Here is a 144,179-nt window from a genome sequence, read left to right on the forward strand (position 1 = left end):
CTTTGGTTTCTTTCCCGGCCTCCGCCGCTCACCCCGCGAAGCCTTTCCCCTTCTAACCGATCGGCTGGGCGCGGAGCGGCTTGGCGGCGGGCGCTTTGGTACGTGACAGGCGGGCGGGCAGCGGGGACTGTTCCGCGTGGTGGCCGCGGCTCACACACCCGGATGAGCCGGATCGGCGCGGGCGGAGAGGGCGCGCGGGGGCAGAGTCGGGCCGGGCTCTTCTGGGAAACCGGGCGGCGACGGCACAGGCTCGGCGGGCAGCAGAGCGGCCTCGCCACGACCGGTTTCCACCCGAGCCCGGCGGCCGGCCGGGAGGTGGCGCAGCTCGGAGCGGTGGCAGGAGTTTCCGGGGAGCCTCGCGGTGGCAGGCTGGTCACCGTGAGCGCGAAAGTGACAGGTGGCGTAGCTCAGCACGGCGGTGCACACGGCAGACACTAACCTCTCCCCCCACGCCCCCCGCGGAAACGTAACGGTCCCGCCCGCTTCCTCCAGGAAACCCACTGACCAGGAGTACGCTGGCCTTTGCCGAATCGCCGGCCGAGCACGTGGGGATGGGCAGAGGTCCTCCAATCCCGCTGTTTCCTAACGCGAGCTGACATCTCCTGCGCTCCCCCCGCTCCCCGTAACCTACTGATTCCCGCCTTTTGAGTTCAGCATCTCTCCCACAAGCCCTCCAAGGAGCCCCGCACACTGGCGTCAGCCCCCCTAGGACGGAGATGAGGACCTAGTCAACATAACGCCCAAACGCACCTCTAATCCCCTTCTAATTTTGAATGTTTCGTGTGGGTTCAATATAATGTCTATTAATATATAGCCTCAATGATGAGAGGATAAGAAAAAAAAAAAGGAAGAAAATTTCCAAAACAAAACCTCCAAATTGCTACACACACACACACACACACACACACACACACACACACACACACTGCATCTTTGAGCTGTTGACTGAGTGACCTCCATTCGTGGCTACACCCAACAGCAAGAGCTGTGACCCTGGGTCTCATGGAAAGTATGCACTGTTCTTGAATATCGAAATAAAATACACTTTTAATGATATTTGCATGGCCGTCTTCTTTGGCTTTTATTCTGGTCTGTGGAATGCGAGCCCACGTAGAGCAAAACTCAGAGCTGATGTGAGTAGGCGTCTTACTGTCACAGGACAGAGCTGCCTCTCGGCACCTGTTTGAGGAGGTGAGTTATCAGATGGTTTGTGTATCAATAAGAGAAAGTGGAGTCGAGGCCGCTGTTAGGGCACCGAGTCTCTGACTCACGAGGAAAGTAATTTTTAATTGATCTTTAAACAACCCTTTAGAGTGTATCTACATTTCACTATCTTACCAGCATACCAGTCCCCGTTAACTTGAACTGAAGAATCTTTGAAAAACGACTTTTTGCCACGCAGAGACGATGACAAAGATAACTGATACTGGAAATTTTATGTATAGTTTCTTTTGGTTACAAGAATTATCTTTCAAAAAGGTAAATGGAAATCTTATGTTTTGCTTTTAACAAACCACTGGTTCCCTTCCGTCTCAGGAGCAGCCCTGAGAAACTCACAAATGCCAGCAAGGGAAGCGCCCTCCCCATCGATTGCAGGATGACACCGGCCGTCCTCAGGGAGCACCCAGGCTCAAGCGTGCTGTGCACTTCCAATCCGACAATAAAAGCCGGCCCCACCCAGTAGCCTGAGGCCCCATCCACGGGGTAGATAAGACTCCAAGCCATGCCAACCCCCAAACCTCTTCAGACCAAGGGATTTGGAAAAGCATGCAAAGACATCACATCTTCTCAATTCTGCTCTTCCAGTTGGCAAGTCTATTTTAATGTTACATATATAGAAAATGCATTAAGTGGTAAACCAAGGGGTGTCCTAGAATAACACAGCATTTACCATGATAATGTGATACTAAAATAAAATGACGCAAAATAGGAAGTGAACCACGGAAGGGGTGTTCTCACTGAGCATTTATCCAAAGCGGTCTGCATCACCCCCCTCAAGCTGAAGGAAATTAGTTTACCAGGCGGAGCTCCAAGAGAAGTGGGTGCTGGAACCCCAGCCGGGACACTCTTCCTCATCTCCCTGTGCTCACCCCGAGGACCATCGCTCGCAGGGTCTAGAGGTATCGGGAGGGTCTATTGAACCAAGAAAGGCTCTTCCCACCAGGACAGGAAACCACAATGATCACGCTTTCCAAGACATCGTATCAATCTGCACAGCCACCTCCACGCCACTCGGTCCAGACCGAGAAACGTATGTGGCCTCCTGTCCATCTGGGCGGAGGATGGTCCGACGAGCTGGTCCAGGGTGCCCAGCCCGGCGGGAACAACCTCTGGAGGGAGGGTTGAGGTCGGGAGCAGGTCAGAGGTTAGTGGAGAGGATGTCGGCTCAATCCATGGGGCTGGCTTCATAAATCGGGTGCGGGCTGTAAATTGGAATTGGGATTTTGGGAGGAGAGAGAACTGGGGCCTGAGGAAAACACTGAAATAGGGAAAGAAAAGCCTTCTTGTAGCATCTGAAAACAAGAAGAGCCAAGCCTTTAATTAAGTCTATTAGGGCTGTCGTAACACTATACCACGGACTGGGCGGCTGAAACAATAGATATTTTCTTTGCTCGGGGTTCTGGAGGCTGGAAGCCCATGGCCAAGGTGCTGGCAGGGGGATTCTGGGGAGGCCGCCCTCCAGACGCCACCTGCCTGCTGGTTCCCCGCGGCCCCTCCTCTGGGCACGTGACACACTGCTGGTGTTGCTGCTTATGAGGGCACCAGTCCTCACCCTTAAGACCGCCCTTAAACCCTAATTAGCTCCTAGAAGTCCTATCACACTGGGAGTGAAGGCTCCAACAGATGGATTTGTGTGGGGAGGGGCACCAGTCAATCCACAGCAGGTGTGTGTTTCTCATGCAGCGACAAGTATGTCCTAGACCCCCATCTGGCAAGAGTTTTAATTAAACCACCGGACTTTGCAGTGAGTATGCTTCCTTCTTTCCCCAAAAAGGTAACATGAAGTGAAGCATCTCAGTGCATTTTCTATGGCGATTTTTCTCTTGTAAATAGCGAAGAGTCAGGGAATCCTAGGCAAAGCGGCGTAAGGAGGGGGTGCGCAATCGCAGCCCGGTGAAGCCGAGGGACGGGTAACCACCGCGGGCTGTTCACTCCAGTGCGTGACCCTGGGGCAACGTCCTTTGACCGCATTTGCCCTGGAAGCAGAATCAACCACCTAACTTTCGAGAAACATGCTGATTTCAGTCGGGCTCTCCCTTGCCCCCCAGACAATCTCAACTTTGTCCCCGGGGGGAGGGTGACAGCTCCTCCTCTCACAGCCTCTTCTCAGCTCGACTTCCCCCCAGCACCGTGAAAGAACACGGGTTCACCCAGCACCCGAACCTCACCAACTCCAGAAACTCGTTGCTCGGTCAAGACCCGAGAGCACGCCTAAGATGACCAGTCCTTCGACCGCATCCAGACCAGCTGGGGCCCCTGCTGCTCGCAGCCTAGTTCCAGATGCTGGCGCTAAATTAAGGAGAGATTTGGAGCAGAGCGCGGACAGAGTGACTGACAGGGCGCACAACAGCCCCCGAGGGGGTGTCCTGATGGCCCGGGAGGCGCTGGATTGGCGGCTGTGCCCATGGCACCTGCACCAGCAGCACGGTAGCCCTGGGAGGCCCCGCCCACCTCGGGGGGCAGAACCTGGCCTCTGACGAAGCCCGCCTGGGGAGGTGGGGACGTTGCCCGTGGAAGACACCCACTGGACCCAGAGGTCAGTAACCGGTTCACCTCCCTTAACATGAATTGTGGCAAAATCACTTATGATAACGGGGCTGCTGCACAGGTGGGCAACGTCCTGCCCTCCTCGGGGACGCCTGTCTCTGCACCTTGGCAGCCAAACCTCAGAGCAAAACAAGCAACACAGGCTGCTGCAGTGACCGAGGCGGGGGGACCCCAGAGTGCTTGCGAGTCCGTGTGGATGCTTGCTTCCCCCGCTGAGGAGGGAGGAAACGAGGAGGGGCAGGGCCTGCAGGCAGCCAGGAGCCAGCCAAGCAGCCGAAGTTGGTTGTGCGTCCGGAGGCGGGGCTCTCACTGTCGGAGGGGGAGGGGATGAAGCCTGAAGTGTTGGAGCATCTACGTGAGCCCATGGTTTCACGTGTAGACGGGTGAAAAGTCTCAGATCGATGATGAGTGCGCGCGCGCACACACACACACGCACACACACACATACACTCTCTCTCTCTCCCCCCCCCTCCCCACCACCACTCAGCTCTTGGCTTCTAAATACCACGCTCCACTAGAGGGAGCCAGGGCTTCGGGAAGAAATGGCTGGTTCCAGCGCTGGGACAGGGAAAGGGAACAATTTATTGGGCCAGAAAGTAAGAAAGCGCTCAGAGAGTAACGTGGGTGTGTCAAAAGGACTCAAAGCTACCTGAAGGAGCCCCTACTGGCCAAATCCAGGACTATTTGAGAGTCAAAATAAGGAAGGATCCTGATGGATTGCAGCCATTAAATAAAACAGGAAGCCACAAGCCCAAACCACCATGAACACAAGAATAAACCACCGAGGGAGAACAGGAAGCCCGTCCTCAAAGTGGAATACCAGCTACTGATGACAGAGGGAACGAAGGGACCTGCAAGCAGGGAGACGCCGGGGTACCACACAGAGGCTGTCGGCGGGATGAGGCACTTGGCCGCGTGGTCACAGAGCCTCTCACAAATACTCACCGGTTACAGAGGGGAAATGGTTACAGGGTTGACACCGACAGCATCAGTCATGGGACACGTGGACACTGCGTGTCACCTTGATAAGACGCACCGAGAAGAGCATCACCTCTGTGATGCAGGACCCGGACCAACCGGAAGGCACGGCAGGGCGGGGGCGGCTGCTGAACTCGCTCTCAGACGTCAGGGTAACGGGAACCACGGCGACATGGGGAGGGGCGTCCCGAGTGAAGAGGGCGGAGGTGCTGGCACGACCCTGCACCGGGTCTGCTGTACGAAGACCTTATCCTTCACAGGCTCGGCAACACCGGAAAGGGGTCTTTGGTGAAGAGTATCAAGATTTCTCTGTACCACTCTCACAACTTGTCTGTAAATCTGAAACTGCTTCAAAGAGTTTACACAAGAAGGATAAAGATTTCGGATTATTAAACTTGAGAAAGATAATTCAGAGACAACCTAGAAAACAATGCGTGGTGATGAGAGGGCAGATGGCCACCTGTTGTTCACCTCCGGCTGAGATCACATCAAGATGAGCTACTTCGTGTTAATCCGTAAGAATTTCTTCTCCTGAAGCCGGTTAACAGGGTAACCTACAATCACCCTGTTCTGATACTAAACTAGTGGCATAGGACCATCTCTTCTGGTCGATAGAGAATTTAAAAATCAGGGAAACACCTGTTTATTGGCAGAAAGGAGAGGGTGGGGCTGTGTGTTGCCCCGTTTTTCACTTTTTCCTTAGAGAGTAGAGGGATTTAACACTTTAAAGGTACTGCATGACAGTAACATCTCCTCAGTGATAGAAATAACACTATGGATGGTACAGAATAAATTAATCACTGACATTTGTAAAAAAGAATTTCCATTCATAGAGTATGCTGAGCCGGGAACATATTGCCAACAACTGTGAAACATGGTAAATTCTCCCCACCTGCCGGCTTAGAAGAGGACTCGCCGGCTTCCCGGCTGCTGGCAGGAGACTTGAGGCTCCCGGGCCAGAGAGCAGGGGCTGGCAACTCACAGCAGGAGGAGGCACCAGAGCCCCGGCGTCTGTGTTGATACCCCAGGCCCCGACCTCCACACGCAGCCCAGAGCGGGCCAGGTGATGCCTGCACGCAGGGTGTCGTGTCCCGGGAGAGGAAGCAGGGCTTTGGGAACCTGAGTCTCCAATAAACACACAGCAAGCCGGCCTGACCTCTGCTTCGGTGAGACACACCTTGATCACACGGGTCAGTAAGAAAAGCACGGCTCTGGAGGAAGATGTCCTCTCTCCCGAGGTCGTATTCTCTTCAAACTGCCTTGAAGAGATCGTGGAGCAGAGATGGCCAGTGCCTTACCCCTAACACTTGCAGAAATGAGACAGACCCCTGGAGAACTACCTCCCGATACACCACAGCTCACTGGTTAAGAACAGGTCCTCGAGCTGGGAAGGAAGACATCTAATCAACTAATTTTACAGACCAGAGAAGTGAACCGAACTGCCTAAAGACAGGCGGCCCATCAGCGCCCTGGCTAATCTGACCCGAGGCCCTAAGGCCTGACTTCCCAGCTCTGCCCAAGCCCAAGACGCACCGTAGACTCGCGCCCTTGACTGTGTTTAAGTATCAGCAGCAATCTCACACCACCAAAAAGCCACGCTTTCTGGAAAAGCTCGGCTGGGCCACTTTAAACAGCTGCAATCCACGGTGGAGGGAACAAATGGGCCACGACCTGATCACTTCTGAAAGAACAGCCCCCTTCCCCCACCCGCCGTATTTTGAACGCTAATAGAGCAATATTCTTTCTACAAACAAGCAATGAGAACAGCAAACTTCTTACCATTCCCTCTGAGCAAAGCCCAGGAAAAAATAAAAATCACCTTAGCTGTTTCAGATTTACATAAATCTGAGTGATGATCTTTTAATGTTAAAAATGTGTATCTTCATGAGTTATCAATATCCTTCTGCAAAGAGGAAACTCCGTGGGAGGAACAGAAACCCACCTCCTTTTCAGAGTTCCGCCCCTGTACTAACGCACGCACCTCCCGCGCATAAATACTGGTGTTCTTGTAGAACTCAAGCTCACAAACGGCAATGGGCAGGAATTACAAAATACTCTTCTGGAGAAACACTCGCTAGTTCAGTGCTGACACTGGAGGAGATGGAAACTTGACGCAAGGATGGGAACTACTCACTCTAGGACCGATTCTCCTCGTCCTGTCAGTAGCGTGCTGTCAGAGGATAAGGAGACATTTGAGGGACTTCCTGCTGAACCAACAGGCTGCAGGCTGAGCCCCATTCTTGCAGGACCCTCCAACCACACGCCTGCCTTTAAGAGGGACAAAGGAGAGCCTGGGGCAGGGTGTGGGAGTGCAAAGGTGTTTCCATTTGCATCTACCGCCATTTCACGCTGACGCGACCACCTGTGCAGCTCCCTCCTGCCCCCCCAGCGGCCTGTGAGCCACATCCCAGTTTCCAGTTCAGTATCATGGGTGGGAAGGGAACGCACCCTCCTTCGGCTTACTTAAGGGCTTCACCGTTACTTTACCACAGAAGACAGTTAAAGACAGTCATGCCCTTTCTAAAGGCACTACTTTACAATTCTACTTTGTTTTCTTGCCTGGTCATTTTATGACCAGGATACCGCTGAATATGGCCAACAGTGAAAACAACAGACACTGCTACCTAACACAGACGGCCTGTCATCACACCATATTCGGATTTTTAGTTCGAAGATCTGCAAATAAACCTTGCAAGGGTAGCGTTCGCCAAGCGCAGAGGTACAGGAAAATATCATTAAAATGCTGTTCTGTAAAAACGTACCTACCTGAGCTTGAAAGGAATTCATGTGCCAAACTAGTTTAAATATTTTAAAAGAAAAAAAATTAATCACATTTCCTAACTTCATTTTTTATTTATTGTTATTTCCAAAGCAGATACGCTATGATGAGATATTTTAAAAAATACAATTATCTATCCTCAAAACCCTGGTTATGCAGGAGACTAGAAATCTCTTGTCAGAAGACTTTTTATCAACCAGTAAAGTATAAAGATCAACCTGTACTCCACTCCACCAAAAAGTTCAAGTGATATTATGTCTTTACAAAACCTTATTTTTCAAGGAATGTCTTGCAAAGAAGCAGCTTTTATAATTAGGAAGTAAATCAAAAGAATACATTAATGTCTTGTGTTTGCCTGATAATAAACTGAGAAAACTCACAAAACAGATTATTGATAGATTTTTTTTTTTCATTAACCAAAATAAAAGTAGGCTTTAGATTCACCTGGTAAGGCCTTACTTGGGCAGTGCACCGATACAATTCACTGAACTATGCTTTCTATACAATTAGGAATTAAACAAACCCCTTTTAGAGACTGACCTGAGATGACATTTAATGCTGAAACCAAAATAAATAACCTAGCAAAAACAAAATTTTTAAGATTTCAATCATTTCAACTTCGGAGATATTTGTTCACCAAAATTAATCAACATTTCTAAAATAGTTTAATACAAAATTATAAAAGAAAAGTGCAATAAAAGCAGAACCTTTAAACTCTGGCGCAATGACAATTATTCTGAATAACAGACTGCAGCCAGGTATACACACTGACATCCAAGAAAAACCTCAGGATATACAAGTCCAGCATCACAAGAATAAATCAAATAAGGCTTTTTTTTTTTTCCTCCCTTAAAAAAATATACAATACATAAAGCAGTTTGAAAAAAAAAAGTAATATTATTTAACAGTTTTCTGACTTAAATATTTTCACATAAGGTTTTATATCACTATCAATGTTACTTATATACATATGCCAGAAGCGTGAACAACAAAAAATCTAAAGACGCCCCTTCAAAAAATAACAGTAAAATGTCTCTTTCTTCAGGAATCTGAAATGAGCTCCTTTCTTAATATACAAAGTCCATACAATATTTGTATCATAAAACTGCTCTCTTCTGAAACCAGCGAGGCAATGAGAGAGAAAATAAAGGCGATTACTTTTCAGGAAAAACAAAAACAAAAAACCAACCCCAGCTTTATGTCACAATGACAAGGATATCCATTTATTAATAAAATGAATACAATACTGCTCTGAAGTGCTCGCCGGGAGGTAAAAACTGCCGCTCTCTCTGTAACCGGGACTAGAGCTTATTTACAAAATATACCGTTCGGCCACACAGAGGCCCATATATCTGTATATGTACATATGTATTTATATATAGAACATATAAATAATTTCAAAGGAGAGATTCACATGAAGTAAAGAAGTTTCCATCTTTGGAATGCTGTGGGAACGACACGCACTCTGCCCCAGCGCGGGCAGCGCGGGGTAGGATTTGGTTTGGGACATGTTCAACGTGGCACCATTGATGATACTAAAGAATTCCCTGAAATAAAAAAGACACCTGCTTATGCACGAAGAGAAAACCACGGGGCTCATACAGGTTCTTACCCTCAAAGTACAGATACACTTCTTAATTACTGAGGCGGGCAGGGCTGCAGTCCCTTTGTTCCCAGGAGACCATTCTGTGATTCTGGACCTGCAGTGCATGGCTTGTGCTTTCCGCGGTAGCCCGACCCACGTACCCGAGTATCAGCTCGGGCAGCGCGAGTGGCATCACCCCGCGCGGACGGCTGGACCCTCGCGTGTGTGTCAGGCTTACTCTACTCCCCGGGTGTACGCCCCAGACACTGCATTCTTGTCACTAATGATTAGATATTTGTCATGGAGAGAGAACTGGTCCAGCCATCTCTCAAGGTATTAGTTATATTAACTTATGGTAGACTAAAAATCAGAGTCAATTTCTACTAATTTCAAAATTCACAGAGAAAAAGATGGAAAAAACTTCCCTGCGTGTTGTAACGTTTTTTCCGAACTTCATGCACCTATCTTATGTTTGTTTCATGAGCTATGCTTCTTATAACAGAAAGCATGAAGGAAAACCTATCTGGGTTTTTCCACGTTAACTTCTGTCTTTGCTAATACAAAGAAATCACACTACAATGAGAGTCCGATCCAGTTAATTTCTTTTTAACTAGACGCACTGGCCACGGAGCAGGCGAGACTGCTGACGTAGTACCTGAGTTCAGTGATTTGCAGAACAACAGCAACGTGCTTCCACCTTTCCCAGCTTTCTTCCTGAAGTCTCTGAAAGCCAATGATTCTTTAGATAATTTTATAGCTAAAAATTTTATAGCTACTGTGGTAACATTTTTAACACTTGAGGCTTCAAAACAGAAATCCCAAGTGCTTTGTTCTTCTCCACACTTCACTCTGGAAACGTTCTCGGGGCCGGGCTGCGTCAGAACACGTTGGCCAGGGTCTGCCACTCGCTCGCAGGTTCCGGCTCCACCTCATCCAGGTGGAGCGCGCGGCTCAGCACCTCCCCTCCGTGCTCCTGGGGGACGGCGGGTTCCTGCAAGGTTCCTGCCGTGGTGATAAAGAAAGAGTCCCAGACATTCACTAGCACAAAATTATTCACATTTAAATAAGGACAACTTAAACGGAGACAAGAAATTCCTAAGTTGATGTGTTTTCCTTCCCGGTGCAAAAAAAGTCATCTGAGCTGCAGGTTTCATAATTCCGTCGGTGACGACAATTACTGTCACTTGCGTACGAACGCACACAGCGCTCGTTCCCTATGCTCATAAAGCCTATGTTCATATGACATCCTTGAGCGATTACTAATTAATACTAGTGGTAACGACAGGCACAAGTTTTCTAACAGAAAGTAAAGCACGAGGCACTAGCGTGTAGATGTTAGAACTTCCTCTTCCTCAAAAACTTCACAACACGAAGGGTCCTACCCCTGTGGCTCCAGGGAAGCCCTGGGCACTACTCCCGCCACGCTCAGGCCCTCCGACTCCCCTCGTGGTCACAGCACCCAGACCAGCAGAGCGAGCCCAAGACGCAGGCTGTAACCCTCCCTGACTTGTCGGAGACACTCCGCGGGCTGCATTCCAGCCCCCGCCCCAAGCCCCCCGCCCCTGCCTGTCTCCATAAAGGGTGCGGGCATTCCTGGACAACGCGGGAAACAAGGCGGACAGAGGGACGCCCCCGCCCTGCCGGCACCAATGCGGGGGAGTCAGCTCGGGGACACGGAGGCCCGTCTGCGGAGCCACGGGGCACAGACTCGCCTGACCCGGACCCTGAGCCTGAGGCGGGGACGCAGGGCCAAGCCCCCGGACGGCTCAGCGCACAGAGCCGCGCGCGCCGTGCAGCCAGGACGCCTCACCCGCGTAGCCGTGGGCCCGCTTCACGTGCAGCTTCATGTTGCTCTTCTGCGTGAAGCCCATGGCGCAGTAGCTGCACCGGTAGGGCCGCTCCCCCGTGTGCTTCTTCACGTGCACCTGCAGCGCGCTCTTCTGGTTGAAGGCCTTCTCGCAGAGGGTGCAGTGGAATGGCCGCTCCCCTGGGGACAGGCAGCACAGTCAGCGTCCCTGACAGACGGCGCTTGGCGAGCACACACAGCACAGAGCAACTCCGAAGAAGGGATGCGAGTTTAACAGCAGGCTAAGGACGTTCCTCACTCAGGATGCTAACCCACAGGGTTCCAGCAAGGCCACTCCATGGGGAGCCATGAAAGACACCTTGATCAAAAGCTACGGAAAGTCCTAGAAGCACCCAGAAGTAAAGGTAGAGCACATATGGTTCAAACAAAATGTTTCTAACCCATTTTGAGCAGAAAAGCAAAAAGACATTAAGGACATGGGAATCTCAAATCCAACTGACTAAAGTATGGTTTATACAGTATGTGTCAAATGGTACTGAACTGCCTTCAAGCTGACGTGGAAACTGACAAATGGAGGGAAAAGCTGCCACGCGTGACTTCTGCTGGGGGCCCGCCCAGGTGAACGCCCGCCCTACAGCCACACTGCGGAGCCCGGCCCTCCCCACGCAGCATCTCTCTCTGCTTCCACCCCGTGCGGCCCTGGCAGTCCTGCCACCCCTCGCTGTCACGCACCCACTTCCAAGTCCCAGGGACCGGGTCCCTTCCTGCCCCAGGGCCTGGCACGGCCCTTCCCCCTGGCCTTGAAGGCTCTTTCCCACGTGCTCTGCCTCGCTGCCTCTCGGGGTCACGTGCCAGCACCCCTAGGGGTCCTCAGCCCCCCAGGTGTCCCTCCACAGCCGACGACAAAGGAGGTCTTCCTGCAGCTCGCCTAGGACAGGCAGAGTCCTAAAAATGGCCCCCAAGGTCTCCTGCCCTGAACTCTGGGCCTAGGACTATGATGACGTCATGCCTGAGAAACGAGAACGGCCACAGGTGAACTAGGTCGCTCGTCAGATGACTGGGAGTGACCAAAAGGGAGACTGCCCTGCGGGCCCACTCTGATCACACCGCCCTCAGAAGCTGGGATTCTCTGGAGACGGAAGGGGAAGCTGAAGACATCAGGAGCCGGAGTGAGGATGGGGCACCCACGTGAGCAGGGACGTGGCCCCAGTGACAGCCACAGGTGCCCACTTTACACACATGCCAAACCCTTCACGTGCATCTATGCTAGTACAAACGGTGGTCGTTTCTCTTAATTGTGCTTCTGAACGAACGTATTATGAAGTAGCCGCACGGTTGTTTTTCACTCAAGAGCTACTTGCTGGACACCCGGTGGGCGCCGGGTCTGCGCTGACAGGCAAGGGGCGTCCCTGAGGACACATGGCCCGCAGGCCGGGGAGGGCTGCCGGGCACCTGCTGACCACACAGGAGGCCCTCAGGCCAGCCGGGACACCAGCGGGGCAGGGCCTCTCGGGAGGAGGCATCCGTGTGAAGGTGAGTCAGAGACGGCCGGCAAAGGGACAGAAGGGCTGGGAAGACGATGACCCACCAGAGAGCACCAGGAAAAGGGTGGGCGTCAGACAGAGAGCTGGATACGGGGAGAGACCTGCCCGTGGCCAGGGGGCCTCAGGGGCTCAGGGAGGTCTGGTGGGCTCTGCCGGGGGTGCTCAGGGGGAGCCTCTGAGGGCTCTGGCCCGGCTGCCAGGTGAATAGAGGCCTGGAGGGGTGCACAGAAGATCAGAGAGGGTGGGAGGCCGAGCCCGTGGTCCCGAGGAGACGGAGGGGCGGAGGGGGAACGAAGCACGGCTGTGGGGGTCCCGCTGTGCGGTCACCTGTGTGGATGCGGCTGTGTCGCTCCAGCTGGCTTGGTTTGGCAAAGGCCTTCTCACAAGTGTCACATTGGAACACCCTCGGCTTCTGAGAGCTCAAGGAAGGACCGGCTTGATGCGTCTGCATGTGCTCCTGGTAAAGACAAACACACATGTGAACAATACTGAAGATCATAACAGAACTTTACAGACTTGAAACAGGAGAGGAAAAACCGGCGCAGAAAGGCCCGTCAGTGGGAGGAGGACCACGGGCTCGCCTCCGATCGGGACCCTCTGTGGGCGTTCCCGGAGCAGAGTTGGAGGTGGTACCTGGTGGATGGGAGACCCAGGCTCCCCCCGAACCCCTGGGCTGCATCTGGGTGGGGTGGTGTCTCGGCCTCCCTCCCTGTCGGCCACCGTGACAGTTGTTAGAGGACCGGCTGTATATTTTGCAGGATGTCCCTCAACTGAGAGGTGTCTGATGTTTTCCTCATCCCCAGACCAGGGTTGTGGGCTGTGGGGTGTGGGCCGTGGGGAGTACTGTGCCATTTCCATCCCACAATATCATCACTGCTGGCACCGACTCTGATCACACAGGTAGCACCTGTCAGGTTTCTCCGGGGAAGGGCGGCCATTTTTACCCCCTCCCATCACGTGCCCTTGCTGCCGCTCGCCCCTAAGGAGTGGGGCCACCCCCTCTTGGGGGCAGCGTCCACAGGGGCTACTCGGGATTCTTCTACATGGGAGACTAGCCTGTTCAGTCGATCACGTTTCCACCAGTAACGACCATGGAGGTTTTGCACTGTGGGCTATAATCCAATTCTACTTTGTTTTCTTGCCCCGGCTGCTGCAGCTTTGGCCCCTAGGAACTCTTTCACTTGCGCCCGTGTCCCCCGACACGGTCCCGTCATATACTGCATGTGGGTGTGACGGGCACTTTCTTATTTTCTGGCACAATGTAATTTTTTAAAAATTCCAGATTTCTGAAGGTCATCAAGAGAAAGTAACTTATAAGTATTAAAAGGCCAGATTTAGTATTTCAAACTGTAGATGTTTATGGAAGAGTTATGTCTATATATAGTAACATATACGATTTTAAACATCTTACATTTTCTTGAACCATTTTTATTCTTTTCCCTCTTCAAAAGGATTTCTTCTCTATCAGGCTGTAACGTTAGTATAGTTATAATTTCTGTACTGTCTACTAAGAGCTCAGTGCAGGCCTTAAGTGCTTTATATTCCTCAAACTAACCCTAAAATGTAAGTATCAACACCCTTATTTTATAAAGCAGGAAACTGAAGCTGCAGACGGTACGTGACCCGACCAGGAGCACAGAGGCTCTAAGTGGCAGAGGCAGAGGCACACAGAGGTCGGGCGGGGCTGGGGGCCCCTCAGGCATAAGGAGTGCTCGCCGACCTCGCCGACCTCGCCGACCTCGGGCTGCAGCCTCTGCAAGAAGACTTCGTTGGACAGTCAGTGTTTTGCTTTTAAAAACGAACACGGAGTCCTCTTTTCAGAACACATTAATGCTGGGGCTTCTCATCTCAGAAAACAGTAGAAAAAGAGGCGAGAGGTGCCAGGCAGATGGAGGCCTGGAGAACAGAAACCCGGCTTGCTGACTGACCGCCTCCTCTAAAGGCCCTGAAAAAGGAAGCGTGGGATTCACTGTGCGATCAAGCGCCACTGGATTCTCGTGCTTTTGGTAACTAAGCGGCAGCAGAGGAGGGGCTCTGGCCCGGAAGTCAGAGGCCTGGGCACTCCCCCTGACCGGTGGTCCTGGAAGTCACATCACAGTACCCTTCCTCATTCTTTCCTCTACTGTGTGGACGTCCCAGAGTGGGACCCTCAGGTTGTCCCCAATGACTGGCAGCTACGAACAACGCTGACCTAACCCTGAGCTCGGGAGGGCATATATGCCTTCGTGCCAACTCTCATGGTGGGAGCCGCTCTCGCGTGGTTAGGTATCGCCTAATTCCCCTGCAGGACGCCAGACCAATTCTGCAGCCTGCCAGCCATCACGAAGTTCCTGCCTCCCCAGAGCCCTGCTCATAGGTGCCGACAGAGCTCTCGTACGTGTCCCCGCGATGGGAGAAACGGCATCTCAAGGTGATCTGTAAATATGTTCACCTCCACGGGCCTTTCCTCGAAAAGAGACGGGAACCGTGTCGCTCACTAGGAAGAGTCCTGACCCCACTGAGTCCTAGGCCTGTGCAGCGCCTCTGACCTGAAGCGAAGAGCAGCGACGCTGGCGGGAGGGGGGCGGGGGCGTACCTTGAGGTGCGTGGCGCGCTTGAAGGCCTTCCTGCACACGGGGCAGACGTGGATGCGCTCCCGGCCGTGCATCTCCTTGCTGTGGTGCAGCAGCAGGGCGGCCGAGGCGAAGGTGCGGCCACACTCCAGGCACTGGTGCAGCCGGCCCTCCTTCTCGGGCTGCCCACCCTGGGCCAGGTTAGGAGACACGTCTGTCACCTGGAGTGGGTCAGAAATCCTGGCTTGACGGGACCGGCGCGAGGGGTACAGGCAGCCCCGCCCCGAACCCAGCCCCCGAGCTCGGCTGTCATCTGTGGGAGGCGGCCGGCCTCCTGGCCTCCCGTGGGAGCAGCTGCAACAAGCAGCTCAGGCGTGCCTCAAGCACGCTGACCCGGCAGGCTCTGGGAAGTGGAGCGCGGCGCCGGCTGGCACCCCAGCCGCAGACCCGGCCCCCAGGTCACTTGTCGTGGCCACTGCGGGCGAGGTCCTCAGCCCTCGTCTTTACTTCTCTGCAAAGTTCCAGGAGTTTTTAGGCCTTTATATGTGGAACTCTGTCATTTACTACGTGTTTGTCCACCCTCACCCCCGCTGCCAAACTGCGTTTAAGAAAAAGGACTAGTCAAAGGAGAAATAGGTCATGTACACACACGGGAACGTGTATACTATGAAAAAGTGTAGCAAGACTTGAAAGAATCAGCAAAGGTATGACAGGAAATCCTACAAAAGGAACAAAGGCAAGTAAATGGCCACGTGCAATCTGATCAGTGGGCAAATAAAGAAGATACTGATAGATTTAAAACTACACTTCCGCATTACTGGAAAATCATGGAACAAACGAGACCCAGTGCTAACCCCCCACCTCTGGGTCCTCCCTGCTCAGCACCCGCTCGTCTCTCGGGAGACATACCTCCTCAGGCTGGCGCCGAGCCCGGCCATGCAGGACTCTCCAGGACCCTCCATCCCATCCCTTCTGAAGCTACGTTTTTTGAAAACTATGAGAGGTTGTGGATAAAACGTGTGCTGTACCTGATAGGCGATTTCTTCACAGGCTGCCGACGGCTGTGGAGTGGGGCTCACCAGGATGACCTGGGGCGAGCCCGCACCCCCAGGGCCCGAGAGAGCGGGGTCCGTGAGCAAGGCTGGGAACTGCTGACCCTGGCAGAGGTGATTACTGCTTTAGAAGTTGTGACATGATCAAATCCAGTTGTAATTTAAAAGATCTCTTATGGTGCAGTAACTTCGGAAAACAAGCTGGCAGGTCCTCAAACGCTAACCACAGAATCACCATATGACTCGGCAATTCCGCTCAGAGAAACGAAAACCTACATCCACTTGAAACCGTGTACAGGAATGTGCACAGCTGCACTATTCACAACAGCCCAAACAGGCAGAGAACCCCGATATCCATGAACTGATGAACCGACAGACAAAACGTGGTACAGCTGTACAACGGAACAGTATTCACCAATAAAACAGAATGGTGACGACACGCCTACAACGTGTGCAAGCCAGCGAAGGAGGCCGGTCACAAGGGCCAGCGTCTTGTGATGCCATTTATGGGAAGCGCCCAGAATCGGCAAATCTACAGAGAGTGGATCAGTGGTTGCCAGGGGCTGGGGGAGGCCTGCGGGGGTGGGGTGGATCTGGGGTCGAGGGAGCGACTTGGGGAGTGACTGCTAACTGCTAATGGGACCAGGGTTCTTCTCAGGTGATGAGCTGTTCTAAAATTAGATATGCTGATGGTTGTACAGCTCTGCAAATAGACTACAGACCATTAAATCACACACTTTAAACACATGGGTGAACTTTACGATATATAAATTATATCTCAGTAACCTTGTAAAAAATACGCATATATAAAGAACATTTGTTTAAAAATCGACATAAAAACTACTTTGAGTCTTACTGCCATGCCAGCACACCTTTATCAACTGACTGTGAATCTGAGACAGAGAGAGAGAATGGATGTGGTGAGGGCAATGCAGGGAATGAGTGCAGAGATGAAGTTCAACCTAAAGGAACCAACACTACTGCAAACGCGGGCTCCATACTAAGAACACAACTCGAACTGCTACAATTAAAGCTGATTCTAAGTGTATTTCACACATCCTCAAAACATTCACTCAAAACCATGGATTTGAAGACTCCCCACCAATGCACGATGCTAAGGGGTAAGGGGTCACACGGCCACACAGAACATGGCCCATGTCGCTGGGGGCCTGCAAGCTGAAGGAGAGGCCTGCTGCTCAATGCCCTCACGGGACTGACACAGGCTGAGCCCCAACCGGGAGGACAGAGGCGAGGAGCGGGCGGGGAGATGAAACGCAGGGCCAGACGGCGCTGTGAACACTTCCTCCACCAGAGGATTTTAGGTGCACTTCTTACTGCAAAGACGCCGCCCAAGGCAGATGGGGAAACAAAGGCAACGGGGTAGAATATGGGACATATGGGGCAGAAAATAAATTTACAAGGTCATCTAGATTCTAGAAAAAAGAGAGCTTCAATTAAGGTTCTTTACTTTCCATAGGCAATTTTTTAAAGAGTGAAATAATATTTTAGGTGTCTCCATCCATCAGTCCAATTTTCTCACACAAACGTGGGATGGACTGAAAAGTTCCTATGTCCCCTAATAAAGCATCATGCCCACTGCCCGCCCACACAGGGAAGCCGGCTGAATATTGCTATCTTTAAGTAGCAGTTACTGCTGCACTTCTACGTGTCTGTGGCTGGCTTTGGCCCCCACTCTGATTAGACAGTTGGTACCCAATTTTGAAAAATTAATCAAATTTGTCAATCAAAATTAATAAATTCACATTTCCTTATTTTATGAATCAAGAACAAATACAACTGCTGGCCAGAAATTCTGACACACCTGAAGAAGTGCTGGCTCAATAAATTCATATATTCCCAACTAAAGCTAAGACATTTGAGACTCTTAGCTCATACAGGTTTATCAAGGGGAAATGACAATTCCTTTTTGTTTTGAAATGACAACACTGTAGAAGAGATCAGCAGTTGTCAGGGGGAAGGGGAAGCAGATGTGGCTAAAAGGGCAACCTGAGGGATCCTTGTGGGGATGGGCGTGTTCTGCGTCCTGACTGTGCCAATGACAACACCTGGAGGGTGCGGTGCCCTGGTTTTACAAGATGCTACCACTGGAGAAACTGGGTAGGGGGTCTACGGGATCTGTGTTATTTCTTACAACTGCCTGCGAATCCACAATTATCTCAAAATAAAAAATCTTAATTAAAAAGAATCCTGAACACGACGTGATTTACTAGCTCACGGCTGGTGTTCCGAAGGCTCGTGTTAAGTACTCTTAATGCAAATGCCCTGATTCAAAAACCAAGTGCCTTATAAAATAAATGCTCAACAATCAGCTATACTTACAGAAATGATGACCTGAATCCGCTAAAATGGCATCATCTAGAAGTCACTTATTTTTGGTTTGTATTATTACTTGCAGTCTGTTTCTTTGCTATATTTCATTTACACTGAGGTGGAAATTGTAATAATTCTCATTCTCCCAGTGCACATGAATTTTGTAGACCCCTCAACTGCTCAGGGGGCCCAGGCTGCTGAGTCAAAATCGCCTGGGAGGGAGCGTTCTGGTCGGCCGGGACAGAAGTCCCTCGCATGCAGTGTCCCACGTGTTCCCCGGGGAAAGGGCCGGGCATGCTGGCAGGGGATCTCACAGGGCGTGAGCCCAAAGCGAGCAGAGGACACGTGACCGTTCTACAAAGGGAAAAGAGCGAGGACCTAGAAGAGGTAACCCATCTTCCTGCAGTCAAAACAGCCAGCACGCACCTGTGGCAGGATCAGAAGAGACCCTGCTCTGGATGCCACAGCCGTCAGCGTTTCCCTGCACAGTGAGAGCCCAGAGCAGAGACGAGGCTCCAGCCAGGAGAGCAGGTGACTATCTACTCCGCTGCCCAGCCTGCCTCTTCACAGCCAGTGACACGCACAGCTGGGCACACGCACAGCCAGGGACATGCACAGCCGGCGACACGCACAGCCAGGCACACGCACAGCCAGGGACACGCATAGCTGGGTACACGCACAGCCGGGCACACGCACAGCCAGGGACACGCACAGCCAGTGACATGCACAGCCGGGCACACGCAGAGCCGGGCACACGCACAGCCAGCGACACGCACAGCCGGGCACACACACAGCCAGGCACACGCACAGCCGGGCACACGCACAGACAGGGACCAGCAGACAGGTTCGCTGTCGAAACTCCTACAGCGCTTTACTACAGGGATTCATCACTGTAATTAATCATCCTTTCTCATGAGTTTTCTAATTAAGCTGTGAAAGGTTTTTCGGCATCTTAAGCTCAATGCGTTATCTAAAATGTACACCCTTCTATCCAGCACATCTCCTGCAGGGATTCATCTAAGAACATAAGTGATGCAGAGCATAAGAATTTCCACCCTACTAATAACAAACCCTGGATGCAACGCGGTGCGCCTCAGTAAACTCATCTACAAGACGAACGGTGGTACAGTCATTACAAACGTCTGCGCTGCTAAAATCACTGATGGGAAGATATTCACAATATAATTAATGAGAGGGGGAAAAGTTTACACTACACGATATATACGTGAGCTCATTTCTGTAAAAGTTAGAAAATACGCATCTGTACGTATGAATAGAAAGGTTTAGAAGCGTAGACACACTCAAACGTTAAGTGCAGTTCCGTTTGGGTAGTGGATTTTTTTAAATGCTTTTCTGTATTGTCTGGATTTTCTTGTACTCCCCACTTTAACAAATTACTTTTTCAATTTAATCAGAAAAAAACCACTTCAGCTTTGAAAGAGCGTATTCAGAACACACACTCAGGAAAGTGATAAGTTCCCCGGGACGACCCCGTGGGGCAGGGGGAACACAGGAACTCACCTGAGAAGCGATGTTGAGCGTGACCGTGTCCAGCCCCCCGGAGAGCAAACCCTGAGTGTCAGCCAGGGTCAGCGTGACACTGGCCTCTGCCCCCACTCCCGATGAGGACATGACCAGGTTCTGGGCAGATGTGGCAGATGGGGACATGGGTGTTGTCAAAGGCAGGCTTCCAGCTGTGGCATTAAGTTCTACAGAAGAGGCAAAACGGGAAAGTAGGTAAGTCCAATGTTATTCGCACGGGAAGACAATCTTCATAAAGGAACGCATCTGTCATAATCAGCATTTACGTCGCCTGAGCTCGCGAAAGTGCACGAAGGCAATCACAGTATCTTTGATTCCAACGTTATGGCAAGGCTTCTGTAAATATCTACATGTCCTTACACGTAAATGTACTCTGCTTCTGAAGTGTAAACAGAGAAAAAAGCCGTAAAAGAGAGTGAAAAAGTGACCCTAAGGCCCAGTCACCGCTGCCAGTGCAGAAGGAGACTCAGACAAGAATTTCCAGGACACTGTCCTCATCCAGGACCAGAGACCAGCCTGGAGAGAGGAATGAAACGGGACCCACTGAGCGACAACCAGCTCCACAGTGTAACATCTGACAACTCTGCTTCCGTTCACCTATTCTGAAACACAGGCAATCAAAATCAACCTCATGCAATCCTTTAAATACTAATTTATCCTGCAGGACACCTTAATTTTCTTTGGAGAACAAAACAAAATACTATAATATTTTCCCCTTGTAGCTAACGATATAACAGAAAGGAAGACGTCTGGGACAGATCGGGCAAAGAAAGGAAGGCCTTCTCTTCCACAACACTGAAACTCATGCACCTACTGGCAAACGAAATGGGCGTAGCATGGTATTATCAAAGTCCTGTGGCGGGCACCAACACAACACAACTGTTTAAAGTTTTTACTTGTAAGCATAACACACATGCACATGCACGTGTACACACACGCACGCACAATTCTCACAAGCTGTCCTTCCATTCATCTAGCAAACGTGACTTATCACCCACTTGCGTCAGCCACCGTTCCAGGTGCTAGCGACCCCAAGATGACACCTAAAGCAGAAATTCCGAACACTAGTCCCTAGTTAGGTCTGAACACAAAACACCACGAGACTCCCGCGGTCCTCTGCTGAGACCTGGGTCTGCCCGAGTCGGGCACAGGGAACCAGGCTACTTACTTGTAACTGGCGTCCTCCACAGATCCACACTCCCGGAGTCCCACACTGTGCGGCACACACCTGGAACCTTCAAAAGCAGTACAACCATTAGGAGGCTGGGAGTCTCCGCTCTGAAGCAGCCACGCGGCTCCCGAGAACCTCGCCAGCCCCCCCTCGCTCGCGTCTGCACAGCGCGCGTGCCCGGCCGCCAGGACGGGAGGGGAGTGTGGATCTGCGGAGGTACCCGGGCTACCTCCTCACCGGGCATCCCCTCCACACACCCGAACTCTCGCAAACGCATGCAGGTGTGACGCCATCGGGAGGGGTGAGGATGAACAAGAAGGACCCTGCAGGACCTGGCGAGGAGCAGCTCCACGAGCTGCCGTTCAGTCAGAACCCTAAGGAGAGGATGGGGCCGGCCGCAGGGCGCGGGCTGGGAGAAGCACGGTGGTGTGAGGGCCACGTCGGCCAAGAGCACCCCACGGGCTCAGGGATCGTCCCGGAGTAGCCACGGGACTCCAGACCTCACCACAACTCCTGCAACTAAGGAGACACAGACCTTCTCCCCTTCCGACCAGTGAACTACGTCCGCCGTTCTGAGGATGGTTAAGGTACTGGAAGGTTCCAGGACGTGCAGCACAAGGAGTGCAAAGAGAAAACAGGAGCTTGCGAGTTCATTAACTAAGGTGAACCCTGACACAAAGTTCAGAGAAAAGGCTGAACAACTTCACAGAAGGCCAGAGCTCATACTTCAACTCAAACAGTGTGGTGGTGACGCAACCTTTAATGATGTTCTTACTTCAAGAGACTTCCCACAAGAAGGATGACCCTAGTTCAGGCAGAACTAGTCTCAATACGGTCGTAAAGAACCTGTGTTTAAAAATTTTCTTACGCATGCAATTAAATGATTAAAATAATAAAAAGCTGTAATTATATTTGTTTAATATAGAGCTCTTAGCCATATGAAAGTATTTGCTTAAAGCTCTAGAAGCCATAATTTAAAATTCAAATTAAATACTCTTAACAGGAAAATTAAGATTCAGTACTGAAGTAAACACTGTCGACGCTTACTTTTAGTTCCCACTTATTTTTTCTTATTTCTTCTATTCCCCTAGGACATATCACAGCCACCTAAGCCCTACTTCACTTCATGACTCTAACTCAAAAAGAGTAATCTTTAAAGGATTAACAAGTTCTGTATGTTCACCAAACCCACCGTTTTCAGTCTTTTTGGGGATACGTCTTCACAGCCTCTAAGAAAACTTAATGATAATTTTGGAGGGTTTCATAACAAACTGACAAGGTGTGAGATCACTTTCTTCTTGAGATTAACAAAAAAGTGGTGAGAGGAGGCGGGGAGTCGGGAACAGGAACGGTGCCCTGACTGGCCTCACCCCCAGGAAGAGCGGGAAGAGCGTCTGATGGTAAAGTGCACCCACTGGTAGGGGCCGTTAACATTTCTGAGCTGTTGGGAAGTAAGTAACTGACTGTACTTAAATCTAGGAGAAACGGAGGTCAAAATAACCTCACAAAGAACTAGTAAACAAAGAACTGATCCTTCTCTCACTGAAAGCAGAACTCAATCCATTCACCAACATTACCTTAAAAAGGGACTCAGATGACAATGAACACACGGCGACCCAGAACCTATGGGATGCGGCAAAACCAGTTCCAAGAGGGAAGTTTCTAGCAATACAGTCCTACCTCAAGAAACAAGAAACATCTCAAATAAACAACCTAACCTTACACCTAAAGGAATTAGAGAAAGAAGAACAAAAAAACCCCCCAAAGTTAGCAGAAGGAAAGAAATCATAAAGATCAGATCAGAAATAAACAAAAAAGAAATCAAGGAACCAATAGCAAAGATCAATAAAACTGAAAGCTGGTTCTTTGAGAAGATAAACAAAAGTGATAAACCATTAGCCAGACTCATCAAGAAAAAAAGGGAGAAGACTCAAATCAACAGAATTAGAAATGGAAAAGGAGAAGTAACAACTGACACTGCAGAAATACAAAGGATCATGAGAGATTGCTACAAGCAACTCTATGCCAATAAAATGGACAACCTGGAAGAAATGGACACATTCTTAGAAATGTACAACCTTCCGAGACTGAACCAGGAAGAAATAGAAAATATAAACAGATCAATCACAAGCACAGAAATTGAGACTGTGATTAAAAATCTTCCAGCAAACAAAAGCCCAGGACCAGATGGCTTCACAGGCGAATTCTACCAAACATTTAGAGGAGAGCTAACACCTATCATTCTCAAACTCTTCCAAAATATAGCAGAGGGAGGAACACTCCCAAACTCGTTCTATGAGGCCACCATCACCCTGACACCAAAACCAGACAAGGATGTCACAAAAAAGAAAACTACAGGCCAATATCACTGATGAACATAGATGCAAAAATCCTCCACGAAATACTAGCAAACAGAATCCAACAGCACATTAAAAAGGATCATACACCATGATCAGGTGGGGTTTATCCCAGCAATGCAAGGATTCTTCAGTATATGCAAACCAATCAATGTGACACACCATATTAACAAACTGAAGGAGAAAAACCATATGATCATCTCAATAGATGCAGAAAAAGCTTTCAACAAAATTCAACACCGATTTATGATAAAAACCCTCCAGAAAGTTGGCATAGAGGGAACTTACCTCAACATAATAAAAGGCCGTATATGACAAACCCACAGCCAACATCATTCTTAATGGTGACAAACTGAAACCATCTCCACTGAGATCAGGAACAAGACAAGGTTGCCCACCCTCACCACTATTATTCAACATAGTTTTGAAATTTTTAGCCACAGCCATCAGAGATGAAAAAGAAATAAAAGGAATCCAAATCGGAAAAGAAGAAGTAAAGCTGTCACTGTTTGCAGATGACATGATGCTATACACAGAGAATCCTAAAGATGCTACCAGAAAACTACTAGAGCTAATCAATGAATTCGGTAAAGTAGCAGGATACAAAACTAATGCACAGAATCTCTTGCATTCCTATACACTAATGATGAAAAATCTGAAAGAGAAATTAAGGAAGCACTCCCATTTACCACTGCCACAAAAAGAATAAAATACCTAGGAATAAATCTACCCAAGGAGACAAAAGACCTGTATGCAGAAAACTATAAGACACTGATGAAAGAAATTAAAGATGATACAAAGAGATGGAGAGATATACCATATTCTTGGATGGGAAGAATCAACATTGTGAAAATGACTCTACTACCCAAAGCAATCTACAGATTCAGTGCAATCCCTATCAAACTACCAATGGCATTTTTCACAGAACTAGAACAAAAAAATGCACAATTTGTATGGAAACACAAAAGACCCCGAGGAGCCAAAGCAGTCTTGAGAAAGAAAAACGGAGCTGGAAGAATCAGGCTCCCGACTTCAGAATATACTACAAAGCTACAGTAATCAAGACAGTATGGCACTGGCACAAAAACAGAAATACAGATCAGTGGAACAGGATAGGAAGCGCAGAGATAAACCCACGCACATATGGTCACCTTATCTTTGATAAAGGAGGCAAGAATATACAATGGAGAAAAGACAGCCTCTTCAATAAGTGGTGCTGGGAAAACTGGACAGCTACATGTAAAAGAATGAAATTAGAACACTCCTTAACACCACACACCCAAATAAACTTAAAATGGATTAAAGACCTATACATAAGGCCAGACACTATAAAACTCTCAGAGGAAAACATAGGCAGAACACTCTATGACATAAGTCACAGCAAGATCCTTATTGACCCACCTCCTAGAGAAATGGAAATAAAAACGAAAATAAAGAAATGGGACCTAATGAAACTTCAAAGCTTCTGCACAGCAAAGTAAACCATAAACAAGATCAAAAGACAACCCTCAGAATGGGAGAAAATATTTGCAAATGAAGCAACTGACAAAGGACCGATCTCCAAAATTTACGAGCAGCTCATGCGCAGCTCAATATCAAAAAAACAAACAACCCCATCCCAAAACTGAGCGGAAGAGCTATACAGACATTTCTCCAAAGATATACAGACAACAAACATGAAAAAATGCTCAGCATCACTAATCATTAGAGAAATGCAAATCAAAACTATAATGAGGTACCACCTCACACCAGTCAGAATGACCATATCATGAAAAAATCTACAAACAGTATGGGGGGGTTCCTTAAAAAACTACAAATAGAACTACCATATGACCCAGCAATCCCACTACTGGGCATATACCCTGAGGAAACCATAATTCAAAAAGAGTCACGTACCACAATGTTCACTGCAGCTCTACTTAGCCAGGACATGGAAGCAACCTAAGTGTACACCGACAGATGAATGGATAAAGAAGATGTGGCACATGTATACAATGGAATATTACTGAGCCATAAAAAGAAACGAAATTGAGTTATTTGTAGGGAGGTGGATGGACCTAGAGTCTGTCGTACAGAGTGAAGTAAGTCAGAAAGAGAAAAAATACCGTATGATGCTAATGCATATATATGGAATCTAACAAAAAAAAAAAGGTTCTGAAGAACCTCGGGGCAGGACAGGAATAAAGATGCAGATGCAGAGAATGGACCTGAGGACACGGGGAGGGGGAAGGGTGAGCTGGGACGAAGTGAGAGAGTGGCATGGACATATATACACTACCAAATGTAAAACAGAGAGCTTGTGGGAAGCGGCCGCATAGCCCAGGGAGATCAGCTGGGTGTTTTGTGACCACCTAGAGGGGTGGGATAGGGAGGGTGGGAGGGAGGGAGACGCAAAAGAGAAGAGATATGGGGATATATGTATATGTACAGCTGACTCACTCTGTTGTACAGCAGAAACTAACACACCACTGTAAAGCAATCATACTCCAATAAAGATGTTTAAAACAAATAAATAAATAAATAAAGTATTCTAAAATCAAAAAAAAAAAAAAAAAGGGACTCAGGTAAGAACAAAAAGACAATGTTAAATTCCTTAAAAAGCTGTGCTAAATTTCAAGCCTCTACTAATAATAACTTTCTGCCTCTGAAAGGGTACTTATAGAATACGTGCCCATGTTCTAGGAAAACCCTTTGTCGTGGGTGTTACCTGGATCGGATCTGGAAATGGCCTTCAAACCCATATCACACATCTGAACAAAAGCACATGCTTTCGTCCTGGATGTGAAATTCTGACTCATCGGGGCACATCGACTTATTTGTAAATCCCTAAATGGTAATAGCCTACTTCCAACTAAGGCGCCAAGAGCCCAAAAGCTGCCCTAGAAGCTGGCAGCCCACCACGCGCTGCTCACACAGAGAGTTAACGACGACAACCAGGCGCACAGTCACCATGCTCGTCCCCTGCCCGTGAGACCATCACCCTGTATCTGTGGAGGCAGATGTACAAGGTGGAACATCCATTGTCTGACTCACAGAAGACAGATGCTTTCCACAGGTGATCAAGGGCCTGCAACATGACTTTCACGAGGTGACACCGAAAGTTTGTATTTTGGTGCTCATCTTGGAAGAGGCGTGTTTAATCTCAAAGTCACTTCAATTCCAGTTCTTATTGGTGTGGCCTGAAGCTCGGCCTGGGACTGACTGATTCTAAGATAAATGTTGCCCATTAAGATGCAATCTCTTGACAATAGGATATAGATGAAATCAGCCTCTTAATTATAAATAGCACTAGTGGAATACGCAAACCTATCTAAAAACATCTGCTTAGAGTCAAGGATCAAGTGGTTCAGCGTATGAAGAATCTTTTCCTATATTCAGGATTATTCGAAGATGCCAAAGGTATTTGAGATCGTAATACAACTGAGTTGCTTATATAAAATTAATCCTGTATTTATAATAACTGCTACTACATTATTAAACAAATGTCCTTTAGTTATGAGCACATCTTTTATTTTCTAATATCATGAAACTCCTGAAAAAATTTTTTTTAATAAGGTACCAAATTAAGCTAAAGTAGCGTCAAAAAAGAAGAAGAGAGAAAAGTTCTCAGCTGGCTATACAACAATAAGTCTTAAGAGAGAAAAAAAAAAATTAAATCAGAAGAAAGGGGCCTGCGTGTTGTTTTTAAAGAAACATCAGTGCACGGCATACAGGAGCCCTGTACACAACTGACCGCTCTTCCCCTGCCCGTGAGACCATCACTCTGTATCTGTGGAGGCAGATGTACAAGGTGGAACACCCATTGTCTGACTCACAGAAGACAGAGGTTTAAAGAAATACAGGTGGCCAGAACAGAGCCCTCTGCGTTCCTGGGCTCTCCCTCCATCCCCTTCTCCATTCTGATCAGAACATCACCAGCTTTAAGTAATCTGCTGTACCAGCGAACGTCCAGGGTCACCAAGTAGCGCAAAACACCCCTCCATTTAAAGGGAAACACCTAAAACTCTCCTTGTCTTTCCATCGATTTGCCCAGGACTCACTACAGACATGAAGCAGGGCTTCCAAGGAGATGTAAGATTCCACCACCTACAGCCAGTTTACTCCTCAGGGAAGCAGGAGGCGGGGAGAGCCTGACATCCCAGCATTCCAGGACAGAGACCCCCACCAGAGCGTGACACCACTCATTCGGGCCAAACACAAGAGACACATCTTCACGTTGCAACACGCACCGCGCACCACGCACCACGCAGGGTGAGAGAGGTGATCAGAGCCCCAGAGGTGATGAGAAAGAACACAGTGTCTAGTCCTTTACAAAAAGACACAAACTAAGACTTCCAGGAAACAGCTGCAGAAACAAGTTTGCTATGTAACTTGAGTAGTACATGATATACTGTAGAAGTCTTACCTATTACAGGCTAAATTATAACCTGAAAGTACTAGCTTTCATAGCCAATTATAATATAAAACAAAATTCCCCTTAATTGCAAACAAAACCAAAAGACTCTCATTTCAAATTAATAAGTACAAGAATTCAGTTCTGGGATACAATTTTCTTAGAGCCCCAAAATTAAACAAGCAAACCGACGCAGGAGGGACAGAGCTAAAAGCAAAGTAGAGACGGGAACACACGGAGAGCAGTGGTACAGTGGAAACGGTCATCGGCCGCAAGTCCAGATTTTGCATCTGCCCAGATCCGCCAACACGTGATTCCAACCAGGCTCTTAAGCAGCCGGGTGTCAGTTCACCCTTCAGCAAAGGGGAGGGGTGGACAGAAAGCCCCTCAGGGTCCTGAGTGGAACCTCACTGTGTGCAGCTGTCTCGGCTCCCCGCCTGCTTCACTTCATCAAGTCCCCGCCCTGCGGCATCTGCAGACCCATCAAGCCCTCGCTCGCGGGGGAGAAGTGCCCCCCCACGGCCAGGGCTCCCGCCTCGGGAGGCCGCCCCGACCAGGTCAACCCCCCACCCCTGAGACGTGCTCCCTGGGCGCCCTTCTCCCCTTTATGTATCGCTACTGCCGTTCATCCTACACTGATTTACGGCTTTCTTCAATAAACGTCTGCTCTGTTCGTTTCTAGGACCCAAAATGCAAGGGGACCGTAGTTGCCTGGCCCAACATGACACACCCAGGTTTAGCAGACTTCTTACCATACAGTATGCACCACAGTCTTTCAGTGAATAGAAGAATCACTGGCTAAGAAAGCATTTCAATTAAGCACAAAAAAAAGTCTAGCTGGGGGTACAAACATATCTAAAGATTAAATTTTTTTTCTCAAAAAATGATATACAGAGCTGGAAAATAAAGAGGGCTAAGAAAGTAATGAAATCTCTACAAGGTAAGGCAAACAGGTATGGCATCCTCAACTGTTAACGTTTACTTATGAAGCTGTGACCTATTTCACTGGAGCTCTATTTTTTATTAAAGCCTAGACTTCAAAACCTTAGTAAGATGTCTTCTTTTAATTCTGCCATCCTACATTCAGCTGGTGCCCAAACATTCTCACCGCAGGGCACAAAGTAATGAGCCAGAGGCACTTTCAGCCTGGGTGACACAGGGACAGCTTTGTGACTTGCAGACATACACAATGCCTTGCATATTTGAATAAGATTATTTACCTTTGTTCTTTAGAAGGTGGAAACGACCTTAAAAGGTTAATAACACTCGAGACAGTTCTGTGTCCTAGAACTATACATAAGCCACTAATCATCACAGAATCACATCAAACGTATTAGAACACACAGTTGACACACTCGTCACGCAACAAGACAGGTGGCTTCTCTCCGCTGACCAGGTGCAGAGCCCTATAACTATGAAATGCTATGAAGCCTCTCGTGGCTGGATCGTTAGCTGCATACCTGAAGCGTTTAATGTTGCACTCTGTGAAAGAAGCTGATCATTGCTTATGGTCAAGGTGGCACCCGTAGATTGACTATTGACTGCAGGTGCGGACAATCTTATGCTTCCGTTCAGTTCACTACTTCCATTAGAACTGTGCTGAATAAGATCTTGACCTAAATAGAAATTAATACTGTGATACCTGAGAGTAACACATTAATTCACATACTGGCAAGTATGTTAAACTTATAATAACATCCTTTTAAAAGTGAAAGCTATTTCATTTTTAATACTATTTAAAGAGAAAAAAAAAATGAAAATAAGACCATGAAATACATTTCCCAAAATGAAACTACCTGTTCACACTTTTTAAGCTATAAAGTTTTTAAGTGCGTCTTAAGAGTTCTACTTTAACCCAGAATTTAGGCACTTAGAGCTACACACTTTGTTGAATAAAACTTAAACCGAATTGGAAATACTTCCAAACATGGTAGACTCCCAGCTGAAGCATCGAGGGGCACGAGGGAGGGTACCAAGGCCTCCCTTGCGGCAGCAGTGGCCGCTACAGGTCTCCTGCGGGAGGGTCACTGCCCCACGGCGCTCTGGACGCGCACAGCAGGCTCAAGCACGCCGTGATGTACTCCCACCGAGAGACATGGGCTTCCGTCAGCTTCATTAGCTTGTAACCTTTACATTACAGCATAATTATATAATGTAATCAGATAGTATGGAAACAGAGGAACATGAAAATTAAAAACCCGAGCTGTTTCAATGAAAACCAAAAGACAAAAGGATGCTGCATTCAGCTTCATAATCACCGGCACCCTCATGCCACACTAGAGAAACAGAACTGGGGAATGAGTCTGTGCAACAGGGGTGGAAGTGTGGGCAAAATAAAACGTGCAGAACTCCTACCAGCAGAGCAGACCCATTTTCAAAGACCTGCGGATAAATGCTCAAAATCGTGTAGGCATCGTTTTTCTGACACTCTGCTTGACGTGGCTTTCTATTAATAACTGAAGACATCAGGTAAGAGCACTTTTACTTACACGACAACTGGGGGAGACTGAGGACCCTCCTTGCCTTTTACCCAATGTTTAACTTCTTTCCCGAACAGCTTAGGAATTGCTAAAGGTCTGTACACCTTAACTGAAGTAGTATTTGCATTCTAGCATTCATAAGCATTTATAATTCTGTGCATTCATGGAAAACAGAACATTCGACAAAATAACCAAACATTTCTATAGCACAGCTAGATGCTTTCCACAGGTGACCACAAATTAGAAGTTTTTCTAGACTTCTCAGAATGCGATAAGAAAATGTTGAGTTAGTAGTCCCCACAGCCAATTCTCATTACACACAATAATGAGAAGTAAAGGAATAAGAAATCTTAAGCCCAGAGTTTGGGCAACCCTTATATTTCCTCAACTGACAAAGATTTCTCCTAGGATAACCCTTTTAAGCTTTTTTTTTTTTTAAATTGCAGTTATATTCACCTAATACACTAAAAATTAACAATAAAATAACTAAATGATCGATAATAGGAAAACATAGGAGAAACAGAAGTACAAGCCACAAACACAAAAACACATTTGCCGAACTATATGTTATGTGTTTTTTGTACAGGACTAGCACAACCCCTCAAATATTGAGATTATGCAAAAAAAGTTAATTCCATCAACAAAACAGCTTTCTGAAAATAACTCTTCCATGTTTCCAACATTAAAATTCAAATATATATATATATATATGTATATAAATACACATATATTAAATAAAAAAGAAGAGAGTTAGTGAATTTGATAAAATTCAAAGTTAATTTCTGCTGCCTGCTAGCATCTAAAAACCACTGCGCGTCACTGAGAAGCAAAGCTCCATCCAGGAATAGCTCCTCAAACTTCTCACATAAATTGAAAGGAATAAAGACACCCCTTAAGAAAGCAAGCTTTTGGTTTTCTTCTCAATAACTACTCTTTCTTTTCCAATAATGATTTTTGCAGAAATCTCAGGCAACAGACGTAATAACTACACTGACCGCTCACACGGCTATCAGCCCAGTATTCCAGCCACTGCCATACTGTGTCTCCAGGGAGGTTATTTTGACCCCAGCAAAATGTTTTTCTTTTCTTTTTTTTTTTTTCTTTAAAAAACAACAATCTCATAAGGTTGTTATGAGACTTAAGTGAGTTAGCATTTGTCAAAGTTACTAGAACAGGACCTGGTGCACTGTAAGGGTCAAAAAATTGTTGCTAAATGTAAGAACCACTCGGTTAACATGAAGAGCTCACAGCTGAGAGTCATGTGGGCAAAGCGCACCTGTAAAATATGCTCCAAGCTAACTCAGATGAGAACATATTGTGAGAATTAATGCTCTACACGGGGAAGAACTGACCGTGAACATCACAGGCCTGGAACAGGGAACACATTAGCTGGTGACTCACATGGAGGATGAGCTTGCCAATCTCGGTGGCCTGGGCTGCCAAAGGGTGTCTTCCACCCACTTATCTAGTTCTACCATAATTTTCTGCATAATCTGAGAAGAATTCTGAAAAGGTCAGGGGGGTAGGTATCTGTAATCTCCTAGTGTAACCACTTATACCAATTCGACTCCTTTAGCTCAAAGGAGCATGGTAAGAATTATGAAGCCATGGTTTTCTGCTCTTGGTTAAACAAGATATATGTGACGAAGCTACCTGGCTCAAACTGGACGTGCCGTGAGGAGCCACCACGTTTAATCCCTGGTATCAGATGGGAGCTGCAGGGTGATGATTCTCACATAAATTACAAACACTTCCTGAGGCACTGGATTTAGGCAAAGCTCAGTCTTGCAGGAAAAAGATACAAAAAAGAGTTACCTAAACTGCAGGTGATAGGATTTAAAAAATTTTAAGACTAACCGGAGATGGTCAGGGTGATTTCCTGCGGCGACCCCGAGGACGACGCAGCGGTGGGCCCGGCAGCCTGCGCCAGCACCTGGCTCAGGCTCGAGTTGTTAATGGTCAGGGTGATCTCGTGGGGGCCACTGGAGGTGGACACCAGGCCTTGTGATGTCATCACCTGAGAGAGGTCTTGCGTCCCTGGTCATCGTTATAAAACAGAACAAAGCTGGGCTTAAAAAAATAATCATTTCCTCCTTGTTCATATTAAAATATTTTAGTGCAACTGTTACTTTAAAAAGAGAAGGATTCAAAATACAGTATCAGTCATCTCTAATTCCTTAATCTGAAATCATTTAAAAACAAACAAAAAGCCTTATGAGGAAACAGGAAGCCGGTTCCATGAATGCAATCTCTGTGCATATACTGACTAAACATCATTTATCGTCAGAAAAGCTTACTTTATTCTTAGGACATTTATTCGTTAAGCTTTATAAAGAGAAGAAAACAGCATCCCAGTGTCCCCAGACCAAATCTGTGACTGTCAGCAGCGAGCCGAAACTCCAGCTGTCACAGTCAACCGAAGCGGCAGCTCTCACCACTGCTGCTGGTGGTCAGCACGGAATCCTGCTCCGAGAGCGGGCCTATGGTCAGGTTGGCAGACGTCACCGTGGGCTGCAAGGACAGGCCTGAGATGGGCTGGAGGACCACGCTGGCCGGGACTGTACTGTCTGGTGTCTGAAGGGAGCTGTGCTGCGGGGCCAGGCCGGGCTCCACGGTCGGCTGTGGAGCAAGCAGGTTACCCTGCTGTAGCGTCTGCTGCAGGACACTTGGGTCAATCTGAAAGCACAGAGGTTGTTTGTTGTGATGGAAATTTCACGCTGAGTGTGACTCAGACCATCTGAAAGCACAGAAAAGCCTGGTGGGCGTCGCACCTGTAGCGTGATATTATTAATGCTGGAAGCGTCGATCCCAGAGATTTGAACACTGGGTGCAACCAAGTTAGCAGCCAACTGTAACTGTATGCCCTCGAGGGTGGCCAGGCTTCCGTCTGTCAAAGACACTGTCCAGTCGCCACCAGCTGCAGAGGAAGAACAGGAATGACTGCGTACCAGACACTTTCTCCAACAGGAAAAACGCACTGGGTTTCTAAATACAGACGTTCTAAACACATACCGACATGACCTAGCTAACAAATACTGATATTTACTTTACATAGGCACATACATACCTAATTTAATCATCACAAAACAAACCTTGTGAAGTAGAAAATAATATTACCCATTTCAAACACATCAGGAAACTAGGCTCTAAGAGATCACACCGATGAGCCCAGGGTTTAAAACAACGCTATTATCTTGTCTTATTACGCTTTAATCGCACCGTGGGTCATGACACTGAAAGAAGGCCACTCAGGATGTCCAGCAGCTCCTAACAGTTGCTACGTTACTTGTGAGTGCACAAAACACCCAACTGACTAAAATTTAATGCTTTTCAAATACTGTGTGACCAAAGAGCAATTGGATAACTCGTATACGAGAAGCAAGGTTCACGGGTAGCTATAAATTACGTCTCGCTATTAAGTTTGTGAGAATACTAAAAAAGAAACAGGTTTAAGCCCACCAAACTAAATAAAGAGCTGAAGCCTGAAATGCAGAAGTGACGTTAGAAAGAATGGGAAACGGAAAGGCAGCTGCGTCTGGAAGTCGGGACTTCAACCTCCCGCGACCTCGCGGGAAACCCTCAGGAAGGGCAGTGTCCTGAGGCTGAAGGTCGCGCCGCCCACCCCACCCCCACCGTCCCGGCGTCCACGGCCCTGGTGCCTGTCAGCCCTACTCACCGGACACGGAGGCGGGAAGGACGGCCTGGCCCAGCAGGCCCTGCTGCAGCAGACTCTGGTCCAGCTGCCCCGCCAGCACGGGGCTGTTCATGATGAACACGCTGGGGTCGGAGGAGGGCGGAGGGGGCGCGCTCACGGGCTGCGGCCCTTCCGGCGGCCCCCGGGGCCCGGGCTTCCTGGCTTTCTTAGGGTCCGGTTTGTAGTGAAACTGCATGTGCGTCTTCCTCCGCCCGGACGTGCGGAAACGCAGCTCACAGTGGGGACACTTGAACGGCTTTGCTCCTGTGTGCAAACGCATGTGGACCTTCAGGCTCCCCTTGGTGGAGAAGGCGTTGCTGCAGACGTGGCAGCTGAAGAGCTTCTGACCTGGGAGAAGAAGCCGTGCGTCAGCGGGCTGGCCGGGTCGCCCCCGTCGGCCCGCGGCCTGGCTGCCACCGCGCTGCGTCCACCATCCCCTCGCTCCGGAGGGCCGGTGGCCGGAAAACTTAAAAGCAAGCAAAGTTCACTGTCGAGGATCCGAATTCAGTCTTTCCACGACACGGAGGCACACCAAGCCCTGCCGGAAGCGGGGACCCGCCCTGCATCTCGGGCTCCGCTCCCTGATTTTACGAAGCGTAAGCTCACACCTCACCGGTCTTCTCCGCCGACAAAGGGGCGCCCGAGCCGCCGGCACAGGTGGAAGCCGCCCGGCAGACTGCGCTCCGGGCGCACGTGCCCAGCTCCTGGGGCGCCAAGTCCTCTAACACACGCGCGCTGCAGGGTGAAGAAGGCCCGGCGGGCGGGGCTGGGCGCGGCGGCAGGGCCCTGGGGCTGGCGGCGCCTGCTCCCCTCGCGCTGCTCGGGCCGCAGAAGTCAGCTGAGGGGGGCCCTGGAAGGTGTCTTCCCAGAGACCCTCTTCCTAGTCCTGACGCCCAGGAGCCCACACGGAGGCTTGGTGCGCAGGAGGCGTCCTTAGGGTGGCCGGCACCTGCCGCGTGAGCTACCACGCAAGACCCGGGACACAAAGCCACTAAGCGGGTCCCTCCTGACCCTCGGCAGCACCCAGGGCTGCAGGGGAGGGTCAAGCACAGATCCTAAGGAAACAACAGAAGAACTGTCCGTAGAATAGGCAGCTGAAGGACTTCGTGTATCTGTTTACCTAATTCCACACACGAACCCATCAGAAAGGAATCACAGGACTTTATGCCTATGTGTGAAATTCCACTTGTTCTCTCCTTGGCCAATTCTGCTTACGGCCAGAACTTCAGAGTGTAAATTGGTTTGATAGTCATAATCCTACGCGTCCTCACGACGCTAACATTTACTCCGTGTTTACCAGGTGCTACTTTTACTTTTCTAGGCAGTTTAAACCGGGGGGTGGGGGGAGGGTACTCGTGTTTGCCCCATTTTCTACAAGAGGGATGGGCGGGTCAGAGAAGTGGCTCACAAGTGAGGACAGACTCCAACCGGGCAGAGGCCCGGGCCGCCTCCTCACCCACGAGGGCACACGGCGCACAGTCAAGAAGCGAAGCTTGCGTACCTTTTACTTAGGGTGATTAACCTTCAGTTCCTCACATTACGTGAAGAAAATGGCCATGAAATTTGGACGTTAACTGTTTTCCTTTATCAGATTTTCCCCCCACAGAAACAGAATTGCTACCTGGTAAGTGTAATCAGATTTGTGAAATCCCCAGTTTTCACAAAATTTCAACAAACTGAAACTCTGGCCTGAATGAGACTAAGAGGTAATCTTTCTAACACAGGTATTTAACTCTGAGTAAGACAACTTACAACGCCACATCTGGGACCTTTCTCCATGTTGGGAATCACAAATCCTCCATATTCATTTCTTCATGGTTCCTGATTTTTAAGCTTCGTTTCATCTTGAAAGTATGTATGCAAAAAAAATACACAGGAACAAGTACAAAATGCTGTCGGAAGGCATCTACCAACAGTGCAGGTGTTTGCTCTTACCTGTGTGAGTCTTCACATGGCAGTCCAGGGTAGATTTAACAGTGAAACTCTTCCCACATTCATCGCATTTATATGGCTTTTCTCCAGTGTGGATTCGAACATGCCTAGCCAGAAAGCATTTGCAATTAAGTGTCTTTCTTTTTAACTTTATACGCATTTACAAACAACTTCATGATTTAAAGTTTATAGCTATCCGTATAAATAAAAATTATGCGTGACTATGTACTGAATAAATTTAGCAAAACAAAGCTTTTAAGCTTCACTCTCTATAAATAGTACCATAAACAAAAACCCACAAGACAACAAAGTAATCTGCAAGACCAATGAAAACAAGGCTAACTTTCCTGAAAACCAAAGAGAATCTTACAAATCAGCAGTAAGACAAGAAATATCACAGTAGAAAAACAGGCAACACACAGGCAGCGTAGAGAAGAAACACACGCACCCAAATGCCACATGAAAAGGTATTCTCCAGCCTCAGAATTTAAAAGGAGCAAGTTAAAATGACAAGCCATCCCTTTCCCATCTGTCTGACGATGACCCACTGTCGGCTGGGTGGCCTAGGAGCAGGTGTTCAGAGGCTGGGGGATGTAAACGGCACAGCCCTCGGAGGCCAGTGGGTGTGTCCATCAGCACTGACCCCGGACACCCACACAGGTGCACACAGAGCACAGGACAGTGGGGCTGGCCTAGTGATTCCACACTGAAAACTAGGCAGTCATCAACAGGGGTCTGGGATGCCCACACGACAGAACAAGACGTCGCCGTGAAGGATGAAAGAGGTGGGCAGGTACTGACAAAGCTGTCTGAGACCCCACAATATGTAACGATTAAACCGAGACCAGAATTGCGTAAGTTAATGCTGACATGTGAGTAGACATTTCTGAAAAAACGCACAGAAGAAACTGCTGATAGCGCTTGTCTCTGGGGAGGGGGAGGCTCTCCCTTCATAGCCTCCTCCGCTGTTTTCGGTCCTGGCTCGCTTCACCAGGACGCCTGTCCAGTACGCAGTGGGGGCAGCTGAGCCTCGCACGATTGTTAAATGAAGGACGGAGGAGAAGGCAGGCCGGCTACCAGGCCGCAGCAGGCTTCTCGTTTCCAGGGGCACCTGCCGCCTCGCCCCCTCACGGGGGTGCAGGGTCAGCAGTCCCGTCTCCGGGGCGCACCTCCGGGCCCGGCTGGCTGCTCATCAGCACCACCCGCCGGACACGCGCTGCAGGCCTTCTCAGCGGCGCGACGATGCCCACGGGGCTGCCCAGCACGACGCCCTCGTCCGCGATTCGCACCCCTGCCTCCCGCTGGGGCCCTGCCCCACCCCGCACCCAGCGTGCTGCTCCCTTGAGGCCACTGCCCGGTCCTCTTCGTAGCTGAGGGTTCCAGCGTCTCACTCCCGGCCTCGGAGTCACGCTGTCATCTTCTTAGCTCGTTCCTCCTCCCCACCCGCCGGGACACGCCGCCATCTCGGCTCCATGCCCAAGCTTGGCCCGGCCTTGCCCACTGCCCCTCGCCCGTCTACCCGTCCCTCTCTCACTGGCACGTGCCCCTTCCCGCCCGGCAGGAACACAAGGGCAGGGGTTACTGGCTGCACTCACGCAAGAAGCACTTCCAGCCTAGCAGCTTCTGGGCAGCCTGTCTGCCCTCCTGTCACATGCAGGCCTCTGTGCGACAGAGAGGGACAGGAAGACACCTCTTTGGTTTTCTGAAGCAGCCGGCTCTCTTATTACCTGTCTTGAAATCCCGACAGCTCCTCCCTTCAATCACCCTCTACCTTTTACCCAGCAGTTCCACCTCCTGAAGCAAAAGACGAGCGCCCCCCCCGGCCCCACCCCGTAAACGAAAATCCTCCGAATGTTTTAAGAGAGTGCTGTACTTCGGCCTTCTTTCCTGGAGCCCGTCTGTCAGCTGCCCTCCGCCACTCTGCCAGACCGCACGTCAATCACCGCCTCGCGGCTGACGTGGACTCGACCCCCAGTGCTCGGGCCACCTCCCCGTGTGACGGAGCCTCGCGCCATACAGACCGGTCGCCCTGTGGGGCGGGCAGGAACCCGCTGCTGTTCTGTGCGCCTGCAAGGCTGGGCTCAGCGCCGCATCTTCCTCAGGAAATGATTTTTAATTCTCTTTTACTGCGCCCACCGTCACACAGAAATAAGCACAAGCACCCACAGAGCAAGCAAACTTCTAGCTAACGTGCACAACGAGCTCGCAAGGAAGCCTCCAAACGCACACGGGCCTGCAACCATGACTCAAGAAAGGAAGGAGCCACTCAAAGGGCGCCAGGTTCAGACACCGCGGCACGGGTTGCAGAGGAGTGCGCAGACCGCACGTCCACCCCCGGGGCCACGGGCTTGCACCGCACCTGACCAGGTCGCTGGGCTTCTTGAAGCTCTTGGGGCAGTAGGAGCAGCAGTTGGCGTGCTTGGGTTCGGCCTCCAGCTCTGCCTGCCTGTCCTTCATCTCGCTGATGCGGTCCTTCTCGGCGGCCGACTGCACCAGCACCTGCTCTGAGACAGTGGCACTTTCCTGCGGCCGAATCTTGGCCAACTGCGCCGTCTCCTCCTCTGTGAAGGTGATGACCTCGGGACGAGCCTTTCTAGACACATTTCTTTCAGAATTGTCTTCCTCTTCCTCCAGACCCATCTCTAAACAAAATGTAGGAAAAAGGATCAAATCCTAATAAAAAACTAAATGTAACAGAACAACTAAAACTAAACATTTAACTGAAATATGTAAGGTTAAAATTAGCAACTCAATGAGGCTATATTTGGGATGGTAAAAGTTTTTTCCCACCATTGTCTATTGAGAAGCTGGTCAGGGTGGAAAGGCCACGCCTCGGGGGAGGGCTCACTGCCAAGGGCAGACGCCATGGCTGACGGTCTCCGCAAGCCCTGCCAGCAGGCTGGCAGTGGGCTCTGAAAGGGTCAGTGTCCGCACGAGTCAACAGTACTCATACACACAGACGTTCATTTATCAACACGGACACAAAGTGAATTAGCGTTAAGAAGACGAGCAGCCCGAAGGAAGAGACCAAACTGATAACTAGCCAACAGCTGCCAATTAAAAAGACTTACTGAAAGGAAAGAAAACACTTAAAAAATATGTATGTTTAAGTATTCTCTCAGTGAAAGGTAAGGATATAGTTACATCCATTAAAAAAAAAGAATAAGCTGCTGTTAAAATGTAACTGAGAAGGAAAAAAAGGTGTGGCTGGGGACAGGGGACAGGGGGACTTTATTATTGCACAGATGGCTAAAAAATGTTTTTAAAAAACAGTAGAGACACTAAATAGCAAAACGGACGGCGGTCAGAGGCAAAACAGTGAACTAAAAACTGACGGATGGCCCTCTAAGTCGCGCCCCCATCTCAGCACGCTCACTCCGCCAGCATCAACGGTGTGAGGTGCACGGTGCCGGCTGCAGCACAGACAGGAGCCCAGGCCCCAGGACCCCGTGTAAACTACCGACAGCGTTAACTCACACTGCACATGGAACAAGGGCGTTTAAAAAATTTAAAACGCTGTGCACTGGCGCCCTGTGTCAGAATCTATGCAAGGTGCACGTTCTGTCACCGTAATTTCACTCTGGAACTTGCTAAAAAGAAATCATCTCATAGGTACAAAAAGTATAGGCACAAAATAATCCTCCTGGGATTACTATACTTGGTGTGGGAACTGGGCCCATCAGCTCGTCTACCGTTTAAGTTAGCTTCATGGTATCTCGTGTCGATCAGATGAGAATGTGCGTGATGAATAAGCACAACGCCGAGGGTTAAAGCCCCCTGACCGCCAGCTCTTCCTGTTACACTACAGCACTGGGCAGCCACTGGGCATCCAGCAACAGGAAACCGTGTAATGAAACACAACGGAATTCCGTGCAGTCGTTAGAACTGATGTACACCCGTGCTAATACCAAATTCGCCTGTAATGAACACCCATGGACGACAACACTGCATGTAACGTGCTTTCCTATCAGGGAATTCAGGTCCACCTATGCGTGTGTACATGCATGCGTGGGCGACAGCCTGCCCTGTGCGGGGACGCTGGTATTCTGGTGCCTGGTGACCAGTGAGGTGAGAAGTTTTCCTCCTTGTGCCTCCCCGAATCTTTCTTTCAAAGAGCAAATTATGATTGCTTTCATAATCAGAAAATGAAACAAGTTAATATACTGGTACAAATCACCTCTGAAATGAGTTAATCACTAAGTTTCAGCATCGGCTGATGATAAACCCAAATCAACAAAGGGACCACACCTCCTCCTTCTGCCTCTCCCGGTGCTGACCCAGCCGAGGGGACTGTCTGGTGCCTCTTCATGTGCTTTTTACAATGGACTGTGGTTCGGAAGCCCTGCTCGCAAAACGGACACTTGTAAGGCTTCATGCTCATGTGCGTGGCCGTGTGCCTGGTGAGGCTGCCGTTGGTTGTGAAGGAAGCGTTGCAGACGCTGCAGCTGAACGCCTTTTCTCCTGCGACAGCAGAGACGGGGTCAGAACACGTTCGTTACCTGAAAACCGCACGCGATCAAAGCAAAGATGCGCTCAGCAAGCTGCAAGACCGAGGAGCGTGTACTCGCCGCGGTCCCCAAGTTTTAGGGATTGAGGGTCCTTCAAGAAGGTTATTTTAAGAAGACGGACGGTCATAATGAAGCAGACAGATCATACTAAGCCCTGCCAAGATGTGAAATCATTGCTGGTGGACGAGGAAAATGGCGCGGCCACTCTGGAAAGGCCACTCTGGTTTGGTAAACCCCAAGGTTTAAACAGTTATCGTATGACCAAGCAAGTCCACTCCTAAACAGAGAAGCGAAAACTTGCATCCACACAGAAACGCACAAAACGTTCACAGCAAGATTATTCCTGAGAGCCAGAAACCGGCAACACCTCAGCTGTCCAACAGCTGATGAGCGGACAAGCAGAACGTGGTCTCTCCACACAGTGGACTACTGTTTGGCTATAAAATAAGTGTGACACATGCTACAGCGTGGGTGGACCTTGAACACGTGCTGAGTGAGGGAAGCCAGTGACAAAAGGCACCGTGTCGTATGGTTCCGTTTACAGGAAGAGCCCGGAACAGGCAAATCCGCACAGACAGGAAACAGGTCAGTGGTTGCCTGGGGCTGGGGGCCCTGAGGGGTGTGATGAAAATGCGCTAGAATTCATATGCTCTAGAATCACGTATGGTTTTCCGCGTGTTTACGTCCAGTGCGAGGCAGACAATGACCTGTGTGTGTCTTCTCGTGGGACTTGAGGACCCCAGAGGAAACGAAGCCACGTCCACAGAGCTTGCACTTGTAGGGCTTCTCCCCGGTGTGTGACCGCACGTGCTGCTTCAAGTGGCTGGATTTCTTAAAGCCTTTGTTGCAATAGTCACATCTATACACACAACACAGACCACGTTAATTCACAGCATGATCACAATTGCAACACCTGAGAAGGGAAGAAAAGCAAACACTCTTCACCAACAATCAGTAAACAATCAGGCATAACTGTTACAGAAACCAGGTATGCTCTCCAACACTTAAAACACTGAAATACCAGCAAGAAAAACTTGTTAGGTCAAATTCTGCTCAGACTGTACCCTTAAACATATTTTATTATTTCAAAGTTAGTAAAACCTATAGCAATTCTCCAGGAGAAATAAAATTTGAGTAACTACAAACTGTTCCTTTAAACGTAACAGGGAATTCATTATGCGCTATTTTCTTTACCAAGTCATAAGATGCTGCGAGCCCTTCCGCTGCATGAGGGTCAGAATCACCTGACTCTAGACACTTGGAAATGTCAGTTCGTATACTCTTTAGTTGATAAAATACTTTACCAAACAGATGCTACTAGAGCTATTTTGAATAATATATAAATATGTAGTGTTATTTTCCTCTCAGTTGTTATGAAATATATTAAAATTAAGGATGAAACAATTATAAATTTCAAAATTCCTATTCACATATTATTAAAAATTTTTTAAAAATTCTGAAAGCTTATTCCATTTTATTTCCCTATTTTTTCCATTTCCAGGTTTTAATCTGTGATAGGAAGGGACACAGAGCACACAGCTCGGCACACAGCAGCAAGTTCTTAATAAGTGTTGAATGAACGAATGGGGAATGAATGAATGGCCAGAAGTCCAGGAATGCCCAAGCAGATGTCACAAAGGAATCACAAGAAAACATTACACTAATCTCACTTAAAAATACCCGTGCAAGATCCCAAATTAAGCATTAACAAACAAATACTTGTTGAATAAAGGGAAATGTGACTTAAGTATCAGGAGGTTATATATAAAACACACAAAGAGCCGTGGACAAAAAGGCACGACATAAATTCAAGTTATTTCTGAAAACACGGTAACAGCGGCCTAGAGTGGGGACAGGAAGCTACAGCAGAGTAGTTTATGGGTACAGGCTGCTGCGTCCAAACCCTGCCCATGTCACTTATTAGCTGTAGAAGCTTTAGCAAGTGAGTCTCTTTTGTCTCAGATACTTTCTTTATAAAATGGGGGTGACGACAGGCCCTGTTTCCCAGAGCTTTTATGAAGCTTCAGGAACGGTGCAGGTGGGCACTGGGTGCAGCAGGACGGGCTGCTGCACCCGGAGGAGCGTGCATACCTGTAGGAGCATGCGTACCCGGAGGAGCGTGCATACCCGAAGGAGCGTGCGTACCCGAAGGAGCGTGCGTACCTGGAGGAGCGTGCGTACCTGGAGGAGCATGCGTACCTGTAGGAGCGTGCGTACCTGTAGGAGCGCCGGCTCTGCTCCTCGCTGTCGTCCAGGAACGGGGGACGTGGCGCCTGCAGCTCCAGCTCCTGCTGGGATGACTCCTGAATCAAACGACTTGTCTAAAACATAGTAGAAGCACAGAGCAGACTGCTTGAGCATCTATGAATGAATACAAACACCTAACAACTAAGGATAAGAACACTCATAAATGTGGATTTAAAAGGGAGAAACCCCAATTAGGTCGTTGCAATCATTTGGGCCAAATTAATAACCAAAATCATCTATATCAATTTTAATGAAGAAATACTTATTTTATTTTCCATTAACTTGCTTTAACCTTTCCTTTTTTTTTTCAGTACGCGGGCCTCTCACTGTTGTGGCCTCTCCCATTGAGGAACACAGGCTCCGGACGCGTAGGCTCAGCGGCCATGGCTCACGGGCCCAGCCGCTCCGCGGCATGCGGGATCTTCCCGGACCGGGGCACGAACCCGTGTCCCCTGCATCGGCAGGCGGACTCTCAACCACTGCGCCACCAGGGAAGCCCAATCTTTCCGTATTTTTTATGTCTATTAAGAGACTACTCTTTCATCTGCTCTATTCTTACTGAGAGTGAACAAAACGCCCTGCTTTCTTAAAATACTAAGTCCCCTCGCTTGTCACAAAATCACAGGGGGAGAAAGCATATTCCCAGCCCAGGAGCAGCAGGCCTGGAGACAGCAGCCCCTTAACTCAACACCTTCCGGCCACAGGTGGTACAGCCCAGGGACTGGGCGAAGATCTGCAGGAAACACCCATGTTCAGTGGACAGAGCACAGGCTGACCTTCAGGACGTGGGGGACAGGCGCAGGAGAGGCCAGAACAGTGGAGAACCTGCCTGCGTGCACGCGTTTCCCCTGGCTTCCAGGACCCGCCCCAAAAATCCACGAGTGAGCGGGTGTGCAGTCTTGCTCAGAGGGCTGAGTGAAGGCAAGCCACAGAGACGCATGCCCCCCACCACCCAGATTCAGCGCCTACTGTCAATTACGCAGCTTCGAGCTGGGAAAACGTACTCTGAAAATTTCACTGGAGGGTCCAGGTCCTCCACTTGGCAAAAGTTACCCACAGGGTCTTTTAAAGAGAGAAAATAAGGACTTCCCTGGTGGCGCAGTGGTTAAAAATTCTGCCTGCCAATGCAGGGACACGGGTTCGAGCCCTGGTCCAGGAAGATCGCACATGCCGCGGAACAACTAAGCCCTGTGTGCCACAACTACTGAGCCTGTGCCCTAGAGGCCGCGAGCCACAACTACTGAAGCCCGCGCACCTAGAGCCCGTGCTCCGCAACGAGAAGCCACCGCCATGAGAAGCCCGCGCACCGCAACCAAGAGTAGCCCCCACTCGCCACCACCAGAGAAAGCCTGTGCACAGCAACGAGGACCCAATGCAGCCCCCCCCAAAATTAAAAAGTAAATATTAAAAAAAAGAGAGAGAGGGCTTCCCTGGTGGCGCAGTGGTTGAGAGTCCGCCTGCTGATGCAGGGAACACGGGTTCTTGCCTCAGTCTGGGAAGATCCCACATGCCGCGGAGCGGCTAGGCCTGTGAGCCATGGCCGCTAGGCCTGCGCGTCCGGAGCCTGTGCTCCGCAATGCAAGAGGCCACAACAGTGAGAGGCCCGCGTACCGCAAAAGAAAAGAGAGAGAGAGAAAACAATTCATTTGCCAATCATTTTCACCACTACTGAAAGATTTCCAAAAATGGCAAAATCAATACCAAAACAAAAACTTAAATGCCTCCAACTTGACTAAGAGACGAAAATTTTAAATGATGCATTTAAATATGTATCTTTAGTATGTCAGCCTTCATTATATTTTCATTCTAACATGTTTCTTTAAGAGTCCACATATTAAAATGCTTTGGTTTTCTCGCTAAAGCAAGGCAATATCCTTCAGATGTTACTGAAGTCAGTTACACTCTCCTGACTTTCCTGACTTTTAACAGAAAAGGTAAAGCCACATCATGGGAATGAAATCTTACAACAAAATTGTTTTAAGGAAATAGAAGCCCTATACGAGAAACACTGAGGTTTCCACAGCTGATGCAGCAAGCTTAAAGTTGCAGCAAGTTAACATGCCCTCTTAAGTAAGCAAATTTTAAATAATCACAGTGAAGGATAAGACAGAATCTGCTCAGTGATGAGACCCCTGCAATACTCACTACATTGATCGTATCAGAGCTAGGCACCGGAAGTAAGTTCTGCTGATGGAAGCTCGTGGACAGGGCTTGAGACTCCAGTGTGCTAGAATCTTGTAACTGTTGGACCGGTGGAAACTGAGTCTGTTGATTGTATGTATCAGTCACTGTAAAACCTGAAATAAATTAGAAGACGTTGAGTTCTAAAAAAAATACTAAAGTTACACACACCCACACAAAACCAAAAAGGTTGGTTTTACAAATAAAGGTATTTAAAGGAACATGTCTACTTTCTGAACGGGAATCAGGATCATTAGTTTTTATCAGCAGACTCTAAAGTGATCTGCTCACAGGCAAGAGGCTACGCTCAGCTCCCATCCTTGCAGGGCAGGCTGACACACCAGCCACAAATAAGTCCCAGTTTCTACTCAATTACCTTTCCTTGGCTAGAGACCAGGTGTAGAATGGTCATTAAAGTCCCTTTCTGGAAAATCTGAACAGACTACAAAATAGCGTATGCGTGCCTGTGTACACACACGCACACGCTACCCACGCAAGACGTTATCTGGTCCGATAACTGGTCATAAATTTCAGAAGAGCACTACAAGAAACACTCAAGCTTGCTGTAAAGTTAACCCCAACCAGGCACAGCTCACTGGAGAGCCCCGGGTAAGGCCCACCACTGACCCTGTGACAGACCCGCTGGCTCGAAGGGCTGCGGCGGGGGAGCCTGCTCCTCGTACTGGCCCACGTGCCCTTCCAGAGTGTGCTGCGGGACCACAAGCCTGTCTGAAGACAAGAAGCACAGACGAGGGCGGAAAATTCGTAAACACGGAAGCTGCTTCACATCTATCAACCTGTCCAAAAGGATGCTTCGGTGAGTTTCCAAAAAGCAGCCTCCTTGTTTGGAAAAGACAGTAGGAAGACAATTCATACAGAGGGTACAAACTTACATATGTTGGCTAAAAAGTACAAAACCCTGCTCACAGACCAAATACTTCTTGGGACGCCCATAAAGTAAACAGCAAGCTGACCGGCCAACCGTTCGTCAGGCCCGCAGGGGGCCGGAAGCCTGAGCCGACTCTGTCACTGAGCTCACTGCCCCCCCCCACCTCCCCGTGAGCCGGCATCTTTCTGTAGCGAGACCTCCCTGCAGGAGGCAGCGCGCTGGCTGAGGGGCCTCAGCTCCCGCAGCCAGCGGCACCCAGTCCACGGCCTCACGCTGGGAAGTCCGGGAGCCACGCACCAGGACACGCGTGATCACGCAGATGGGCACTCAGTGGAAACCAAAGACTCTCTCGCGGTAGGCTCAGGGGTGAAAGTGGGTGACAAGCAGCACGTATCGGAAGGTCCCATTTCTACCATTCTAAATGCACCGCAGACTCTCTCACGCTCAGACACACGGCACAAACTGCGCTTTAAAAGGTCAAGGACGAGAGGGCCAGCGGGGACTGGAGTACAAAGGGCTGCAAAACTCCTGAGAGTTAAAAGCTCTGAACCGCTCACCTTCATCTGCTTCCAAAGGCTGACCCGCCATCTGCTGGCCGAGCCCCGCCTCCACGCCGGCGGGCGGCCCCAGGTCCAGCACGGCCCCGGGGTTGTCGGCCACGGCCTCGGCCGTCGGCTGCAGCGCGGTGTTCTCAATCTCCACCTGCCCCTGGGTGGGCACGTGCATGCCCTGCTGGTCCACGGCGCCGTCATCTATCGGGCAGGCCTGCTGGTGCTGCCGGAGCTGCTGGGCAAGCTCAAATCTTCAAAAAATGGACAACAGTCCGCAGCGTCAGCTGCTGTCAAACACCGCGGGCACGCGAGGTGCGATTTGTTCAGTGACAGTTTTCATTTTAAACTGTTTCACTTTGAAGTCGCGGCGGCAATCCAGTTGAGAGTTAAACACTACAAATAATCTGAAAGAAAACCCCCGTGCCCTTATCTCTAAGCGCTTTCACAGACTATAGGGGCCGGAAGGCAACAAGGATATTTCAAAGTCTGAATGATACAAAAGATGCCACTTTTCAAAGCTAAACTCTCCCAATTCAAATTCTGTGATGAGCTGAGGTGTTCAAAACAAGAACTGCATGAGAGGAGGCAGCGCCTTGACAGACTGCTTTCAGTGTTACACACACAACGTGGGAGAGACGGGACCGTCCTGCAACCTGCCAGGCCGTGCGCGGCTCACTGACCAGTGGGCCACAGGCGGCAGAACCTGGACCACGAGGCATGTGGCTGTGATGGTTTTCTGCAAAATCATGATTCCTGTTAATATTACTTTTACGTGTACAAAGCATAGCTGGCATGTTATCATCAAGGCCAACCATTTCTCTTTCAAAGAGAAAAATGAACAATGAATTCAGTGAATGAATCAAAAACACTGGGGAAAAAACAAACAAAAACCCAGGTCAAACAATGATCTGATTAACAGGCTGTACAGTATCTCAGCCATGAAGGGGCTACTCCAGTCAGACTCACACAAGCTCTACCGGACGCTGGATGCCAGAATCACGTGAATCTGCTGATTCAGAATTCCATTCTGAGTTCCAAACAAAGTCCTTCCTCTTCATTTTCTGACATCAAAAACAGTCACTTGGGCTTCCCTGGTGGCGCAGTGGTTGGGAGTCCACCTGCCGATGCAGGGGACGCGGGTTCGTGCCCCGGTCCGGGAAGATCCCACATGCCGCGGAGCGGCTGGGTCTGTGAGCCACGACCGCTGAACCTGTGCGTCCGGAGCCTGTGCTCCGCAACGGGAGAGGCCACAGCAGTGAGAGGCCGGCGTAACGCAAAAAAAAAAAAAAAAAAAAAAAAAGTCACTTCTCAACTACTTTTACTGAGGAGGGGGGGAACAAAAACGTACTGAAAAGCAGCAAAGGAAAGAACACGCACTGTCGCACCTCCACCACAGGGTGACTGTACAGTGGTGCCATGGGTTCACGGGGTCGTCTCCACCACCCTGAAGGAGAGGAAACGTGCCCTCTGTTGTGACTGGTGGAGCCTTGTTTTCTGTTTGTTTGCCTGGGTGTTTTCACAACTCTTACTACAGCGACTTTTTATTTTTACCGTAAGTGTATATGGCATTTTAGCAATTCCCAAGACTTCAAACAAAGGGATCAAACGACTGGAGCTGCTGCCTGCGAGCAGGCAGGTTCACAGCACACGCCATCTATAAGATAAACCCCCAACTCTGCAATGACAGACCTACCCGTCCTTACGCTGCCACCTGAAAGCCACGCACACTCTCCCCTGGCGTAAGCATGGCACGTGTCCCTCAGCAGAACCCTGGACAAGCAGTGGCCAAAGCAACACTCCACTGACAGAAATGACCCGGCTAAAAACAGCTGACCCTCTTCCCGGAAATTACAGCACTGGCCTCTGAGCCTGTAAACTGTACTCCCGACACCACCACAAAAGCACACTGTGAAGGCCGGGCGTCTTGCAGAGAGGCGCCATTCACCATGCTCTGCGCAAGCTGTGGCCGCGCCCCATTTCTCTTGGCAGGGGGGCAGCAGTGCACGCTCTGAGCGTCTCCGCCCCCATGAACTCCCCAGCCCCTGAATGCGTGTGAAGCACAGAGCTTCCTCCATAAAATGCAGCCAAGTATAACTGGATATATAATTGGCAAGAGTCCCCTAACTGACACCACCAATCTCATATTCCCTAGATGGTCTCGAGAAGCACTTAAACTCCTCGGCTACATGATCAACCGTACCAAAATCGAGGAGAGTCAATTCTGTCAAGTGTGCTTCGGCATCCAGAGGGATGAAACCAGAACACCATTTCTCCGAGTTACCTTATTCTATCAGTTGGGAGTTCTGTTTGGTAGGTGATACCTGGACAGAGACATCCGGGTTAAAATACGGCTCAAAGGTAAACATTCTAGGGCAGAAGGCTAATATTCTTTCCTGGTAAGCCTGGTAACTCTTGTTCTCAAAGCCTCCTAGGAGGTGGTCGTGGTCAGCTTGTCCATGCTTTCCGTTACAATACAGAATTCTGTGGCTTCACAGAAGCACCACTGAATAAGCTCCAGACACAGTCAGAAATGCGTCTCTGTAAGGGCTCGTTGGGTCCCCTCCACTTACAGATGAGACAGCCCTCTAAGCAAGCAAAAATCTAAGTTAGGGCTTCCCTGGTGGCGCAGTGGTTGAGAGTCCGCCTGCCGATGCAGGGGTCGCGGGTCCGTGCCCCAGTCCGGGAGGATCCCACGTGCCGCGGAGCGGCTGGGCCCGTGAGCCATGGCCGCTGAGCCTGCGCATATGGAGCCTGTGCTCCGCAACGGGAGAGGCCACAACAGTGAGAGGCCCGCGTACCGCAAAAAAAAAAAAAAAAAAAAAATCTAAGTTAGCTTTAATGATGGATTTATGTGTTAGCTAAAACATGTTTTTTTTCTGTCAACAACCTACAATAATTACCATTCAGATAACACTAATGATATGCCTAGAGGTCCCAGAGTTGACCAAGATTTTCTTTTTTGAAACCTTCATTACCTCATTATAGTAGACACTATCTAGCATTTTATCTACTACTGATTATCAGTTTTAAGAGAGTTTAGAAAGCATTTAGGCCAACACTGACTACTTCAACACTACATTAAAAATAAAAATGATGTGCTTCAGTCTATGGTTCTCAATAGGTCATTAAACACTGATACAGAAGTTTCTTTAGCTCATACACCTCCTGCTACAAGTAATAATAAAGGGAACAAAGACAACTATTTCTTCAAAACGCTCCCCACCATCATCTGGGAATTATAAGGATTGTTAAAAAGTGACCATCAGAATTATACCTACCTATGGGTTTTCATGTGCTTTTTGCAATTTAGTGAGGTCTTAAATGTTTTCTGGCAATAGGGACACATATAGGGACGAAGGTCGTTATGGATGCCCATATGTCGCCGTAAGCTACCACCAGTAGTGAAAGCTCCATTACATATCAGACACTTGAAAGATTTAAGTCCAGTGTGCGTTCGGACGTGTGCTTTGAGCACTCCTGCAGAAACAAAGCCTCTTCCACACTGAGAACATTTAAAAGGCTTTTCACCTGTATGTGATCTAAAAAGAATAAAAATGGAAATGAATAAGCGTGTCACGCTTTCACACTGCTTTCTAATTTAGAACGCGCTCTAGTCATCATCTCACTTGGCCACCCCTTTTCTGAGCTTAGCAGCAGAGGGACCCAGCTCTCACGTCCCCACAACGGGACCGGAGACTCAGCGCTCAGGTGGCTCATCTGAAGTCCGGGGCTCGCATACAACCGACACAAAACCAGACCCCACATCCTCTTCTACGTTCTGTCCTCTTCTCATGACCCCTCACCGTCTCTCGTGATCAGGTTTCTATCAATACTTCCTCTTCACTGTTGCTAGCACCAAGAATTAACCTGATGAGTACACCCGAGAAACTGTGAAAGAGCATGATCCTCACGAAACAAACCAAATATTTCTCTGACATGTCCCAGAGACTGCAAATACTGAAATATAATAGGAGCGTAAATAAAATTCAGTGGCGGTTTGTGGGTAAAACGTTTTGGTCAAGACACTGAAGCCTGAAAATATCAATTATCAGTAAATATTCTGGGGTCAAAAGTGACATTTGAAGTAACAAAAGCTAACACCACCATTCTTAGTATTTCCACAAGCCACCGGATCACTAAATCACGGTAACTATAAATTTCCATCTCTGAATCTACATTGCCTTACCTGATGTGTTGTTTAAGATGGCAAGACTTTTTATAGGCGCGCTGACAGTAAAAACACTTGTGCGGTCGATCTGCTTCATTCACAAAGTCACTATGAAAATAACTCTGAAAAAGCTGGTTTCTTGGAATGGGCTGGATAAGACCTACAAACCAAAAGAAAATCAGGAATAATTCACCGTCAGTGCTACAAAGAGATGTCAAAAGGCATCTGCTTTACCCAGAAGATAAACAATCTGAGGAGCCAGATTCCAGTGCTGAGACTGATCGCTACGTTGATTGCGTTAGGGACTCACTATTTAAAGAACACCTATCAGGAAACGCTTAGAGAGTTAATCTAAGATAGATATTCTTTTCAACATAAGGAACATTTATATTGTCACAATTACTTCTCCTTGTTCTAGAGCCAATTTTTCACAGATTTCTACATTTAACTTTCTATATGAGCATCTGTTGGCATGCAATTTATATAAGTACATCAACATTTAGGTTAATCAGAGTTTTTAAGTCCCTTATTTGTTCAGTAAGAAGACTGTACCCTAGGTACTATAACAAACTCAGACAGAAATGATTCCAACATGATCTTTTGTTCTAAGAAAGTCAGGGTTTTCACAGAAATTTTATTAAAAGAAAATCTGTAAACAGCAAAATTACAACCTTAAATATTTCAGGTTTTACGTACTTTCAGTGAATAAAGAATGCCCTTAGGTTGACCGTGTAATAAGTATGTCTTGATCAAGCAACTGAATTATTTATGAAATTCAGAACAAACACACACCTGAACCCTCTGAATTACTTAATGTTTACCTGGAACGAGAGGAAGACGTACACTGTCAGTTCTACCGGGGCTGTTTGCTTCTCCTCTCTCCCAGACAATGCAACTATCAGCCAAGACTCTGGACTGGCCACACTCCCCGCTCCCTCAGCTGTGCCACTCACTTCCATGTGATGATTACCAACAGGCGCCTCCTAACACACTGCTGTCCAGACTGTCCCTAACAGTGCGGGTTACAGCTCAATCCTGTCCCCTAAAACCTGCTTGTTCCTCCCAACTCTCCTAGTTGTACGTAAGGAACCCCATCCGCCTAGTCATGCGGGGGCCAGGGATTCCAGACTTCTGGAGCCGCTCATCAAGTTTGCCATTTGCCAGTCCTGGAGATCCCACTTTTCAGTGTTCTTAAACTTGTTTCCTCGTTTCTACTTCCACTGCTATCTCTATTTCGCTTCGCTCGCATGTGAGACTTAACTGAATGGACCTGCACTTCCCGATGCTGCACGAGCGCTCATCTACTTTTCAAGGAGAATTCAGAACCTCCCTTGTGGGACTTCCCTGGCGGTCCAGTGGTTAAGACTCTGCCCTCCCAAGGCAGGGGGCGCAGGATTGATCCCGGCTAGGGAGTTAAGATCCCACATGCTGTGTGACACGGCCAAAAAATAAAAAAAATAACAGAACCTCCCTTGTGATTGATGTGTGTACAATCCACAGGGCACACACTCGAAGAGCTGCCAAACCTTCTCCCATTTCACAAGGATTCAGGACTGGGGAGATGCATGGGGACCACGCAAAGCCCTGCCCTCCTGGCAGCTCCAGCATCGCTCTACCCGTCACGGCATCGCCCTGCTTTTTCCCAGCAACTCCTCTCTCGCGCTCAAGAAGAGAAAACTTCAGTCCCTCAGTCCACCCCACCACCTTCCCCAGGACACACGCGCTAAGTCTGCTGCAGACAGGCTGACACGCCTGGCGCTCAGAGGCAAGATGGCCGTCCAAGGGCCGATTCCCAAACCCAGACGCACGTTCACTCTTCTGCGTGGCTCTGTGTCAGACACGCACCTAGACCAGCCTCCTGAATGTTCTGCTCTGCCTTCCTGTGTCACCAGCAGAAGAATGTCCCTGGCACAGTGCGCTGGGACCCGAACGGCAATTTGCTCAACCACCTCCCGTGGTCTGCCACCGAGAACGGGGCCACCGCGACCACCAGGCTCGGCCTCCTGGCCCCGGTCCCCACCTCTCTCCACACCCACCGCCAGCTCCTACCCAGGCAGCTTCATGCTGTGATTCTTAACGAGCCTCACTTTCCCACCTCCACACGCTGACTCATTTCTGTCCCAGCACTTGTCACTGCTGGTTCTGTTTTCTCTTTCCCCACTCCCTGCGCTATAGCTTCTGGAGCCTGGGGCCTGCCCCATGGTCATAGATGTAGCCCTGAGCCAAAGAGCACTGGCCAAGTAGGACACGTAGATACGATCGAATATACTAATGATCCTGTTCTCAGTGTTTACAAAATCCGAGAAAGAAAGGAAGGAAAGAAGCACGCACAAATTCCAACCAAGATCGTTGATTCACGGTCTGACACTCAACCTTTATTGGACATCTACTTTCAGGGAATCATGTTAGATTCTATGAAGAGAACAGAAAACTGAAGTGAGTATTTTCCAAACTGGCAGCCAAAAAGGGTGGCTCCTCTGGTCACTGCGAAGCTTGTGAAACTGTGAACCTCAAATGCTCTGCAAGGAAGGTCCACAGGCAACACATAATAGCAACTGTTAGGCGCAGTTCCCTGGTATCTTATGCAAACAGGTTCAGTAACTATTAGCATAAAGTACCACTTAATTAAAACTGTAAGCTCCAAGTAATATTTGATAAGCCATTTTCTTGTTCATTGCTGAACTTAACGGAATGAGTGATTTCTAAGAAAAACACCAATAAAAAAATTTAAAACTCTCCTCCCGCAATTAAATTGGGCTGTACAAACGTGAGACATTAATTTTATAGACTTCATCAGACAAGACATACATTAAAAAGCAACACAGGAAAGTGAAATAATTTAAAGCAATTATTTATATAAATTGTATAAATTCGTGAAAGTAGGTAAAGTAAATGAAATTCACAAGGTAATTTTTAAAAAGTAAAAAGCCCTCCTATAGTCGTCTTGTATTTGTTTCATAGGGAAAAAAATAAGATATTCACAAATAAGGAAACAAAGTATTGCTTTTGCCATTTCCCACATCAAAAAAAAAAAAAAAAAAAAAAAAGCCGTACTGGGTGCTGGGGGCAGGGCTGTGCAGGGGTTCACTGCCTCCCAGTCAGACCTGAGGTCAGTTAGCAAAGTGGGGCTCCGGGTGAGTGCCTCCCTAGCCTGCAGTGCAGACACAAAGCTCATCAGATGGCAGAGCCGGCCTGCACCCCTAAGGCTCCAGGCTGCACCCGAGTCAGCACCTTCACAGAGCTGGCCACCCGTCTGCCGCGGCAGGCCCTGACTTCCGGCCTGCGCTGAAGCAGCCCGACGCCAGAAGCTACCGGGAGACTTCAGACTGGCTGTCTGCGCCAGGCCTTGAAGCTGTGAGCCCTGTAAGGCCCACAGACGATCCTCCTCTCCAAGTCACCCCCATTCTGGTGCAGGGTCCCTCCTCCAGCCCCACTGTTCTCTCAGCTCTTTCTCCTGTGGCTTCTGGAACCTACGTTCCGCAGCAAACAAGTTCTCCATCATAAACAGGTCCCATAAACAGAATGTTCAGTTACTCCTTTCTTTTCCGAAACAGCAGGTCTGTGGTCGAGCGGCTGGCCTGGACGCTCCGGCTCCTAAGGCCCCCTCCAAGCCTGAGGAGCTCGAGCCTCCTGTCCCGGCCCAGCTCTGCCTCCCAGCCTGCCTTCGCTTCCTCCCCAGTCCCACCTGCCCTCCACGAATCGAATCCCTTTACCCAGTCCCTTGCCAATACGCTCTTGTGCAAGTCCTCTGGCCCTTTCTCAAATAATTCACAAGATCGTAAAAAGAAAAACAAAAGAATGTGCCCAGTAACACCCCTCAGAGACAGCCACAGTGAACGGTTTAGCCGCCACTCTAACAGAAGAGTTTGTAATGTGAAAACATAAGTGGGATCAACCACACACACTGTTCTGGAACTACCTGTCCATACTTCATACATATACTTAACTCTCCAAGTCATTACATATGACATCATCCCCATCACCCTTTGGATGCTGGCAAGGAATTCCACCGTACCAGTGTACCCAGTTCCCTTAATGCACGTCTGGCGGACATTCTGCCTGTTTCTAACTGTACACTACTGCAGGGCTGCAATAAACAATCCAGTATATACAACTGTTACCTTATGTCTCCCCGCTAGACACAGAATTATAGTCTCTGGGCAGCATCCAGGTATATTTATTTTTAAACAGAACCCCAGATGATTCTGAGATCTTTGGCGGGGAGGGCAGGAGTCCCACCTTGAGCTCCTCAGAAAGTGAAATAACAGGCTTCATTTTTCCGATGCTTTATTTTTCACGTCTAATAATTTTACAAAGTTCTGTTAAAAAGCTAAGCTAGGGCTTCCCTGGTGGCACAGTGGTTGAGAGTCCGCCTGCCGATGCAGGGGACACGGGTCCGTGCCCCGGTCCGGGAGGATCCCACATGCCGCGGAGCGGCTGGGCCCGTGAGCCATGGCCGCTGAGCCTGCGCGTCCGGAGCCTGTGCTCCGCAACGGGAGAGGCCACAGCAGTGAGAGGCCCGCGTACCGCAAAAAAAAAAAAAAGCAAGATAAATGCACTAATATCAATATGATTAAAACATGAATATAAACTTGGAAGATCAATCATTACAGCGCTGAGGTTTAAAATAATAGATAACCAGGGACTTCCCTGGTGGTGCAGTGGTCAAGGCTCTGCGCTCCCAACGCAGTGGGCCCAGGCTTCGATCCCTGGTCAGGGAACTAGATCCTGCATGTCGCAACTAAGAGTTTGCATGCCGCAACTAAGGAGCTGGCGAGCTGCAACTGCGGAGTCCATGAGCCACAGCTAAGGAGCCCGCCTGCTGCAACTAAGACCCAGTGCGACCAAATGAGTAAGTAAATAATTAACTAATTAATTAAAAACAAAACAAAAGCCCACTTTTAATTTAAAATAAATATATTTAAAAAATAATAGATAACCAAAGCCTGGCTCACTTCGAAGAAAATATTTTTCAAACATCTATGCTCCACAAAAATGGTGGGAGCATACACCATTACACAAACTCACACATACGCACAGTCATATATAGAAAACACAGTGATTTCTTCAAAGAAAAATAGATATGTCATATACACATATGATTTGAAAATCCAGAAGCAGCTACAGGTCAAAATATTACGATCAGCCTGACTCCAACGCTTGCCCCGTCTGCACACTGTTTTATTTAAACTTAGTTCTTGAATTTAGCAGAGAAAGCATTTAGAGCACAGTACACCGCACGTCTAGTGAAAAGAGCCCCAAGTGCAATGGACTACACGGTATCTGTGCTCAGTAAAGACTAGTGGTGCTCGATGCCAAGACCCAGTGGCCATGTGGGCCCCTGGCGGCTCCTCCACACTCCTGCACCGGGGGCGCAAGGCTGACGGGTGCGGGAGGAAGTGAGCTGTACTGACCACACGCTGATCCAGGAGTCTGAAGCCCCAGGTTCTAGATCTACCATGAGCTCTAGTTGTAGAACCTAAAAGCAATGTTAGAACCCTCTCTAGGGCCCACATTTTACATCTGTGAAAATGAAGAGTGAGGAATGTAGGCAAGTTTGGGAAAGACTGTTTTTAAGTTCCCACGCAGCTCTGGGAGTTTTTAGAATTACACAACTATATGGGACTGTTCTATCCAACAATGCTCCCTTAATATGCAGAAATTAAGTTACTTGCTGGAGTATTTTTTTATGCATTCTAATACTTTCCTAAGCGACAGTAATTAGTGTAAAAGGTATTGAGCTTCAAGTAACTAGACTGGACTGGAACATCTCATCTCCCAGTTAAGTCATATAATTGTAACTAATCTATGCTAAACCCTCTCTGGCATGTTTTTATCAAGATCTGTCCCCCAAACATAATTACAGTCACACTTTTTCTACACAGGCCCCAAGGAGCTCAGATTCTGAGAGAAGAGACAGACACAAATACAAATAATGACGACGTGTAAAATAAATATTTAAATATTTCACATTTTACAATGTGAAGCCAGCTCTATGAATCACTTCCCCCATGTGTCCCACTCAGCCTAGAACAAAGGAGATTTCTGCTTCCACTAATTTCGTCTAAGATACAGGTGTCTGTGAAGCTAAAAGCACAATGTTCTCCATTTTGACCTCGGAAAAAGTCTGGAGAATCAGGGCTCCAGTTCAACTCAACTAAGGATTTGTAAACTTAACGGCAAGAAACCCACCACAGGTGTGTAACCTGAGTCATGGCAACCTGAAACAACTGGTAATTTGAGGGTTACCCTCAAGCATGAAGGATAATTCTAGGGCTGCTAAGTAAGTTTTTAGTCTGTCCTAACTTTTAGAGATTTTTTTGCACTTCAAGAATAACACAAATCACTGAGAACCTAGAGACTACAGTGAAGATTAAATACACATTAAGTGAAATTGGTCTGTTGTTTTGCTCTGTGAGCTGCCACAGCTGCACAAGGACATCAGAGTGTTCTAACCCACCATGGGAGTTCCGATCAGTGTCTACACCCTAAACAATTAAACACCCTAAGAATTACAGTTCCTAGGAAGCTTAGCAGAAATCATACGTAAAATCATCGCAGGCTGGTATTTGGGGAGTATGCTCTTAAACTTGTTGTCTCTTGGGGGTTTTCCATTTCTTCTAGAGTCAGTTCTGATAAGCACGTTATTCTAGAAAAAATCCACTTCATCTAAATTTTCAAGTGTATTAGCAAAATGCTGTAGAGTATCTGCAAACAATTTTTATCTCATCTGTATCTGTGCTTACAGCTTGACTCTCATTCCTAATACTACAGATATTTTCTCGGTCTTTAGTTTACTAGAGACGTGTCAAGCTATCTATTCTACTGTTAACTTTTTAAACATTGTAAAATTATGTTCACTAGAATTTTGTCTTCTATCTTAAATTATTATACTTATTAATTACTTTTTGCTACTTGCTTTTTTATTTTTCTACCTTTTTGAGTTATATATTTTATTTATTTTTGTTCTTATTTTTTAGTAAGAAATACTTCTCAAAAGCTGTTATCAGTCTTTTCTGATAATAGCTTTGGTCCATCCCACTGTTTATAAAAACGTTCCCATTTCTAGGATGTAATTGCAGTTTTGAGTCTTACTTTTCCATAGAATGAAACTTTAGATAGCTACTTTCTATTAATTTATGTTTTCAGTGAACGGTAATCAAAGACTGTATCCTTCACAGTACCTATTTCTGAAAACCTGAAACTTCTCTATACCCTAGAATGTGATCAACTTCTATTTCATGCATATTTAAAAGAGTGCGTACTTTGGAGTAGAAGGCTTTAAAGCCATTCAATCACCCTTTTGATATGTGCGCTTCAAATCCTCCTCAGTCTCACTGTGTTTACACCAATCTAATTGAGGGTCTCTCACTCTGGTTCAGAATTTGAATATTTCTCCTTTCTTCTGTTTTTGGTTTATATATTTTGATGCTATGCTCCTAGATACATAAAAGCTCGTGACTATTGATCACCTTATTAGTGGACTATAGCTGACATTAGTCTACAGTATCTCTCTCTTTTTTTTTTACCATTTTTTATTTATATTAAATTATGTTTTATTTGATATTAATTTTGTTCAGACTAGATTATCTCACCTAAGACGATGAAATACAGGAGAACTGCATAAAAATGTAAATTCTTCCACAAAACTTAATGAGTTTCCTTTAATCTTGTTTTAGGACCTACAAAAGTCATTTCTCTGAAGATTCTCATGAACTGTGTTTTCTTTTTAGTTAGCTAACAAAATCATAATTTACCTTGATCATAACAACACCAAGCCTAAAAAGAACTTAAAAGCTGGCAGATTTACCTTTTAATCCGAAGGTTAAAGCAGCCCAGATAACGATCTGTTACACAGCGTGCGGGGCTTCTAAGATGTAAATGACACAGCATACTGTGTGCCCCACTCAGGATACCCATCCACCTCACAGGTCCACTGAGGTACAGTCTTCCTTGGTGAGGACTCACATATGAACACCTTCACTTACACAGCACTTCCCTCTTACCGAGAACATAATCTGAGCAGCAGTTGAGCCAGAACTAGGATCTTAATTTAATTGTGAAACGTGCTGGCCCATAAAGCAAAACAATCCTTAACACCTCCACTGGCACCACACGTACAACTATCTAACTACGCAGACCATGATGTTCATACACCCTGTGCAAAGCACCAGGGAGGACAACCTTACCTACGTCTGTTATGAGGATCGGCTCCTGCAAAGGAATATCGGGGACCGGAACGTTCGCCTTGCCAACACGAACTTTTGCAGGTTTACGCTGGTGCCTCATCTTTCTTAACTCCGTGTGTTTAAAGTGAGAAGCAATGTGAGTCTTCCTGTGGCCTGAGGTTCGAAATTTCTTGTCACAGTGAGGACAAGCAAAAGGTCTGACTCCTGATAAAAAATAAAATAGACTGTAGAATTATTCCAAAGAAATACATCTCAGTTAACGCCAACATAAAATTCTAGTATTTTAATACTGATTTGAATTCTCAATTTGTTGTTTCATGCCATATGTTTGTAATTTCATGGATATTATAAATTAACAGTTATTCTCGTTTGCATTCAGTGCACGTTACAGATGTTAAGGCATGTAATAAGAGCATTTTAAGTAAAAAAAAAAAAAGGGCATTTACCATTTTCAGGAGAAAGCCTAAAATTGTAAAATGGATGTTCAAACAACCAGTAGTCCTTAAGACACTAAAGTGAGTAAGGCTGCTCTCCTCTCTCAAATCATCCTCTCTGTAACTGGAATAACAACGGGGCCCCAGGTTTGCTGCTGGGATTCTACACACTTGTGTTTGCAGAGCACTTAGCAGTGCCAGCATTTGGGAAACGAGCAGTAAATGGTGGTTGTTTGATTGTAAATAATAATGTCACTGCTGATGATGACAGTGAGAACATCCTTTCAACAATCCTCTGCTGACTTCCCTTTTCTGAAGGAAACTTCCTTTTCTTACAATTTTACTGGCAAATGAAAATGCAGACTCCAAAGAAAGGCGTATATCAAAACAGTCTCATTTCAGCTTTTTCAAATACTCATCCACATGCTCAGCTCAGCCCAGGAACCTCAAAGGGTTAGGAGAAGTTACTGCTAATGGGTACAGGGTTTCTTTTGGGGGTGATAAAAATGTTCGAAAATTAGATAGTGGCATGGGTTGCACAATTCTGAAATGCACACTTTAAAAGAGCGAATTTTATGATTTGTGAATTATATCTCAATAAAACTGCTATGAACAGAACTGGAGCCTGAATATGGAAGTTCTCGTGCCCTAATACTGATGACAAAATATCCGACAGGCAGAGTGGGTATTGATATTAAGGTCCCAGCCTGAAGGGTGCCAGCTAAAACCCAGAGGCCCCACGGGGGCGATGCCGGCCTCCTCCTCGGGAAGGCCCTCCTGGGCTGCATCTGAATCCCGTCACCCACAGCGGTCTCCCCTCCTCACTCCCTGCACTCCTGCCCTCACTCGTAAGTGGTACAGTTTAATGCTCCCTCTTCGGGCCATCGGCTCCATGAGGACCAAGGTCACGTGGACTTTGTTCAACAGCGTGTGCCGTGTGCCCAGCCCGCAGAAGGTCACTGTCACACTCACTGAAATAAAGAGCAACGGGCGCTCCACACGCCCAGCCACCAGCGCAGACCCCGCCGTGAACCACCTGCGGCGGCAGGCCCGTACCTGTGTGCAGGCGAACGTGCACCTTGAGGCTCCCCGAGGTGGAGAAGCTCTTCATGCAGCACTGGCACTTGAACGCCTTGACGCCCGAGTGCGTTTTGACGTGGGCTGTCAGCGTGCTCTTCACGGCGAAAGCCCGGAAGCACTGCGGGCACTTGAAGGGCTTCTCGTGGGTGTGGATGCGGATGTGGCGCACCAGGTCGCTGGGCTTGCGGAACTCCTTGGTGCAGTAGGGACACACGTGCCATCGCACACCATTCTCCTCGCGGATCGACCCTGGAGGAAGATTACAATGAGAAGGGTCCAGCTTGGCCTCGAAACTGCATTTCACCAATTAATGTCCTTCTAGGCTTAGATTTAGACAGCACATCATACCTATAAAAAGCTATAGACTTTTTGCCACAGCAGAGGATATATGATCAACTGTGGAAAAAGCTGAAATTTCCATAATAACTGAAATGACTGATGACTATGATTGAATCTTGCAGAAAATCCTAACAGTCCCATATGAACACAAATTAGCCTAAGAGAGATAAGAACGCTAACTAGACAGGTACTATGATATAAATCAAGAATCAGCAGGGCAGACTTAGTCTGCTATAAGTGTAAGTAACAGTAGGTGTGATCAAATGACTCCAAAATTAACTCAAAGAACATAAAAAGAAGGAATGAACTTACAATAAGTATCGTCTGAGCTGATCTGTTATCACTAATAAAAAATGCAAATAAAAATGAGGAAATTGGGCTTCCCTGGTGGCGCAGTGGTTGAGAGTCCGCCTGCCGATGCAGGGGACACGGGTTCGTGCCCCGGTCTGGGAGGATCCCACATGCCGCGGAGCGGCTGGGCCCGTGAGCCATGGCCGCTGAGCCTGCACGCCCGGAGCCTGTGCTCCGCCACGGGAGAGGCCACAACAATGAGAGGCCCGCGTACCGCAAAAAAAAAAAAAAAAAAAAAAAATGAGGAAATGGTAAATTCTTATGCTATAGAAAGGAACTGATAAATAGTTAAAACAAAGAAATAGCATATTTGATCATGAATGAGTTCATGATTTATGATCAAATATAGAAGATTCTTTTGCAATGCTAAATATTGCATTTGGCCAAAAAGTGCCTTCGGTTTTTAAGTAAAAATAAAAGATGCATTTTTCATTTTCACCAAGGACTTTACTGAACAACGTATTCACCCTTTTGTTCCACTACCTTCTGCCATTTTTCAGGCAACTCCGTAATTCCATCTTCCCCAAACTTCTTATCTTTTTGAGCAAAGAACTGTTGCAGGTACCTTTTACAATATTCCAGGGAATTAAACTGTTTTCCATTAAGATAATTTTGTAAAGACCAAAATAAATGGAAACCTGAAGGTGCAATGTCTGGTGAATATGGCGGATGAATCAGAACTTCCCAGCCAAGCTGTGACAGTTTCTGCCTGGTCATCAAATGAACATGCGGTCTTGTGTTATCCTGATGGAAGACTATGCGTTCTCTGTTGACTAGTCCTGGACGCTTTTCATCGAGTGCTGCTTTCAGTTGGTCTAAATGGGAGCAGTACTTGTCGGAACTGTTTGGTTTTCCAGAAGGAGCTCATGATAGAGGCCTCCCTTCCAATCCCACCATATACACATCACCTTCCTTGGGTGAAGACCGGCCTTTGGTGTGGTTGGTGGTGGTTCATTTCGCTTGCCCCGTGATCTCTTCCGTTCCACATTATTGTACAGTATCCACTTGTCATCGCCCGTCACAATTTATTTTAAAAACGGAACGTTTTCTCTTCATTACGTTTAAGTAGAGAATCGCATGTGGAAATACGGTCAAGGTTTTTTTCGCTTAACTCATGTAGAACCCAAACATCAAAGCGATTAACACAGTCAAGCTGGTGCAAATAATTTTCAGCGCCTGATCTGGATATCTGGAGTATGTCGGCTATCTCCCGCATGGTATAACGTTGACTGCTCTCAATTAATGTCTCGATTTGATCACTATCAACTTCAAGTAGTCTACCCGACCGTGGCGCATCGTCCAGCGAGAAATCTCCAGCACGAACCTTCACAGACCACGAACCTTCACAGACCACTTCTGACACGTTCGATCAGCCACAGCACCTTCTCCATACACTGCACAAATCTTTTCTTGTGTTTCGGTTGCGTTTTTACCTTTCTTGAAATAATAAAGCGTAATATGCTGAAAATGTTGCTTTTTTTCTTCTCTTCAATATTAAAATGGCTACACAAAAATTCACCAGTTAAGTCTTTTTTTAAATGCACGCTGATAGGACAGCTGTCACATACAATCTAACAAAATTGTTTCGAATGAGTTAAAGACAACTAAGTGCTACTAGACCCATCTTACGGAAAATACCAAACGAACCTTTTGGCCAACCCCATACTGTTATTCAACCTTGATCCAGGTTTGAAGCTATTCCTCTCAGAAGAAAAATCACAAGTGGAATTTATGGAAATATAATTAGTAAAATAATACCTAAATTGGCAAATTTCTAATTTGGCAGAATCAGCTTTTTAAATTTCAATTAGATGTATTCGCCAGAAATTAAACAGACACCTACAATAGGTAAGGAATACACTTGAAATCAAAGAGATTTGGGCCCTGCTAATGAAATTCATCAGAAAATTTTCACTCTTTATTTAACTGTGTCTTTACAGACAGACATAGTTTTATTAGGGAAAAGGAAAGCTCTTTGTTTCCTTCTCTTTGTTATCAGTCAATACAAGGAATTTTCCTTACGTGCTAGTGAATCTGTAAGGAGAGAAAATGTATTTTCCTGAATATAACACTCTTTATGGGACTAATTAACATAGAGAAAGAGGTTAGGTAAAAGAATGAAAAGTAATATTTTTCTAAAAACAAGAACAAAGAGAGGAACATACACACACCACGGCGGGTGGGGGGTAAAGAGTAGAAAACAAAGGAAATGGTTTTTAAAGTGAGAGAAAGATATTTATTTTTGGTGATACTGCTTATATTAAGGAAGTCTAAAACTTAAGATTGCTTAAAACTAATAGGTATTAGAAGAAGTGCAATAATTACCTAAAGGTCTTATCATGACAAATCAGAAAAACAACGTACAAAGAGATAAGACAGAACCATAATATCTGTCAGCTAAAATCCGGAAATCATCTCCCCAAATCAAGACTTTTTTTCCAAACAAAAATGAAAATATGTCTTTAATTACATAAGATGACATAAAACTGTCACCAGGTTCTAATTATTTCTGGGAATGAACTGGAAGAGAGATACAAACTGGCAGCTGAAGCTTCAAACCTGAAGCTGTCTCCAAATCTGGCCTGTATATGTTTTGTTTGGCCCAGGCAGTGTTAGAAAAAGAAAACTGAATCCAGATTTCTGACCCTTTGACAAAATGAACGATCTGGAAAACCAGTTCTGCATTCCCACGTGGCAATCTTTCTTGGTGCTGGGCAATAGCTTTTCTCTTCAAACACATTAATAAATTTTGAAAGAAAAAACATGCATAATCATCTTCAAGACGAAAAGGTATTTACTAAAATTCAACGTCTAGTTTTAAGTTTTAAAAAACTGCCTAAAAACAGGAGGAGGTGAATAAAACATATCAATATAACATTTGACTTGACAGGAAAATACTAAAAGCAATCCTATTAAGGTGAGGAAAGAGTCCACTATCACACTGCCATTAATTTATCATGTTTGAGAGATACCAGCCAACGTAACTAGATAAGAAATGCACAGTAATAACTATAAAGGAAAAGGTAAAATCATTGTTTACAAATGATATGATTATACACCTAAAAAACTAAAACTCAGAAAGAGGCCCACATTTTAATACGTGAAAATCAACATCTTTCATACCTACCAACAAAATCCAGAAGAAGATTTAAAAATACTACTAAAATATGGATAAAAAAAAAGATCTGGGTAAATGGAAATGCATAATACCCTATTCTTTTTTCTTAAGTTATTCTTTTTATTGAATGAAAGATTCTTTAAGTTCTATAGTGCTTTACAATTTTCAAAAGTTTCACACACATGATTTCATATAATCCCCTATTAACCCTTTTCTTTGGTATAAAGACAAAAATTTATAATGGCATCAATTCTCTCTGATTAAATCACTTATATACAAATACCAATAGGGATTCTTTTAGAACTAGTCTTGGAAGTTTAGCAGTCACTTTTAAAGTACGTATGAAAATATAAATATGTGAAAACAGTAAAAAATACACTTTAAAGAAAAGTGTAGTGAGAGAGGACTAGGTATCCTAGTTATAAAACACACGATAAAGCTAAAACCATTTGGTATCACAACACATGAATAAAAAGACAGATTACTGGAATAAAGTCCAGAAAAGACCCATACAGGTTTGAGAGTGTAATATATGATAAAGGCAGCATTGCTTTCCAGCAGGAAAAATGTGACTTATTCAATAAATGGTGTCTAGGCAGCTGGATGCCCATCTGGAAACAAAAAATAAAACTGAGTCAAAGATTTGGTTTAAAATATGAGAGTAAACAGATGGTAACTGGACATATCATGGTGATCATTTTGTAATGATGTATAAAAAAATGAAAGTATAAGTGTTAGATAAAAGAGGCACTTTTTCCATAATGTCAGTGTTGAATTCGAGTTGAACACGAGTCCAAAAGTCATAAAACACTGACAAATTTGGCTACATAAAAACATTTCTCCCCCTTTTGCTATATAAAAAGAAGATGCCTCTCCCTTTTAACTCAAAAGCCAAACAAATTAGAAAAGAATACGTGCCATAGATACAGCTCACAAAATACTACTAGGTAAAGAGAAAACGAATGCAGCAGAGCATTTAGCACTTGGAGGATCTAGATGAAGGCAGAAGGCAATTCTCCGTATTTACTGTTCCTGCAATATTTCTAGTAAGCCTGCAATTATTTCAAAATCAGTACTTTAAAACAATCTTTACAGAACTTACCCTCTGAAAGCTCTGACACTTGCAGAAATGTACCCTACAGATATACACGTATCCATGACAGCATTACTGGTACTGGCAAATACCTAAATATTATTTACCCATAAAAGGGAATACTATTCAGGCATCTTGTAAAACAAGCTATCAGGTGGGGAAAAGTGAACCACAAAATAATACATACAGTATGCCATACATCCTGCTAAAAAACAATAATATATAATAATATGCCTAAGCTTGTTTAAAAGACACAGAAAACCCCAGTGACGGCAGCTGCCTGAGGGAGGGGCGCATGGAGGACCAAGATGAGCAGGCAGGGGACTCCCCGCTTTCCACTGTACCCCATCGTGTACCTTTTGAATTGTGGGGCACGAGCAAGTTTCACCTGCTTTTAAAGTAACTTTAAAACGTACGTATTCATTACGCACTTGGTATGTGTCAGGCGCTATTCAGTTCTCTTCCATTTATTCTATCCCTTTTATCTACCCCTGTTACAGGTGAGGAAGCTGACATTTTAAAGGTTAACTGACTTTATTAAAGCTTCATAATGGGGGGTGCTGGGAAGATGGCGGAAGAGTAAGATGTGGAGATCACCTTCCTCCCCACAGATACACCAGAAATACATCTACACGTGGAGCAACTCCTACAGAACACCTACTGAACGCTGGCAGAAGACCTCAGACCTCCCAAAAGGCAAGAAACTCCCCACGTACCTGGGTAGGGCAAAAGATAAAACAGAGACAAAAGAATAGGGACGGCACGTGCACCAGTGGGAGGGAGCCATTTCCACACACTAGGAAGCCCCTTCGCGGGCGGAGACTGCGGGTGGCGGAGGGGGGAGCTTCGGCGCCGCGGAGGAGAGCACAGCAACAGGGGTGCGGAGGACAAAGCGGAGAGATTCCCGCACAGAGGATCAGGGCCGACCGGCACTCACCAGCCCGAGAGGCTTGTCTGCTCACCCGCCGGGGCGGGCGGGGCTGCGAGCTGAGGCTCCGGCTTCGGTCGGAGCGCAGGGAGAGGACAGGCGGCTTGAACACAGCCTGCAGGGGTTAGTGCGCCACGGCTACCCGGGAGGAGTCCGGGAAAAGTCTGGACCTGCCGAAGAGGCAAGAGACTTTTTCTTCCCTCTTTGTTTCCTAGTGCGCGAGGAGAGAGGATTGAGAGCGCCGCTTAAAGGAGCTCCAGGGACGGGCGAGAGCCGCAGCTAAAAGCGCGGACCCCAGAGACGGGCGCGAGCCGCGGGCGGACCCCAGGGACGGGCATGAGACGCTAAGGCTGCTGCTGCCGCCACCAAGAAGCCTGTGTGCGAGCACAGGTCACTCTCCACACCCCCTTCCGGGGAGCCTGTGCAGCCCGCCACCGCCAGGGTCCCGGGATCCAGGGTCAACTCCCCTGGAAGAACGCACGGCGCGCCTCACGCTGGTGCAACGTCACGCCGGCCTCTGCAGCCGCAGGCCCGCCCCGCACTCCGCGCCCCTCCCTCCCCGCGGCCTGAGTGAGCCACAGCCCCCGAATCAGCGGCTCCTTTAACCCCGTCCTGTCTGAGCGAAGAACAGACGCCCTCCGGCGACCTACACGCAGAGGCGGGGCCAAATCCAAAGCTGAGCCCCGGGAGCTGTGAGAACAAAGAAGAGGAAGGGAAATCTCTCCCAGCAGCCTCAGGAGCAGCGGATTAAAGCTCCACAATCAACTTGATGTACCTGCATTTGGGGAATACCTGAATAGACAACGAGTCATCCCAAACTAAGGAGGTGGACTTTGAGAGCAAGGTTTATTATTTTTTCCCCTTTTCCTCTTTTTGTGAGTGTGTATGTGTATGCTTCTGTGTGAGATTTTGTCTGTATAGCTTTGCTTCCACCATTTGTCCTAGGGTTCTATCCGTCCATTGTTTTTTGTTTTAAATTTTCTTAATAATTTTATTAACTTTATTATACTTTCCTTCCTTCCTTCCTTCCTTCCTTCCTTCCTTCCTTCTTTCCTTCCTTCCCTCCCTCCCTCCCTCCCTCCTTTAGACAATGAATCATCCCAAATTGAGGAGGTGGACTTTAAGAGCAAGATTTATGATTTTTTTCCCCTTTACCTCTTTTTGTGAGGGTGCATGTGTATGCTTCTATGTAAGATTTTGTCTGTATAGCTTTGCTTCCACCATTTGTCCTAAGGTTCTATCCGTCCCTTTTTTTTTCTAATTATTTTTTAATTCAATAACTTTATTATACTTTATTTTACTGTATCTTCTTTCTTTCTGTCTTTTTTCCTTCCTTCCCTCCTTCCTTCAGTCCTTGCTCCTTCCCTCCCTCCCTCCTTTCTTTCCATCTTGCCTTCTAGCTTTCTTCCTTCCTTCCTTCCCTCCTTTCGTCCTTCCTTCCTTCTTTCCTTTCTTTCTTTCTTCCTACTTCTACTAATTCTCTCTACTTTTTCTCCCTTTTATTCTGAGCCGTGTGGATGAAAGGCTCTTGGTGCTCCAGCCAGGAGTCAGGGCTCTGCCTCTGAGGAGGGAGAGCCAACTTCAGGACACTGGTCCACAAGAGACCTCCCAGCTCCACATAATATCAAACGGTGAAAATCTCCCAGAGATCTCCATCTCAACACCAGCACCCAGCTTCACTCAACGACCTGCAAGCTACAGTGCTGGACAACCTATGCCAAACAACTAGCAACACAGGAACACAACCCCACCCATTAGCAGAGAGGCTGCCTAAAATCATAATAAGTCCACAGACACCACAAAACACACCACCAGACGTGGACCTGCCCACCAGAGAGACAAGATCCAGCCTCATCCACCAGAACACGGGCACTAGTCCCCTCCACGAGGAAGCCTACACAACCCACTGAACCAACCTTAGCCACTGGAGACAGACATCAAAAACAACGGGAACTACGAACCTGCAGCCTGCAAAAAGGAGACCCCAAACACAGTAAGATAAACAAAATGAGAAGACAGAAAAAAACACAGCAGATGAAGGAGCAAGATAAAAACCCACCATACCTAACAAATGAAGAGGAAATAGGCAGTCTACCTGAAAAAGAATTCAGAATAATGATAGTAAAGATGATCCAAAATGTTGGAAATAGAATGGACAAAATGCAAGAAACATTTAACAAGGACCTAGAAGAACTAAAGATGAAGCAAAACAATGATGAACAACACAATAAATGAAATTAAAAATACTCTAGATGGGATCAATAGCAGAATAACTGAGGCAGAAGAACGGATAAGTGACCTGGAAGATAAAATAGTGGAAATAACTACTGCAGAGCAGAATAAAGAAAAAAGAATGAAAAGAACTGAGGACAGTTTCAGAGATATCTAGGACAACATTGAATGCACCAACATTCGAATTATAGGGGTTCCAGAAGAAGAAGAGAAAAAGAAAGGGACTGAGAAAATATTTGAAGAGATTATAGTTGAAAACTTCCCTAATATGGGAAAGGAAATAGTTAATCAAGTCCAGGAAGCACAGAGAGTCCCATACAGGATAAATCCAAGGAGAAATACGCCAAGACACATATTAATCAAACTGTCAAAAATTAAATACAAAGAAAGCATATTAAAATCAGCAAGGGAAAAACAACAAATAACACACAAGGGAATCCCCATAAGGTTAACAGCTGATCTCTCAGCAGAAACTCTGCAAGCCAGAAGGGAGTGGCAGGACATACTGAAAGTGATGAAGGAGAAAAACCTGCAACCAAGATTACTCTACCCAGCAAGGATCTCATTCAGATTTGATGGAGAAATCAAAACCTTTACAGACAATCAAAAGCTAAGAGAGTTCAGCACCACCAAACCAGCTTTACAACAAATGCTAAAGGACCTTCTCTAGGCAAGAAACACAAGAGAAGGAAAAGACCTATAATAACAAACCCAAAACAATTTAGAAAATGGGAATAGGAACATACATATCGATAACTACCTTAAATGTAAATAGACTAAATGCTCCCACCAAAAGACACAGACTGGCTGAATGGATACAAAAACAAGACCCATGTATATGCTGTCTACAAGAGACCCACTTCAGACCTAGAGACACATACAGACCGAAAGTGAGGGGATGGAAAAAGATATTCCATGCAAATGGAAACCAAAAGAAAGCTGGAGTAGCAATTCTCATATCAGACAAAATAGACTTTAAGATAAAGACTATTAGAAGAGACAAAGAAGGACACTACATAATGATCAAGGGATCGATCCAAGAAGAAGATATAACAACTGTAAATATTTATGCACCCAACATAGGAGCACCTTAATACATAAGGCAAATACTAACAGCCATAAAAGGGGAAATCGACAGTAACACATTCATAGTAGGGGACTTTAACACCCCACTTTCACCAATGGACAGATCATCCAAAATGAAAATAAATAAGGAAACGCAAGCTTTAAATGATACATTAAACAAGATGGACTTAATTGATATTTATAGGACACTCCATCCAAAAACAACAGATTACACATTTTTCTCAAGTGCTCATGGAACATTCTCCAGGATAGATCATATCTTGGGTCACATATCAAGCCTTGGTAAATTTAAGAAAACTGAAATTGTATCAAGTATCTTTTCCGACCACAACGCCATGAGACTTGATATCAATTACAGGAAAAGGTCTGTAAAAAATACAAACACATGGAGGCTAAACAATACACTACTTAATAACGAAGTGATCACTGAAGAAATCAAAGAGGAAATCAAAAAATACCTAGAAACAAAGGACAATGGAGACACAACGACCCAAAACCTATGGGATGCAGCAAAAGCAGTTCTAAGAGGGAAGTTTACGGCAACAGAAGCCCACCTTAAGAAGCAGGAAACATCTCGAATAAACAACCTAACCTTGCACCTCAAGCAATTAGAGAAAGAAGAACAAAAGAACCCCAAAGTTAGCAGAAGGAAAGAAATCATAAAAATCAGATCAGAAATAAACGAAAAAGAAATCAAGGAACCAATAGCAAAGATCAATAAAACTGAAAGCTGGTTCTTTGAGAAGATAAACAAAATTGATAAACCATTAGCCAGACTCGTCAAGAAAAAAAGGGAGAAGACTCAAATCAATAGAATTAGAAATGAAAAAGGAGAAGTAACAACTGACACTGCAGAAATACAAAAGATCATGAGAGATTACTACAAGCAACTCTATGCCAATAAAATGGACAGTCTGGAAGAAATGGACAAATTCTTTGAAATGCACAACCCACCAAGACTGAATCAGGAAGAAATAGAAAATATGAACAGACCAATCACAAGCACTGAAATTGTGACTGTGATTAAAAATCTTCCAACAAACAAAAGCCCAGGACCAGATGGCTTCGCAGGCGAATTCTATCAAACGTTTAGAGAAGAGCTAACACCTATCCTTCTCAAACTCTTCCAAAATATAGCAGAGGGAGGAACATTCCCAAATTCCTTCTATGAGGCCACCATCACCTTGATACCAAAACCAGACAAGGATGTCACAAAGAAAGAAAACTACAGGCCAATATCACTGATGAACATAGATGCAAAAATCCTCAACAAAATACTACCAAACAGAATCCAACAGGACATTAAAAGGACCATACACCATGATCAAGTGGGGTTTATTCCCGGAATGCAAGGATTCTTCAATATATGCAAATCTATCAATGTGATAAACCATATTAACAAATTAACGGAGAAATACCATATGATCATCTCAATAGATGCAGAGAAAGCTTTCGACAAAATTCAACACCCATTTATGATAAAAACCCTGCAGAAAGTAGGCACAGAGGGAACTTTCCTCAACATAATAAAGGCCATATATGACAAGCCCACAGCCAACATTATCCTCAATGGTGAAAAACTGAAAGCATTTCCACTAAGATCAGGAACAAGACAAGGTTGCCCACTCTCACCACTCTTTTTCAACATAGTTTTGGAAGTTTTAGCCACAGCAATCAGAGAAGAAAAGGAAATAAAAGGAATCCAAATCGGAAAAGAAGAAGTAAAGCTGTCACTGTTTGCAGATGACATGATACTATACATAGAGAATCCTAAAGATGCTACCAGAAAACTACTAGAGCTAATCAAAGGATTTGGTAAAGTAGCAGGATACAAAATTAATGCACAGAAATCTCTGGCATTCCTATATACTAATGATGAAAAATCTGAAAGTGAAATCAAGAAAACACTCCCATTTACCATTGCAACAAAAAGAATAAAATACCTAGGAATAAACCTACGTAAGGAGACAAAAGACCTGTACGCAGAAAATTATAAGACCCTGATGAAAGAAATTAAAGATGATACAAATAGATGGAGAGATATACCATGTTCTTGGATTGGAAGAATCAACATTGTGAAAATGACTCTACTACCCAAAGCAATCTATACATTCAATGCAATCCCTATCAAACTACCACCGGCATTTTTCACAGAACTAGAACAAAAAATTTCACAATTTGTATGGAAACACAAAAGACCCCGAATAGCCAAAGCAATCTTGAGAACGAAAAACGGGGCTGGAGGAATCAGGCTCCCTGACTTCAGACTATACTACAAAGCTACAGTAATCAAGACAGTATGGTACTGGCACAAAAACAGAAAGATAGATCAATGGAACAGCATAGAAAGCCCAGAGATAAACCCACGCACACATGGACAGCTTATCTTTGATAAAGGTGGCAGGAATGTACAGTGGAGAAAGGACAGCCTCTTCAATAAGTGGTGCTGGGAAAACTGGACAGGTACATGTAAAAGTATGAGATTAGATCACTCCCTAACACCATACACAAAAATAAGGTCAAAATGCATTAAAGACCAAAATATAAGGCCAGAAACTATCAAACTCTTAGAGGAAAACATAGGCAGAACACTCTATGACATAAATCACAGCAAGATCCTTTTTGACCCACCTCCTAGAGAAATGGAAATAAAAAGTAAACAAATGGGACCTAATGAAACTTCCAAGCTTTTGCACAGCAAAGGAAACCATAAACAAGAAATAAAATCAAAAGTAAACAAATGGGACCTAATGAAACTTCCAAGCTTTTGCACAGGAAAGGAAACCATAAACAAGATCAAAAGACAACCCTCAGAATCGGAGAAAATATTTGCAAATGAAGCAACTGACAAAGGATTAATTTCCAAAATTTACAAGCAGCCCACGCAGCTCAATATCAAAAAAACCAAACAACCCAATCCAAAAATGGGCAGAAGACCTAAACAGACATTTCTCCAAAGAAGATATACAGACTGCCAACAAACACGTGAAAGAATGCTCGACATCATTAATCATTAGAGAAATGCAAATCAAAACTACAATGAGATATCATCTCACAGCAGTCAGAATGGCCATCATCAAAAAGATCTAGAAACAATAAATGCTGGAGAGGGTGTGGAGAAAAGGGAACACTCTTGCACTGCTGGTGGGAATGTGAATTGGTTCAGCCACTGTGGAGAACAGTATGAAGGTTCCTTAAAAAACTACAAATAGAACTACCATATGACCCAGCAATCCCACTACTGGGCATATACCCTGAGAAAACCGAAATTCAAAAAGAGTCATGTACCAAAATGTTCATTGCAGCTCTATCTACAATAGCCCGGAGATGGAAACAACCTAAGTGCCCATCATCGGATGAATGGATAAAGAAGATGTGGCACATATATACAATGGAATATTATTCAGCCATAAAAAGAAATGAAATTGAGCTATTTGTAATGAGGTGGATAGACCTAGAGTCTGTCATACAGAGTGAAGTAAGTCAGAAAGAGAAAGACAAGTACCGTATGCTAACACATATATATGGAATTTAAGGGAAAAAAAATGTCATGAAGAACCTAGGGGTAAGACAGGAATAAAGACACAGACCTACTGGAGAATGGACTTGAGGATATGGGGAGGGGGAAGGGTGAGCTGTGACAGGGCGAGAGAGAGGCATGGACATATATACACTACCAAACGTAAGGTAGATAGCTAGTGGGAAGCAGCCGCATAGCACAGGGAGATCAGCTCGGTGCTTTGTGACCACCTAGAGGGGTGGGATAGGGAGGGTGGGAGGGAGGGAGACGCAAGAGGGAAGAGATATGGGGACATATGTATATGTATAACGGATTCACTTTCTTATAAAGCAGAAACTAACACACCATTGTAAAGCAATTATACCCTAATAAAGATGTTAAAAAAAGAAGATAAAAAAAAAAGCTTCATAATGATTTAGACATCACAAGGTTTATGATAAGTATAAAAGCATTTGTTAAACGTTTAACCGATACACAAAATACCTCTTAAAATAACAAAGCAAATTCTACTAAAAAGATTCCCTCTCACAAAACTGAATAAATCAAATAGTGACAGCTATAGACGGCAGAATACAATTGGAAATGTAATTAAGGCTAACTTTAAGCTGTTAAGAAAGTGTTACGACTTACGAGACAATAATAGTTTGCTCAGGGTCTTCTTAGGGTATCAGATGGTGTCAACTACTCCTGAAGAGGTATTTTCAGAAACAGGCATTACATTAAACGTATACTGGTCCCTATAAAGTTTTAATCAAGAGGAATATCTTTATATAGAAACATGTCCCCATGATAATTTTCTCATCACAATATCAGAGAGATGGTTAAAACAAAAAAAGCTGGCTCCAACCTGTAGGAAGGATCACATTTAATCTAAAATTTACCAGAACTACATAAGCTTGCTAAGTGCTCTAAGTACTTCATTTATCCAAGTATTTCAAAAATTAATCTGCATAATCTTTACACTCGATGAACACAACACTCCACATTAAAACAACGTACAATAAGGTTAACTGCAGTTCCATTTTGAAATCTCCATCTAATAATGCTCAGTGCAAAAGAGAAAGCTGTTTCTAACACCTAAAGATGTGGGACGGCCCAGGATGAAGCCTCCCTTCCTCGTTACTTTCAGGAAGCCAGGTCTGGCCTTTCTCTTGAAGACGTGTACGTTGCCTGCAGCCAGCCACATCAGAGCATGTTCATAGGCTCAGCATGACGACTAGCAGTTAACTCGTACAAAACGTTTCGCAAGACCTATGGGTTTCCATCAGTTTATCAGGGGCACATAGAGGAGACGTTCAAGAACGCACAGCTAAACGTGTAACCTACAAGGCTATCATAGAGCTATTATTAAAAATATGTGGCAATGGCCCTTTATTTCCTTCTTGCCTCTCTAGATCCCAGGAAAACCCAGACAATAAACTGCTTAGAGTCCATCGTCCTATTTTTCACTTGGGGAGACGGGGCCAGACCCAAAGAAAAAGGAGAGTAGGGCCACAACGTTTTGTGGGTTGAGAAACGAGGATCTCACAATCGCACGTTAGCAATGAGAAAATACATTCTCAGAAGTGTTAACAGAGATGACAGGGTTACTCCATGCTCTCCAGAAAGAAAGCACTTGCCCCCAAGACACCTGGGAGGGGCAGAGTAGTTATATTCACTGAGAAAATATTCTCAAAGGAACGCTTTTCCCAAAAGGCAGGAATCTATTTTCTTCAAGAAAGATGCATGAATGCGTGCTCCCATGCAATGAGCCATACTGAGCGCCGTGGGGTGTTCGGAAACGAAGGGACTGTATTCTAGCTGTCCACAAGTGACGTGAGGGGTCGCGGGGGTCCTAAACCTTCTAGTCTGCAGGACTGAGAGGGGTGAGACCTGTGCTCCTACGACGCGGCGCCATGATCTGGCCTCAAATGACCACCCGAGTCTGCACAGAGAACAGGAGAGGAGGGGGAGGAAGAAGACATTCACGATGCAGAAAAGCCTGGGGAAACCCGCGCCATTCAGAAGACGTGAGAACGTTGAGAACAGCAGGAATCCAAGTTTACCATAACAGAAGCTTGCATCCAGGTGACCCGGGAGGGAAGACAGAAATGCACGCTGGGGCAGGCGGCAGAGGGCTTGTGGGCCGAGAAACGGAGCAGGTGCCGGAGCAGGTGCGGCAGGAAAGGGCCGAGGGTTTCGAGCGGAGGGGCTTTAGAAGCATCAGGCGGCGGCACTGGGGGACAAAGGGGCAGAGACTGGCGGGAAGGGCTGGAGGGAAGGAGGGGCCTGACGGCGGCGCGGGACAAGTCAGCAGGGGCCCTAATCACAGGGACGTCGGTACGATAAACAAATGCTATTAGGTAGACGCCGTCAGAGCCTTCAACAAACATACCGCCTTCAGAAGGAAAAAGGAGGGCGTGTTTCTTAAAAACCAGCAATAGGCCACCCAAAGTGTCTAAACCTTAAAGCATACTGAAATTACCAGGTAGAAACGGAGATTTCTTCTTTATTATCTTTTTTTCTTTTTTATCCAACTTCTCTGGGCTCTCCTGTTCTTCTTCCCGCTCTGCGGCCGTAGGGTCAGCTGGCTCCCTTGAAACGTTGGGAGCGTCTGGAGTCTGGCCCTGAGCGGCCGCGGTCTTGGCGTGGCTGGGGTCGCTGGGATGCGCTGCAACTGGAATTGAAGACAGCCCACTGTTTTCTAAGGCTTGCTGAGACAGAACAGAACTAGGAGGTTAGGAGGCACGATGCCCACACCTGCCCGCCAAAGTCAATTACAAAGACGCGACCAAGCTTGACCTACGGAACTCTGACTCCACCCCACTGGGCGTTAAGAGCTACATCGCCAAGCAGTCATCTCTGAGCGAAACGCCCAGCCCTTGGAGGCCGAAACATCCCTCCTGATGTCTGACATCTCATCTCCACCCAAAGTCTGGTGTGGCAAGCATTTACAGTTCTGAATTCAAGGGCACTGAAATTAATTCACTTGCCTTTTAGAAATTTTCTCTCAGACAACCCTAGCTGTCTGTAACACATTTAGGAATCACTCGTTGAAACTACAGCGGGGTCACCCTCACGACATCAGCCGTCATGACAACCTGAGATTCTTCACACCCCGGCCAACTTGTCACCACAGAGGTAGAGGGGAGAGGTTAGTGCTCACGTCAGTAAGTAAACAGAGGGACGGGAGAGAGAAGGCTGTCTCTGCTTGGGAATGAAGGCGGTGACTGTGGAGCTGGGCGGGGAGGAAGACTCAGAAGAGCCCTCTGCCCTCCGCGCTCCAGCGCCACGGGAGCAGGGACGCTCACACACTGTCAGGACAGGCAGTGCTATCTCCAAGGAGCGCAGCGGGAAAGGAGGAAATATTCCCTACCCTCTGTCAACAAGGGTAGATACAAGGAAGTTCTGAAACGCCTATACTTTTCAAGAAAATTCACTTACAGAGAAAAAATTATAGTTTTAAACTTTTTATTTATCGAGTGATAAGTCATTTCAAATACTGCACTGTCCATAAGTACTCAAACAAGCATATTTTGTTTCAATACAGTGCTTCAATGACGACACATTTTGCATGAAGACCCCCTTCCTTTGACAAGACCTGCATATTGCGTTGTCAGTGCTGACGCCCAGCCCCTGACAAACACAGACAGGAGGAGGCGAGTGTGGCTCACCTGTAGGATGTCCTGGCTGACCCCCACCGTGATGCTCAGCTGCTGGCCGGCCTGAGGCGGCTGGCTGCACCCCGCAGGCCCCGGCTCCGACAGCTCCAGCAGCTGCTGGATGACATCGGCCACCGCCTGGGAACTCTGCTGACTCGGAGCAGACGTGACCTGGGCTTCCGCCTGCTGAAGAGGTAAGGTCTGAAACAGCGTGGCCTGAAACACAGCAACGTTTCGTTAAAAATATAAACAATTACGTTAATTTGTACACCAATTTTTTTTGAAAGGAAATAAACAGGTATATCTCCCTTATGAGCATTAAAATCCCAAAATTAGTATCCCAAACATGAATTTTTTTTTAACATCTTTTTTGGAGTATAATTGCTTTACAATGGTGTGTTAGTTTCTGCTTTATAACAAAGTGAGTCAGCTATACCTATCCAAACGTAAATTTTAAATAAAATGCCTCACTGATTTTTAAGTTAGACACAAAATTGGCCCTTAAAAAAATGTATTCAATGAATTTTTTCTACTACAATTCAAGTCTTGTAAGTGGCGGTAGAGACTATTGCTTCAAGATGGGGGTGAAGCACACAAGCCTCATCTCCCTCTTAGTCCGTTAAAATGAAGGAGTAAAAGAGTTACAAAATATAGAAAATAAGCAAGAGATCACTGTGGTTTAAAATTTTTCTTTTAATTCCCGAAAAATAGGGGCACTGGAGGAATAAATGCTCTGTAAAGCTACAGCCAAGAACTTGTGAAGAGAGAGCTGATCTGATTCCTCAGAAACCCGGAAATGTGAAACACATACACAGAAGACGGTAGGGGCAGAGAACTACCCTGCGCGATGCTGGAATGGTGGATGACAGGGCATTATACGCTGGCCCAAACCGACGGAACATGCTCCACCGAGAGTGAACCTTAACATAAACTGTGGACTTTAGTTAATAATAATACACTAGTACTCATCCATCAATTGTAACAAGTGCACCACACCAATGCAAGGTGTAACAATGGGGGTAATAACTTATGTGAGTTGCTGGAGAGGAGTCTACAGGAGTTTTCTGTACTTTCCGCTCACTTTTACTATTAACCTAAAACTGCTCCAAAAAATAAAGTCTATTAATTAAAATACTTATCACTGACAATGAATCCCGTCTTCCTCCATAGAAAAGATGGCAATTAGGCACTTACCTTCAGGCAAAAAAATGGGGGATTGCCTCTAAAAGAGATAAAAATGAAAAAACTATTTGGGGAGAGCTAGGGCACCTTTTGTGGCCCTTAGCTCCCCAGATTAAACAAAAAATCGTTTACACTCTGCCACCAGGGACCCCAATTTTAAGAGCTGGTTCCCTGGCCAATTATAGGTAACCCTGGAGTTCAACCAGCTCTGGTCACACATAAAAAGTTCAGAGGCAGGTTTCCTGATGCTCCCCTTCTTAAATGCAGGCAACCAAGAACTATAAGACATCTGAAAGAAGAAGGAGTGGGGAGATGCACAAGAGAGACAATTCAATGACTAGAAGAGAACTTTTAAGAGAAAATGCTGATTAGATTTCAAAGGAAAGTACATCAAACCAGAAAAGAGTATCTTCAAAAAGAAACAATCAGATCACAAGGAAAGATCTCAGAAATTAAAAACCTTACTAGCTTAAAAAAAATTCAAGGAAAGAATTACAAGATAAAGTTGAAAAAACCCTCCAAAGTAAAGCACAAAGGTCAAGATTTAGAAAATGGGAGAGGCAAAATGAGACAGTGTTCAGAGGGCTGGACACTGACCCCCAGACAGTCCTGAGAAACAGTACGTATAACCTGACACAGAGCGCTCTTGCACACGCAGATGAGGGTAAAAGGTGGCGTGGATCACAGGTTTCCAAACCCCTATACTACATTTTCAGTTTTTTACTGAGCCTATAAATTTTAAAAATGATTTGTATTATCATTCCAGATAAGCCACTACATCTTTGATTCGCATACTGCCAAAGGAAATGAATATTTGCTTGATTTATACACTGAAAATTTTATTTAAAAAATACTCAGTCCAAAAGAGAATTTAAGACATAATTATTAGACTCTAACTATTCTCCAGTTTTAGAGCTTCTTTACAACATCCTCCCTGATCAAGAGTAAGCTGAGGAATCGTCCTAAGCTGCAAGTGTTGTGAGAAAAGAAAAGAAAAAGTAAACACTGACGGTGAGCCTCGTGCTTGGGAGCTAAATACAAACTAGGCCCATTTTCTGGTTTGGTAGGAGGCAGCTGCTGACTTAACACAGACTATCGGCTGACGGCACTCACGAGCTACTTCAACACTCCCGAGACTTGTACGTCCAAAGTCTCTGTTGCTGGTTAGGACACCAAACTCTATGCTTAGATGCTGCCATTTATGATCACTTGGGAGGGTAGTAGAAGTAGCAGATCAAGGCTGAGCTATGAAAGCCTACAAAAAAGGAGTAAAAGGGGGTGTGTTTGGGGGTCATACAATTTTAAATACATGTACTGAAAAATACAACTGAGTTTCCCAAAAGTCCAAGGTCTCAGGAAAAAGTATCACTGTCACAGTAGACCTGGAGAAATATTACTTTAAAGAGAGACGTGATTCTTAAAGTATAACATAAGGATAAAGAATATTCAATAATAATCATCAATAACACTGACCATAGGAATTACAATTTCATAAATTAATGACTACATGATTACATTTTGTCTTATTTCTAACCGGTTCAGATGACAGTCCATAAATCAGAATCACGTAATATTATTCTAAAGTTTTTAAAAATTTGATTTCCTTTCACTCATTAAACAAACAAATAAAAGTAGCACCATACTTCCATGTAGGAAACTTCCATAGCATCTTTACGGTACTAAATTGCTATTCTAAACAATATTCAATTTTCAAGGTCATAATTAAGATGACAGATTTTGGTAAAAGAACACCTGCTATCAACCAGCTTACTAAGCTTACCGTTAAAACGTGAGCAGTCTCTCCAGCACTTGTTGAATTCTGTGGCCCACCCATATGCATCTTGCTGATATGAGTGTTCAGGCTACCTAAACTTTTAAATACACAACTACATTCTGTACAATTATAGGTAGGGCCATTCTTGACCTTAAAAAAGAAAAAAGAAGTTTTTACAATTGTTAGATTAAAATATTTAAATTATGGCATATCATAATTTATCATTCAATTAAAATGACAGAAATAATCTAACCCTTTATCATACCTTTTCTTATAAGTTAGGTAGGTCTAGAATCAATGACCCAACTCTTTAATCAATATTGCCAGAATGAGATTAATTGAAATTTCAGTCTTTTCTATAAATCAGAACTGGCAGAACCGGTTAAGTGAAAAGTCACAGTTTTCAGTTATTGTGCGCTAGTAAAAAAAATGTCTGACATGTTCTCAACTTCTTAAACAGTTAAGCACAGTGTGCGATAACGAAGGCCAGACAGTTAGATATAATTGTACTCTGAGCCTTGAACATACAAGTCAGTATGGATGGCCACGCAATGTATACATTTTCCATCACCAAGTCCAATCGTCCACGGCAGTGACTACTTCTTTTTGTTTGTTTTTTTTAATAGTGACTACTTTTTAACACTATGACAGAGCCAAGAGTGGACTACAGGGCAGTAGCAGGGACAGGGCCACCCAGGCACAGAGGAAGCACCTACAGTATCCTCTCTGCACTACTCAACAAGCCCAGCCGGCTCTGAACTTGGCTAAGACCTCCACTCCACCTAGCACCTTGCCAAGAATGAACTTTACGGCTTTAGACTCATCACAGGATTAGATAGTGTTACAAGCAATCTTTAGAGGTTGCTCCTGTCCCACCGCAGGTCCCAGGGTGTCCCCAGGCTGGGGGCAGGCGAGTCCCCGGCCTTCCCTGAAAGGGTTTCCTAAAGCTGGGAGCACCAACGAGGACGCCCTGGGACTGTTCTCAGGGGCCATTTTCCAGTTGCTGTGCATTTAAACACACTGTTACTCCTCAGCGACCTTTACACAGAGGGAGCTCCACGAGAGTCACTTCCACAGCCCACATTTGTTCCTCTCAGATCGGAAGGTAACCTCATGAGTACGTACATGCTCCTCCTAGTGTCTCTGGGTCTTAGATAATAAAACCTAGTCTTTAAAAGCAACTTCACTGCATATGAGATTCTCAGTCTCTTTACAAACTATATGAAGTATGTAGGGTTTTCTTCATTTTAGTGTTACTTAAGGATTTACTCCAAGGAAAAAATTAAAAGATATACATATGCTTTTAGGAATGTGATGCTTTTCATCCTCCAAAGTATTGTAGTTATATAAAATAAATGATCCATGATAAAAGTATTTGTGTTGCTTAAGTATTTCTTCATAACCTACAGTTAGACTAAATAAGACACCAAATCATGACAACTAACAAGAGCAAAGGTGGGGACTTCCCTGGTGGTCCAGTGGCTAAGAATCCGCCTTCCAATGCACGGGACACGGGTTCGATCCCTGGTCATGGAACTAAGATCCCACACGCCGCATGGCTACTGAGCCCGCACGCCGCACCTAGAGAGAGGCCCACAGGCCACCAGAGAGAAGCCTGCGCGCCACAACAAAGAGCCCAATGCAGCCAAAAATAAATAAATATTTAAAAAAATAATAATAAGAGCAAAGCTGAACCAATTTAAGAGAAATACTTCCAGAGTTTGCAAATCAGTATTACTTGGAGACAACAAAAAAATTAGAAACATCAGTTTGGCTGAAATAGTTAGCTAACATGCAGTGTGGAGGGAAATACACCGACCAGGGCTCTGTTTGATAGAAAATGTGAATGGGCCCATATGCAAGGTCAGCAATACTGGCACCAGACAAATACTTTCTCCTCAATTTCATTTGTCTCTCAGTTTCTTACACTTGGAAGTGTCTGTTTCAGGTTCACTAAAGGGATGACATAGGTTAGCATTCAGATTGACGGACCACAACTAAGAATGGTATTATGATTATTTCCAAACATTTATTCATCAAAGGTATAATACTGTTGGTAAAAAGACAAAAAATAGTATTTTATATTTCCCCCATGTATAATAAGCCAGAAAGGTTCAAATGTGTGCATATATATGTGTGTCTGCGTATATGTGCATGTATGTGTGTATATCTGTGTGTGCATATGTGTGTATGTCTTGTGTGTGTATATATGTGTGTGTCTGCGTGTATGTGTGTATGTCTGTGTGTGTTATTGTGGCCTCTCCCGTTGCGGAGCACAGGCTCCGGACGCACAGGCCCAGCGGCCATGGCTCACGGGCCCAGCCGCTCCGCGGCATGTGGGATCTTCCCGGACCGGGGCACGAACCCGTGTCCCCTGCATCGGCAGGCAGACTCTCAACCACTGCGCCACCAGGGAAGCCCACATATATGTATTTTTTTAAACAGGGTCTGCTCTGCACAAATTCTTCGTCTACATTTAAAATGGAGAATTTCTCAGGTTCACTCTTAAGAGCCATCCGTGCAGCCTGCGACGTACTGCACGCCTGTGAGGACCACACCCCCAAGTGTGACGCTTACCTCTGAGTGAACTCTCTGCACGTGTGACTGGAGATTCCCTTTCTGAGAAAAAGCGGCAGGACAAAAGGCACAGGCGTGGGGTTTTTCACCTGTATGCTTAATCATGTGAGTTTGCAGCGCCCCCTTCTGGTTAAAAGCTTTTCCACATTCGCTACATTTAAATGGTCTTTCACCTAGAGAGGGAGAAAAATGATCAAAACATCATTCCATACGGTGCCAGCATCTGATGGATTAAAAGAAAATACTTAAGTTACCCACACTCAAGACCCCGAACCTACCCCTCCAGACAGAACGTTCCCCTGTGGCCGCAGACTCACACATCTCACTACCTACTCAAAATCTCACAAGTAACACCAAGGTTATCAGCAAACTACGGAAAAGGCAAGATTAAAGTTCAGGTCTAGCTGGCTCTAAAGCACCTTTGCTTCCCTCAAGGTCGCACGGGAAATCACCCAAAGTAAACGTATCTCGTACCTGTGTGTATCCTAATATGCCGAGTTAACTGGCTTGGCTTTTGGAACGTCTTCCCACAGTGTGGGCATGAATACGTGAATCCACTCCTGTCAATGTTCCGATTATAAGACCTTGTACTTGACACCCTAGTATAAGTAGAGGGAAAATACTCAGTGAGTCGAATCCCTTGTGCCACCACTTCTAAATCGAAATCCTACGGGAAAGGTTAGGCCCACTGGCCACCAGAATGTGCTTTAATGAGGAATCAATCACATATAAGTGTGTAGGACACACACACACATCCATGTATTAGTTTTGTGTATCAATATCATAAAACTCATTGTTTTGGTCGGGGAGGAGGAGAGTCGGAATGTCTCTTCTAGATAAAGCTTTCCCTGTGATGATGAAACACAGACCTGTGCAGGTGTGGTTTCTACGTCGACACAAGTGTGGGCTGCCTGCTCCAGGCTCCTCCTAGACGCTGATGATCTCCAACAACTCGGACCCCTCCTCTGCGCAGCAGCCCTGGGCACCTAACTCTGTAGCTGACATCCCCTGAAGGCTCCTGGGCGCCTCAAACCTAGTCAGTCCCAAATGAAGCCCTGTTAATTCTCAGCCTGCTCCTTTCCACAACAGGAGACGGCAGCTCCCAGCTGTGAAGTTTAAACCTTAGAAGTTACACTGGATTCTTCCTTCTCCCTCACCCCTGACTTCAAGTCCATCTCCAGAAGCTGCTGGTCTCACCCCAAAACACCTCCAAAGAAGCTCCCGTCTCTCCACCCTGCAGCCACCAGCGTGGCCTGAGAGGAGCACCGCCATTCTGTGGCCCCGATCCATGGGTCTCCCTGCTTCAACCTCACCCACACGGCAGCCAGATCCGTGGGCCAAACCCTCCCAGGTTTTCCCGTGGCCCCTGGGGTAACACCTGCGTTCCCGGATGGGCTCAGCGCCCTCCAGCTCCGAGACCCGGCCGCCTCACACTCAGCCCCGTGAGCTCCACTCCACCCCGCAGCCGGCTCCCATCACACCGGCCTCCCCCTGCGGCTCAGACTGTGGCAACTGCCCCTCTCCCCGCCCACCAGGCCCAGAATGCCCCCCAGACCTGCAGGGCCGTCTCCCCCTGCTCCTCACCTGGGTCCCACTTCAAACGGCCATCCTAAGAAAGGCCTACATCAGACAGGTGCCTCAGCAACTGCCCATCCCTGGAGCGTCACCCCAGGTGAATCCAATCCTACTTCCTTCTCAACACGCCCACTGCCTGAAGCCTGCACCGGCTAATCCGATTGCTTGGCCGCTGTCTGTCTCCCCTGCTAAACGGCAGCTCCGCGAGAGGGAGGCAGCCTGCCCGGCCCCCGGAAGGCCCAGGGGCCGGCGCGCTCTAGTGAGCGGTGACCACGTACGCACCTTCAGTTGCCTCTCCAAGACCTTCGGGGACAATCAAAAGAGCCTGTGCTAGAACATCATCACAATAAAAATCTAGTGTGATAGGACACATGCGTTACGTTTTGGGAGTTTAAAAATCGCCGAAATAACAAAGCATCAGGTGGGAACCACATTAGTCAACAACCAGCCATATGAAGGGAGTGGGAAAGACAGGAGAACTTTGATCATATGGAGATGTTCAGTCCACGCTTCCAAAACACAATGCCAAAGAGAATACATAAATACTACAAAGCATTCAGGCACTTTACAAACTTTATTAACTGGTGTGGGACCTTTTGCTGTGGTGGTGCTTGTTATTAAACAGTACAGAGAGCTCCTAAATACTGGAGCTTGGAAGGGTGGCAAGTTAAACTGATGATACTGTCATTAAAAAGTTAATCGATACGGGCTTTTATAGTTTGCTGTAGAGACCAGCTCAACGAGTGTGACCACTGATCACCACCACTGGCTACCTTAGCACAAAGGGCCAGGAACAACTCTGCATTTCATATCACTAAGAGAAGGAAATAGCAGTAAAAAAATATATAATCAGGAATACGTCAAATACAAAATTTCGAAGCCATGTTAAGTTTTACTAGGAATAAATGTATATATGTATGTAAACACAGGCGTGGTTGCGAATATTATGAGCACTAAAGCCAGACTACTAGGGTTCAAATCCCTAACACTTGACTTATGGCTGTAAAACCTTGGGAAAGTTACTTGGTCTCTCTAGTCTACCTTTTCTCATCTGCAAAATGGGGACATAAAAGTATCAGGTCTGAAGGGTTGTTTGTAATGATAAAATGAAGTTTTACTTATATATTTATATACACACTAAGCACAGTAACTATTTAAACATGTAAGTTCTAAATAGGTAGTATAAATAAACCAATTCAGTAAAAAGGGTGCCAATGTGGCCTTTGTGAATCCACTCTACACACCTTGTTACCTGCCCATAAAAATGTACTGCCAACAATACTCTGTTCTACACCTTTTAACATTATAATGTAGCTAAAAACGTCTATCCACACAGTCTGACACTTAAATTTTCGACCTTTCCTGTCCTACTGTAGACACAACACATAACACATGCTACAAAAGACATCCCGACACCACATGAGATGAGTTGCCCTGTTCTTGCTTCTAAAGCAGCCAAGATGTGTAACCAGTCATAGCAAAGCACGCCCATTTTTAAGGTACCGTATAATTTTTTTAGCCCACGAAAAGGCTCACACCTAATCTTATAATGCGTCTTCATGTGCTCCCTCAGCTGTGATGACGTCTCGAACTCCTTCCTGCAGGCCTTGCAGGCGTGAGTCCGGCTCGCAGCCAGCTCCTGGCGGTGCTCCTCCATGTGGATGGCCAGCTGGCTCTGCAGGGTGAACTCATCCCCACACTCAGAGCAGATGAGGTTCTGCAAAGGCAAAGACCGCCCGTGAGCAGAGCAAACACTTCAGAGCCATCACCTCTTGAAAGAACTCATACTGTAAATGGCTGATACACAAAGGATGCTTTCCTCTGGAACAAACACTATTTCACCTCTCAACAAATATATCATCATGTCCAAATATGAACATATAAAAATGATTTCTTTCCTGATAGAAACATAGGGAGAAGGATGAGAGAACAATACAATTTCTGAGCAAAGCGAATTGTTTCAAACTGGCTGCTGGGTAAACGGCATTTTGTCCATCTATGCTGTGAAAACTTTAAAGAGAAGCAGAATGACTTCAATACCACAAAAGCGTCAGGAAAGCATTTAAATTAAGGTGACAGTTTAATAGACTACCTTAAAACAAAATGACAGCTGGTAAATTTTTAAATGGAAACACCTATCATTCTTTCAATCTGGTTTACGGGTAGTCGATTACGAGAGGTCCGCGACTCTGTCCGGAAGTGCCTGGCTGAGCACCCGAACAGAGCTATGGCATAAGTATAAAATACACACAGGATTTCAAAGACTTACTGAAAAAAAAAAAAAGGAAGAATGTAAAATAGCTCAACTTTTAACATTTGAATTAGAATATTTTGGATATATTTTCATAAATATATTAAAATAAAATATATTTCATCTGTTTTCTTTTTAACTTTTGGAAATAGAGCCACTATAAATTTTAAATTACTCAAATGTCAATGAGGATAGCACCGGTCCAGATGTTCTGGAGTTGGGCCTTGGTTCACGTGAAGGCTGCCGGTCACCAGCGGTGTGTATCTGGGGGTGTTGACCGCTCAAAGTCTGTGAAACAGTGGTGACAGCAATGCCTGCCCTCACAGGGTTGTTATAAAGTTAAGTACAACGGTGCATGCAAGATGCTGAACGGTGCCTGGCACAGAGGAAGTACTCAGTAATGAACTGTTGACTCAGTACAAAGCTCAATGAGTTTACTCATGTGACCTTCTATAATACAATTATTTATTTAAATGATCCAAACATGGAGAAGAATGAGTGTAACCTGTCAATGAGAATAAACTATTATTTCCAAACAACGAAATATATAGCTATTTCTTCCCATCAGACTTTCTTCTAATTACTCCACCTGACAGTCTCGTAAATGCATAGAAACAGCATTAACACGAGGTTGTTCACTGATACTACTCAGAGCATCCTTTGCAGAAAAGACAAGGATGAATGGAATACTTTGAGCAATCCAATAATGACGCCAACTTAAGTAACTTTAAATTAGTGTTACTATATAATAATTTAAGGAAATAATGAACTGTCTTGTTAGTATCTTGCTGATAACAAAGGAATTTCTTTCTTGGGAACTGTCAAAAATTTAAAAACCACCTAACAAAATTTGCTGCCTATCTTGAGTGTAGCACTGGGGGCATCCACACCCTGAATCTGTACAGCAAGGTATTCTCCTTTCACTAATGACTTACAATCACGAGATAAACCCTGACTTGTTACCCTCCCACCCGCACCCTGACTCTTTCATTGCTTTGGCTCAGACCCATCCTCTTTTCAGGTACTTTTTCACCAAATGAGCAGGTTAGTATATTTCAGGAGACATCTACATGGATATTACTCAGAAACTGATCAGAATTTTCTGAGTGGAAACTCTGGTTTATGTACAATTTGCTCATACGGCGAAAGCAGGATCAAGTACATGCTGGGCCACAACCGAAACAGGCCTCGTGATGGAAGGTTTCGTGCTGCCGCTGTGTTACACCCAGCCAGACCCAGGAGCCAGGATGGGCCTCCCTCCCTGCCCAGGACCTGGCACCTCGAGCAAGTCTTAGTGGGGAGTGCGAGGCCTGTGCGCAGCTGGCGGACGTCCACTTTACTGCGTTCCCCGCAGTCGGAGCTCCCAGCAGGCCCTCTAGGCAGAGGCAGTGGCTAGTGCCTGCCCCAGAAGCAGGTGGTCCTGGGGGAATTCCAGTGACCGCTAAGTGGCCAGCAGATCATCCAGGGAAACATATGGCATTCTTATCAGCCCCCATCTGGCTGAAGATATAATAATTTTTAGAAGTCAGAGTATAAAATACGATAAATACTAACCAACCGCCTTTCGGCTACTCACCCCGTAACGCTTGCCCTTCCCGCCTCCCCTCCCCCGGGTCCACCCACGACCTTTCTCTGCACCCCCGTTCCCTCTCTCAGAGCCCCCAGGCTCCAATGCCCCAGTGCTGTCCTTGCTCCTGCCCGGGCTTTCTCAGCAGCCATTCTTCCTTTCCTACAGGAGTCTGCCTCAAGATGGCGCTCAGGGCAGGAGAGAAACCTTAGCCCACTCCACAGGGCACGGCCCTCCTCCGAGCCCCAGCAGCACTGGTTTCCATCACCGTCCCCTGGGCTCATCTCTTGGCCGGTGTCACCCTGTTCAGAGGCAGGCCCAGCTGGGGAGTGGAGGGCCACCTCACAGGGCCCCTCTGCCCTGTGAGGGGGGCGGGAAGCCCCGCGCAGACCGGTCCATCCCGCATCACCTGGCTGAGTCTTGGTGCTGCCGGTGGAGAGACGACACAGGCGGGGAATCGGAACACGCCCTGCTTCTGCCCAGCAGAGGATGGAAGGCCGGCTTCTAGCCGGGCTCTCTAACACCATCGAGGGGAGGGGGCGGCGATCTGGGTGCCACCTCCTTCCGCCAGGAGACGGATGCAAGATTAGCTCCCTACTGAATCCCGGGGGTCAGGGGAGCAGAGGGCCATCTGCTTGCAGGGGACTGCAGGAGAGCAGGCTGGCGTAGACGATCGCTCTCCTCCCAGCCCCGCCGAGCTCTTCAGTGGGTATTTGGCTGGAATAGGGTTGGCAGCGTCAACAAGATTTTCTCTTGTGAGACCACCTTCTTCCCAGTTTGGGCTGTTGGCAACCAATCTTCTGGCGTGTTTTCATCTACGCCTGCTGGCAGAAGGCTGCAGGCTCTTCCAGCACCCTGCCCAGGTGTACAGCAGGCAAAAAAGCAGCTCAGGGGACTCGCTGCCACACGTTCCTCAAGTCCTGAAAGCCCTCAGCTGCCCGCCTCCTTCTCCCCACCCTCAGGAGCCTCTAGATCTCTCGGCTGTGTGATTTCTATGTATTTTCAGTTGTAAGAGGGGCACAAAGGGTCTACTTCATCTTAGCTGGATTCTTATCGGTTAATTTTAAGTGCAACTAAAGGTAAGGAATTGTTCCTGTGGTCGATACTAATACACCACATTCAAATCAATTAACGAAGAAATGAAAACATACAAAATAGGCAAAGGTGGCTAAAATGCATTACTTAACATACATGGACAAGACTGATAATTGTGTTCCAGTCTCTATTCTTCTTCTACACAACGATGGGTTCTTAGCTGAGTACACGGCTGTGTGCCGACCTTCCTGACACTAACCACCCTGTGTGGCGACTGTGCCCCTTCCGCTCGACGGGATGGCAGCAGGCTGACGCTCCGCCCACCTCTGGATCTGGCCTTCCCACGGCAGACGCGCCACCTCCCTCCCTCCCCCACTCCCTCCGCTGTAAGCCACGTGGTTCAAGAAACACTCACAGAGAGCAGAGCACGTGGGGTCCCGGACTACCTCGGCCACCCCACCAGCTCTGTACTGTACGACACCAGACTGTTAGGTGAGAGAGGAAAACTCCCAACCTGCACCCGAACACAACCCTTTTTTTAAAAAAGAGCACCCGATTTTTTACATATCGCCAACACATTTTCCATCAGAAATAAGCACTGCAAACCTTTCTTGTTGTCGTTGTTCTGCTCATGTGAAACCGCTGGTCCTGACTTCCTGTTCGGCATGGGGTTACTAAGGTCAAGTTACTGAATGTCACTTCTCAGCTTCCAGAGCCTTGTCCCCAGCAGCACAGTGGCGCAAGGGCAAGAAGATAAAGCATTTTCACGGTTTCCATCCCCAGCTTCAAACCAGTTACACAAAAGCCTCCCTTCTGACTATTCCAGCCCTGTTCCTCTCCTGTGATTATTTACTGATCTAAGAGAGAATCTGTTATATTCCAAGAGAGAAAATAGAAGACAGGTTAGTAGTAATAGAAATGAAAGTCAAGTGGTTTCAGAAAATACACGCTTCTCAAAGGCCTTTTGGGGAAAAAAAAACTGGGCGTCAGAAACTATGAACTGTTTACGCTCCTACAACAGTGAAAGACAAAGACAGCTGGAGCTTCACCACTGCAGCAAGGATGCAGATGAGACCAGGCTGCCCACGCTGCCATCACAGCTGCTGCGCATGACGGGGCTGCCACCTCAGGAGACGACGTCACAGCAACGAGAAACCGACACAAGGAAACGGGGTAAAGGCAGACATCAGAGACTGTGAGCTCCACTTGGGGGACAGTGTGGAAAAGAATCTGGACAAAGGGTGTGGAAGAGAAAACAGAATGCAGGGAAGGTTTTGAAAATAATGTATAAAAACCTAAGAGTGTCTGGAAATGCTGAATTACCGTTATTTCTCTTTCCAGTCATGGAGGAGGTAGAGAAAATTTTTAAAGGTGTATCTGAAGAAGCATTAGGATGGAGCACAGCAGTTTGGCTGGCCTGCATCGGTGGTGTGCGGCTGGCAGAGGTGTGGGGCCCCGGCTCAGGGGCACACCCGCCCTATGCCATCACCCCCAGGGCTGGGTCCACCCGGGGCGCCAGGACGGTCGGAACGGCTTCAATCATCTGCCCCCACCCCACCCGCCGCAGTGAGCCCCCTTGAGGATTGACGCACGCGTGCGCGCACACACGCGCGCACACACACACACCAGGCTTCACCACCTTGCTGATGCGGCCTAGACCGCATGTTACATCGTTTCAACCCTCTGCCAACAAGTGACTCATTCGCTATCCCGTCACACACGCTTCGTAAACCAGAACCTTGATGCGAACAACCATCTGACCTCCTACCGGGCTGAAGGGCGCTGTGAAGAGGCCACGCACTCCCCTCCCACCCAACACACACAGATCCGTTCGCAGCCACGACCCTGTATTACGTGTAACACAACCCACGTATCTGTCCCTGGTCAGGCTCTGCTCCCACTTCCCAAAAGCAGGCCTCCCACACCCATGCCTCTCTCCACCACCGCATTCTTCTGTGAAGACAAGGCAACGTCTCCATTTCACAGAGAAAAATGAGGCTCTGCAGCCCCAATCCAGCCCGAGAGGGAGGCGGCAGTGACCGTAACAGACTCGCAGGGGCCAAGGGACAGCAGACGCCCTCAAGGGAAGACACACGACCCTCGACAACCGTCCCACGTCACACGGACGACTGGCTCAATACCGTTCAGTTTCAATGACATCGTAACGTCGTGAAGCTGGCTTTCAGTAGTTGCTGTGGTTAAAAAGCAGGGAATGAGTGAAAATCAATGTGAAACAGGAAATTGCAGGGTTTAAAAAGCTACGAAGTACCTAATTTACATACGGTAGTTTTTCAAATGGCTACTAAGTTACTTAAGACATAAATACTTACTGGACCTCTTAGATTTAACTGCTTCAGAAAAAGAACTCTTAGCGTTTGGCTCAGTGGAAAACTTGCTGAGACACAGAGACTACGGAAGCTGCAAACCGAGAAAGGGAAAGCTGCCCTAAGCCAGCAGGAAGGGCCTGGACTCCCACTGTCACACCTGCATCCCCTGTCCACCCGAACCTGTCCTCACGCTTTTCTTCTAGGGTCAAAGGCAGAGGTATCTCTTCTGCTCACAACTCCCTTCTCCACCTACTCTCATAGGAAGTCAGTCCTTGCCCCTCCCGATGGAGACATCTGAAGATGGATGATTAGAGCAACGTTAAATTCTTGAGCGTGGTAACTGTTTTGTGATAATGAGGAAAAGAGTCTTTGTTTTTAGGGGATACAACTGAAGTATTTAGAGGTGCAGTAGTAACATGACGCCTGCAACTATTTCAAAATTGTTCGAAAATTTGAGGGGTGTGATCTGGTTTACTTTAAAACCCCCCATGTACTAGGTGAAAACAAAACCAAACCAAAAATCTCATCACCTAATTATTATTTGTAGATGAGGTTGTACACCTGAAAACTCAGAGAATCTGGTAGAACAGCAGGCTACAAAACCAATATACAAAAATGCACTGCTTTCCTATAGACAGATAACAAATAATACATATTTGAAAGAGCCGTTACATGGTATTTTTTTTAAAAAAAAGGAACAAATTTAAATAATGTGCTGAACCCATCTGAACAAAACATTACTGAATATCTTGACAATAAAGATTCAATATTTTAAACATGTTCAATTCTCCCCTTTAACAATCTAAGAATTTAATGCAATCAAAATTAAAATACCAATTAATTTTTAATTAGGCAAAATTCTAAAGTCCACATTAATAATAAACCAGAAAAGTAAAATAAGAAACATACAAACATTTGTTTATCATTACAAAGAGAAATACAGCAAAATCACACTGAAAACCAAGACCGTGGTCCCAGGAATGGGGCAGGGTTACAGAAAGGAGCCAGTCTCCTGAGTGCCCCTCGTTTGTTTCTTTTTGACCGCTACTACTTACTACCCTAATGTTCAAAGACTACCTCCCCGGCCCTCAATCCCTACTCTGCCTGCATGGGGCTGTCTCTGGTCTTACGAGCCCAACCCTAATTGAGGGCAGTAAACTGAGGGCCGCAGATGGTAAGAATGGGAAGGGGGCCTAAAAGAGAAAGCCAACGAATGCAACAACCCTGTACTGACCTCCGATCCGAAACGCGCTTCACGTACAGTGGTTTGGGCCAAGCAACTGTGCAACGACTTCCAGTGTTAACACAGGACCACCGAGCACACGAGGGGAGGGGCGTGCGCACTGCTGGGAGCCCCGCCCCGCCGTGGAGGAAGGGACACACAACCAGGAACTGGGGGGCAGGTGGGCGCCCTGTACAGAGGGGCTGGGGTTGGAGGAATGAGTGTGAACTCAGGATTTCTGAAATACAGGTGTGCCCTACACCTTGTGGACCTGCAATAGAAGACACGGTGGGATTTTAAAAAATGGTGATTGTACACTTGGGAAGCATTTCTAGGCCAATCGTAAGAGCCAGAACCCGTCAATGAGTAGACTGCTCACTGCAGCTACGCACAAAGGGCAGAAACAACCTGCGCGGAGACCTGCTGGTCATGACGCGGGTGTACACAATGCACACAGTGTGACACCATGCGGCTGCTGCAACAACACCTAAGACAGAGCCAACTGAAGAAAAAGCACAGAATACTGCTACTGCGTGGTATTCCCGGGGATGCAGAGACGTGTACACGCACGGAAAGCCCCTGCGAGGATGCAGAAGAGACTGCTGTGCAGGCAGCTCCTGGGAGGAGGACTGAACGTCGGGCTGATGGAGACTTAAGTCTCACTCTCTAACCCTTTCTCTGCTGTCTGAGTCTCACTGTGTGAACTTATTCCAAAATTAAACACGTTCTGCCTTTTAAAACGAAAACAATGGCCATTTCTGGACAGCGCTACAGCTGAGTGAGACAGGCAGGCCTGCAGTCTGCAGGAGAAGGTATAAAGCAGCATGTGCTCTCGAAAACATAACGTGGCAATCTATAAAGAACTTGAAAAAGCCTTGTTAACTCAGTAAATCCAACTCTAGGAATCTATCCTAATGAAACGATTAAAGATACATGCAAAGATGTATTATTTATAATACTGAAAAGGTATAAAAAACTTAAAGGTTAAATAATAAAGGAAATGGTAAAAATATCATGATGCTATATCCAGATGCTGAAGACTTGAATAAAGCAATTTAAAATAGTGACATGGGGAAAACACTCATGATTCAGTAAGTGAAAGAGGAAAAGATGCATTCACAATGTATTAAAGGAAAAGAGCGGGTTACAAAACAGTATGTATTTGCACCAAAAAAACTATCCTTAAGTATATAAACTATTACGGGAAGTATATGTCTAGCTAAAAAAAAAAAAAAAAAAAGCCTGAAAGACTACACAGCTGACCCTTGAACAACACCAGGGTCTGGAGCGCCGACCCCGTGCGGTTGAAAATCCGAGCATAACCTCAGGGCGGCCCTCCACGTCCACGGCTCCCCACCCTTGGAGTCAGCCAACTCCGCACCATGTAGTACTGTCATACACACTGACTGAAAAACTCCACGTTGAAGTGGACCCGCACAGTTCAGACCCGCATTGTTCAAAGGTCAGCTGCATATGCGTTCTCTCCCACTGGTGTGATGATTGGTTCTTTTACATTGCTTTTGTTAATCTTTAGTTTCTAACTTTTTCCAAAATAAACATGTATTACTTATACAATAAGATTTTAAAAGATAAAAATACATTATTTTATATAAAAAATTAAAGACATAAAAAGAGGGCACAAACCGATATACAAAGTATAATAAACTCAATTTTCAGGATGCAAATTTTATATATGCAACTTAAACGCTGTATGTTTTTCTGTCTCTGGAGGAAACTATACCAAATAGTTATCTGTAATTATCCCTGGGTGACTGCTTTTTACATTTGCATTTCCCTAGTTTTCTGCGGTAACAATGGGGAGTAATACTTTAAGCAACAGCCGTGTATACGTCACAGTGAGCCCGCCCGTCCCAAGAGCAGGCAGGCCTCTCTGGTGCACACCAGCGGCACGTCCCTGTCATCCTTTACTCTGTCCCAAGACTAGGCCTGTGGACCTTTCAGGACTATTCACTGTGGTGCATAAACTGCTTTGGGTCATCATGAATTTCCTCTCTTCTCCCAAATTCCCACTTGTCAGGGGATCCAGGAGCCAAGCAAGGAGATTCTACCATCTTCAGAGGCAGAAACTTGACTTTTGGCCACTCAGAATCCTAAAAAAGTAAATTTTTATTAAGAAAAAAAGAGTGCAGGGCACCTCTGCCAGCCACTGTGGACATACTTCGATTCCCCCAATATACTACACACCAAAATGTCTCTACCCCGAGATGCTGACATGACCCCGAAATAAACACTTTACCAGTGACCTGGAGACTAGCCAAGGCAAATTTAATGATAACTGACTCCTTGAAACCTACACGAAGGCTTTTTAAGACTAGTTTAACCCTAAGGTCCTCCTGACTAAGGATCAGGCGCATTTCAAAAATCCGCGAACAAAGTATAGGCTGAAGTAATTACCTCCTCCTTTTCGTGCAGCATGACATGCGCTTTGAGACTAGCCACTCTGGAGAATTTCTTGTTACACACGGGACAGGTAGGATCCTCCCCATTGTGGGTACATTTGTGAAGTGTCAAGTTGAACTCAACATTAAAGGTTTGGGGGCACTGGTCACATCGATGTGGCTAGGTGGAAAAAAAAGTCGAGAAGCACTGAAACACAATCTTTCCACAATGAATGTCATTCAAATATTAACAAGCACCATAATCCACAGACAAGTGTTCTAAGGAACTTCTGAAGTCCTTCTGGACCTGAAGTCAATAAATCCAAAACAGACACAGTAGAGCTCCTTACAGTATTTCTCAAAGGAGTGTAAGGAGACACCACATCTATGTAGAAAATATTTCTAATAAGAAATGCTGCATATAAACGTATCAGAATGTAGCCACTACGAAAATAAAAGTGAGACACTTCAACTCATTGGGTGGGATTTTTTTCCCTTCTTTTATGACAACTCCACTGCTGTAAACAAAATCACTTCAAGTAAACTAAGTAATTGTGAAAACTTTCACTAGATTTTAACAGAGTTGCTTATCCTCATCTAAAATATCCCCCAAATGGAAGGTATTCTGCCACTTACTAGTAGAAAGATAAAGTAATCACTGGTATTTCTCTTGTAAATATCAAGACCCTAATGGGTCAGTCTCTTCAGATTTTTCAGCTTGGGAGAGTAACGCCAGCGGGTACTGGTGTCGGTACCACGTTATCATAGTTACAGCAGCATCATTCATGCCGAAAGTAAGGCTGGAGTTGGTCGGATCCCGTCCTCCAGAAAAGAGATCCCTGGTGTTTTTCTGGTCTCAGATGGCTCACTAGCTTACATCCTCCTAACCTAGAGAAAAGTCGGCAATCACTCTCTTCACTGTAGTTTTAACTGCCACTTTCCAACTCTCAGGCAGCTCGTTCCATTAGCACACTAACACACCTGACATACCCCACAAGGGGCACACTTGCAAGAGAGTTCAAATCCCTATTCAAGAGAGCGCTGCTCCCTGCGGAAATAAGATCTAAAACATCTCAAGTACCTTCTTAAAATGCAAGACCACTTAAAGGTAACACTGCCTGCTGGAGAAAAACACACCAAGATAAGGGAAATTGGGGCTTCCCTGGTGGCGCAGTGGTTGAGAGTCCGCCTGCCGATGCAGGGGACACGGGTTCGTGCCCTGGTCCGGGAGGATCCCACATGCCGCGGAGCGGCTGGGCCCGTGAGCCGTGGCCGCTGAGCCTGCGCGTCTGGAGCCTGTGCTCCGCAGCGGGAGAGGCCACAGCAGTGAGAAAAAAGATAAGGGAAATTGAAACTACTGAAGAAAGTCATATTTTAAGATTATTTCTTTGTCCACTCATAAATAACTTCATTAGATTCACCAGACTAGCTCTCACTTTCTTTCATTATCTAATGATGGGTAGAAATACAACTACAACTAAAAACAAAACAGCAAAATATTTATCTACATAATATGGAATGTTCCACAATTTAGGAATAAGAAAAATGTTTACATGTTGATCTTCACAATTCCTCCAGTTTCAACGCTCACATTTCTGACATCCCTTTTTAAAATACATACCTTGTCATTTCGCTCGTGATCCCTCATGTGGCGTTGAAACTGGGACTCTTTTGGAAAAGATAGCAGACAGATTTCACATTTATGGAAGCTTGGAACTTGACAGGCATAATTAGTGTTCTCCGCATTCAATGTTAAAACTCCATCTATAAAATTGCATAAGTATAAACAATAAATACCAGTTGTTATTCTCAGCATATAAATGAAACTAAATTATTTGGTTATTGTTTCGAAACCAAATTATATCAGATTTATGAGAGATTTCAGATGAAATGAATGGCACCTTAAATTTTTTTAGTGGACATGTTTTTAAGTTAGAAATGAGAAATGCTGAGAGGACTGAGACATGGGACTACAGGATTCTAACATCTGTTAACAGGACTGTCAGAAACCTGAAACTAAACCCCTGAGGCTTAGTACCCACTCAACGACACACAGAAGCCACCGTGCTTCTTAACCTTGCCTGCCTGCTCAACGCCGTTTCTCAGTCACAACAAATCACAGAGGCGCTTCTCCTCCAAGTCACTTTGGGCATTCATCAATAACCCGGTTTCTTGAATCACTCAGTAAACAAAACTCTAGGAGGAATATAGAAGCTGATGCACTCGTTCAATCTACCTCTGAACACTGCTGCGAAGCAAGATAAAGCCAGAAAAGCAAAACCTTTTGTTCTCTCACACGCTTATGGTTTTAGGAAGGTAAAGAGTTGCAGTGCTTTGAACAATCCTCAGGTTTTACAGTGTGCTCGCTAGTGTACAGTGTGCTTACATTTAGGTAAATGGCTATAAACTCAAAAGTATTTCCAAACAAGAACAAATATGCAATAATCACAAAAATTTTCCAAGAACTTCATAAAATAAAGATTCCTAAATGTCTTCAATTCTTGAAAATAATACTCCAAGTCTTATAATTTCGGCACAAATATACAATCCATATTAACTAGACAAAGACAGAAATATGTCACGTACAACTCTTTGTATCCAACTTGACCCCAAAATATTAGAAATTTGGAAGTAGGGTGAGGGGCTAATTTTAAGACTCAATAAAGCTCAGGAATGTCTTCTATTTCTCAAACGTCCACGTGGTGAACACAGCATTCCAGCATTTTCTCTAGACCTTTACATGCCTGTTCTGAGCAAATGGCCTGCAGTCCCCTGTTTGGCCAACAGTCCTCCTGGTCTACAGCAGAATCTGCTTAAAAGCAAGAGCTGTGAAATTCCAACAATGGGAGGTGGGGTGAAACCATGCTGGAGACAGAGCAGAAGGGGATGGAGAAAGCCGACAAGAGCTCCAAAAAATCCTCCTGGCAGGTCCTCCAGTAAAGCGATTCCAGTTTTGAGAAACACTGATGTAATTCAAAAGACTGTAACTTCATTCAGAAACAAAGTGGATCTACTAAGGGAAATATACATAATTTTTATTCTATTTATTCTTAACTCTATCCACATTCAAAGCCCATATATTCAGAATCTCTACAGCAAACTAATAACAAAATGTTGTATGACTCCCCAGGCCCAAATAAAATGATTGCTGGGACCACATTAATTGATACATTATTCCCTTTTGAAAAGTCTGTACTATGGGAAGAAACACTGAAGGCACAAGTAAGATATCTGTTGACAGCTGTGTTTTAAGAACTCAGTAGTGTTTTAGCCTAAAGCCTGAATACAATAAGAGCCCCTCAACTTAATTTCTAAAACGCAAAATTAAAATGCTATTTCAGGATGGAAAATGAAACAATTTTCATAGCCTCTATGTTGAAACTACTTAATATGTTATCTAAAAATGAGAATTAATTTGATTTCATTAACTGCAATTGATAGATAAACCCCTGAGATAAAAAACTGTACATTTAAAACTAAAAAATGATGTCATTTTGCTTATGAATTAAGACTTTTCTAGAAAATAGTTTTATCCTAAGCAGCAAGACTTCGCTCTTTAACAAAGCTCCAAATGTAATAAAATGACTTTTTCAGTAGGTCCCTTCCCGCTGTTGATAACATAATATTAATTTGGTCCAAAGACAAACTTAAAACAATTCAAATTACAGTGTAAATGGGAAGGAAAAAAACAAAACATGTTTTAGTTTCCACGTTGAGTCTAATTTTAAAGTCCACAGCATCTCTAGACTTTCACTTTGCTTCGCGTCTGTTTCGGCACTGAGAGAGCAAAGCCTTTCTCCAGGACTGGGGGGTGCTAACCCCACACTTGGCTTTCTTTCCGCTCAGAGTTGGCCCTTTATTGGGAGAGTCCTAGGCCTCAAAACAACCCCAATTAGGCACCAGCTCTTCAAGTTCATTCACATGTCTGGTCCCCAGAGTACTTGTTCAGAAAGAGGTCTATGAAATTCACGTATCCTTAGGATGGGCTTCAGGAGATCCACCAACTCCAAGAAAACTACACACCAACATACACGCGTGTGCACGTGTCCACTGTTGGGGGTGAGCGGTCTCTGCAGCCACAGGGCCCCCGGATTTCTAAGGGGCTAGGGACCTAGGTTAAGGTGTGATCAATTCACATCAGTCCTCCTGAGTATGGCTGCATTTTTAAGAGGCAGCTAGAACTTCACGAGACGTTGGGCCGCACGTATTCCTACTGCTCCCCCAGACAGAATGGGAATAAGCACAGAGCCACCTGCATTTGGCAGTGCTCAAATCTAAGAGCTCATCCAGAACAGTACTTCTCACCTATGTGCTTCTGCCCTCTGAGAGGACCGGGGAGGAGTCATCATGAGATCTCACTGGTGCAAGGAAGCCTCCGGAGGCAGGGCCCCAGGCAGGACCCAGACTGTCCCCATACACACGGCCCCTCACACACACGTCGCCGCACACACAGACAGGCCCACCGCTCTCCTCAGCTGCTCACCCTTCCCGCCACCAAGAACTCCACTTCACTATCAAAATTAAACAAAAACCGGGTTACGAAGATCAGAAATTGAGCACCTTTGCTTCCCTGAGAAACACTGGAAGACCAGTTTCAAAATCAGTTTAACTCTTTACACAGGGATTCTAAACAGTACATAATAATGGCTGCGTCCCTACCACCCCACAATGATACAGCCTATCACGGGGTTAAATCACGGATTAATCACGGATTAAACAAGACGACGCTTCCTGGTGCCATGGGGACAAAAGCTCATCAACCGTCTCGGAGCACGGCCGCCTCTTTAATGCTCGTCCTTGCTACTCAATACCCTACCCATCACTCCAGACCACGCTCTCCCATGGTAACTACCCACAGGCAGGCCTGGCATGTAACGGCGGGGACAAGATGAGCTGGCTTTCCAACTGCTCTCCCCAGAACGGGCCCAGCACATCAGACCAGCCAGCTTATCTGCACGGCGAAGGTCATCCACATCCCCAACTGGAAGAACCTAGGTGGATCTCTTCCACGCAAAATACCTACGATGTGACACCAAGTTCCAGCAAAACCTACTGCATTTATAGCATTCAGGGATTTAACTCAAATTCGCATCTCTCGACTGAAACTCTTAAGCACTGTGCATTTAAGATCTCAGCTACCCATAAATCCTGATGAGGCATTTTCAATTTCTAAAGTAACTAAACCCCAAACTTTTAACCTGTTTTTATTTCGTTTTGAATAAAAATCTTTCCAAAATAGAGTTGCTCTCCCCATCCTCTGCTCTCAACAGGCACTAGCCTCACTTCCCTCTTTCCATCATTCCCTACATCCCTCCAAGAACCCAGCTCTTTAACCATCAACCACCTACTCTCACTCTGTCACCCTCTGACACCACAGTGCTCTCTGAAGTCACCAAGCAGGCGTCTGGGAAGTCTGACAGTCACCCCCCTACTTCAAATCGGTACTACCTTGCCTAATCGCCACCATTCTTTCCCCTCATTTCTACTTTTTTAAAAATTCCTTTCTACTTTCTTTTCTCCCATTTTCTACTGCTCCTCCCACATTTGTCAGCATTCAGGTTTTAGCACAGCTGAGCTTTTTAGGTAAAACTCTGAAGTGAAATGGGCAAAACTAAAATCTAGGCTGTGAGATATCAGGACAGGGGTTAGTCTTACGAGGGTACTGATGGACGGAGCATCATGGGGGTTTCTAGGGTGCTGGTAATGCCCCATTTCTTAACCTAAGAAATTATATAAATAATTATATGAATTATTAATACAACCCATATAATCTGGGTGCTGAATATATGAGGAAGTTCTTGCTCTGAAAATTCACTGAACTGAACATAATTTCTATTCTTCTCTGTATGTTATATATCAATAGAAGGTTTACGCCAAAGTAAAGTGCTATAATATGCAACTTTCCTTTTCATTCCTGATTTTTCTTCCAGATTGGGGTCAACTAACTAGGGTCTAGCCTTTCTGGTAAGCAGTTTCATGGAACTCAGCCACGCTCACTGGTTTACGTATTACTGTGGCAGTTTTGGGGCTGCGACAGCAATTCAAAGTTACAGCAGAGACCTTAACACCCACAAAGTCTAAAACATTTACCATCTGGCGCTACAGAAGAAGCCTGCTACCCCTGCCCCAGAGGGTAAACCGGCGTTCCATACCGGCCAGCCAGCATTACTGCAATCCCTGCAATGTCTGACCCTCCAAGCTCCGTGGCACCCCAGGGACATCCCAGAGTGATAAAGGCATAAAGGGCTGACATATACCATGCTTTACCTTCTACAATAAATAACCTTAACATTTACTTAGGCATAATCTCCTTAAAACTAAGACCTTTGTCTTAGTCATGGGATAGAAAGACTGGACATTGCCCTAAATAATAATTTCCAGAAAATTAATACAATAAAGGCAGCTATCTCTGTATTTCACCATTCTGCCCGATACCTATGTACCTCACTCCACGTCTTCTTACCTCACCCGCTAAAGGCTTTCTGCCAAGCATATGAAAAGATGCTCAAGATCATAAGTCATAAGGGAAATGCAAACTAAAACAATGAGATACCCAATAACACACACCTATTAGAAGGGCTAAAAATCCAAAATAACCAATAATACCAAATGCTGACAAGGACGCAGAACAACAGGAACTCCCATTCATTGCTTGTGAGAACACAAAATGGTGCAGCCGCTGTGGAGAGGTTTGGCAATTTCTCACAAAGCTGTTTATAGTCTCACCGTCTGATCTAGCAATCATGCTCCTTGGCATTTACTCAAATGAGCTAAAATCTCATGCCCTCCCAAAAACCTGCACACGAATGTATACACCAATTGTATTCATAATTACCAAAAAACTGGAAGCAACCAAGATGTCCTTCAAAATGTAAACAAATATACTGTGGTACATGCATATAATGAATATTATTCAGCAATAAAAAGAAAGGAGCTACATCAAGCCATCAAGAGACACGGAGACATGTAAAATGCACACTGCTTAGTAAAACGCAGTCTGAAAAGGCTACATACTATATGATTCCAACTATATGCCGTTCTGGAGCAGGCAAAGCTATGAAGACAGTGAATCCTAACGTAAGCTATAGACTTCGTTTATAATAATGAATCAAAATTGGTTCATTCGCTAGAACAAGACATTAATAACGGGAGGCTGTGAGGAGAAAAACAAGGAGTACAGTATACAGGAACTCCAAACTATCGGCTGAACTCTGAGCAAGCCTAAAAACTGCTCTAAAAAGTTTACTAACTAAAGACAAACAAACATCCGACTCAGTAGAAAAATGGGAAAAGACTTAAGAGCTTCATGAAAGAGAACAAATGCTTAATAAACATAAAACCCTTATTAGCACAGAACTGCAAATTAAAAATCAAAATGAGATAACACTACACATACCAGGAGGGCTAAAATATTAAAAGGACAGACAATGCCAAGTGCAAAGAGAGTGAGAAGGCAAAGACTACAGAGCAAATGGAAGGTTAATCCCCTACTGGTGGGAGAGAACTGGTACAATCACTCACCACTGCCCACCATGACCCGGAAATGCATAAAGGTTCCTAGCAGCACTTATTTGTAATAACCCAAAACTGGAAACAACCCAAATATCTATAGTAGAAAGGATAAATTAAATGATAGTATGTTCATACAACAGAATACTATATACCTATGAAAAACGAACAGATTTCTGCTATGTAATAAGGAGGATAATCTCATAAAAACAAATATTGAATGAATGAAGCAAGAAAGAAAAGGGTACATACTATGAACCCAATTTAGTTCAAAAACAGTTAAACCTAATCTACGGTATCAAAAGAGGACAGTGGGGGTCAGCAGGTAATAGAGAGAACAAGGGGAACTTTTAAGGTACTGCTAATGTTCTGGTTACATATGAAAATTCATGAAGCTTTTCACTTAAAATCTACGCACTTTTCTACATAGATGTTCTATTCAATTAAATTAGTCACCTAAATACAATAATAAAGGAGTTTCAAAAAACACATTTCTGGCTTCTCCTGAAAATCATTAGCTGTGGCAATAATTAAATGGAGCAAAGTAGGAGCCGGCCCCTGTGGAAAAAATAGGAACTCCAATTCTCCGAAACCCCAGAGCCAGCTATCAACTGCTATCACCTACTACCTTTAACTGCCTCGCTAGTTTGCATTAGTGTCTGACCTACAGACAACTGAGGTTTTGAATTCAGTTAAAGAATTGAGGTATTAAGAGAGCACAGTCTGTTCCTGCAGTTTATTAGATTACATACATTCTTCATTTTAACCCAGAAAAGCAACAGGTCTCACGTTTGCTGAGAGAAATGCTAGAGGAAGGCACCTCGGAGCCCCAGCTCCCTCCCTCCCTCCTTCCCAGCAGAGTGGCCTCAGCCTGGACCACACAGTGGAATCTCCTGTGAGCTTTAAAAGCCGTGATGCCCGGGTCCCACCATAGGCTCAGATGTCACTGGATGAGGCCCGGTCATCGAGAGCTTTAAAAGCTCCCCACATGACTCCATAATGCGCTCCAAGGGTGAACACCACCACTGGAGGTCTTGCTGCGATATTTCACGTGAGAGAATTCTAAAACAAAAAAGAAGTTTGAAAAATATTGCTAATTCCTTGAGCACTGTCTTTGCGTACGGAGACGATGTAAAAACGCTGATACACATTAAGCATTTTAGAACTGCTGAATTGACTCTATCTAATGAAGAATTAGGTTTACTATGGTTTTCCCAGGCTAGGTTTGTGTCAAAGACCAAGATTCTGAACCCATGTTAACTCACTACTTGATTCCAGGATCCTAAAATCTTTAGATTTTGTGTCTTATCTAATCACACTTTCTTCAAAATACTAAATACTCCAAGTTTCTGTCTACCTAAAAAATTCGATTATGGAGAGTACAGGTTGCTCCTTTCTGAAGAAATTTTTTCATCCTTCAATACCTGATATTGATAGAAAGTAATTATTTTAAGCAGAATCTATCTCCCCTTAACTGTTACCCACCAATGACACCTAGTTTTGCCAGGGAAGCAGAGTCCCCTTAAAGCCTCAGAGCACTTCCCCTACTGCCCTGTAAGAAGTTCAAGCTCTACTTCTGTTAGCTATGCTAGCTGTCTCCGCCCCTTGAAGGAAGAGTACAGAGTTACTGAATTCATCGGAGAAAATCTAAAATGGCCTGAATTGGTAATCTGAGCAAGAACGGAATTGTTTATTCCTTTGGCTCAAGGTCTGCCTGCCTCAGCTCTCTGGAAATGAAGTATTAACAAATATCCCTTCAACAGAAAACAGAAACTTAGCAGGAGACCAACTAAAGGTTCAAGCTAGGCAGAAAAGGTTTGCACCATTCTACTGGAAAAACAGAAGCCATACAAGATCCCAAAATGTAGTTTCCATCCAGATCACATTACGGCTTATTAACAGTAAACTAAAATAACAATGATAAAAAAAAACCCTATCTCACTCATCTTTATATTCCCAGGACAGTGCCAGGCATAAAGGCGAGTGCTCAACAAACACTCCCCCATCAATTTATGTAACAGATGAGGCTTACTTCTTTACTTATGTCCTAAAGGTAATTATTACTTTAAGACACATTTTTATGCTACTGACAAGGGATTAATCTCCAAAATATACAAACAGCTCATACAGATTAATATCAAAAAAACATACAACGCAATCAAAAAATGGTCAGAAGACCTAAATAGACATTTCTCCAAAGAAGACATAGAGATAGCCAACAGGCACGTGAAAAGATGCTCAATATCGCTAACGATTAGAGAAACGCAAATCGAAACTACAATGAGGTATCACCTCACACCAGTCAGAACGGCCATCATCAAGAAGTCTACAAATAACAAATGCTGGAGAGGGTGTGGAGAAAAGGGAACCCTCCTACACTGTTGGTGGGAATGTAAATTGATACAGCCACTATGGAAAACAGTATGGACGTTCCTTAGAAAATTAAAAACAGAGTTGCTATATGATCCTGCAATCCCACTTCCGGGCATGTATCCGGAGAAACTCTAATTCGAAAAGATACATTCACCCCAATGTTCAGAGCAGTTCTAGTCACAATAGCCAGGACATGGAAGCAACCTAAATGTCCATCAACAGAGGAATGGATAAAGATGTGATACATATATACAATGGAATATTACTCAGCCACAAAAAAAAGAATGAAAGAATGCCATCTGCAGCAACGTGGATGGACCAAGAGAGTATCACACTAAGTGAAGTAAGTTAGAGAAAGACAAATACCACATGACATAATTTATATGTAGAATCTAAAAATAAAAAAATGATACAAATGAGCTCATTTACAAAACAGAAATAGACTCACATACATAGAAAACAAACTTATGGTTACCAAAGGGATTGGGGGGGAGGGGGAGGGAGAAACTAGAAGTTTGAGATTAACATATTCACACTACTATATATAAAACAGATAAACAACAAGGACCTACTGTATAGCAGTAGGGAATAGGGAACTCCACTCGATACCTTATAATAACCTATAATGGAAAAGAATCTGGAAAAGAATATATGTATATGTATAACGATCACTTTGCTAAGTTGCATTTTAAAAAAAAGGGAAATGTTTTTGAGCAGACCTCCTCCTCCTCATTTCTGGAGGTTTCAGTTTTGACATCATTTTCCTTGGGAAGCCTAGACCACCAGTGACTGTTATCTGCTGCCATAAACAGTGTTCCTGCCGTCAGAGGACACACACCATCCTGAGACCCAAGGCAGAGACCTCGTCTCTCTTCTTAAACTCTGCACCCTCAGTCCCTAGCACAGTGCCCACCTACGACAAGAAGTGCTTCAAAATGCTTGCTGAATAAATGAATTAACCCACATGTAGGGCTTTATAGTTATGAGGGCAGAGCAATGCAATGGACCCTTTGGACTCAAAGGCAGATTCAAATCCAACTCTGACACTTACTAGCTGAGTAGACCTTCCATATCACTTAACCTCTCTGAGCCTCAATTCCCCTATAAAAATATAGGGGAAATATAGGTGTTGTGTAAAAATCCCCACCTCCTACCTTCCATGTTTTTCTTAGAATAAAATTCATAATGAGTGACACAGAAAAACAAGCAAAATAATTTCAGATTATGAGAAACATTAAAATCATAATTAAAATCGTAAACTGTTGGAGCAACAATCCCCAAACCTTTTGGTTTCAGAACCCCTCGATATTCTTAAACATCACGGAGGACCCCAAAGACCTTAACTTTCTACAGGTTATACCTATTGACAGCTGCCCTACTAGAAATTAAAACTGAGCAACTTTCCAAACGCTTATTCACTGAAAAATAAATCTAGTCCATGTTAACATAAATACACATTTTTGTGTAAAACATACTCTCCGAAAACATAGTAAGAGGAGTTTTCACTTTTGTACATCTTCTCAAGGTCTCCTGTAACAGAAGACAGGTGGATGCTCATATCTGCTTCTGCTTTCTCTCTGTTGCAATACGTTGTTTTGAGTGAAATACATGAATATAGCGCTGCCTCACAGGGTTGGGTGTCGCCACCACGGCTCCTGCTGAAGAGTCAGCAGTTTCACCCGTAATGGCCTGTGTATGATTAGTGCAATTGTTAACCAAGTGAAAAAGCCCAACGGACTTAGTATCACTACAAGAATATTTACCTTGCAGATGCCTGAAACTGTCTCCAGAACTCCCAGGGGTCCATGAACCAACTCTGAGAACCACTGTGGTAGAGAATGACTGGTCTAAGGCAGGGAAAGCAACTTTCAGAAAGGTCTGAGGAAGGAGGCCTCTCTCGGGAAGCTGAAGCCCAGAATGAGCAAGGGGTGGCTTCTCAGAATAGGGAGCAGCAAAGGCCCTGAGGCAGAAACAAACGTGGCCTCGTCCAGGAACAAAGGACTGAGGGCAAGCAAAGAGAAAGGAGAGTCAGACGCAGGCCAGATCAGGCAGGGTCCTGCAAGGAGTGGGACTGTAAGTTAAAGGGATGAAGGATCCTCTGCATACTTCTAATAAGGGTGTGGCCACCTTATTTACATTTGAAAGAGATGCCTCAGACTGACAGGTGATGGAGACCAGCAGAGACCAGTCAGAAGGCTCCCACAGAGGCCCGCCTCGCAGTCACACTGGAGAGGGAGGGAGTAGGGCCGACTGAAAACACGCCTCTGAGGGCGAAGCTACAAAATTATGAAACGCCTTGGGGAGTAAGGGAAAGAATTATTTTTCAGTTTGGGGCCTGAAAAAGCAGGTGAACGTTGATGCCATTTGGTCAGACGGGAAAGACTGGGGGAAGAAGAGGTCGCAGCCGTATTCCAATGTAAAGTTCACATTCTTTCTCTACCCTCAGCCTTTTCCAAGTGACTAAGAACTGCGGGACACTGCACTTTACGTTATTTTGTTGCATAAATCATATTAACGAAAAAAAAATTAACACTGACCAAAATAAGGCCCGATCAGGGAGCGAGGCCTTTAAGACCTCCTTCCAGACACCATCAGCCACTAACGAGAACTCTAGCAGCCACTAGCCAACTACAAACGTGCACACCTGGACTGTTCTCCAGCGACACCTCTCCCGCGGAAACTCGCGGGCGCTGCAGCCCGGTTCCCATGCCCGTGAACTTCAGCAACTGCAGTAAGAGCACTGACAACGCCCCTAATCTTACACCTAGTCTCTCCTCCTCTCTTCCCAAACGCCGCAGCGGCAAAATGGAACGGACGCAACGGCCTTCCTTCCCAGACACCACCTCTTTCTCTTCCGAAATCCGGAGCGCCCGCCCGCCTGGGTCCCGAGCCTCAGGGGAGGGTGACGCTGGGCCACCGAGCCCGGGCCCGGAAGACGGTGCACCTGGACACGAGCCCCGCACGGTCTCGGCCCACGTGTCACCGCGGGGGGACCCGCTCCCGAGCCCCCCGCGGGCGCCCCCCCGGGGCCGCGGCAGCTCGCGGTCGGGCCGGGCCCGCCACCCCCGGGGACGCACACCGGGCCGGCGCCTTCTCGTCAGAAAGGCCTCCTACGACCTGCGGCAGCCGGGCCGGGAGGGCGGCGGGCGGGGGAGCGGGAGGAAGGTGGCGGGCGGGGGAGCGGGAGGAAGGTGGCGGGCGGGGGAGCGGGAGGAAGGTGGCGGGCGGGGGAGCGGGAGGAAGGTGGCGGGCGGGGGAGCGGGAGGAAGGTGGCGGGCGGGGGAGCGGGAGGAAGACGCCAAGGACGGGGGAGGAGGACGGGGTGTGGAGGCGGGAGGAGGAACGGGGGCGGGGGGGGGAGGAGAAGAGAGAGTAGAGGAGAGAGAGGAGGAGGGCGGCGGCGCGCGCCTCGCCCCCGGCCCCGCCGCCCGCCCGCGCGGCCCAGGAAAGTAGGCCCAGCCCGGCGGAGGGGCCGGCCGCGCCGCGCCGGTATCATTCCGCCCGCACCCTGCGACCCAGCAGTCGGGCGGCGGCGGCGGTGGTGACGGTGGCGGAGCGCCCACCCCGGCCCAGACCCGGCCCCCGGTCCCCAACCCCAGCCCGCTCCGCCACCCCCGGCCCAGCCCGCTCCCGGCGCCCCACGCGCCGCATCGGGGGACTATATTCGCGCGGAGCGGCACAGCGCGGCCGGGCCGGGGCCGCTTACCGGTGTCGCCGCGCGCCTTGCTCTCCTTGGGCTTCGGGGGGCGGCCCCGCGGCATCGTCGGCGGCGGCGGCCCACCCCTCGGCCGCACACACACTCACACACATACACTCGGCGGAGCGCGCACGCGCGGGGACCGGACGCGGGGGCGCGGCGCGCACCCGGCCGAGCGGCGGAGGCGGGCGGAGCGGCTCGAGCGGACGCCGAGTCCCGGCCGAGCGCCCGCGGGCCTCACGGGGGGAAGGCGCCCAAGCGAGCGAACGGGAGAGCTCGAACCCCGCCAACTTCGGCGGGTTCCATGGCCCGGCGGGCCGTGTTCGGGGCGTTGGGGGCGGGCGCGCGTTGGGGGCTGGGAGCGGCGCCGTGCGCATGCGCGGTCGGCCGTTCGGGCCTGGGCGGACGGAGGGCGAGCGGCCGCGGTCACCTAGCGGCGGCGCCTCCCGAGGTTGGGCAGCCGAAGTCAACGCAGCCGGTAAGGCCGTCGGGAAAGTAAGTAGGAAAGGTGTCCTTGTAACGGGCCGAGGTGGTAAGAAGGAGCTTTCCAGGTGGAGTCAGGTAGAAGAAACAACCCAGCCACGGGTCCTTCCTGTGCCGCGTGCGTAGTCTGCGTCCTGTGTGTGTATATGCTCGTGTAATTCCAGGAAAACTGGGCGCTCCATCTCCCCGGGTTGCTTCCGGAAGGCCTTTGAGAGCATCCCTGTGAAAACCACAGGGGCAAAAAGGCTGGGAGCCTAAATTTACCCAAAACATCGACCTTGGACTGAGGAGGACCCACCCAGAAGTCACTTATGTTCCTATCCTCTGATGTAATGCATTAAAATTTACAATTTCAAATGTGTCCATCTGTTATTTTTGTTGTTGTTGCCCATACTGACTTAACCCAAAACCCGAACAGGAACATGACAGCAGAGTGATAGGTGAGGTCAAGCAAAGCCAAAAGAAAGTAGTCTAACATCGTCTTAGTATCCTCAGAAAAAGTAATGCAAAGCCATAAATAATGACCACCAACTGCACGCAGGGTATTATGAGGGAATACAAAGGTTAACAAGACAATCTGTCCCCCCGAAAAACTTGGAACCATGGGGCAAGAAACACAAAACTAGTCAAAAATCCACAGAGAACCTTGAGAAGGACAAGGTTAATTATAGTTAGAAAAGTAAATACAAAAGACCCCTCTCTTAACTGAAACTTAGTAAGTGGTTGGGTGCTAACAGATGGTAAAGGGTTTTCTACGTGGAGGCAACAGGTGAAGAAGGAGGTAAAGAAGGAAAAACTAAAATGAGCCTTATCTGTTAGGGGTTTTATATACATCCAATTCCTGAAAAAACTAAACACGCTCAGGTTCTTCAACCTCCCGACATCAGGCAGCCAGTGAATGGCAGATGGGATTTAGCAATGAACATTTCCTGTTCTTTAACTTCTTAGCATGTTTTAGTGCCTTACATAAAATACTTCTAATCCGTACGACATTCCTTCAAGGTACTCTTTTAGGAATGAGATTCAGAGAGGTTGAGTAATTTGCTTAAGGCTACATAGCCTGTAAGCAAATCCAAGACGCAAACCAAATCTGCTTACCTGTTAACCCCATGCTCCTAGTTGCATCAAAGCAGAAGTCTACGTTAAGTTTAGACAAAATATGACAGGGGTTTCCCTGGTGGCGCAGTGGTTGAGAGTCCGCCTGCCGATGCAGGGGACACGGGTTCGTGCCCCGGTCCGGGAGGATCGCACATGCTGCGAAGCGGCTGGGCCCGTGAGCCATGGCCGCTGAGCCTGCGCGTCCGGAGCCTGTGCTCCGCAACGGGAGAGGCCACAGAGGTGAGAGGCCCGCGTAACGCAAAAAATATATATATGACAGTACTACCATATGCATGTTAGGGCTGGAGTACCTTGTAAGGCTGAGAAGATAGATTGGAGGCAGATAATAATCCTTGGTCATTTATAAATCAATTTGGATGATGATGATGTGTTTGTGAATGTATACCCTATTCTGTTCTGAAAAGGATTTGAAGCAGTTTATATCGGGGAAAACATGAGGAAGTCAGGACAATGGAAACAATAGAAAAAGTAAGCACCCAAACTAATGACATGCTTATAAAAGGCAAATAGGAAATCAAACTCCAGGTTTCTTAGCCCAAGCAGAAAAGTAGACATGATTAGTTACAAGATCCTCACTTTATCCATGAAAGAGAGCTGCACCTCTATCACTGTACCCGCTATGTAGTTCCGTAGGTTTCTTTCTTCATCATACATGTATACCTACACATATCTGCAGAGACGTTTTGACTTCTTCCCTTCTGGTTTGGATGACTTTCTTTCTTTTTCTCGCCTGTTGTTCTGGCGAGGACTTTCCAGTGCAATGCTGAATAGAAGTGAGCGTGGGCACCCTTGTCTTGTACCTAGTCATAGTGGGAAAGCTTTGAACGTTTCACCACGAGTGAGATGTTAGATGTGATTCTGTCATAAATGGCCTGTATTATGTTGAGGTACGTTCTTTCTCTACACAATTGGTTGCGAGTTTCTATCACGAAAGGATGCTGAATCTCGTGAAGTGCCTTTTGTGCGTCTGTTGAAATGAGCATATGATTTGTCTATTAATGTGGTATATCACATGCACTGTTCTTCGTTGCTTTACAGGAATAATTCTGCTTGCTCGTGGTGTGTGAGCCTCTTAATGAATAATTCTGCTTGCTCTTGGTGTGTGAGCCAGTTACTGTGCTGCTGAAATCACTTCGTGGATATTTTGTTGAAAATGTTGGCATCCGTGTTTGTGAGAGGTATTGGCCTATAGTTTTCTTTTTTTTGCTGTGTCTTTATCTGGCTTCGGTATCAGGATAATTCTGATAAAAATGAGTTTGGGAGTGTTCTCTCTTCAATTTTTGAAAGGGTTTGAGAAGGATTGGTGTTAATTCTGCTTTAAATGTTTGGTAGAATTTACTGGTGAAACCACCTAGTCTTGGGCTTTTCTTTGGTGGGAGCTTCTTGATTACTGTTTCAATCTCCTTACTCATTATCGGCTTATCCAAATTTTCTGTTTCTTCATGATTCAGCCTTGGTAGGTTGTATATAGGTTGGTTTTCTATACTCACCCTCCTTGGTGTGTCAGAGGGTTCCATGGAGGACTGCTCTTTTCCTCCTTTTCATTTTGAAGTTGATAACTATATCATACATTTAAAAAGGGGGCATAAAACATATCCTCCCCAGAATCACCACACAGGGCACAGCTAGGAAACAGGACCAACACCGTGGAATCTCCATATGTGACCATGACTGAGAATGTCCTCCCCCTAGAGATGCCTGCTCTCCTGATACTATAATAATCATCCCCTTGCCTTTATGGTCGTGCAGTCTATTTAGATGTCTTTAAATAAACGAAGTACTCGTCAGTTGGCCCAGCTTTGGAACTTTTTCTTAAAGTTCTTCCAAATTCTGCTTCTTGCTTCTTTGCTCAACTGTGTTTGTGAGGTTCAGTGATGCTGATATATAGCGCCGCAGTTCACTTATTTTCACTGTTGTAGTTCATTGTAAGACTATGCCATAGAGTATTCATTCAGTCCATGATGGACTTTTGGGTTATGTCAAGTTCTGTTTTGTTTTGTTTTTAATTTTTACCGGAGTAGAGTTTACAATGTTGTGTTAGTTTCAGGTATACAGCAAAGTGAATCAGGTATACATATATCCACTCTTTTTTAGAGTCTTTTCCCATATAGGCCATTACAGAATATTGAGTGGAGTTCCCTGTGCTGTACAGTAGGTTCTTATTAGTTATCTATTTTATATATAGTAGTGCGTATATGTCAGTCCCAATCTCCCAATTTATCCCTCCGCCCCATCCCATGGTAACCATAAGTTTGTTATCTACATCTGTGACTCTACTTCTGCTTTGTAAATAAGTTCATTTGTGCCCTTTTTTTAGATTCCACATGTAACTGATATAATATGATATTTGTCTTTCTCTGTCTGACTTACTTCACTCAGTATGGCAATCTCTAGGTCCATCCATGTTGCTGCAGATGGCATTATTTTGCTCTTTTTATGGCTGAGTAATATTCCATTGTGTATATATATATATATATATATATATATATATATATATATATATACCACATCTTCTTTATCCATTCCTCAGTTGATGGACATTTAGGTTGCTTCCATGTCCTGGCTATTGTAAATAGTGCTGCAGTGAACATTGGGGTGCATGCGTCTTTTTGAATTATGGTTTTCTCCAGGTGTCTGCCCAGGAGTGGCATTGCTGGGTCATATGGTTTTGTTTGTAAATGAACATATGCTGCTATGGGTAGTCTTGTACTTGCCTTCTGGTGTTGATTTTTTAAATACAGTATGAAAAATATTTGTGCCTATTATTTTATTTTTTGCTTTCAATTTGTTCCATCATCTAAGTTTACTTTTCTCTACTTCCTTGCCTTCTTTTGGATTGACATTTTTTTCTCGTTCTACTTTTTCTCCTTTCTAATTTGAAAGTTATATGCTGTATTCTGTAAGGGAACCCTAGAAACTTCAAGATAATACTTATAAAAGTTGAATGTTAATAAATATCTTTACCCTTCTCCTAATTTATATACCACGTAGTTCTGTATTTTAATTCTACTTTTAAGCTTCCAAAGATATATTATTTTATTTAGTCTGATTTGTCTAAATATACCTCCATGTTCCAATTTTTTTGTCCTCCACATTCCTTGCATCTCTGACCTTCATCTGCTCTCTCTTTCCCTCTGTCTCATACACGTACTGTACAACTTCACTTAGTAAGCATGGCTAGTGCCAAACACTCTCATTTTTTGTTCACCTGAAAATTATTTTGCCCTCATTCTTTTTTTTTTTTTTGCGGTACGCGGGCCTCTCACTGCTGTGGCCTCTCCCGTTGCGGAGCACAGGCTCCGGACGCGCAGGCTCAGCGGCCATGGCTCACGGGCCCAGCCGCTCCGCGGCATGTGCGATCCTCCTGGACCGGGGCACGAACCCGTGTCCCCTGCATCGGCAGGCGGACTCTCAACCACTGCGCCACCAGGGAAGCCCTGCCCTCATTCTTAAAAGTACTTTTTATGGTTAAATAATTCTAGGTTGACAATCATTTTCTTTCAGTCCACTGACAGTGTTCCATTTTTTCACTTGGCTTCTGTTATGGGTGATGAAGAGTCTCATCAGTCTTTGTTCTTTGGAGGTTATCGTCTTCACTGGAAGTTGTTAAGGCCTCTCAGCCGTTCGTGTCATGCAGATTCATCATGGTATGCCTAAGTATGGATTCTTTTCATTTACACTTTCAAGAATTCATTGAAAACTATAAGTGAAATTTCTCTTTCTCCTGGAATCCCAGCCAGATTCATGATAGGCCTTCTCATTTTATTTGCCATGTTTCTTAACTTTTCTTTCATATTTTCTGCCTCTCTTTCTCTCTGTAGTGCATTATGGATACTTTTTTAAGATTTATTTTGCAGTTCACTGATTTTATCTTCTGCCATGTCTTCAGTTAAACCTATTCATTGAGTTTGATAATTCAGTTATTTTCTGTTGTATCTCTTGTAATTTGGTTCTTTTTCAAATCCATTTGGTAAATTTTTCCAGCTTTTTAATGAGAAAATTATCAAACCAACCTTTCAAAAAGCTGAAAGAATGGATAGTCAAATGAACACCTGTATACTGACACCTAGATTCAAGCATCTTACTATTTCTGCCATATTTGCTTTATCTATTTATTTTTTTCTTTCTTTTTTCCGAACTATTTAAAATAAGTTGTAGACATCCCATTTTACCCCTAAATAGTTCAGCATGTATCTCCTAAGAACACTGGAATTTTCTTACATATCCACAATACCATTATTATACCTACAGAAATTACCAATAAGCTCCTAAAATGGTTAATACCTAGTCCATATTCAGATGCTCCCATTTGGCCCTGAAGTTTGTTTTCCCAGTCAGGATCCAATAAGGATTAATGTCTTTAAGTTTTTATTGTGCCTCATTTTATTTATTACAGCTTTTTTGAGATGTAATTTACATAGTATAAACACTTACTAAAGAGTAAAGTTTAGTAAGTTTGACACATACAGCTGTGAAACCATCAGCACAATCAAGCTGTGAATATATCCTGTCACCCCTGAGACTTCCTTATTCCCCTTTGTATTCCTTCCTTCCCCCTACTTCCTACTTATTTCCCTGGCACCCACTGATCTTCTTTTTGTCCCTATAGATTAATTGCATTTTCTAAAATTTTGTATAAATGGAATTCATACAATATGTATTCTTTTTGTCTAACTTCTTTCACTCAGAATAATTGTTTTGAAATTTATCCATGTTGTTGCATGAATCAACAATTGATTACTTTTTATTGCTAAATATTATTTCCTTTTGTTTTGAGATATGATTGACATAAAACATTGTATTAGTTTCAGGTGTGCGACATAATGATTTGATAATTGTAAATATTGTGAAATGATCACAGTAAGTCTAGTTAACATCCATCACCACACACAGTTAGTTTTTTCCTCATGCTGAGAACTTTTAAGATCTATTAGCAACTTTCAGATATACAATACAGTATTACTAACTATAGTTACCATTAGTAACTATGGTTACATTATATTCTTAGGACTTATTTATTTTATAAAAATACGGAACGCTTCACAAAATTGCAGTCGTCCCCGTGTAGGGACTATGCCTATCCTCTCTGTATTGTCCCATTTTTCGCGCTGTTGAAATAAGCACAGAATAGCGTTTCGGTGTGTGGAGGGACCACGGCTTCTCTAACCACCCACCTTAGATGGCGGTTTAGATTGTTTGCACGTTTTGACTGTTACAAACAGGATGCAGACTAGGGTGAGAGAAGCAGGGCACCTTGTGTGCAAACTTAAGGAGGTGCTCGCTGTCAGGTTTGTGCAAATGTCCCACTTGCCTTGCCCTCATACCAGCCCTGATTGCAGATAAAACTGCTGTGAACATTTGTGTCAGGTCTTGGCATGGACATATACTTTTCATTTCTCTGGGGTAGATACCTAGGAGTGGCATGGCAGGGTGATACGGTAGTCATATCTTTTTCTAGAAGCTACTAAACTGTTTTCCAAAGTGGTTGTACTGTCTTACATTTCTACCCACAATGCATGACCTTCCAGTTGGTTCACTTCCTCACCAGCACTTGGAATGGTCAGCCTTTTGAATTTTACTCTTTCTAGTAGGTATGTAATGGTATCTCACTGTGGTTTTAATTTGCCTTTAATAACTAATTATGTTGAGCATCTTTCCATCTGCTTCTTTGCTGTCCGTGGATTGTCCTTGATGTATTTGTCTGTTAAAATCTTTTGCCCATTTTTAATTGGATTGTCATCTTATTATTAAATTGTAGAGTATTTTTAATATTCCAAATATAATTTATTTGTCAGATATATGTTTTGCAATATTTTCTCCTAGTATGTGGCTTGCCTTTTTATTTCCATAAAGTGTTTTTTGAATAGCATAAGTTTTTATTTTTTTGAAGTCTAAACTACCAGTTGTTCCATGACTTTTATCATTTTTAAGAAACTTTGCCAAAGTCACTAAGATTTTCTATGTTTTCTTCTGGAAGTTTTAGCTCTTATTTTTAGGTCTTTCTCCATCTTGAGTTAATTTTTGTATATGGTATGAGGTAAGGGTTGAGTTTTTTTTTTTTTTCCAGTATACTATCCAGTTGTTCCAGCACCTTTTATTTAAAAGATTAGCATTTCTCCATTGAAATGCCATGCCAACACTGTTTAAAATTAAATGATCATATAGGTATTGGTTTATTTTAAACTCTGTTCTGTTCTATTACTTTTTTGCTTATTTTTTCTCCAGTGCTACACTGTCTTTAATACTGTAGCTTTATAATAAGTCTTGAAACCAAGTAGTGTTAAGTTCTCTAAATTTGTTCTTTTGCAAAGTTGTTTTGCCTATTCTAAGTCATTTTGACATTTCCTGAATTTTAAAATCAGCTTGTCAATTTCTTTAAAAAAAAATCTGAGTTTTTGAGTAGAATTACTTTGAATCCTTAGATTGATTTGGAGTAAATTCACACCTTAACAATATTAAGTCCTACAATCTATGCCCAGTGTATCTTTATTTATTCAAGTCTTCTTTAATTTCTCTTTGCTACAATTTGTAGTTTTCAGTGATCAAGTCTTGCCCATCTTTTGTCAAATGTATTCCTCCCATTTTGTATTTTTGAGGTTTAATTAAATATATTGTTTATCTAGCTTCACCTTGATTGTTCAATTGATTTTTCAATATTGTCTCTTTATCCAGAAACCTTGTTAAACTTATTTATAAGTCAGTCTAGCTTTTTCTGTAGATTCCCAAGGTTTTTAAAATAAATGATTATGATTTCTACAAATTAAGTATTTTACTTATTTTCCAATATGGAGCCTTTTTTTTTTCTTGCTTTGTTGCACTGGCTAGAACCTCTAATAATAGTTCTAGTACTAATGGATAGACACGACAACAGCAAATTTTTTTTTCCTCTTTCATATTAGAAAGAATTCAGTCTTTCCCCATTAATTATATTTTTGCTATAGGTTTTTTATAGTTGAGGACATTCCCTTCTTTCCCTAGATGGTGAGGGTTTCTATACGAATGAATGTTTGATTTGCTAAAATTTTGTTAAGAACTGTCACATCTATGTTCATGAGCGTTATTAGTCTGTAGTTTTCCTTGTAATGTGTTTTTCTGGTCTTACTATCAAGAGTAATACTGGTCTAATAGATTGAATTGTGAGGTATTCCTTCCTCTTGAATTTTACGGAAGAGTTTAGCACTAGCACAGTTTTCAAGTCACAGAAATAATGTTTAGGTTTTTTGATTTGTTGTTGTTTGTTTCTCATCTGTCAAGAATTAAATACCAGCAGCCAGTTTTCAAGTTAAAATGAAGATGCAAGCAAAACCATTGGGTATTAATTTGCCACCAGGCACATTTACACGTTTAATCTCTTTCAGTTCTCCCAGGAATAGAAGTGTAGACTCCCATTTTACAAAACTCTCTCAAAAGAGGTTAAATAACTTGCCTAAGGTCACACAGTAGGCCTTGGAGTTCAGATTGGAAAGCAGGTCTCTAGGTATCCAGAGCCCTGTGCTCTTTCCCATACCAGATGAGCAAATGAAAGTACATACCTCGCCGTTGGAGAAGCTGAGATCTGGGAGTGGGAATCTGAGTTCACTCCAAGGTTGCTTGAATTCAGATTCCAAACTGAACTAGACTCTGAAATCTGCCTGAAGCTGAAACTGCCTGGAGTACTTTCAGAAGTAAACCGACTTAGTTTGGCACCTAAGAAAATTGAAATAATATGATAATAGAAATAATAACTTATGATAACTAAATAAAATGGTTACTAGGTGTATAGTTTGGCACCTAAGAAAATTGAAATAACATGATAATAGAAATAATAACTTATGACAAGTAGATAAATAAAATGGTTACCAGGTATAAGCTAGAACTGTAGTAACACCCATCAGCCTGTCTCACAACTTTCTCAAGAAGCACCCAGTAGACCAAGAAAACAGGCACAGGCCCACCCGGACGGGATGGCGTGAGCACAAAGCAAGAAAGCGACCGGGGGCAGGGGCTAGGGGTAAACTCGGGAGCCACCAAGAGCATGATTTCAAAACGCACAGTCAGCTGATGTGCAGTAAGGGATGACGTCATTCAAACACCACTCAAGTAAGGAAGCAAACGATGTGTGCCGGGGGAGAGTGTCTTGGATAATAAGGAAAGCGGATGTGGGTCCTGATCAGCATTGATGGGTGGAACAGCGGGAAAAATCAAGTTTGCCATCAGTGAGGAGACTCTAAGACACCAGAAGAAAGAACAATTGCTTTAAAACTTCCAACACATTTTCTCCCATAGATTCCTCAGAGTTGCTGACAGAAAACAGCGGTGTCAGGCTGTGTGAGCCCAGGAAAATCGCCTTACCTTTCCAGGTCTCAGGCCGTAAAATGAGAAAGCTGAACTAGTGTCTCTCTGAGGTCCCGAGCAATTTTAACTCTATGACTGCTCTGTGCTTCAACCAAAAACCATCAAACACTATTTTTTTTTTTTCCAGGGAGAGTCTGTTGGATAACAGTTTAAAGTCAGTGGCCCTTGAGCAGGACACTTCCGGGGATTGGGTCGGGGTGTCCTGCTTGCCCACTGATCACAGGTGTGAGCGTTCCTCTGGGCTGTAAGAAAAACGAAAATGTACTCACGATTCACTAGCAAACTCAGAGCCCAGCTTCACCATGTGGCTCAGTGGCAGCGCCTCCCTGGGAGGCCGGGCCCACAGAACCAGCCACGTTTAAAGGGAGGGCACATCCCACCCCATTTGCCCTGAGTCCTAAACACAGCCAGCTCCAGTGCCTGTGAATGTATGTATCTTTATGCATCTGTTTTCTCTTTGTATACTGTGATGAGATATGTATCTCATTCATTCTCACTGCAGTGAACAGTTGTTATATAACTGTATTAAATTTTCTTATCTATTCTGTTGGTGAAATTTAGGCTATTTCTCTTTTTCTTATTATTACAAATAAGATTGCTCTGAACGTTCTTATACATGTGGACATAAGTATGCTGGGTTGTAGGAGTGGAGTTACTGAGATTTAAAATGATTTTCCAGTGTGATTGTAATAATCTACATTCTTACCAGCAGTGTCTGAAAACACCCTCATCACCGTCTGGTATGACCAGACTTCTTAGTTTTTGTCAACCTGTGGGGTCTTATTTGAGTTTTCCTACTTTCTAGTGAGGTTGAACTTTTCTTCCCTTGTTTTTCCTCTTCACTGATTTGCCTGTTTTTATTTTTGCCTATTTTAAGCATTAGGTTTATGTTTTTTACTATAAGATCTATAGTAATTCTTTATATATTCTGAATACTAATATTTTATCAGATAAATGTGTTATAAACGTCTTTCTATTCTGTGGCCCATTTTGGTTTGTCATTTGAGAAATGCAAGTTTTAATTCTAACATAATTTCGTGGACCAGCCTTTTTCCCTATCGCAAGAAGAATCCAAGTTGTTCATCGTGATCCTTTCTAATTCCCCCGGAGACCCCTCCCCAGCCCCGAGCCTGTGTCCCCCGCGCTGCGGTGACCTGACCCGGGCGTCCCCGCTCTGGGCCCGCTGGTTGCCCTCCCTCTGTCGCATCCAGCGCGTCGTCCCCACCCCGCCCCCAGCCACACAGTCACACAATCACTTTGATGCTGTCCGGTCTCTTAGCGCAGGGTGGGTCTCCCCCGCTAGGTTTTGGATTGTCGAATCCGCTTCCCCAGGCGGAGAGATCTGAGGGGAGGCAAGGCGCGTGAGGCTGGGGACCAGCCCGGGGTGGTTCGGGTGTGAACGCCCCACCCCGGGCTGGGGAGCCGGGGGCGAGGCCGAGTCTCAGCGGGTGAGCTGCAGGGTCTGGAGATTCATCACACAGGCAGAGGCGGCGTGGGAGGAGCAGGGAAAGGGACCCGGGCCCGGGACTGATGCAGGTGGAGCAGGCTCGCGCGCTCACCCAGCGCCCTGGCCGGTCACCATCACTTTCCACCCGCGCCGGGACCCAGAGGCTGCGACGTGCCGCCCGCCAAGGTGGAGGCCGCCCTCGTGGAAACGGCGGGGCTGGGTTCCATACCCAGGTGACTAGATCCAGGGATGACAGTGTACACACGGGAAGGGAAAGAAGGAGAAGACAGGAGCAGAATGGAGAAAATGAACAAATGAGACAGAGTCGGGGAGGAGGAGCGCCACCTGGTGGCAGATCGCGCCGCCTGCACTCTCCCCGCCGCAGCGCAGACCCGGGCTGTTTCCGATACAGGCCTGACCTCCAGCGCTGAAGCGGTCATTGGCACATACTGGACGCTTATAATAACGATATTCATTGAGCAACAACTCTGAGTTTTTTTTTTTAATATGGAACGCTTCAGGAATTTGCGTGTCATCCTTACTCAGGGGCCATGCTAATCTTCTCTGTATCGTTCCAATTTTAGTCTATGTGCTGCCGAGGTGAGCACCTGAGGGTTTTTTAAATTAATAGTTGATTTTTGAGCAGTTTTACATTTTCAGAAAAATTGAGCATCTGGTACAGGGAGTTCCCACGTACCCTCCCCCCAATATACACACTTTCTCCTATTAATAAGACCTTGCATGAGTGTGTTACATTGGGTGCAGTTAATGAACCGATATTGACACATTAGTATTAACCAAATTTCATAATTTAATGTTCATTTCTGTACAGTTCTATGGGTTTTAACAAATGTGTGTTATGTATCCACCATTACAGTATCACAGAGAAGAGTTTCACTGCCCTCAAATTTCTCTGTGTTCTACCTAATCACCCTCTCCCCACCCGCCTTGAACCCCTGGCCGACACTGCTCTTTTTACTGTCTCTATATTGCCTTTTCCAGAATGTCATATCGTCAGAATCATGCAGTACGTATCCTGTTCAGACCGGCTTCTTTCTGTTAGCCATGTGCATTTAGGATTCCTCCGTGTCTTTTCTGTGGCTTGATAGCTCATTTCCTTTTAGTGCTGAGTAGCATTCCATTGTCTGAACCACAGTTTACGTATCCATTCACCTACTGAAGGACGTCTTATTTGTTTCCAAGTTTTCACGACGATGAACAAAGCTGCTATAAACATCCATGCAGGTTTCTGTGCGAACATAAGTCCTCACCTCCTTTGGGTAAATACCAGGGAGTGTGCTTTCTGGATCACATGATGAGACTATATTTAGTTTGATAAGGAACCGCCGAACTGTCTTCCAAAGTGGCGGCACCCTTGTGCGTCTCCACCAGCAATGAATGGAGTTCCTGTTGCTCCACAGCCTCGCCAGCATTTCGTGCTGGCAGTGTTCCAGATTGGTGTGTCCTGGTATCTCACTGCTGTTTTGATTTGCAATTCTCTAATGACATATGACTCAGAGCATCTTTTCATATGCTTACTTGCCATCTGCATATCTTCCCTCGTGAGGTAACTATTCAGATCTTTGCCCATTTTTAGAATTGGGCTGTTTGGTTTCTTGGTGTTGAGTTTTTAACTTTATTTTGGGTACCAGTTTTTTAATCAATATGTGTTGTGCAATGTATTTTAATACATATGAAATACAGAGATATTTAAATAAAACATTGGTTGGGGTGTTGCCTAAAATTATTTCCTATACCATCTGTTGTAATGCATACAACATTTTGGGGTATATTATTTAAATCTCCCAATTAAAGTGAAATAGCAGCAATAACATAGAATCATTTCTGTGGACATATGATTAAAGCTAAACAACCCTCATAGTATCCATGGATGCTCACGTCTCATAGGCTGCAGCCTCGGTTAGATGTCTCTACGTTCAAACAGATGGACTATTATGACCCATGGTGCAGGAGGCTTAACACACACCAACATTCGTCCAGCACTGTCTGCCTGGGGAGCTCAACATGCAGACTTAAATTATATTTATTTCCTAGTTTTGTCATACCTCAGTCCATTCAGGCTGCTATAACAAAGTACCATAGGCTGCATGTCTCATAAACAGCAGACATTTATTTCTCATGGTTCCGGAGGCTGAAAGCCTGAGATCAGGTGAGAGCGTGGTCGGGCTCTGGGGGAGCTCTCCTCTGAGTTGCAGACGGCCATCCTCTTGCTGTGTCCTCACGTGACAGAAGGGGCAAGGGAGCTCTCTGGGGCCTCATTTACAAGGGCACTAATCCCACCACGAGGGCTCCACCTTCATGACCTAATCTCCTCCAACAGGCCTCACCTCCTAACACCATCACACAGGGGGTTGGGTTTCAACACATGAATTTTGGGGGGACACACATGTTCAGTCCATAACAATACCTTAACATACATAACATACATAATGTAAACAAAGAAGAACAGAGAGCTTTGTGCAATTCTGCAAGGGGTAACCCACTACAGCTGCTGACCAACAGTATCCTCTGCCTCAGATGGAGGGAATGATGGTAACGGGATGCTCTGTGCTTGGACAAGCAGGCCCCTTAGGCAGAAGTGTATTTCAGCAAGAATTTTAATGAACTCAGATTCTTGCATCTTTCTGTACATAGAAAAGCACTACAATCATTAACTTGAGATGTCTGTTCTTTGTGACTAGCAATAAGTAGTGTCTTACCAAGATGTATACTTGATGCTTGAGCCCAAGCACTGGACTCTCCCCCAGCCTCTTCAGAGCAGTTTACTCAGAGCTCCTGAGAGGCTGTCTCCCAGGCTATAGTCCTCAGTAAGACCCTGAATAAAACTTAAAACTCACAGCTCTTATGCTGTGAGTTTTTTCTTTCAGTTGACAGTAACAATACCGACTGCTCCCAGAGGTAGGTCTTGTTAATAGCATAACTTTAGACATGCTGACTATACCAAAGGTGAGTTTTAATTTCCAATGATGTGTAGTAAAGACAATGCAACTTTCTATTGCATACCAGATATTTCCAAGAGATATTCTGTATAGTGACACCAATGAATGGGAGACAGGAGGCCAGAGTTCTTACGGTGACATATATTTACTCATGGTATAAGGCACTTAACTTCTTTGAGACTCAGTTTATTAACATAAAGCAAGTGGTTGCTAAATGTTCTCGCTAGTTCTAACACTTTTATGATTCAAAGATTTTTGAAACTTACCTTTTTTTAATAAATTTATTTATTTATTTACTTTAAAATTTTTGGCTGTGTTGGGTCTTCGTTGCTGCATGCCGGCTTTCTCTAGTTGTGGCGAGCAGGGGCTACTCTTCTTTGTGGTGCGTGGGCTTCTCGTGTTGGCTTCTCTTGTCGCGGAGCACGGGCTCTAGGCACGCGGGCTTCAGTAGTTGTGGCACGTGGGCTCAGTAGTTGTGGCTCGCGGGCTCTAGAGCGCAGGCTCAGTAGTTGTGGCTCGCAGGCTCAGTAGCTGTGGCTCGTGGGCTTAGCTGCTCCACAGCATGTGGGATCTTCCCGGACCAGGGCTCAAACCCATGTCCCCTGCATTGGCAGGCGGATTCTTAACCACCGTTCCACCAGGGAAGCCCTGAAACTTACCTTTAAGACACAGGAAATGGCTACATTAAGAAGTCCACAAAAGTTGAGTAATATTTCTGACATTACACCACAAGAGGAAGGAAACTGAAGCTTTCGCTTTATCCTCAGCTAAGGTCTGAAACAGACAGCAAAGTTGTAGGTAGAAAATCACAAGCCTATCCCAGGCAATTGTGACAACCTGGCACTTTGTGTGTTGGTGTTGGGCTGAACACGTTTAGGAGCAGAAGTGAATACGAATAAAACACGATGAAAAAGCTTCAGTGAAAAGTGCAGTCTAGAAGACAATCGCCGTCCATTTAGACAGTTAATGTCAACAGCCCAAGGTTGACCTGAGAGCCCAGCCCCCCGAGCTGGACCGCCGAGCTCTGCGTGCTGGAAAAGCCAGCGGGCTGAAGGATCGCCCCTGCCTTGCTTCCCATCTGCCTCCCTCAGAGGTTGTTGTGAAGTGGAAACGGTGTGTGTAAGAGTCTTACACAGCACTGGGCACGTGGACGGCCCTCAGTGAAGGTCAGCCCTTGTTGCGCCCGACAGGCCCCTTTCTAAGCCTCTGGGCTCTGGGCACCATATTGGCTGCTGTGCCGAGTTTCCGACCTGGCTCCGGCTCGCCCCTCCCCTCTTCCTGGCCGCGCCCCTGGCCTGCCTGGAAGCCTTCCTCCTTCTCGTTTCTCTCCCTTCTTCAGAGGCTATGCTCTTTGACTCTCCAGAGGACCTCATCCTTTCAGGCACTGGCAATTCCCCTGGCGGTAAAAGGAGAGTGTCAAAAAAGTAGGTGAGGCGCGTGACGCTGTACAGCCTTTGAAATTTCAGATAAGACCGGGAAAGGCTAATGGGACTATTTGTTTTCCTCAATCAATGATGCACAAGAGGACTCTTCCTATCACGTCCTCATTTTCATATAATGAGCGTTTGGGGAGTAGAGGGGTCCTGGCCCGCTTCTACCAAAAGCAGAGCCCTGTGTGCTGGGGGCGTATTTGGGAACGGGGCCCCAGGGAGCAGAACAGGGGAGGGAGGCCAACGCGGGGATGTAGTCTCCAGCTGGGGCCACCGTGGACCCCCCTGGGGACCTTCTGAGGAGCCTCATGAAGCGCTTCCCAGAACCACCTGCCTGGCTGAGGGGAGGAAAGCTCGTGGGGACATCACCACACCTGCCCTTTTGGGGGGGGAGCGTGCCTCAGCATGCGGCACCGTCCAGAACTGGAGTCCATTCCTATCCCTTGGGGTCCAGGAAGGTGTCCCTTCCCACTGTCCCTGCCAGGCGGGAAGGAGTCTGGTCTGCCCAAGCTGCCACCGGGAGGCCACGGGATCCCCTGTGGCTGGTCCCTCAGTGGGGTCTCAGAGTGGACCCTGTGAGCGGCCAGGTGGGTGCCCTGCAGTGTCAGGAACAGCCCTGCAGAGGGAGCCAGGCCGTCCTCCTTCGCCGCCGCCGTGGCTACTCCGGGCCTGGCCCACTGCGCGGGCGCCGGCGGCTGACAGGAGGTGGCGTCACAGTCCCCGAGACTCTGAGCTTCACCACGGTCATCCGCAATCCCTCACCACAATACACCTGGTGCTTTGCTTTGTTTCGTTTCCTTGTTTGTTTTTGCAGGACAAACGATTTGAACAGAGATGTGAGGGGACACATCGCCTGCATCTCGTCTTCGGCGGGGACCCTGACCTTGGGCAGCCCTTCCAGGCATGCGGCTTTGCTCCAGAGTCACTGAGTTGGGGACTGAAGGGAAACTGGGTCCGTTTGGGGGACGTCTACTCGGCCCCTCCTACCAGAAATGTCTCTTGTTCCTTAGGACAAGCAGCCAGTATGAGGATCTGCCAGTCAGGCCACGGACACCACTCATACCGGATGGACTCGATCAAGAAGCCCGGTGTCTGGCCTCTGACACCCGCACTGCTGGGTTGTGCACGTGGGAGGGTGTGTGGTTTGCCCCCGAGGCAGGGTGCCATCCGACTGCAGCTGGGCAGAGCACGACAGAGCCCACGTGGGGCCCGGCAGCTGGAGTGAAGTGGGGCAGGGAGGATGCTGAAGAAGACTGCAGAGGAGCCTGCGTGAGAGGCGCTCAAGCTTCAGGGGCCTCGGCGCCACAGAGAGACACCAGATGTGCCCATCAGCGCCGGGTACGGGTGACACCCAACAACAGACTGGAGATGAGAAGCAGAAGAGAGTGTGTGTGTAGGTGGTACTGCTGGCCTGGAGTAGGGCTCTGGGGGATGGGCCCGCTCCGGCGCTGGGGGACCAGGCTGCAGTCAAAGGCTGTAAGTTAGAGAGAGGGCACACGGGGGACACAAGCTGGACTCAGACCCTGGGGGATGGGACACCAGGGGACAGTCAGGGTAAGTGGTGGCAAACGTACTGGAACCAGGAAGGCATAGCTCCAAACGGGCAAAGCAGAGAAGTCAAGAGGGAACCCAGGCTTCCCTGTTGGCATAGTGGTTAAGAATCCGCCTACCAATGCAGTGGACACGGGTTCAAGCCCTGGTCCGGGAGGATCCCACATGCCACGGAGCAGCTAAGCCCGTGCGCCACAACTACTGAGCCTGCGTTCTAGAGCCTGTGCACCATAACTACTGAGCCCGTGCGCCACAACTACTGAGCCTGCGCTCTAGAGCCTGCAAGCCACAACTACGGAGCCCGTGAGCCACAACTACTGAGCCCGTGAGCCACAACTACTGAGCCCACATGCCACAACTACTGAGTCTGCGCTCTAGAGCCCTCAAGCCACAACTACTGAGTCCATGTGCCACAACTACTGAAGCCTGCGTACCTAGAGCTCATGCTCCGCAACAAGAGAAGCCACTGCAGTGAGAAGCCCCCACGTCATAATGAAGAGTAGCCCGTGCTCACTGCCAACTAGAGAAAGCCCGCGTACAGCAACAAAGACCCAACACAGCCAAAAATAAATAAATAAATTTACTTTTTTAAAAAAATAGAAGGGGAATCAGAAAGATTATGGAAGAGTAAGACGCAGAGATCACCTTCCTCCCCACAAATACATCAGAAATACATCTACACGTGGAACAGCTACAGAACACCCACTGAACGCTGGCAGAAGACCTCAGACCTTCCAAAAGGCAAGAAACTCCCCACATACCTGGGTAGGGCAAAAGAAAAAAGAATAAACAGAGACAAAAGAATAGGGACGGGACCTGAACCAGTGGGAGGGAGCTGTGAAGGAGGAAAGGTTTCCACACACTAGGAAGCCCCTTCTCGGGCAGAGACTGCGGGTGGTGGAGGGGGAAAACTCAGAGCCACGGAGGAGAGCACAGCAACAGGGGTGCGGGGGGCAAAGCGGGGAGATTCCTGCACAGAGGATCAGGGCCGACCGGCACTCACCAGCCCGAGAGGCGGGTCTGCTCCCCCGCCGGGGCGGGCGGGGCTGGGAGCTGAGGCTCGGGCTTCGGTTGAAGCACAGGGAGAGGACTGGAGTTGGCAGCGTGAACACAGTCTGAAGGGGGCTAGTGCTCCACGGCTGGCCGGGAGGGAGTCCAGGGAAAAGTCTGGAGTTGCCGAAGAAACAAGAGACTTTTTCTTACCTCTTTGTTTCCTGGTGTGTGAGGAGAGAGGATTAAGAGCGCTGCTTAAAGGAGCTCCAGAGATGGGCGCGAGCCGCGGCTAAAAGCGCGGACCCCAGAGATGGGGAAGAGACGCTAAGACTGCTGCTGCTGTCACCAAGAAGCCTGTGTGCGAGCACAGGTCACTCTCCACATCCCCTTCCGGGGAGCCTGAGCAGCCCGCCACTGCCAGGGTCCGGGATCCAGGGACAACTCCCCCCGGGAGAACGCACGGCGCGCCTCAAGATGGTGCAACGTCACAGTGGCCTCTGCCGCCGCAGGCCCGCCCCGCACTCCGCGCCCCTCCCTCCCCGCGGCCTGAGTGAGCCAGAGCCCCCGAATCAGCGGCTCCTTTAACCCCGTCCTGTCTGAGCGAAAAACAGACGCCCTCCGGCGACCTACACGCAGAGGCGGGTTCAAATCCATAGCTGAGCCCCGGGAGCTGTGAAAACAAAGAAGAGGAAGGGAAATCTCTCCCAGCAGCTGCAGAAGCAGCGGATTAAAGCTCCACAATCAACTTGATGTACCTGCATCTGTGGAATACATGAATAGACAACGAGTCATCCCAAACTGAGGAGGTGGACTTTGGGAGCAAAAATGTATATATTTTTTTTCCCTTTTTCTCTTTTTGTGAGTGTGTATGTGTATACTTCTGTGTGAGATTTTGTCTGTATAGGTTTTTTTCCACCATTTGTCCTAGGGTTCTATCCGTCCTTTTTTTGTTGTTGTTTTGTTTTCTTTTTAAAAAATTTTTTTCTTAACTATTTTTTATTTTAATAACTTTATTTTTTCTTACTTTATTTTAGCCTCTTTCCTCTTTCCTTCCTTCCTTCCCTCCCTCCCTCCTTTCCTTCTTTCCTCTTTCTCTTTCTTTCTTTCTCCTTCCTCCCTCCCTCCCTCCCTCCCTCTCTCTCTCTCTCTCTTTCTCTCTTTCTTTCTTTCTTTCTACTTTTTCTGCCTTTCATTCTGAGCCGTGTGGATGAAAGGCTCTTGGTGCTACAGCCAGGAGTCAGTGCTGTGCCTCTGAGGTGGGAGAGCCAACTTCAGGACACTGGTCCACAAAAGACTTCCCAGCTCCACATAATATCAAACGGTGAAAATCTCCCAGAGATCTCCATCTCAACACCAGCACCCAGCTTCACTCAATGACCAGCAAGCTACAGTGCTGGACACCCTATGCCAAACAACTAGCAAGACAGGAACACAACCCCACCCATTAGCAGAGAGGCTGCCTAAAATCAAAATAAGTCCACAGACACTCCAAAACACACCACTAGATGTGGACCTGCCCACCAGAAAGACAAGATCCAGCCTCATCCACCAGAACACGGGCACTAGTCCCCTCCACCAGGAAGCCTACACAACCCACTGAGCCAACTTTAGCCACTGGGAACAGACACCAAAAACAACGGGAACTACGAACCTGCAGCCTGCAAAAAGGAGACCCCAAACACAGTAAGATAAGGAAAATGAGAAGACAGAAGAACACATGGCAGATGAAGGAGCAAGATAAAAACCCACCAGACCTAACAAATGAAGAGGAAATAGGCAGTCTATCTGAAAAAGAATTCAGAATAATGATAGTGAAGATGATCCAAAATCTTGGAAATAGAATAGAGAAAATGCAAGAAACATTTAACAAGGACCTAGAAGAACTAAAGATGAAACAGGCAATGATGAACAACACAATAAATGAAATTAAAAATACTCTAGATGGGATCAGTAGCAGAATAACTGAGGCAGAAGAACGGATAAGTGACCTGGAAGATAAAATAGTGGAAATAACTACTGCAGAGCAGAATAAAGAAAAAAGAATGAAAAGAACTGAGGACAGTTTCAGAGATATCTGGGACAACATTAAATGCACCAACATTCGAATTATAGGGGTTCCAGAATAAGAAGAGAAAAAGAAAGGGACTGAGAAAATATTTGAAGAGATTATAGTTGAAAACTTCCCTAATATGGGAAAGGAAATAGTTAATCAAGTCCAGGAAGCACAGAGAGTCCCATACAGGATAAATCCAAGGAGATATACGCCAAGACACATATTAATCAAACTGTCAAAAATTAAATACAAAGAAAGCATATTAAAATCAGCAAGGGAAAAACAACAAATAACACACAAGGGAATCCCCATAAGGTTAACAGCTGATCTTTCAGCAGAAACTCTGCAAGCCAGAAGGGGCTGGCAGGACATATTTAAAGTGATGAAGGAGAAAAACCTACAACCAAGATTACTCTACCCAGCAAGGATCTCATTCAGATTTGATGGAGAAATTAAAACCTTTACAGACAATCAAAAGCTAAGAGAGTTCAGCACTGCCAAACCAGCTTTACAACAAATGCTAAAGGACCTTCTCTAGGCAAGAAACACAAGAGAAGGAAAAGACCTACAATAACAAACCCAAAACAATTAAGAAAATGGGAATAGGAACATACAAATCAATAATTACCTTAAATGTAAATGGATTAAATGCTCCCACCAAAAGACACAGACAGGCTGAATGGATACAAAAACAAGACCCATATATATATGCTGTCTACAAGAGACCCACTTCAGACCTAGAGACACATACAGACTGAAAGTGAGGGGATGGAAAAAGATATTCCATGCAAATGGAAACCAAAAGAAAGCTGGAGTAGCAATTCTCGTATCAGACAAAATAGACTTTAAGATAAAGACTATTAGAAGAGACAAAGAAGGACATTACATAATGATCAAGGGATCGATCCAAGAAGAAGATACAACAATTGTAAATATTTATGCACCCAACATAGGAGCACCTCAATATATAAGGCAAAAACTAACAGCCGTAAAAGGGGAAATCGACAGTAACACATTCATAGTAGGGGACTTTAAAACCGCACTTTCACCAATGGACAGATCATCCAAAATGAAAATAAATAAGGAAACACAAGCTTTAAATGATAACATTAAACAAGATGGACTTAATTGATATTTATAGGACATTCCATCCAAAAACAACAGAATACACATTTTTCTCAAGTGCTCATGGAACATTCTCCAGGATAGATCATACCATGGGTCACAAATCAAGCCTTGGTAAATTTAAGAAAACTGAAATTGTATCAAGTATCTTTTCCAACCACAATGCCATGAGACTATATACCAATTACAGGAAAAAATCTGTAAAAAATACAAACACATGGAGGCTAAACAATACACTACTTAATAACGAAGTGATCACTGAAGAAATCAAAGAGGATATCAAAAAATACCTAGAAACAAATGACAATGGAGACACAACGACCCAAAACCTATGGGTTGCAGCAAAAGCAGTTCTAAGAGGGAAGTTTATAGCAATACAATCCTACCTTAAGAAACAGGAAACATCTCGAATAAACAACCTAACCTTGTACCTCAAGCAATTAGAGAAAGAAGAACAAACAAACCCCAAAGATAGCAGAAGGAAAGAAATCATAAAGATCAGATCAGAAATAAATGAAAAAGAAGTGAAGGAAATGATAGCAAAGATCAATAAAACTAAAAGCTGGTTCTTTGAGAAGATAAACAAAATAGATAAACCATTAGCCAGACTCATCAAGAAAAAAAGGGGGAAGACTCAAATCAATAGAATTAGAAATGAAAAAGGAGAAGTAACAACTGACACTGCAGAAATACAAAAGATCATGAGAGATCACTACAAGCAACTCTATGCCAATAAAATGGACAACCTGGAAGAAATGGACAAATTCTTAGAAAAGCACAACCTGCCAAGACCGAATCAGTAAGAAATAGAAAATATGAACAGACCAATCGCAAACACTGAAATTGAAACTGTGATTAAAAATCTTCCAACAGGGGCTTCCCTGGTGGCGCAGTGGTTGAGAGTCCGCCTGCCGATGCAGGGAACACGGGTTCGTGCCCCGGTCCAGGAAGATCCCACATGCCACGGAGCGGCTGGGTCCATGAGCCATGGCCGCTGAGCTTGCGCGTCCGGAGCCTGTGCTCCACAACGGGACAGGCCACAGCATTGAGAGGCCCTCATACTGCAAAAAAAAAAAAATCTTCCAACAAACAAAAGCCCAGGACCAGATGGCTTCGCAGGCGAATTCTATCAAACGTTTAGAGAAGAGCTAACGCCTATCCTTCTCAAACTCTTCCAAAATATAGCAGAGGGAGGAGCACTCCCAAACTCATTCTATGAGGCCACCATCACCCTGATACCAAAACCAGACAAGGATGTCACAAAGAAAGAAAACTACAGGCCAATATCACTGATGAACACAGATACAAAAATCCTTGACAAAATACTAGCAAACAGAATCCAACAGCACATTAAAAGGATCATACACCATGATCAAGTGGGGTTTATCCGAGGAATGCAAGGATTCTTCAATATACGCAAATCAATCAACGTGATACACCATATTAACAAATTGAAGGAGAAAAACCATATGATCATCTCAATAGATGCAGAGAAAGCTTTTGACAAAATTCAACACCCACTTATGATAAAAACCCTCCAGAAAGTAGGCATAGAGGGAACTTTCCTCAACATAATTATGGCCACATATGACAAACCCACAGCCAACATCGTCCTCAATGGTGAAAAACTGAAAGCATTTCCACTAAGATCAGGAACAAGACAAGGTTGCCCACTCGCACCACTCTTATTCAACATAGTTTTGGAAGTTTTAGCCACAGCAATCAGAAGAAAAGGAAATAAAAGGAATCCAAATCGGAAAAGAAGAAGTAAAGCTGTCACTGTTTGCAGATGACATGATACTATACATAGAGAATCCTAAAGATGCTACCAGAAAACTACTAGAGCTAATCAATGAATTTGGTAAAGTAGCAGGATACAAAATTAATGCACAGAAATCTCTGGCATTCCTATATACTAATGATGAAAAATCTGAAAGTGAAATCAAGAAAACACTCCCATTTACCATTGCAACAAAAAGAATAAAATACCTAGGAATAAACCTACGTAAGGAGACAAAAGACCTGTACGCAGAAAATTATAAGACACTGATGAAAGAAATTAAAGATGACACAAATAGATGGAGAGATATACCATGTTCTTGGATTGGAAGAATCAACATTGTGAAAATGACTATACTACCCAAAGCAATCTACAGATTCAATGCAATCCCTATCAAACTACCACCGGCATTTTTCACAGAACTAGAACAAAAAATTTCACAATTTGTATGGAAACACAAAAGACCCCGAACTGCCAAAGCAATCTTGAGAACGAAAAATGGAGCTGGAGGAATCAGACTCCCTGACTTCAGACTATACTACAAAGCTACAGTAATCAAGACAGTATGGTACTGGCACAAAACCAGAAAGATAGATCAATGGAACAGCATAGAAAGCCCAGAGATAAACCCACGCACACATGGACAGCTTATCTTTGATAAAGGTGGCAGGAATGTACAGTGGAGAAAGGACAGCCTCTTCAATAAGTGGTGCTGGGAAAACTGGACAGGTACATGTAAAAGTATGAGATTAGATCACTCCCTAACACAATACACAAAAATAAGCTCAAAATTGATTAAAGACCTAAATGTAAGGCCAGAAACTATCAAACTCTTAGAGGAAAACATAGGCAGAACACTCTATGACATAAATCACAGCAAGATCCTTTTTGACCCACTTCCTAGAGAAATGGAAATAAAAACAAAATAAAGAAATGGGACCTAATGAAACTTCAAAGCTTTTGCACAGCAAAGAAAACCATAAACAAGACGAAAAGACAACCCTCAGAATGGGAGAAAATATTTGCAAATGAAGCAAGTGACAAAGGATTCATCTCCAAACTTTACAAGCAGCTCATGCAGCTCAATAACAAAAAACTAAACAACCCAATCCAAAAATGGGCAGAAGACCTAAATAGACACTTCTCCAAAGAAGATATACAGACTGCCAACAAACACATGAAAGAATGCTCAACATCATTAATCATTAGAGAAATGCAAATCAAAACTACAATGAGATATCATCTCACAGCAGTCAGAATGGCCATCATCAAAAAACATCTAGAAACAACAAATGCTGGTGAGGGTGTGGAGAAAAGGGAACACTCTTGCACTGCTGGTGGGAATGTGAATTGGTACAGCCACTATGGAGAATAGTATGGAGGTTCCTTTAAAAACTACAAATAGAACTACCATATGACCCAGCAATCCCACTACTGGGCATATACCCTGAGAAAACCGAAATTCAAAAAGAGTCATGTACCAAAATGTTCATTGCAGCTCTATTTACAATAACCAGGAGATGGAAACAACCTAAGTGTCCATCATCAGATGAATGGATAAAGAAGATGTGGCACATATACACAATGGAATATTACTCAGCCATAAAAAGAAACGAAATTGAGCTCTTTGTAATGAGGTGGGTAGACCTAGAGTCTGTCATACAGAGTGAAGTAAGTCAGAAAGAGAAAGACAAATACCGTATGCTAACACATATATATGGAATTTAAGGGAAAAAATGTCATGAAGAACCTAGGGGTAAGACAAGAATAAAGATGCAGACCTACTAGAGAATGAACTTGAGGATATGGGGAGGGGGAAGGGTGAGCTGTGACAAAGTGAGAGAGTGGCATGGACATATATACACTACCAAACGTAAAACAGATAGCTAGTGGGAAGCAGCCACATAGCACAGGGAGATCAGCTCTGTGCTTTGTGACCACCTAGAGGGGTGGGATAGGGAGGGTGGGAGGGAGGGAGACGCAAGAGGACAGAGATATGGGAATATATGTATATGTATAACTGATTCACTTTGTTATAAAGCAGAAACTAGCACACCATTGTAAAGCAATTATATTCCAATAAAGATGTAAAAAAAAAAAAAGAAGAGGGAACCCAGGAAGCCTCAGATGGATGAGATCCTGGATTTTGCCTGAACACCTTTAGCCAGAAGTTTCACATATGAATTGTGCTGTGGCAAAAATAAAAGTTAGGGGGATTCCCTGGTGGCGCAGTGGTTCAGAGTCTGCCTGCCATTGCAGGGGACACGGGTTCGTGCCCCAGTCCGGGAAGATCCCGTATGCCGCGGAGCAGCTGGGCCTGTGAGCCATGGCCGCTGAGCCTGCGCGTCCGGAGCCTGTGCTCCGCAATGGGAGAGGCCACAGAAGTGAGAGGCCCGCGTACCACAAAAAAAAAAAAAATAAAATAGAATAATAAATAAACGTTGGGGCTTGTCGGCCTGGGGCCGCGACAGAGATCAGAAGTGCCGAAAGGTGAAGACGGAAGGTGAATCCTTTAGCCAGTGAACAGTGTTTTATTTTAACCGAGTAAAGCCTGGCATAAACCGAGCACTGCTGTGGATATGGCATGACTATTTCTGTTGACAGCCGTCATCTGAAACGGGACCTCAAACATGGAAATAACAACACAAAACTCCCAATAGCAGCAAAAGCGGGGCCTCCGGGCATCTAACAGTCGTCGCCCTGGAGGGCAGGCTTTTCACTCTGTGAGAGGGACGCAGCTTCCTTCACCTCGCTGCCACACAGGGGAAGAGAAGTAGCAGGATACATGGGCAAGCAGCGCTGGCTGAGGAGAGAGGAGCTGGGCCGGCTGGAGCGGGAGCTGGAGGCTGCTTCAGGGGCCACGCGGGCATCACCGACCCAGCAGCAGCAGCGTTGCCAAGGCGACTCAGCTCCCAGGACCATCATTTGCTACCGTGCATGGGCTCCGCCGCGTCTTAGCTCTGCAGGGTCTGGGGCAGGTGGGATGGCCCCTCTAAGACTATTTCTTAAACTGTGAAGCTGGGGTTTGGTATCTGGGCTCGTGCAGTCGAGACAGCTGGTGTGATCCGTGGGAAATGCTCCCGTGGCCGGATGCAGAAGGCAGACGGTGAGCGCTCTCTTCCTCCGTCTGCTGGAGCGCGTCCCCCAGACTCGTATCCTGGTCCCGAGCCTGAGCCACCTGGGCTGCGATCGGGCCAGGCTGGAGAACTCCTGCCCTCCGCCCCGTGGGGGCCTCCAAGCCTAGGCGTCTTCCCTCCTCCAGCTCAGGGCTTCCCCTGCCAGGTGTCTGGACACTGAGAGGGGCTGCAGGTTTCCCCCAAACTGTATTCTACAAACACGGAGAGGGTTTAGGATGGTGGTGGAGCAGGTCAAGCTCCCCGGGAGACTCCGGACCAACCGGGGCCTCTCTTCAGGTGTCTCTCCTCCCCCTGCATTTCCTCCTCACGCCCTGCTGGTGTAACACGTGCAAAACAGACAGGAAAGAAGGAAGTCATAGCTGCTCAGCTCATGTGTACCAGGAGATACTCTTGCAAATAACATGAAGTTTATATCCATTTATGACTGCATTGGAAACACCAGTTGGGGGCTTGTCCCCAGACTGGGTGGGTGTATTTGCTATACAGCATGTACTTGAACTTGGGCAGTGCCGGGGTGGTTCTCATCTAGATGGGAGGCTATCCTCCTGGGCGGCTGAACCTGAGCGGCAGTGCCAGGCACGTCCCTGCTACTCTAAAGAGAAATGCCGCACACACGAAGCTGCTGGGGGCAGAGAAACACAAGCAGTGCTGCTGAGCTGAGGCCCTAATTAAAAGTCAGGGGCCAGGCCCTCCCCCCACTAAGCATGGATTTGCTCTTCCAGCCGCTGGTTTAATGATGAGCGGGTACGTGCAGCAGCAGCCCCAGGGGGAGGGGCAACAGATGTGCTTATATATTTATTTGTTTACTTACTTGGTGTTTACGGCAAACAATTCTTCCAAAAAGATGTAAACAAACATAGGGGGAAATAAATTCCCTTTTAAATCCTAAACGGTAACATTTTGCAAAAGGCTAGCACAACAATCACGACCAGAATATGCCCCGCAGCCATCGTACTCAGATGCCCCAGTTTTACTTACATTCATTTGCGTGTGTACTGAGTTCCATACGATTTTATCACATCATAGTCTGTATATCTGCCAACTCCACACTGAATAGACCCAATACCACAGGATCCCTTTTCTAACCCGCCTACCTTCCCCTCCCCCACCTCTAACCCCTGACAGACACTAATCTGTTCTCCATTTCTAAAACGCTGTCGTCTAAAAAATGTTATGTAAATGGAATCGCAGATCGCCAGGAACCCCAGAAGCTGGGAGAGACAGGGAAGGATCCTTCCTCCCATCGGGCATGGCCCGGCCAACACCTGGACTTCAAGCTTCTGACCTCTGGACTGTGAGATAATAAATTTCGGTTGCTTTATGCAGCCCAGTTTGTGGTACTTTGTTATGACAGCCCCAGGAAACTAACACAACAGAGAAAAACTGCAAAGGTACACCACCAGCAGATGTAAAACCGCAAAGGTACACCACCAGCAGATGTATACGGGGATGCTGTGTCTGCTCTCAGGAGCAGAAACCTGGGAACATTTCACATACTCATCAATGGGAACATGGACTAACAAATTATGGTGTAATAAGAAAACAGAAACAGTGAAAAGGAAGACATTACAGCAACATGCAACACCATGGATGAATCTCGGCAGTAAATATTCAGTGAGTAAAATAAATTTCAAAGATGTCATGAACATGGTACATTTTCTGCAAAGTTAGAAATCTATTTTCTGGAATGTTATATACATCCATATATAGTATAATGTGATGTAATATAATGTAAAAAGGAGCACAAGGGAAGAAGAACGGGGGGGTCTGGCCAGCCAGGAGGGGGAGGGACTCACACAGACGCAGTTATTGCCAAGTTCGAGCGTCACGTGCAGTGGTGGGCTCCTAGGTGTGTGTTACATTATCACAAAGACACAGATTTATAAAAGTGCCAGGCATGGGCTAACCACGACAATGTTTCATGAAGCCGGGATAGTGATTATTTCCGTTCGGTGCACAGGAATCCAGAAAGAAAAAGGTCACTACAAGCATAACCAAGTCCCGTTCCCGTGGGCGGAAGGGAGACGAGACACAGCCACCGGCAGTGTCTGGGAGTCCTGTCCTCCAGCATCGAGGTTATTTCTGAGTTTCCACCTCCTGGAAAGCGTGGTGATGGAGAAATGCCATGTCACACTTATGCACGAATCCTCCTAAGGGTGAGCGGTGACGCAGACGTGACCTCGCTGGAGCCGAGCCTGTGTCTGTACAGATGAGGGCGAATCGCACTCCGGAAAGCACGGCCCACTCGTGTTCCCACCAGCAGCACATCCGTGTGCCTGCTTCCGGAATCTTCAGGAACACAAAGCGTTACCATTTAGGGGAGAAAAATCCTTACCATCTTGTGCAGCCACAAGGTGCACGTTACCATGTTCTTATTTCGCATTTCTTTAGCAATTTGTGAGGCTGGCCCTCTTCTATTTGTTCATCGTCCTTCCCAGTTTTTCTTTCGTGAATGCGTGCTTGGATCTTTGCCCATTTTGTTGTTGTTGTTGGGGTGGAGACAGCGGGCTGCCTTCTCATCGATCTGTAAGGGTGTTTTATACTTGGATCATGAGCACGTTGCTATGGCGATTAACCCGTAACTGAACCAAAGCACTCCATGGTCTCTGACTGTGAGCTTGGTAGAACGTCTCTGACCCCTGGAGGATGCTGGGCCCGGCGCCCTGGCTCTGGAACCTGCTCTGCGGTGGCGTGTGTGCCCAGCAAGCCCCGGGTGCCGCAGGGCAAACACGTGGGCGGGAGGGGCTCTGAACAGAAGCCCCCTCTCACTGTCCCCTGCTCCAACTGCCTCTTCCTCAGCGCACAAAGAGCGTGAAGACGTTCACGGGGGTTAACAAGCCACACATTATGCTTCCAGAATTATGTGACATTTGGATTGCCCTGAAGTGTGAAAGGCTCCCATTGTGTCCAGACTCACATGCGCCACGAGCTCTCACGGTGTCCTGGTTAGAAGGCTGCTTTTCGTTTCCATCCTTACATTACAAGCACTTTCCTCTTGGAGTCTGAGGACAATGTTTCAGTTATACAACCAGAAAAGAGCAATTTGTGCACGGGCGTCGTTAATGAATCATTAATCCTCCTACACCATACTTGGAGCCTATGTGAAGATTCCGCAAAGGCTTCTTTCCCCACACATGGGTTAACTGGGGCCTCCACTTGTTAGCAGTGAAAAGGAGGCTTCACGTCGAGAGGATGGATGGACAGATGGAGCAGAGAGCACAGCAGGAGAGAGAGGAAAGGGTAGAAGCATAGGGAAACGTCCTGCCCTCCTTGGAGGTCAACGTATGACCCCTTTTAAAAGGGAAAGCCATACATTTTCATTTCTACCCAAGTCATTTTATAACATCCTATTAAAGAGGTATTTGGTTAAATCACTTGTTGTTTTTCAAGGTATTTTTATAAATAGAGGAGAGATTCCACACTCTCGCTACAATGGAGACGTGACCTCATCCTTGAAACGTGCTTCCTGTGGGCACCTGCCGGCCGCCAGGGATACAAGTAGTCCCCTGCAGGTGGTTTCTTCTCCCCTTGTGTCGAAGTACCTTCTCCGTTTTACTCCCTGTACTGATTCACTGAGCGAAACAGGAAAGCGGTTTTCTCCTATATGCTAACCCAGCCCTGGGTGAAAGGACCTCTCCGGTGGAGACACCTGAAGGGTGGACGGGACTGAGGACGCTAGGGAAGAAGATGGTGGGCGGGGTGGGCGGACTCCGGGTATGGGCGCAGGACCTGGGGGGGCAGCAGGGCGGCAGTCCCCCCACCTCCCGCCCCGGCACCCCGGCGCGACTGGAGCACGAGGCGTAGCTGGCAAGGGTACACCGATGGGTGTCTGCTTGGCCAGGCCCACAACTGAGCGTGACGCAGATTCTAAGCAACCCCGCTCCCCTCCGACGGGTGCGTCGCACCTGTGCCGACCCTGCACCTCGAGCAGTGCTCGGCTCTCTGCGGCCCCCGCCCAAATCGGGTCCAGCTGGCACCCACGTGCTTCGGCATCTTCCTGGCTCCAGACGCATTTGCATATCTGTACGCTTTACCGCATCTTCCAAGCAAGAGTAAACAAGAGCAGAGAGGGTCAGAAATCGCCGCTCGCCTGGCTCCCTCTCGCGGGCCTGCGTGGCTCCCAAAGGCGCCCGGGGCATGTTCCTGTTTCTTCCTCCTTTTGTGAGACGCCTCGTTTTAGAGGCAGTTTCTGTTCTGGGGCTCAGAACAGACACCTGCTTCTTTGCTCTTGTGCTCGCCCAGCATCTGGCCTCTGCTTTGCGCTCACGGTAAGCTGTTGAGATCTTCCACGCTGTGAGCAGACCTGGGCCTGGGTTCACAGCCCCTAAAACGTCAGTCTCGGCCACCCCGTGCACACTCAGGCCCCGTCACCAGCCCCTCTGGTGGCCTGTCTTCTTATTGCCCGCACACTACATGACAGGCCACCTGCTGGACTAGGGATCAGGTCTGGGATGCTCTGTGTCGGTGCCGGTGGAAAGTCAGCAAGTGAGGGGAGAAATACCACTGCGAGTGGGTGTTTGGTACGAACATCAGGCGGGTGGAGAACGGCATGAACCACTGACCCCGCTGATACCACACTGTCACTTGGAGGACAGAGGTTACAGCCTCTTGATTCAAAGAGCTCATCTTCCCATAGGGATTCTAGACTAGGTTAAGGAGAAAACACATTTTTCACTTCATTTGCCTTTCAGCAGCATCAATAGATTGATGGATAAAACACGGTTTACAACAAAATGGAAAGAAATGTAAACGCAACAACAGGCGCTTTTCGTGAATTCTTAGCAACCATGGCAATCAATTCCACCCACTTTCTCACAGCTGATGCTTGAAGGTTAATCCATTTCATAAGCTCAGAGCTGTAAGAGAGGACAAGGCTTGTCTGCAGAGCATCTGCGTGTCAGGGGCACGAGGTCACCCTGCCGTCACTTCTGGTTACAAGAGAGTAACCTTCCCGCTCTGCTCCCTGGCGAATGTGCTCTGGTCACCCAGCCGGTTTTCACTGGCTCATCCATTCGTTCATCATTACAGGTATTTGTTAAGGGTCTACTAGGTGCCGGCACAATTCCAGATGCTGGGATAAAGCATCGAACAAACAGGCATGATGAGCCTGCTGTCAAGTAGCCTGCATTCCAGCGGACAAGACGGAGGAGAAGCACCCAAAACTACAAGTAAATAAGGAAAGCACCGTGCAGTGGTAGGTCCCATACGAGAGTTGAAACAGAAGGAGACAGTTAAGTGCTGAAATCTGATTAAACAGGAGAAGCCAGCCTTGTGAAAATCAGGGGGACTGGAAGACTTGAATGGTTAAGACCCTGTTCTGATGTTAGCATCAGCAGAGTGATGTAAGAGTCAGTGCATTCCCTATCAACATCCCGGTGGATTCTTAGCTACGAAACCAAAAGCTTGAGCAGCAAAAGAAAAAATAGATAAACTGGACTTGATCGAAATCAAAACATTTGTGCATCCGAGGACAGTACTGAGAAAATGAAAAGCCAACCTACAGAATGGAAGAAAATATTTGCAAATCACGTATCTGACAAGGATCTAACATTTAGTATATACAAAGAACTCTGACAACTTAAAAACGAAAAGACAAACAACCCAACTAAAAAATAGGTAAAGGATTAAAATGGACATTTCTCCAAAGAAGATATACAAATTGCCAATAAGCACACGAACAAAATACTTAACATCGTCAGTCAATAAGGAAATGTGTATCAAAGCTGCAGTGAGATACCACCTCATACCTCCTCAGATGGCTATCAACAAAAACTGGAAAATTGTGTTGAGAAGGCTATGGAGAAACTGACACCCTTGTACACTTCTGGTGGGAAGGGAAAATGGTGTAGCTTCTGTGGAAAACAGCTTGGTGGCTCCTCAGAAAGTCATAAGACCCAGCAACTCCACTTCGAGGAATATACCCAAAAGAATTGAAAACAGGGACTCAAGCAAAAACGTGTGCACAAATGCTCTAGCAGCACTATTTACAGTAGCTGAAAGGTGGAAACAGCCCAAACACCCACCACTGATGCACGGATAAACAAGATGCAGTAATCCATGCAATGAAATATTATTCAGCCACAAAAAGGAAGGACGGACGTTCCGACACCTGCTACACCATGGTCGAGACTCAAAAGCATTCAGACACAAAAGGCCACATACTGTAAAACTCTACTTACATGAAATACCCAGGATAGGTAGATCCATAGAGAGAGGAAGCAGATCAGTGTGTGCTGGGGGTTGGAGGGCAGGGAGGACGGGAGTGACTGCCTAATGGGTGTGGGGTTTCCATTGGGGATGCTGAAAAGGTTCTGGAACTAGACAGTGGTGAGGGTCGCAGAACATTACAAATCCACCGAATGCCACCGAGTGGCACAGTTTGAGATGGTTACGGGATGTGAATTTTATGTGATGTGAATTTTCTTTAATAGAAAACAATCAGGGGGCAGCTCAAGGGGTAGGAAAAAATGGACCTGGAGAACCGGAAACATCCATGAGGCTGAAATGCATGACACAAGGAAAGGAGAAGGCCGGGTCACACTGAGCTTCTTAAGGTTTTAGGACCCAGGAGTTACAACAGTGCGTTGTGAAGTCGCTGTGTGTGTGAGCAGGGCAGTTACACGCCTAACTGGTGTTTGGAGCGGCGCTCCGGCGTGTGGCTGGAGAGGTGGGGCTGGGGAGCGTGGACCTGCAAGCGGCTGTGGGCCGAGTGGTGGCATCAGGACGCTGTACATTTCAGGGCCGATTCTGCGTATTTGGGGTGAGGGGTGATGGACTGAACATGGCGCTGAAGAGAGAAGACCAACAGTTCGATGAACAGTTTGAAATTCGCACAGAATAGTAAGTATGTTAATGAAGAAACCAAAGGGGAAACATTCCTGTAACTTACATAACCTGGCCTCCGAAGGAGTCTTCTTTCTCTTAAAAAGTCTGTGCCCTGTTTCACAGAACGTACTTTAAAAGAACAACAGAGGGCTTCCCTGGTGGTGCAATCGTTGAGAATCTGCCTGCTAATGCAGGGGACACGGGTTCGAGCCCTGGTCTGGGAGGATCCCACATGCTGCAGAGCAACTAGGCCCGTGAGCCACAACTACTGAGCCTGCGTGTCTGGAGCCTGTGCTCCGCAACAAGAGAGGCCGCGATAGTGAGAGGCCCGCGTACCGTGATGAAGAGCGGCCCCCGCTCGCCACAACTAGAGAAAGCCCACGCACAGAAACGAAGACCCAACACAGCAAAAATAAATAAATAAATTACTAAACTCCTACCCCCAACATCTTCTTTAAAAAAAAAAAAAAAAACAAGAACAACAGAAAAGCACAAAGTGCATACGCGAGGAGCATGTGAATTAGGGAGCTGCGGAGCTGGGGGGGTCTTTGCGGTGACCCGCCCCCACCTCCTCACGGAGCCCATGAGGCCACAGACCCACCACGTGGGCACCTCGGCACCCGCCGTCCTGCCTCAGCCACGGTCGGCTCTGTGGCCGCGCGAAGCTTCCAGGGCAGCCTCGCCGCGGATGGCGGGGCTCAGACCCCTCTCCCCGACTCTCCAGGCCAACCTCGAGCCAGTTGCTCAGCGCCTCTGCTTCCAGGGATCTCAGTTAATAAACAGCGCGTAGGTTTGGGCTTGAGGATGGCCTGAGCCGGTCCCTGCCGTCACCCTGGTCTCCTGACAGCAGCCAGCCGCCGCGGCGGGCGGTCGGTCCCAACTCCTTCCCTGACAGCCAGGAGGCTGACTGTGCGCGACCTTGACGCCGGGGGACGCCACGGGCCGGCCCGCCCTGTCCTGCTCGGCTCTCTCACCTGGTGAAGGTGGGCGGTTCTGAGCACCTAGCTCCACTGTTCCTCCACGGCCAGTTTTCAGACATGCTGACACTCTCAGCTCGTTCACTGATAAATCAACTAACAGAACTTTGTACAGGTGTGGGGGTGCACACACGAGCGTGGCGTCTGCTTGTGTGTGTGACGGAGGAGAGGGGGATGACACGGGGGTGGCGTGGTGCTGTGCTGTTGTTTCTACACGTTATTATTTTCTCCTTTTTCTCTAAAGAGCAGCACTTTAAAAACCAATGATCTAACTCTGAAAGAGCCTCACGGCACCTTAACTGTATCAAATCAGTCATGATGACGTGAAATCTTGATTTGGAAACCTTCAGAGGAAACCACTGTGCCCCTCCTGAAGGGCTGGAGTAATAATGCCACCCTGGCTGACGACTTCAGTGGTTAACACCTTTGTCATCCTGAAGCCACGCTTACTTTACATCGATCTCAGCGCGATGCCTGCCCTAGAATGTCCCAGGGAAGAGAAAAAAAGACTGCAGCATTGTCAGAAACAGTACTATTTTTTTTTTTTTTTTTTTTTTTTTTTTTTTTTTTGCGGTACGCGGGCCTCTCACTGCTGTGGCCTCTCCCGTTGCGGAGCACAGGCTCCGGACGCGCAGGCTCAGCGGTCATGGCTCACGGGCCCAGCCGCTCCGCGGCATGTGGGATCTTCCCGGACTGGGGCACGAACCCGTGTCCCCTGCATCGGCAGGCGGACTCTCAACCACTGCGCCACCAGGGGAGCCCCGTTTTCCTTTCTTTTGAAATGTTTCCTTCTCCCGACCTCACCCTCCCCATGGCCTTGGTCAGCATGGCCTTTGTGGGAAAACTTCCCAGGAGGATTCTGGTTAAACACGGCAAACAGAACATACGTGATGTTTTGGCATCCTCCTGAAACCCTACCAAAATGACCATAAAGGGGAAAAAGAGTTACAAACTCATAAGAGCAAAGAAAATAGAAACAATAAATTGGTAACAGTTTTGGGAGATGGAAAGTAAATGAATGAGTGGTAGCTGTCTTAGTAATTGGAGAAAGTTTAAGCTAAGTTTGCTTAATGAGAGTCGACAAGAAGAAGCCCGACGATGTGTGAAAGCCTGTTTGAAGCCCGCTGATGTGTGAAAGGCTGTTTCTACCTCTGGAAGGAAGTCAAAGGCTGAAGGTGAAAACAGGCCATGTGCTCCCAGGAGCCCCCAGTCCTGCCCCCTCAACTTCTGTGCCAGCAGCGACTCACCCAGCACCCTCGCCCTGGGCCCCACCGAAGACCCAAGAGCTTTCTCTGGGAAAGGTGACTCGGGGAGGCTCTGGTCCCAAGGCCTCTGGTACAGCCGAGGGCAGCGGCCAGGCCCCCGCAAGGAGGTGACCCAGTGCCCGTTCTTGTGAAATGAGTTTTCCTGGAACACAGACACACTCATTCCTGGTCACAGTGGCTTCTTTCGAATTACCACGCCCCGCAGTAGCGTAGAGGGGGTAGAGTAGCTGCGACACGGACCTAATGGCCCACAAAGCCTAAAATACGTGCTGCCTCGACTTTACAGAACACACTGCTACTCCTGCCTGAGAGCAAGAACCACCGGTCAACCACGGGACTTCCATCAGCTTTAACTTTCCCTCCTCTGATCAGGACCTACTCTTGTTAAACACGGACAACTACAGATGGCTGGACGCATAAAAAAGAATGAAATAGTGCCATCTGCCACACCATGGATGGACCTAGAGACTGTCTTACTGAGTGATGTAAATCAGACACAGAAAGACAAACGTCCTGTGATATCGCTTGTGTGTGGCATCTAAAAAAAGGGTACAAATGAACTTAGTTACAAAACAGAAACAGAGTCACAGACTTAGAGAACAAACTTATGGTTACAAGTAGGGGACGGGGAGGGGGGACAAATTGGGAGATTGGGACTGACATATACACACCTCTATACACAAAGCAGATAA

General features: G+C 46.2%; 1 protein-coding gene and 2 non-coding genes across 3 annotated transcripts; all 3 read right to left on the reverse strand.

The window, feature by feature from the left end:
- Positions 1-9,987: 9,987 nt before the first annotated feature.
- Positions 9,988-96,245, reverse strand: ZNF236 (zinc finger protein 236). The gene is made up of 30 exons (XM_065890422.1): positions 96,051-96,245; positions 94,446-94,610; positions 85,167-85,345; positions 82,528-82,652; positions 82,054-82,226; positions 79,483-79,626; positions 76,533-76,736; positions 75,344-75,572; positions 60,189-60,461; positions 58,699-58,902; positions 50,528-50,669; positions 49,620-49,880; positions 46,348-46,592; positions 45,529-45,630; positions 44,866-45,017; positions 42,691-42,794; positions 41,181-41,332; positions 40,214-40,426; positions 38,325-38,607; positions 35,969-36,072; positions 34,016-34,381; positions 33,111-33,256; positions 32,775-33,015; positions 32,197-32,376; positions 19,918-20,105; positions 16,042-16,170; positions 15,037-15,234; positions 12,789-12,918; positions 10,921-11,097; positions 9,988-10,112 (listed from the first exon to the last, which is right to left on the reverse strand). Exons 1-30 carry the CDS (start codon positions 96,243-96,245, stop codon positions 9,988-9,990), a joined length of 5,529 nt encoding a protein of 1,842 aa, XP_065746494.1.
- Positions 96,246-114,634: 18,389 nt separating this feature from the next.
- Positions 114,635-114,736, reverse strand: LOC136133366 (U6 spliceosomal RNA). The gene has a single exon (XR_010656512.1). It is a non-coding gene; the product is annotated as a U6 spliceosomal RNA (small nuclear RNA).
- A 5,156-nt stretch (positions 114,737-119,892) lies between these two features.
- Positions 119,893-119,999, reverse strand: LOC136133344 (U6 spliceosomal RNA). Its single transcript, XR_010656495.1, has one exon. It is a non-coding gene; the product is annotated as a U6 spliceosomal RNA (small nuclear RNA).
- Between the last annotated feature and the right edge of the window lie 24,180 nt (positions 120,000-144,179).

This window comes from Phocoena phocoena, chromosome 13 (assembly GCF_963924675.1).
Source record: "Phocoena phocoena chromosome 13, mPhoPho1.1, whole genome shotgun sequence".
Classification (NCBI taxonomy): domain Eukaryota; kingdom Metazoa; phylum Chordata; class Mammalia; order Artiodactyla; family Phocoenidae; genus Phocoena; species Phocoena phocoena.

What these genes read in the sequence shown, in the direction of transcription:
- ZNF236 (XM_065890422.1), bottom strand. Translation starts at nt 96,245, where the DNA reads ATGCTGAGAATAACAACTGGTATTTATTGTTTATACTTATGCAATTTT. An exon ending in TCAGCCAGGACATCCTACAG is followed by an intron (nt 75,573 to 76,532) that starts GTGAGCCACACT and finishes GTTCTGTCTCAG; the next exon opens with CAAGCCTTAGAAAACAGTGG. An exon ending in AATCACCCTGACCATCTCCG is followed by an intron (nt 20,106 to 32,196) that starts GTTAGTCTTAAA and finishes CCTCTTCTGTAG; the next exon opens with AACTTAATGCCACAGCTGGA.